This window comes from Rana temporaria, chromosome 1 (assembly GCF_905171775.1).
Source record: "Rana temporaria chromosome 1, aRanTem1.1, whole genome shotgun sequence".
Classification (NCBI taxonomy): Eukaryota; Metazoa; Chordata; class Amphibia; order Anura; family Ranidae; genus Rana; species Rana temporaria.
Window position 1 is genome coordinate 407,319,194 of NC_053489.1, and position 121,896 is coordinate 407,441,089.

Here is a 121,896-nt window from a genome sequence, read left to right on the forward strand (position 1 = left end):
CGGCAGTTTTCATTGGGGCGTCTCTGGCGAACAACACCAAGAAGGCTTACGCCACGGCCTGGAAGGCCTTCCTGGTTTTCCAGTCCTTGCACCCCTGTGACAACGGCCTCGATGTCCGCTATTTGTTGGCGTTTGTCACTTACTGCCACACTCGGCTGAGATTGTCTCATGGCACCATCAGGACATACCTCGCCGGGGTGCAGCACCACCTGTCCCTGCAGGATCCCAATCGTCCTTCCCTCTTCTCAGCCCATGTCATCAAGGCTGCATTGAGGGGTGTCCAGAGGAGGTGTCCTCCGGCTACCACTTGCCGTCTCCCAGTCACAGGGCACATCTTCCACGGCATGTCTGGTTTACTGGATGGGCTGCCTTTCGGGAGGCTCCTCAGTGTGGTGTTGAAAGCAGCCATTTACTTAGCTTTCTTTGGGTTCCTCAGGCCAGGCGAATTTTGCCGTACCGGCCCGGGTTCCCGGATCCTTACGGTCAGTCAGTTGGTCAGACACCCGCACTGTTATAATCTGCATTTAACAGCTTGCAAGACTCAGCAGGTGGGGGCTGGCACCAATGTGTCGTATTTCGAGGTTGGCGGGGCGTGGTGCCCCATGCTGGTTTTAGATCAGCTCAAGGCATTGATCTGCAACAAACCTATGAACAGTCCCTTGCTCCCTTTCCCGGTGGCTCCCCTCACGGCGGCCCAGTTCTCTAGTCACTGCCGCACGTTGTGGGCTAGTTTGGGGCTAAACCCGGCAAGCCGGTCGGGTCACTCGTTCAGGATTGGGGCAGCCTCGGCGGCATCCCGTCAGGGGATCCCGGCCCATGTCATAAGAAAGTTGGGGAGGTGGTATTCGGCTTGCTATGCCAGATACATTCCAGATCCGCAGGTTGAGATGGCTCATGCTTTCAGGCACCTGACTGATTAGGTTGTCGTTTTTTGCATTAAACATATTCACCACTTACCCCTGTGTCCTTTGCCTGTTTTGGCCCCTTTTATGCGTACCGACCACGTGACCTTTGGCACACTCTCAGGTCTTGTCCAGGATATCTTTCCACGTTCATATCCACATCCCACGTGGAGACTCCGAGTACAAATGGGAAGGCCGGCCGCAGGCTGGCCTGAGTTTGTAGGAGGAGTCGGGGGGTTCATAAACCCGCCCACTTCTCCTTTCTCCTGCGGCCGGACCTGTTTGTTTTCCCCACCCTCCCGTCCCCCTTTTCAATTATTTATTTTTATTATTTCATTCATTCATTTATTCATTTCATTCTTGGGTATGCCCCCTTTTAGGCGTACCGACCACGTGACCTTTGGCACACTCTCAGGTCTTGTCCAGGATATCTTTCCACGTTCATATCCACATCCCACGTGGAGACTCCAAGTACAAACTATGTTTAGTGTCACAAGTGACACCAATACAGTGATCAGTGAAAAATCTGAAAACTGCACTTGGTGACACTGTGACAGGAGTAAAAGAGTTAACTGGGGTGGGGGGAATCAGGGGGTTAAAAATGTGCTTTTGTGTCCTTGTGTTAGTGTAGTGCTTGGTATACTCACTGTAGATGTCTTCTCCTCGCTCGCTTGAACCAAAAAGGGCTCCACGAGAGGAGATGACATCACTTCCTCTGCCTGTGTTTACATTACACAGGCAGAGGACAGTCTGTCATTCGCCAGAACCGTCATTCGCCAGAAATGATTGGCCTGGACCTGTAGACTGATCGGTTCTGAAACGAATCCGGCGAGCGCATGCCCAATACCCACGGGCCACCCTGCCGCAGTATATATACGTTGGGCGGTCCAAAACTGGTTAACGGATAAATTACTGAAGTTTGAATTTATAACTTCAAACCAGTAATTATACAGTAAATAGATAAATAATACATTATTATGTTATAACGTAAAGCATAATAATATATGATTTAGCTTGATTAAAACAATACATTTTCAGCAGCTGCAGATTCTCATTCTCCCTCTTAACTGTGTGAGGAAAAACATGGGATTAGGGGTAAACCTTATACACATAAACACATGTTTTTTCCTTATAGTTAAGAGGGCGGGGCTGGAAGGGACCATTTATATTTTAGACACATGCCCCCTTCTATGACACTGCAGTGAGAGGAGAGCCTCCACTGCAGCATTTCTATTGGACAGCTTGGACCAGTAGTGCTTTTCCATTGGTCCAAGACTCCAAGCTGTCCATTGAGCTCAGTGCCTCTGACAAGAAGTGAGGAGAGGCACTGTGAGCTCATTCTCTCAGTCTGCTGCAAACAGTGTGGCAGCTTGCATTTAAACTGGCTGCTCTGTATGTAGCTTCTGACATGCTGCACAAGGACCCGTATCTCTTGAACCATAGGTGGCAGGAGCCCCAAATTTGATCAGTGGTGGGGTAGGACTTTGGCAACATACCCCCCCCCCCAAAAAAAAAAATTGAGGTCTCTGTGACGCCAGGTCAATCCTTGAAATTCGATCATTTTGTTTTCTTGTTTTTTTATTTTATGTTCATGGCAGGTGAGGTGAGGTCCCTGCAACACAGAGAGAGACAGAGATATCCCTTCATCAAAAACCCAATATAGTTCTTGAATAAAATCACAAGTAAAGCCCTTTCCATAAAACAGTGTGTGCTTCATACTATCTCACAGAGCTGTCTGGTCTGTGAAACTCAGCTTCCCGTCCTCCTGACAGCATGTACCAATAAATATTGGTATACAGAAAGCATTAGATTGTCCTATTATTCATTGAGGAAATATACACACTAAACCTATTTGGAGATAACTACAGTGGCTCTGACTCGAGGAACACATTACTCTAATGCCGCATACACACGACCATTTTTCACGACCAAATAAAAATTCGTATTTTTCTCGTCATGAAGAACGGTCGTGTGTACGGCGGCATAAGAGGGATGTGTCAACCAGTGCATGACAATAGACTACAGACAGCCTGGACCTACTATAGCTTAGAGGTCATTTGAAAAGGGATAGCCTATATCCATTTGATCACAAGTGTTGTTTTGAAAGAGGCGGAATCTTCTTGTGGGAAATAAATACCCACAGTGCAAAGATATAATTATTGCATTGTATTATGAACTGACACTGGCCTTTTGAAAGCTTTATTTTGTTTTTGTTTTTTTGCATTTGATATATATGAATTTATTTCATGGAATTTTACATTTATATTCATATTGATTTATCATTTGGGCTCTAAAAGTAAGGAGTATTGAGAAAATTAATTTACAGTATATATTTGTTTGTACACTTTTATGTATTTATAATGTTTATGTAGGATATGGACACTAAGAGCCGGTTCACACAGGGGCGGCACGACTTTGGGGGCGACTCGGCAAGGCGATCTCAAGACGACTTCAGAGGTGATTCGCAAAACTACTTCTGTATTGCCCCGAGACGCCCCCAAAGTCATACAAGAACCTATTTCTAAGTCGGAGCGACTTGAGTCGCTCCTATTAGAACGGTTCCATTGAATAAAGCGGAGCGCGACTTGTCAGTCACCTGACGAGTCGCCCCTGTGTGAACCGGCTCTAGGAGAAAAAAGTTCTGATGTAGTTTTACATAATATAACTGGGTACCAACATTTATAGGTAAAGTTGATCCAGGGAAAATCCGATTGCCTCTCGGGATCAGGAAGGAAGTTTATCCACCGGCTGTAGCAAATTGGATCATGCTCTGCTGGGGTATTTTGCCTTCCTCTGGATCAACTGTGGGTATAAATTGGGTATACGCGATTGTGCGATATTTTGTATTTATTTTTTATTTTTTTTATGGTTGAACTGGATGGACTTGTGTCTTTTTTCAACCTGACTAACTATGTATTTATAGTGTACAGTATTTGCTTGTGAAACACATGTTGGTGCTGGCGAGCTCTTTAGTAACATAACTATTATTTTTCCGCTGCATTGGGATATCTTTCATAGTTATTTACTTCTGTGCATATTGCCTTTGCTGCCCCATTTACTCCTTCTGCTCTTTTTGACCCTTTCTGTCTAGTTTGCCTGTTTGTTCACAATTTCTAGGAGGCACACTGTCTGCACAATTCTCGATCTAAAGGTCCTAAAGGACTTTTTGCAAGTGTCCATGTTTTGGAAGAAGTTAGGGCACTCAGTGGTAGCTTCCCTACTCCAGTGAGATCTTCTGGCCTCAATTGACATAAATAACGTTTGTCACATTCCCATTTGCCGCAACCACCAATGGCTCCCCTGGTTCTTGGTAGGAGAGCTTCATTACCAGCAACCAGGATACCCGCACCTATGGAAATGCTGACTCAAGGGGCCATGGAGGTGCAGATATGATTTTTCAGTATAACAAGCACGAGAGCCAAGGACTCCAGTAACTATGGATAAAAAAATATCCTGGATCCAGGAGAAGAAGCATTGAAAGAATTTTTTTAGAGCTAATTGTTCTTTACATCATAAGTCCATCCACTCAGAAGCCACAGAGGGTGAATTTCTATTAGCAATTACCCAGGGGCGTACCTAGAGCATTTGGCACCCGGGGCGGATCCTACATCTGGCACCCCCCCCCCCCCCCCCGTTTACCTGAAAAAAACCTGAAAAAAACATTGGAAAATAAGTTATTAACTTACTTAAACCTATTTCAATTATTTATAACATTTACTGAACAGATAATACATGTCTACATTCTGCACACTAAGTCGCACGTGTCTACATTCTGCACACTGTAAGTCGCACGTGTCTACATTTTGCACACTAAATCGCACGTGTCTACATTTTGCACACTAAATCGCACGTGTCTACATTTTGCACACTAAATCGCACGTGTCTACATTTTGCACACTGTAAGTCGCATGTGTCTAAATTCTGCACACTGTAAATCGCACGTGTCTAAATTCTGCACACTGTAAATCGCACGTGTCTAAATTCTGCACACTGTAAGTCGCACATGCCTACATTCTGCAACCCTCCCAATCAGGTCAGCTACAGTGTTACACTATACACATGGCAGGGGGTTGCGGACACAGTAATCACCCCCCCCCCCCAATCAGGGCCGTCTTAATAGCATCATGGGCCAAGGAACAGCTGCTTTGGGTAAAAAAGCAGGGGCCCCCATGCAACTGGGGCCCCTGGGCAGTGCCCAGTGTGCCCTCTCATTAAGACAGCCCTGGGGCAGCTACATACAGTGCTAGTACACATGGCAGGGGGTGGCGGACACAGTAATCACCCCCCCCAAATCAGGTCAGCTACCTACAGTGCTAGTACACATGGCAGGGGGTGGTGGACACAGCAATCACCCCCCCCCCCAAATCAGGTCAGCTACATACAGTGCTAGTACACATGGCAGGGGGTGGTGGACACAGCAATCACCCCCCCCCCAATCAGGTCAGCTACATACAGTGCTAGTACACATGGCAGGGGGTGGTGGACACAGTAATCACACCCCCCCCCCCCAATCAGGTCAGCTACATACAGTGCTAGTACACATGGCAGGGGGTGGTGGACACAGCAATCACCCCCCCCCCCAATCAGGTCAGCTACATACAGTGCTAGTACACATGGCAGGGGGTGGCAGACACAGTAATCACCCCCACCCCAACCCCCCCCCCCCCCCCAAATCAGGTCAGCTACATACAGTGCTAGTACACATGGCAGGGGGTGGCAGAAACAGTAATCACCCCCCCCCCCCCCCAATCAGGTCAGCTACATACAGTGCTAGTACACATGGCAGGGGGTGGCAGACGCAGCAATCACCCCCCCCCAATCAGGTCAGCTACATACAGTGCTAGTACACATGGCAGGGGGTGGTGGACACAGCAATCACCCCCCCCCCCCAATCAGGTCAGCTACATACAGTGCTAGTACACATGGCAGGGGGTGGTGGACACAGCAATCACCCCCCCCCCCAATCAGGTCAGCTACATACAGTGCTAGTACACATGGCAGGGGGTGGCAGACACAGTAATCACCCCCCCCCCCCCCCAAATCAGGTCAGCTACATACAGTGCTAGTACACATGGCAGGGGGTGGTGGACACAGCAATCCCCCCCCCCCTCAAATCAGGTCAGCACATGGTGGCAGAGCAGACAGACACACACACACTCCTCCAGGCTCTTCTTCTTACAACCCCCCCCCCCCTCACCACTGTTGTGCCTCAGGCTCTCAGACTCTGCCTCTGCTAGGGAGTAACTTGGGAGGTCCGGATTAGATCCCTGATCCTGCCTGTGTCTCTGTGTGTGATAGCAGCAGCTGAGCCGCCCCAGCGGAGAGAGATGACAGACACAGGCTGAGGCCGCAGTGGTGGGTGGAGGCGGAGCTATCAGGAGGGAATTCAGTCAATGAATGAGTGGACGATCTGGACTAGTCCATTGCGGCCGCGGCGATGGGGGTGTTCTAAAAAACACCTAAAGTAAAATGGAGCAGCCAGAGCCAGCAGGGATGCCCTTGGGATGATTGGACAGTGTGACCCGACTCGGGTGCGGAGCGCACCCCATATAGCGAAGTAACTCGGCCACTGACACCCCCCAATGTGTGGTACCTGGGGCGGTCCGCCCCCCCCGCACCGCTATTGGTACGCCCCTGCAATTACCATACATCTGGCAGGATAAAGCATTAAATACTGCAAGTTCGGTTTTTAGACTCCTGAATTTTTATCTTTTCCCTTGGAACTTTCTAAAATAATTTAGGGAAAAGCAACATTCTCAATCTCTGCAGATACATTTCCATAAATTCCCTCGCTTTTCACAGAATTACTGCTTTACCTCTGATGTTCAGTAGACATGCTAGAATATGGCAGGGTAGGATACCAGGAGAGGGAAGGTGGACTAGGCACCCAATAAGACAGTCTTAAGTAAAGAATGGTGAATTTGATTCTTTGCCAGTATAGTATGTAGTAGCCACCTTTCAACTAATGCAGTTGCATTCTCCCCCTCTACCCTTTCAGGGACACCCACAACTGGAACATCTTTTCTGCAGAGTCAATTTTCAGTGTCTTCAGCTTTAAGAAATAGTGTGATCAAGCTGGCAAAGAGCATATACAGCATCATTTGTAAAAGGAGGGAGAGCAACTTCTATATCATTGATTATATTCTTTAGCGCAGTGATGTGTTTTATGACCTTTTGCAGGACAGAGAGCACACTATACATAGGTGTCATAAAGCTGGCAAAGAATATATACTGTATCATTTTTAAAAGAAGGGAGAATGACCTCCATATCGTAAATTAGGTTCTTTAGTGCAGTATCATGTCCTCTGTCCTTTTTCAGGTCATGACACAACAAAATGTCCTTTCATGTGCAATGTAAGTGTGAGGTAGGGTGCTGATTATCTGAACTGCAGTGAAGATATATTTCAAAGTGGGCTCAATATTGGTGCCTGGATCATGTTGGGAGCTGGTATTGAGGGAAATACCTGTACTTACAACAATCTAAGGAAGCAATTGTGGTGCCATTGAGTTCCTCTTCTGCACTGGCCAGGCAATGAGTCCACCAGGATTAGGTGTTGAGGAAGGTGCTGGTGGAGTTCAGGGGGAGAGTTTGCAGCATTGTGCACCTTTGACCTAGTAAACATCTCTAAGTGGGCCACACCTTCTTCGCCCGGTCCCACAGCTTACTACTGTGTGGCATACTACTACAGTCTTGCAGCCACCCATCCACCAGCCTCACTGTTCTTCTTATTCATGGTGCCAAAGCACCAAGAAGGAAGCCCCAGGGGTATAGAAATCTGTGTGGTAGTAGGGAAGGATATGAACTGATATGAATCAGGCCAGGATCGGTAGTGGGAACGCAGGAAAATGTGTCAGTCTACATGAGCAGCAGGCCATGCCCTCCCTCTTCTGTTGTTTGTTGTTCTGTAAGGTTGTTGTTCCAAAGTAAAAAAATGTTCACGTCAACACATACCAAACTGCACATCTTCTCTAATACGTATACCAGATGTTTAGTTGGAGCCCAAAGTTGAAACCTAGGTGGCTATATTCTTCAATGAATCCTGGATGACAAACTTTAAGCAAAACTGAACTAAGAAATCATGAAGAAAGGTAACATTTAGGCCGCGTACACATGATCGGTTAAACTGATGAGAACGATCTGATGGGCAGTTTTCATTGGTCCAAACCGATCGTGTGTGGGCGCCATCGGTTATTTATCCATCGGTTAAAAAAAAGCCAACTTGTTTTAAATTTAACCAACTGACCATCAGTCAGCTTCATCGGTTAACCGATGAAAACGGTCCATCAGACCGTTTTCATCAGATAAACCGAATGTGTGTACAGGGCTTTACTCCTAAAATACTGTGTTTTCAAAATTATAATTCCTTGAAAAGTTCATAGTCAAGGTTTTTGAAGAGCTATGAATAAATAAAACTAGATCTTTAATAATAATGTTATAACCATATGGTTTGGCAAGCTTGGGATCATGCTCTTCAGTATTTATGGTGCTTAAATATGTAGAGGTCAGTTTTCTGCATAAAGAAAGAGTTCTGCACCTGGTGTAGACATGACACAAGTCACACAAAATCAGCATAAAAGATCCACTCAGTTTCCTTTTCTCAGCTTATATACACAGCAAGAGATAGCATGGTTGTGAGAAAAAACACAGGGGAGTAAAACGAATTCTTGGTGTCAAGTATTTGTGTATGGAGAGTGTTAACATACAAACGAAAGGTCAAGAATTTTTTTATTCTGCTAAGACTGTAGGCAACTGAATAAAATGCATATGACCTTGTCATTGCCTGCCCTGTATTTAAAGATATGTTTCATTAAAGACAAAAAAACAAGTAATATCAAGATAAACTAATAACCATGAGGTCTTGGGACCTCACAATATTTGTTCCTTTCCATGTCAGAAATTGCATCCAATGTTCTCACATGATCGGGGTTACTTTTTTAGACATCCACATTTTGGACATACAGTAGGATTAAAATTAGGGGATATTATACGCCGGACACATTTTGCTGTACATATACTAAAGTGCCCTTGTGGATATTATTATGTAGAGCAAATGCCCCAGAAAGCAAAAGACTAATTTGCGAGGCATAAATAATCGATTAGGGATAAACTGGTACAGTTGCCAATTGCACAGCATTTTGTGGAGTGTTCTCATTTAGTGTTCCAAATAAAATTTATGATAATTGATCATGTTCCAAAAAATAAATGAGAGGGTGATTGAGAACTACAGTAAAACCTTGGTTTGCGAGCATAATTTGTTCCAGAAACGTGCTTGGAATTCAAAGCACTTGTAAATTAAAGCATTTTTTTACAGGGTATAAAAGAGAAGAGAGGCACCTTTAAGGGTAGCAATAAGTTGCTAAATGTTGTACCTTCATTAAATGTAACCATATTGCTACACTTAGAGGCTCCTCTCTTCTTTTTTATACTCAGTTGTGACATGATGCTACTCTTATATCAAGACATCGGTTGTATATCAAGGCAAAGTATATTTAAAAAATGTGCTTGTCTTGCAAAACGCTCTCAAACCAAGTTACTCTCAAACCAAGGTTTTAGAAGTGTTTATTGAATTAGTTGATTTCCAAATAGCTTTCTTTCCATAGTGACTATATATTAATTGAATATGCTTGGAACTAAGTGTATGAGCACATATTTACATATTCAATTTTTCAATTGTTTATATTAACTTAACATTTCATTTTCAAGTTGATTACCTGTTTATGTAAAATATCTAATCTTCAGATATAGTTAGTTACATAGTTACATAGTTACATAGTTAGTCAGGTTGAAAAAAGACACAAGTCCATCCAGTTCAACCACAAAAAAATAAACAAACAAAATAAAAAACACAATACAATCCCATACACCCAACTCCATACCCACAGTTGATCCAGAGGAAGGCAAAAAACCCCAGCAGAGCATGATCCAATTTGCTACAGCAGGGGAAAAAATTCCTTCCTGATCCCCCGAGAGGCAATCGGATTTACCCTGGATCAACTTTACCTACAAATCTTAGTACTCAGTTATTTTATGTACATTTAGGAAAGAATCCAGGCCTTTCTTAAAGCAATCTACTGAGCTGGCCAGAACCACCTCTGGAGGGAGTCTGTTCCACATTTTCACAGCTCTTACTGTGAAAAAACCTTTCCGGAATTGGGGGGGATATCTCTTTTCCTCTAGACGTAAAGAGTGCCCCCTTGTCCTCAGTGTTGACCGTAAAGTGAATAACTCAACACCAAGTACACTGTATGGACCTCTTATATATTTGTACATGTTGATCATATCCCCCCTAATTCTCCTCTTCTCAAGAGTGAATAGATTTAGTTCTTCTAATCTTTCCTCATAGCTGAGCTCCTCCATGCCTCTTATCAGTTTGGTTGCTCTTCTCTGCACTTTCTCCAGTTCTCCGATATCCTTTTTGAGAACTGGTGCCCAAAACTGAACTGCATATTCCAGATGAGGTCTTACTAATGATTTGTACAGGGGCAAAATTATATCTCTGTCTCTGGAGTCCATACCTCTCTTAATACAAGAAAGGACTTTGCTCGCTTTGGAAACCGCAGCTTGGCATTGCATGCCATTATTGAGCTTATGATCAACTAAAACCCCCAGATCCTTCTCCACTACAGATCCCCCCAGTTGTACTCCCCCTAGTATGTATGATGCATGCATATTCTTAGCCCCCAAGTGCATAACTTTACATTTATCAACATTAAACCTCATCTGCCACTCAGTCGCCCAATTAGACAGAGCATTGAGGTCGGCTTGTAAATTGGAGACATCCTGCAAGGACGTTATTCCACTGCATAGCTTGGTGTCATCTGCAAAGACAGAAATGTTACTTTTGATCTCAGACCCAATATCATTTATAAATATATTGAAAAGTAAGGGTCCCAGCACTGAACCTTGGGGTACACCACTGATAACATTGGACCATTCAGAGTAAGAATCATTAACCACGACTCTCTGAATTCTGGCTTTCAGCCAATTTTCTATCCATTTACAAACTGATATATCCAATCCTGTAGACCTTACCTTACACATGAGCCGTGTGTGCGGAACTGTATCGAACGCTTTTGCAAAATCCAAATATATCACGTCCACAGCCACGCCTCTGTCCAGGGTTTTACTTACCTCTTCATAAAAGGAAATCAGGTTTGTCTGACAACTTCTGTCTTTCATGAATCCATGTTGTCTGCTGCTTAACTAGTAGCCGACCGCGCACCGTCATTATACGGCGGCAGGTCGGCTCTCCTGGGCGAGAGCCCGTAGCTATACGTCCTATCGTATAGCCGCCACTAGGGGGCGCGTGCGCGCCGCCGGAGGCGCGCGCGCGCGCTCCCCGCTCGCCCCCGACTCCCGTGCGTGTGCCCGGCGGGCGCGATCGCCGCCGGGCACACGCGATCGCTCGGTACAGAGCGGGGAACGGGAGCTGTGTGTGTAAACACACAGCTCTCGTTCCTGTCAGCAGGGGAAATGCTGATTTTCTGTTCATACAATGTATGAACAGAAAATCAGTGTTTCCCCTAGTGAGGCCACCCCCCCCCCCCACAGTAAGAACACACCCAGGCATACTTAACCCCTTCCCCGCCCCCTAGTGTTAACCCCTTCACTGCCAGTGGCATTTTTATAGTAATCTAATGCATTTTTATAGCACTGATCGCTATAAAAATGCCAATGGTCCCAAAAATGTGTCAAAAATGTCCGAAGTGTCCGCCATAATGTCGCAATACCGAAAAAAAAATCGCTGATCGCCGCCATTACTAGTAAAAAAAATATTAATAAAAATGCCATAAAAATACCCCCTATTTTGTTAACGCTATAACTTTTGCGCAAACCAATCAATAAACGCTTATTGCGATTTTTTTTACGTAAAATATGTAGAAGAATACGTATCGGCCTAAACTGAGGAAAAAAAATGTTTTTTTATATATTTTTGGGGGATATTTATTACAGCAAAAAGTAAAAAATATTCATTTTTTTCAAAATTGTCGCTCTATTTTTGTTTATAGCGCAAAAAATAAAAAACGCAGAGGTGATCAAATACCACCAAAAGAAAGCTCTATTTGTGGGAAAAAAAGGACGCCAATTTTGTTTGGGAGCCACGTCGCACGACCGCGCAATTGTCTGTTAAAGCGACGCAGTCCCGAATCGCAAAAAGTACTCTGGTCTTTAGGCAGCAATATGTTCCGGGGGGTAAGTGGTTAAATAGTTTTTTTCCTGCAAGAACTCATCCATGTGGTCTTTTATTAAACGTTCCAGTATCTTCCCAACTATAGAAGTTAGACTAACAGGTCTATAGTTACTTGGTAAAGACTTTGTTCCCTTTTTAAATATAGGCACCACATTGGCTCTACGCCAATCCAGTGGTACTATTCCTGTCATTAATGAGTCCCTAAATATTAGATACAGTGGCTTTGAAATGACAGAGCTCAACTCACCTAGGATCCGTGGGTGGATGCCATCTGGTCCAGGTGCTTTATCCACCTTTATTCTGTCTAAATATTTCTGGACCATATCACTTTTGAGCCATTGTGGATTTGGGGCTGTGTCACTCCCACCCCCATTTTGGACATGAGCTCCCCCATGCTCCATTGTATACACAGAGCTGAAGAAAGCATTTAATAAATTTGCCTTCTCTTTGTCCCCAGTCACCCACTCTAGATTATTTTGTAAGGGGCCTACATGCTCAGACTTCACCTTTTTACTATTAATATATTTAAAGAATTTTTTGGGGTTTGTCCTACTATCTTTTGCAATCTGTCGTTCATTTTGAATTTTTGCATCCTTGATTTCCTTTTTACATATCCTGTTATATTCTTTGTAACATTTAAACAACCCTAGTGTTCCTTCATTTTTATATTTTTTAAAAGCTACTTTCTTATTGTTTATAGCTTTTTTAACTTTGCCCGTGAGCCACATAGGTTTTATTTTTAGCCTTTTAAACTTATTGCCCATGGGAACATACATAAAATTTAGTGTTTTAATATTTCCTGTATGTATTTCCTGCTTATAGTGAACATTAAATGAAATCATGTTATGATCACTGCTACCCAGGTGTTCCTTTATCTGAACATTAGTAATAAGCTCTGCATGGTTTGAGATTATCAGGTCCAACAGAGCATCATTCCTAGTTGGGGCCTCAATAAACTGCACCATAAAATTGTCCTGCAATAGGTTTTTAAATTTTTGTCCTTTAACTGTCCCAGAAGTGCCATTAATCCAGTCAATTTCTGGGTAGTTAAAATCCCCCATTATTATCACCGTCCCAGCCCTTGCAGCCCTTTCCATCTGTGCAAGGAGCTGAGTCTCCACCTCCTCATTAACATTGGGTGGTTTATAACAAACTCCAATGATTAATTTTGAACTACGCACATCTGTATGCAGTTCCACCCATAATGCTTCAGCCTCACCACACTCTCCATCAACCAGGTTCTCTTTCACGCTTGCTTTGAGGTCACTTCTCACATAGAGACAGACCCCTCCACCTTTCCTTTTTACCCTGTCTTTCCGAAAGAGAGCATATCCAGGAATATTAATAGCCCAGTCATGTGAGGATTGAAGCCAAGTTTCAGCAATACCGATTACATCATAGCTCTCCTCATGCACCAGAGCTTCCAACTCACCTGTTTTGCTTGGCAGACTTCTGGCATTGGTGAACAAACACTTAAATGTATTGTTACATTTTTCTCTAGTGTTTTTCATATAATTTATAGTAGTACAAATGGCACTATTATTTCCAATGGCTGTTTGCAACATGGGAACTTTCTTGTCACCTGCCATGACCCTCCCCCCATCTATCCCCATTCCACTCTCCATTAATGTCTGACCCCTAGCTGACCTGTGTACCCGATGTAATTCTAGTTCACCCTCCCCCCTCAATCCTAGTTTAAATACTCCTCCAGCATTCCCATAAACCTCTCCCCCAGCACAGCAGACCCCCTTCCATTCAAGTGCAAACCGTCCTTAGCATATAGGTTGCACCCCAATGAAAAGTCATCCCAGTGCTCTAGAAACCCAAATCCCTCCTTCCTACACCAGGTCTTTAGCCATGCATTCAGCTCTCTAATCTCCCCCTGCCTTTCCTGTGTTGCGCATGGCACAGGCAATATTTCAGAGAATATCACCTTGGAGGTCCTTCCCTTCATCTTGCAGCCTAGTTCTTTAAATTGATTCTTAAGGAGCCTCCACCTTCCATGTATACTGTCATTGGTTCCAACGTGGACCAAGACAGCTGGGTCATGCCCAGCCCCTCCCAGTAATTTATCCACCCGGTCCACCACATGCCGAACCCTGGCACCAGGGAGACAGCAAACCATTCGGTTGAAGCGATCCTGGCGACAAATTATTCTATCAGTCCTTCTGATTATAGAATCCCCTATTACCACCAACTGTCTAGGCCTACCTGCACTCCCCTCCCCACCTCTACTAGATGGGTTGCTCTCCCGGCTGTTAGGGGTAGCAGTAACATCTAGGGCTGCCACCTCTGTGTTTGCCACCTCCACATCATCACCCAAATTGGCAAATTTGTTTTGATGCACAAATACAGGACTGGCCTTCCCTTTCTGCACGCCCCTTCCACTCCCTCTAGCTACATTAACCCATCTCCCTATCTGATAATCCTGACTTGCCCCTCCACCCTCCACATCAACCTTACTGACCACCTGCTCAGCGAGCAGAGAACCCCTTTCAAGGTTGTCATTTCTACCCAGTGTTGCAACTTGCTCCTCCAGATCTCTAATACGAGCTTCCAGAAGGGCAACCTGCTCACATCTGTCACAGCGGTATCCATCTTGGAGCTGTTGCACCAATTTTGCATACATGTGACACACTGTGCACTGAGCAAACCCTTCAACCCTGCTAGCACTCATTTCCCAGTTACAATACAATTACTTGTAGGAAGTTTAAGAAGTTACTTACAGTTTTAGAAGACTCCTGTCTTAACTCTTGTTTTGAACTCCTGTTTTTTAACTCATCACTTGTATTCAAAAATCCCACTTCTGATCAGAAATTCCACAGATCTACTCTTAGCAAGGAGCCAGCTCTTATGGAGTTTTTACAGACACTTATATACTCACCTGTTACCAATTAAACACTCCCTTCTGATCAGAAATTCCACAGATCTACTCTTAGCAATTTATTATCATATACTTTACTAATATTACCATTTGTTGTAACTATTTATTACTAATTGTAACTGTCTTTATTATTTAATATTCAATAAACAAAATTGACAAGAAGAATCCATGTTTGTATACAGTATATATACATATTGTATATTGTTTGTTTCTTTGAAAATGCCTCTTTCCGTGGGTAGAAATTTTACCATTCAGGGTGCTTTATTTATGTATGTTTTTTTCAATGTTCTGATTAATGATCAATTGCTGAATATCTAGTTTCCTGGTATTCATAAATGCTGAGTGTCAGGTAAGAATTACGAAATCAAATATGTCAACATCCAATAAGGCTAGCTATGGTGAATCTGCGTGTGCGACGGCACATCAGCATACGCAAGGCACGCATAGCACACTAGTTGCCAGAATCCACTGGCCTATATAGGACAGCAGCTCCTCTCACAAATTGCTTGATTGTGTTCCTGAGCCCTTGTGCATTTACCCTTGGATTTCCTGTTGTGACCGGGCTTGCCTCTGACCTGTCTGATCTCCTCTCCTGGCTTTGACCCCTTGTTTCGATTTACAGACTCAGTATATGACCCCGGCTTGCATTTCGGGCTTTGCTATTTATTCCTGGCTTGCTGCATTCAGTATAAATCAGGTGACCATCGGTCCTACTCTTCAGAACCCGTCTGGCAACCTGTGCTTCTTTGGACACTGCACCTACTGTATCATCTTCAGGGGTGTACTGCACTTAGCCGCAAAGGGAGCCCTCTCTGCATTTTGGCCACCGACCAGGTATGTGAAACTGAGAATGTGTGGTTTCATTGGGCAATGTTCTTAGCCAGAGTCGGTGCAAGGATTTTTGTCTACTTAGGCGAAAGTGCTTTTTGCCCACCCCATCAATCCAGCACCCTCTACCCAAACGATCCTCCCGGCACACCAGCCATTGTGACAGGAGGGAAGTGTGAAAGGAGGGGGCAGTGGGACAATAGAGGGGCAGTGTGGTGGGCAGTGTGACAGGAGGGGGGCAGTAGAAGAAAGGGGGGCTGTAGGACAAGAGGGGGCAGTGGCACATGAGGGGGGCAGTGGGACAGGAGGTGGGCACCAGTCCCCCAGATCTCATCTGTCCTGCAGTGGCTCCTCCAGATAATGTCAGTGTGTAGTTGATGCCAGGGAGGGGAAGCTTTGCTCCGGGCATGCAGAAGACCTGTGGCAGCAGCTGCAGCACAGAGCGGGAGGGGGGCTCTTTCACCCGGACCTTCTTTTCTTTCTTCTACTTCGCCAACACCCCCTCACCTTTGGCACTGATTACAGCCTCAAGTCTTTTTGAGTATTATTCTACAAGCTTGGCACACCTATTTTTGGGCAGTTTCTCTTATTCTTCTTTGAAGAACCTCTCACGCTCCATCAGGTTGGATGGGGAGCTTCGGTGCATAGCCATTTTCAGATCTCTCCAGATATGTTCAATTGGGTTCAAGTCAGGGCTCTGGCTGGGCCACTCAAGGACATTCACAGAGTTGTCCTGCAGTAATCTCCTTTGTTATCTTGGCTGTGTGCTTAGGGTTGTTATCCTGTTGGAAGATGAAGCTTCACCCCAGTCTAAGGTCCAGAGCACTATGGAGCAGGTATTCATCAAGGATGTCTCTATACATTGCTGCATTTATCAATCCCTCGAGTCTCCCTGACTAGTCTCCCAGTTCCTGTCGCTGAAAAACATCCCCACAGCATGATGCCACCATGATGCTTCACTGTAGGGACAGTATTGGCCAGGTGATGAGCGGTGCCTGGTTTCCTCCAGACATGACACTTGCCATTCAGGCCAAGGAGTTCAATCTTTGTTTCATCAGACCAGAGAATTTTGTTTCTCATGGTCTGAGAGTCCTGAGAGTCCTTCAAGTGCCTTTTGGCAAAATCCAGGCGGGCTGTCTTGTGCCTTTTACTGAGGAGTGGCTTCTGTCTGGCCACTCTACCATACAAGCCTGATTAGTGGAGTGCTGCAGAGTTAGTTTTGAAAGTGCACTACACCTGCAGGATATAATAGAAGTCTATGGCAAAGTGCAGCTAACCTGCAGGAAAGCCACGGGTGCATTGCACCCGCGGTATGGGTAAACCGCAGAGCAACAGTGTGAAAGCAGCTTTAAGGCCCCGTACACACGACCGGATCTGTCCGCTGGGATTTATCCGCGGATCAGTTCCAGCGGACAGATCCGGTCGTGTGTAGGCCCGAGCGGACATTTTCCAGCGGATAAAAATCCAGCCGACGGATTTCCAGCGGATAAAAATTTCTTAGCATGCTAAGAAATCTATCCGCTGGAAGCCTGTCCTTCGGACTTATCTGGTCGTCTGTACAGACTCACCGGATAAGTCCGCTCGATCCCCATCCCTCGCATGCGTCGAAGTGATTCGACGAATGCGTCGAAGTGATTCGACGCATGCGTCGAAGTATTTACCTTCCAGGGTCGCGCACGTCGCCGTGTCATCGTCGCGGCGACGGTGCAATCACGTCACCGCGGATGTTTTCCGCTGGGATTTTGATCTGATGGTGTGTACAGCCATCAGATCAAAATCCGCCAGCGGACATATCCGATGGAAACGGTCCTTTTCACGCAATCGGTCTGACCCAGTCGAACCCTCCATTCACCTTTGATGAGAACTGCTAAAAAAAAAGTAACGGAAGGGGATCCGTCCCCTTCCCTCTGGGTGGATTGGAGGTCCCAAAGGGTAGAGTGGGCTGTGTCTGTGTCATCTCTGCATATGCAGAGTGCACACGGACCTGTCATCCACCCGCTTTGCATATTGTGGCCCGTGACCGGTTACCAAGTCACTTAAGTGGCCCTCACTCTTCAACAGGTTGGGCACCCCTGGTGTAGATAATCACCATCTCAACGGCACACAAAGCCATTTGACTTTCAACTGTGATTAGCTGTGGTCATTTTGATTAGCTCAGCATAAAAAGAGCTTTCCTGGAGCATTTTAATCCCTGGTAGTGAAACCGAAGCAAACAATCACTTATGGGTTGCACCATCAAACGATCTCCGGGATTAAGTTGTGGACAGACACAAGTCAGGCGATGGATACAAAAACATTTCAAAGGCTTCATCAATGCCTAGAAACACAGTAAAGTCTATTATTAAATGGATGGTATTTGGTACAACACAGACCCTCCCTGGATCAGGACGTTGCTCCAAACTGGATGAAAGAGCCAGGAGGAAACTGGTCAGAGGCTACCAAGAGGCCTACAGCAACTCTGAAGCAGTTGCAGAAGTTTATGACAAAGAGTGGTCATTGTGTGCGTGTTACAACAATATCACAAATTCTCCACAAATGTACCTTGTATGGGAGGGTTGCAAGAAAAATTCTACTCTAAAACGCACCTTGAAGATTCTGAGGCCACATGAAAGAAAGGTGAGACTAAAATGTTATGATTTGGCCTCAACACCAAATGCGGAAATTCCATGCAGCTTACCATCCAAATATCACCATTCCTACAGTAAAGCATGAAGGCGGTAATATCCTAAAAAAAAAAAAAAAAAGACAAAAAAAAATTGCATTTAAGATCCGACGGCGTAAGAGACTTATGCCTGTCGGATCTAATGGATATCTATGCGTAACTGATTCTAAGAATCAGTCGCATAGATACGACGGCCCAGATTAGGACTTACGACGGCGTACATGGCACTGCGCCGTCGTAAGCCCTTTGAGAATCTGGGCCTAGATGTGCAAAGTTAGTAGAGACATATCCCAACAGACTAAAGGATGTAATTAAAGTAAAAGGTGATTCAACAAAATACTAACATAAGGGGGTGATCCGTTTTTCCAACTCAGTGATTCTGTTTTTTTATTTTTATTTTCTGACATGTTGGTGTTATCACTTTTACTTGGATGTTATAAGTTTCACTGAGTAAAAACAGCTGGATAAAGCAAAATATGTGCCTGCCTTCATTTTAGGCTGCAAAGCAACAACATGGGATTATTTTAAAGGGGGTTGATTCTTCTCTATATATACAGTATCTCACAAAAGTAAGTACACCCTCACATTTTTTTAAATATTTTACTTTATATTTTCATGTGACAACACTGAAGAAATTACACTTTGCAACAATGTAAAGTAGTGAGTGTACAGCTTACACACAGCCATTAATGTCTAAACCGTTGGCAAAAAGTCAGTACACCCCTAAGTGAAAATGTCTGAATTGGGCCCAAAGTGTCCATATTTTGTGTGGCCACCATTATTTTCCAACACTGCCTTAATCCTCGTGGGCATGGAGTTCACCAGAGCTTCACAGCTTGCCACTTTGGTCCTCTTCCACTCCTCCATGAAAACCCCACGGAGGTGGTGAATGTTAGAGATCTTGCGCTCCTCCACCAATAATTTGAGGATGCCCCACAGATGCTCAATAGGGTTTAGGTCTGGAGACATGCTTGGCCAGTCCATCACATTTACCCTGAGCTTCTTTAGCAAGGAAGTGGTCGTCTTGGAGGTGTGTTTGGGGTCGTTATTATGTTGGAATACTGCCCTGCAGCCCAGTCTCCGAAGGGAGGGGGTCATGCTCTGCTTCAGTATGTCACAGTACATGTTGGCATTCATGGTTCCCTAAATGAACTGTAGCTCCCCAGTTCTGGCAGTACTCATGCAGCCCCAGAATATGAAACTCCCAACAACATGCTTGACTTTAGGCAAGAAACACTTGTCTTTGTACTCCTCCTGGCTGCCGCGACACACGCTTGACACCATCTGAACCAAATAAGTTTATCTTGGTCTCATCAGACCACAGGACATGGTTCCAGTAATCCATGTCCTTAGTCTGCTTGTCTTCAGCAAACTGTTTGCGGGCTTTCTTGTGCATCATCTTTAGAAGAAGCTTCCTTCTGGGATGACAGCCATGCAGACCAATTTGATGCAGTTTGTGGCATATGGTCTGAGATGGTGGAATACATTTATCCTCTCTGAAGAAGGTTTGACCTTACTCAACTCATGATTGTCGAGTATAGACATTATAATTAGATAACCGATAATTAATTATCCATTGCTCATTAGGGCCGCCCCTTCCCCCCTCCCTTTTTTTCTTTTTCTTTTCTTTCTTCTATTGTAATTTAGGAAACGGAAAATGGAAAGGTGATTCCAGGTATAGCTGGCAAGGGTCTCTTCCCAGGGTTGCTATAAAAAAAAACGGTGCTATATTTTAATAGGACAAACATAAAAGGTGTTATGTATTATTTGATCATTATGAGGACTATTATTTTACTATTACAATGCAATTGTTATGTTTTTTGCGAATATATGACTCCGGTGAGAACCTGGACTTATCTTTTTGTGGTTTAAATAAAATATTTGAAATAAATTGCGGTCATAATGCACTTAGATGGTGCTGCTCTTTCTGTCCTTTGTGTTCCCAGAGTCCATTGTAGCTCCTCTCCCCCACCCTGCTCTCACTTACCCTCCTACTCCCTCTCCCCCACCCTGCCCCCAATTACCCTCCTACTACCTCTCCCCCCACCCTGCCCTCACTTACCACCTACTCCCCCCCCACCCCAGCCAAGCCCAACTCCCTAACCACTTATCCACCTACTCTTCCTAGACGATAGGTATTGGTAATTGGTATCGGCGAGTACTTAACCACTTAACGACCCCTTCACGGCGATATACGTCGGCAGAATGGCACGGCTGGGCACATCAACGTATAGGTACGTTGTCCTTTAAGCCCAGCCGTGGGGTCGCGGGCGTGTGCCCACGGCGCGCTCCCGCGACCCGGTCCGAAACCCCGTGACCGCAGGACTCGCGGACCCGATCGCCGCTGGAGTCCTGCGATCGGTCCCCGGAGCTGAAGAATGGGGAGAGCGTGTGTAAACACGGCTTCCCCGTTCTTCACTGTGGCGGCAGCATCAATCGTGTAATCCCTTTTATAGGGGGACACAATCGATGACGTCACACCTACAGCCAAACCCCCCTACAGTTGTAAACACACTTCAGGTCACATATAACCCCATTAGCGCCCCCTGTGGTTAACTCCCAAACTGCAATTGTTATTTTCACAATAAACAATGCATTTTAAATGCATTTTTTGCTGTGAAAATGACAATGGTCCCAAAAATGTGTCAAAATTGTCCGAAGTGTCCGTCATAATGTCGCAGTCACACAAAAAATCAAAAAGTAAAAAATATTGCATTTTTTTCAAAATTGGTGATCTATTTTTGTTTAATAGCGCAAAAAATAAAAAACGCAGAGGTGATCAAATACCACCAAAAGAAAGCTCTATTTGTGGGAAAAAAAGGACGCCAATTTTGTTTGGGATCCACGTCGCACGACCGCGCAATTGTCATTTAAAGCGACGCAGTGCCGAATCGCAAAAAGGGGCAATGTCCTTTAGCTGCATTTTGGTCCGGGTCTTACGTGGTTAAAGAAAAGTATCAGTAAGCAGTGTTGAAAAAATGGATCCCTAATAATTATAATGCTATCTGCTACTCCCAAGGAGATGGTTTCAAAGGATTGGATATGGAACACAGCCTTTTAGTTGAAGGTACTGTGACAACCAGAGAGGATATCGATAAAGTGCTAAACCCTGCAGTAATACTACTCATGAACATAATTAAAAACATAATTAAAAACAGCAATTTTTAGCTTATAATCAACTCACAACTGCATAATCATAAATACATTTTTTCCAGTCTGTCGCAAGACCCAATAATTCCCCCAATGGTCACCACCAAGGTGAGTGATTAATGATAATGGTGGGGTCTTAGTTGTTCATTATTTGAAAAAAATAAAAATAAAAACATTTTCATGTTAGCAGCAGCACTGTTAAAAGCAACCCTATTAATTGCTTCAAAAAATTTGAGCTGAAGAACGCTTATACTCACCTCATCTCCGGTTGCCTTTCTCTCCTATCTTCCCTCTGTTCCAACACCGCAGCCTCCTTAAGCTTTTGAGTATTCAACACTTCTGGGAGTTTTGCATATTTGCAGCCTGAGTCTTTTAGTAACCAAGTTGGAAAAGGGAATTAAAGCGGAAGGAGGGTGACATTGACATCTGGTACTTTTGTAAGTGTTGACAGCCTGAAACTCTTGAAAATGTTGAATGACGGAGGCTGCAGTGCTCGAATGGAGTGAATGTAAGTAACAAGGGTCACTGGGGAGGTGGGTATTAAAGGTATTTTTTTGCCGGAGACCTTCAACTGTTTAAGCAATAGACAGGTCCCCTTTAATCTGCTTGTTTTTGATTAGGTGAAGAAAAGAGTGCTTTTGAAACAGCCGATGAGCAGATTATGTACAGTAGGTTTCAGTACATTTACATGGAAAATAGAAAGATTCCTAACAGTAAATTAAATTAGTGTTCTTATCTTTTGGTAATTTTTACCTAAAATTTTAAGTACAATTGTTTCAAATTAAAGTTTATTCCAATTTCATTTTATTTTAAGTATTATAGAAAATTATTTAACAAAAAACATAGGAGTTGCCTATTTTAGACAGCCTTACAGTAGGATAGCCAATGCAGTACTGTATTGTGATAACTATGTGGCTGTAATTACAAATGAGGAAAGGCCTTTAAGGCCAGGTTCACACTGCTCAGACGAAGTCAGACGACTTCCGATTCGACTTTTGCTTACGACTTTATGTCCGACTTCCATGTGACTTCAATGAATGGGATCCGACTTTGATCCAACCATACCAGGCTCTTTGAGTCTGGTATGAATCTTGATGCCCCCCCCCCCCCCAAGACCATACTAAAACCTTCGGTGTGAAGTGGATTTTAAAGGAGAACCCCCACGGCAAAAAAAAAGGAACGGTGTGGGGTCCCCCCCCCACAATCCATACCAGACTTTGGGGCAGGGGGGTACTTTGGGGCAGGGCGGGCTCTGCGTCGGGATCAGGGCCGGATTAACAATGGGGCTGATGGAGCTGCAGCTCCAGGCCCCTTTCTCAAGATAGGCCCATTTGCCAAAAAAAAAAAAAAAAAAAAAAAATTTTTTTTTTTTTTTTTTTTTAAGATTTTTTTTTTTCTAAGATCGAATTCGGGGGGTTGTAGCTCGATGACCAGAGGTCACAGAAACCCCACATTTGGGAGTAGGCATGGGAAGAGCTACCCCACAACTGGTTAAAATATGGGACGGCTATCATTTATGGTTCCGGAGATACGGGCCTGCTTGCACAGCCTGTCAGAAGCTACATTCAGAGCGGCCAATATAAATACAAGCTGACACACTGCAGCAGACTGATAGGATCACAGGGCTTATAATAATTATTTGTATATTACTCATGGTAATTAACCCCTTGCCACCCAGGCCAATTCTGACACTTCTCTACTACATGTAAAAATCATCATTTGTTTTTTGCTAGAAAATTACTCTATGGTGGTCTTTGCACTTTTTATGTTGCACGGTATAGAGCTGCACGATTCTGGCTAAAATGAGAATTGCAATTTTTTTGCTTAGAAGATAGATCACGATTCTCTCACGATTGTTGCGGCATAACATCATCTTTCACATTAAAAAAAAAAAAAAATGGGCTAACTTCACTGTTTTGTTTTTATGGTTTTTATTATTCATTGAAGTGGGAAAATGCAGTGTGACATAACATATTGCAGCAATAGCCATTGTATTCCCTAGAGTCTCTGCTAAAATATATATAATGTTTGGCAGTTCCAAGTAATTTTCTAGCAAATAATATTGCTTTCTAACTTAAGAAACAAGTGTTGGACTTTAAGTGGTTAAATTTAGTTACAATGTTAGTTAGTTACAATGTTTCATTTTGTTTACAAACTTTGCAGACTGCCCAGATTTGTTCTTTACACACAGAAGTGTATCCCTTTGATATAAGAAGGAAGTGTCAGTTACAATGTTTCCTGTTAAAAACTTGGCAGACTGCCCAGATATTTTCTTTTGACAGCTGAAAGTCTCTCCACTTGTTATATGAAAGAATCAGCAAACTCTGCATTGAAGATCGTCAGGGGGGTTGAATCGAGATCACGATTTTTTTAACGATTAATTGTGCAGCTCTACCACAGTATTTGCGCAGCAATTTTTCAAACATGTTTTTTTGGAAAAAAAAATTTCATTCATTAAAAAAACAGTTAGTTTTTTTTTTATCTTAATTTTTCTTTATTGTTTTCCAAAGAATAGACATATCTACAGATTTATATGTTTACATGTCGATAGTTCACATTGTCTGGTACAATTACATTATATTTCTACATATAACCAAGCATATATTATTTAAATTCCTTAATTTACCCCATCCCCTCCCTCTCTTCTCCCCCCTCCCACCCTCCCTATTAATGTTATGGACGTGTTATAAAAAAGTAGAGGCAGATATCTTGGTCTACATTGTCTTTTGAACAAAGGGGTAAAAGAGAAGAGAGTAGAATGGAAAAGAAAATAAAAAGAGAGAGAAAGAAAACAAAAAGGGAGAAAGTGTCTAATCTCAAAAACCTGGAAAGGGAATCCAGCATGTCCAGAACTGGAGAGAGCGATATTAGATTGATTTCTCCTTGTCGTTCGGCTTTACCAACTACTGGGATAAGGGGGGGTTTGTGGTCCCCCTATAGAGATTATCTCTCCACGGATATTCCCATTTCTGTCAGCCAAGGCTCCCACACTCTTCTAAACCTGTTGTAGTTTCCTTGCTTAATAAAGGCCACCCTCTCGCACCAAATCAGAGCATTGATGGTTTCAACCCAGTTCTCGACTGTTGGAGGAACATGCGCTTGCCATCTCTGTGCTATTAGCTTCCGAGCTTGGAAAAGGCACCTAAGCACGCTTTCCAAAGCTCCTGCAGGGATTCTATGGTTTTCCATGTCTCCTAGGAGGCAGGTTCTGGCCTCCGGCTCTAAAGAGGTCTTAAAGATTTTATTAATCCTATTTATCACTTCTATCCAATATCTAAAAAGCTTGGGGCATCTCCAGAACATGTGGATGAAATCCCCTGTTGCTTTGCACCTGGGGCATTCATCACTTGCATTCCAGCCTAGTACGAACATTTTTTTAGGGGTGTAATAGACCCTGTGCAGTAGGAATAGATGGGACAATCTCTGTGCAGGGGCAATTGACACCGATGTTCCTCTCTGTAAGATTTGGTTCCACTGCTCAGAGGTTAACAATCCAATGTCTCTTTCCCACCTTTCTCGGCTTTTAGAGACCCCGGTTTGACTTATGGCTTTAGCCCCCAATTTCCCGTACAGTACAGAGATTTGACCTTTTGTGATGTTAGTCTGAATCATTTTAAGAAGCACAGGGGTATGGGTCCTAACCATTGGATGAATCTTAAACTGGGTTTGGAGGGCGTGCCTGACTTGTAGATAATTGAAGAATGTTTTATTTGGTATGTTGAATTCACCCCTCAATTTCGAAAACGTTTTGATTAAGTTTCCCTCGTACATGTGTAATAGCCGTGTTATTCCCTGATTCTCCCAGATCTTAGGGATTTCAATATCTTTAAGTTCTGTCAAGTTTTCATTGTGCCCAAGGGGGGCATACTCAGTTACACCAGTATATCCCAGCAAAGCTTTAGTAGTTTGCCACACTTTGTTGATTAGCTTTACAGTTGGGCACTGATGGCGAAGCGAGTTTGCTTCCAGGGCTTCTATTAGGATTTTATGTGGGGACCTTAATAGGATTAATCTAAAGTCGTTGTTACCCGGATTTTGAATACCACAACCCAACATGTGTTGCAACTGAGATGCCAGAAAATATGTTCTAGGGTGTGGGACCGCCATCCCCCCCTCCTTCACCGGGAGCTGCATAGTCTGCAGTCTAATTCTGGCCTGGCCTCCCTTCCACATTAACTCCCTGAATAATGTTTCCATTCGTTTGAACCATATTTGGTTCACCCAAATTGGAGAGTTGTGAAGAACATATAGTATCTGGGGTAGCCAAAAAAACAGTTAGTTAGTTAAGTTAGCACAATTTTTTTTGGTATCCTATTTTTTTAGGTTACATGTTTAGAGTTACAGAGGAGGTCTAGTACTAGAATTATTGGGCCTGATTCCCAAAAGAGATACGCAGACTTAACTGCTGTTCAGTCTGTGCCTAACTTTGGAAACGATTCTCAAAAGGCTTTTTCCAAAGTTAGGCAGAAAATCTGACATGTGTAAGACACTTACACGGTCAGATCTTAGGATGCAGTACCGCATCCGCCGCTGGGGGCATTTCTCATGGAAATGCAGCTTTGAGTATGCAAATGAGGACTTAAGCAGATTCTCAAAGCATTTCAGCATTGTGATTTCTGCGTAAGTTCCGATTTTGCTTGCGCAAAACTAGGGCTGGTTTTACAATGTGTAAAGTTAGTCACACCTTGTAAAGGCCCATTCAAGCGACGGCATTTGGTATGCATTCCTGAGGGAGAACTCCACGGCAATTTTTAAATTCAAAACCGGCATGGGTTCCCCCCCCCAGGAGCATACCAGGCCCTTAGGTCGTGTTAGCTCGTAATTGAGCTAACACACAAAGATAGCAGGCAGCCAGCGCTGAAGAAGAAGGCACCAGACATCTGCAGAAGAACCGGGGTTCGCCGAGTCAACAGCGGAGAGCGGCGAAGATAGAAGAAGACCCCCGGAGAGCGGAGAAGCCCCCCCCGGAGAGCGGAAGAAGAAACCCCCCCCGGAGAGTGGAAGAAGACCCCCGGAGAGTGGAAGAAGACCCCCGGAGAGTGGAAGAAGAAGCCCCCCCTGGTAATAGAGCTAATAAAGAAGACAGGGGGGGCCTCCGGAGCAGAATAATAAATTATTTTAAAAACCCTTGTGTTGTGTGTTTACTAACTTTTACTTTTTGCCTCCAGGTGAATGGGTAGGGGTACGATGTACCCCATATCCATTCACTTAGGGTGGGGGGCCGGTATCTGGGGGCCCCCTTATTTGAGGGGACTCCCAGATTCCGATAAGCCCCCGCCCGCAGACCCCGACAACCAACGGCAAGGGTTGTCGGGAAGAGGTCCTGTCCTCATCAACATGGGGACAGGGTGCTCTGGGGTGGGGGGGCCCGCAGTGCGCCCCCCTGCCCCAGAGCACCCAACCCCCCCATGTTGAGGGCATGCGGCCTGGCACGGCTCAGGAGGGGGGGCGCTCGCTCGTCCCCACTCCCTTCCTGACCGGCCGGGTAGCGTGCTTTGGATACGGGTCTGGTATGGATTGTAGGGGGACCCCCTACGTCGATTTTTCGGCGTAGGGGGGTCTCCTTACAACCCATACCAGACCTAAGGACCTGGTATGCTCCTGGGGGGGGGAACCCATGCCGGTTTTTTCTTTGAAAATTGGCATGGAGTTCTCCCTCTCAGGAATGCATGCTGAGCGACGCTGTCATTTTTTTTTATAATTATTTGTTTTCCCGGCGCGTATATTTTTTTTCACCCGTCGCAACTTTAGTGTCCCGTCGCAATCTTCAAAGCCGCCCGGCGTCAATTACGTTCGCGCGCTGCACGTCGGGAAAATTACGTCACACGCATGCGCAGTACGGCCGGCGCGGGAGCGCTCCTCATTTAAATTTTAAACGCCCCCCGGAGAGGAGGACCGCCTTGCGACGGCGGCACTTAAGTTACACGGCCTGAAATTTCTAGGTAAGTGCTTTGAAGATCGGGCTCTTAGGTAGAGATTTTAAGTCAGTGTAACTTAACTGCTGAAAGTTAAGTTAGGCAGCTTTTTTGAGAATTTGGCCCTCTGTTCTCGCTCTAACGATCGTGGCGTATGTAACCTGTGTGTATCTGGCTCTGATACTACCAGTGCCTACCCAGCCACTGACTAGTATCTCTCCCCAGCCTGTCCCCACACACCCTCTCACCTGCTGACCTGTGGATGGGGGAATCACTCCTGCAGTGTTATTGTGTTCTGCCAGTGCGTACAATGATCAGTGTTGCTAACTTTAGCTGGCAGCACTGATTGTTTTTAGAAAAAAAAACAGGCTGGTTGTACTCAAGTTGATTAATAGATTGACTTGTGTAAAACCAGCTAGCCCATACATAGATTGACTATGGCTGGTCTCTGCATAATTGGCGTAATTTCAATCCATGTATGACCCGCTTAACCACTACTCAGTCCCTAAATATCCTTCCACTCCTGTATATAGTGCTCACTGTCATACTCTCCACACTCATCTCCTGTACATAGTGCCCACTGTCATACTCTCCACACTTCTCTCCTATACATAGTACCCACTGTCATACCCTACACACTCCTCTCCTGTACATAGTGCCCACTGTCATACCCTTCACACTCCTCTCCTGTACATAGTGCCTGCTGTCATACACTTCTCTCCTGTACTTAGTGCCCACTGTCGCACCCTCCACACTCCTCTCCTGTACATACTGCTCACTGTCATACCCTCCACACTCCTCTCCTATACATAGTGCCCACTGTCATACCCTCCACACTCCTCTCCTATACATAGTGTTCACTGTCATACCCTCCACACTCCTCTCCTATACATAGAGCCCACTATCATACCGTCTACATTCCTCTCCTGTACATACTGCCCAGTGTCATACCCTCCACACTCCTCTCCTGTACATACTGCCCCATCATACCCTCCACACTTCTCTCTGGTACGTACTACCCTCTGTCATACCCCCTCACTCTTCCTGTACATACTGCCAATTGTCATACCCTTCACACTCCTCTCCTGTACATAGTGCTTTTTTCCGTACCCTTTGTACTCCTCTCCTGTACATAGTGCCCACTGTTAGACCCTCCACATTCCTCTCCCTCACCTGCACATACTTCCCACTTATATACCATCCATACTCCTCCCCTATGTCGCTTACCCACAAAAACAGTTCTTTAAAATTATACTGAATATCCTCAATGTTACCAGCTCTAGAATGGACACACTTTTGTTAGTTCAACTAAAGGAAATCTCAGTTCTCATATTTGTTCTGCCCCATTATTAGTACTCCTTTAATTTTGTGATTACTACTATGATGTATAGAGGAACATCGGGGATCTCAGCTACTCTAAATATAGCACTTATATAAAAAAGTGGCCCTGAAAATATTTTTTAAATGTTGGCAACTGTGCACTTAGGCACTGCCCAAGGGCCACCGTCCACCGGGTCAGTAGGGGGCCCCATGAGAGGCTCCTGGGATCCTGTGATAATAAAGCGGTAGTAAACTTTCCTGACATTACTACTTTTTAGAGGCCCTGGGGTAGGTTATGCCACAACGTACAAGTATGCACAGCATATTAGCACATTAGTGTACACTTACATTTTCAGACTGAGCTCTCCAGTGCTGCGCTGTGATGAATCCGGCGGGACCTGGACACTTCCAACTTCACCCGTTCTTCCTTCTGGGTTCTGTGCCTTTGGTCACTTGCCTTGGCTGGGCTGCGTTCATGTCATTCCCACGCATTTATTTATTATTTATTACACCCCATTCACACCTCCGCGACAAAACGCCCGACGCCGGCCGCTCGTGCCGCTGGAGGGGAGAATTCCCATTGCTGTCTATGAGATGGTTCACATCTCATAGACGCCGTACACCTGCGGCATGAAAAAAAGTCCCGGACCCTTTTTTTCCGGCAGCATTGGCATTCGGCCATACAAAGCAATAGGAAGGATTTGTAAAAAAAAGTTACACTATTCGCGGCAAAATACGCCGCGTACGCGGCGTTACTTGTCGCGGAGGTGTGAATGCAGCCTAAAAGGCCCCACCAAAATCCTCAGCACCAGGCCCATGATGTTCTTAATCTGTCCCTGGTCGGGATCAAACATCAGTGAAAGAAAAAGAAACAGCAGAAGAACCAGTGGAAGAAGACAGCAGAGGGAGAGGAACCAGAGGAAGAAGACTGGAGGGAGAAGACATCACCAGAGAAAGAAAACATGTTGGAGCTACGACGGAGGACATTCTTCATTTTTAATCTAGGACTTTGTCAAAAACCTGTGTACTGTTTTCATTTATTTTTGACACATTTTGTACCTCTACTCTTTCAGATAAGGGGGGCCAGATAAGGTGGGCCCCCTGCCCACAGACCCCTACAACAACCGCCCAGGGCTGCTGGGAAGAGGCCCTTGTCCTCATCAAGCTGGGGACAAGGTGGTTTGGGGCATGTGGCCTGGTATGGTCCATGAGGGGGGCTGCTCGCTAGTCCGACCCCCTTTCCTGACCTGCTGGGCTGTGTGCTTGGATAAGAGTCTGGTATGGATTTTGGGGGGGCCATGCCTTTTTTTTATTTTGGCGTGGGAAATCCCCTTAAAATTCATACCAGACCGAAGGGTTGGCTATGGTCTTGGGGGGCCACGCCGGTTTTTTGTTTTATTAATTTGGCGTGAGGTTCCCCTTCATGATCCTCAGAGTACGGGTTGCATTCCACAAGCAGGATCAGTTAAGGTAATGATCCAACTTGGATGCGACTTACATTTAAATCAATGGGCCAAAATCGTGCCCAAGTCAGACCAAAGAAGTGCAGGAACCTTTTTCAAAGTCAGACCTACACAAGTCGGACCAGTTAAGACGGCTCTCATATGGAAATATTGATTAATACATGTCATGCAATGTGCTCCCAAAGTCGGAGCATAGTCGCACCAGTGTGAAAGGTGAAAATTCTAATATATATTATTATATAATGACTTGTGGTAATCTATAAACCCACTCAAACTTCATAAACTTATACAATAGGCTGCCAATAAATTGAATAATATTTATGAACTTTTGGGAAATTGGATTTAGATCATTTAATGACCAACAGTAACAAAATAGGATAACTTGAACAGAATAGAAACACTTTCCCTCGTTTTGCAAATCCAAGAATGGAATTCTTTGTGTGTGTGTGTTATATGTGTACAGAGAGACCAGAAAGAGGTGAGAGACACACACACAAACAGAAAGTATGCAAGGTTCCGTTTGAAAAGGGAGGTGTTATCAGTGGAGGAGGAGGTGGAAAATGAATTCAGAGAAGACAGAACGGAGTCTCTTATTCAGTGAAAAGGCGGCATATAATGTGAAAAAGATTCCCTACAGCTAACAAGAGCCACCATGATGAAGAGACTTCAGTGATTTTATACTTGAATTAGATATTACAGGAACTTTAAAAGTAATTCAAGAAATGCGGTAGATTTAGACACCTTGCTACCTAGCCTGATGCAACCAGTGAGCCAGTAAACTACTTATTCAACCTGAGGTGAAGTAGCAAGATTGAGAATCCAACAACAGCTTGCTGAGTCAAGTGTGTTCAATCCTGAAGAAACATTTGAACATTCTTAAATTTACAGTGTCTGTAGAAACCTGCATAGAACAATGCCTCCTCTCTTCTTCATCCCTTTCCTTTTACTGCTGATGTCACATGGAGCACAACCTGATGGCCCAAGAGGTTCCTGGCGTCGCAGATTTAGATGGGAAAGTAATGGACGAGTTTTCAGCCTCCAGAGCTCAGGTTCTGATCACAGAGCTGGTACTTTCTACATTTCGGAGGTACATAACCCTGTTAAACCAAGGAGACCTGCAGGACCTCAGACAAGAGACTTCATCAGTAATGGTAAACCAAGTCATGCTGAAGAACAACTTAACCTCAGTCAAACTCCCACCCAAAGGAGTGATACTCCTTTGAGAATTTACACAAGCAATAAGGAACATATATCTTCCACCCACAAAACCAAAGGAATTCAGCAAGAGTCGATGCAAAGAAATGATATCACACAAGTATACCCTACAACAATTAAGAGTAAAAAGCAGACTTCAACTGAGTACATGGCAGTCACAGAAACAACAAGTACACAGAAAAATGAGGCTATGCATAGGGTATCTACGCAGAGCAGCGCAATGCAAACAAGTAAAGCAACTCCACAGTCTGCATCCCAAAGAAGTTATGCAACTCCTGCACAGCCTAACAGAATGACCCAAAGAATTCCTACAGAGGTTAGTGATGTTCTGCTGAGAAATGACATCCCATTGCATAGTACTATAACTCAGAAGAATGATGCTACACAACAGAGGTCTGTCACCCAAAGGAATGACATTACACAACGGACCTCTGTCACTCCAAGGAGTAACATTACACAGTGGAGTCCTGTCACCATGAATAATGAAGTATCAGAAAGGACTGACATCACTCAAAATAGTAATGCAATTCAAAGGGCAATCACCCCGCAAAGACAATTAAATTCTGTAAGCTCTGACAGGGAGACACCCTCAAATGCCCTTCCAATAGGCTCTTCTGTCGCGCAGAGAATGGCTGGAGATGACCCACGAAACCCTTACAAACCTCGAAATGTTTTGACATCCAATTTAGCCCCTGCAGGTAGAAGGCTAGGAGCACGGCCCTATCAATATGGTAAGTTTATTTAGGGTTTTATGGGGCCAGTTCACTAGGTTGTAAGTTTAACGCGTAATAATTTTTTTAAATTAAAATGTAAACATAAACAAATAGGTCACATATAAAATCATTGCATAGGTGTGTAAATGTTGTTTTCAGACTCAAAAAGCTACATAAACTTTGCAAGATTTTATTTTTTTTACTCACAATAAGTTAACTTACCTCCCCCTCGAGGGGAAGGGCCCTTTAACACTTGTGTGTTGTGATAATGGGCACCACAATGCATGGCAATGCACCTGTTCTGCATGCAGTGCTTTGTGATGCCATTCCATGTATATGTCAGCCAATGCTCTGTACAGTAAAGCCTAACGCACAACAATGCTAGGGGACGAGTTGGAGAGTGTGACGTTACCGTACCATCTCTCCACCACGTCCAAATCAGAGAATGCTTTGCAATAAATTCAGAAAATGCAAAGCATTCTTTGAATGGCGCCCATGCCAGGCAGCTAAGTAGCTGTGTCTACTTCAGTGATTTTTCAGCTTTCAGGGGCATCAACCAGGTATGGTATATGCACAGTTACATTGGTTCGAGCTTAACCAATGTAACTATGTATAAAATACCCAAACCTGGAATTTCTCTTTAAGTGTGATTGGGCCCTTAGGTAACTTAAAATATATTGGTCTCAATTTATAAAGCTGATACCAAACTGGTATCAGTTTGAGATGCTTCTGAAATCATTCAGAATTTATTGGCAGGTTTGTTACTTTGTTCTGACCTGTATTTGATTATGGGACATTTTATTTGATTGGACTTCAATTTATATTGATATAAATGTTGTTATTTTGCATACAGTACAGACCAAACGTTTGGACACACCTTCTCATTCAAAGAGTTTTCTTTATTTTCATGACTATGAAAATTGTAGATTCACACTGAAGGCTTCAAAACTATGAATTAACACATGTGGAATTATACATAACAAAAAAGTGTGAAACAACTGAAAATATATTTCATATTCTAGGTTCTTCAAACTAGCCACCTTTTGCTTTGATTACTGCTTGGCACACTCTTGGCATTCTCTTGATGAGCTTCAAGAGGTAGTCACCTGGCGCAGCACCCCATCACTCTCCTTCTTGGCCAAATAGCCCTTACACAGCCTGGAGGTGTGTTTGGGGTCATTGTCCTGTTGAAAAATAAATTATGGTCCAACTAAACGCAAACCGGATGGAATAGCATGCCGCTGCAAGATGCTGTGGTAGCCATGCTGGTTCAGTATGCCTTCAATTTTGAATAAATCCCCAACAGTGTCACCAGCAAAGCACCCCACACACCATCACACCTCCTCCTCCATGCTTCACGGTGGGAACCAGGCATGTAGAGTCCATCCGTTCACCTTTTCTGCGTTGCAAAAAAAGACACGGGGGTTGGAACCAAAGATCTCAAGTTTGGACTCATCAGACCAAAGCACAGATTTCCACTGGTCCAATGTCCATTCCTTGTGTTCTTTAGCCCAAACAAGTCTCTTCTGCTTGTTGCCTTTCTTTAGCAGTGGTTTCCTAGCAGATATTCTACCATGAAGGCCTGATTCACACAGTCTCCTCTTAACAGTTCTAGAGATGTGTCTGCTGCAAAAGGTGGCTACTTTGAAGAACCTAGAATATGAAATATATTTTCAGTTGTTTCACACTTTTTTGTTATGTATAATTCCACATGTGTTAATTCATAGTTTTGATGCCTTCAGTGTGAATCTACAATTTTCATAGTCATGAAAATAAAGAAAACTCTTTGAATGAGAAGGTGTGTCCAAACTTTTGGTCTGTACTGTATATGAAAATTAGTTATCATTTGTAGAGGTGATTCGAGATTGGAAATTTTTGAGTGTTAGTTTATAAAGTGTATTTATCACTTTAAATAGAGATGGAAAGCGCTTCACTATTTGAATACGTTTATTTATATTTTATGGTGGTGACAGTGATCCGACTTCTGAGGCGACTTCCATTGAAATCAATGGGTACAAGTTGCCTACAAGTCAGACAGGAACCTTTTCTGAAGTTGGAGCGACTTCAGTAGTGTACATTAAGATGGCTCCATTCACTTCCATTGATTTTCTGGACCACACGACTTGGGGCAACTTGGGGATGACTTGAAGTCGGATCCCAGGTCGCCCCAGTGTGAACCGGCTCTAAGGTGGTAGCAGCTTTCATTAGAAAGATGCTTATTTATACTTAAAAATATTTTTTAATAAGCGTGGTGATCTTTTATTTATTTTATTTCGGTAACTTATTGGTTTTCGATATAAGACTAGCATGCAAAAAATAATAATAATGATCATTTGTCCAATATTCTTATCGTGTAAATGAGACTTAAAGGGGTTGTAAAGGTACAATTTTTTTCCTAAATAGCTTCCTTTACCTTAGTGCAGTCCTTCTTCACTTACCTCCGATTTTGCTTTTAAATGTCCTTATTTCTTCTGAGAAATCCTCACTTCCTGTTCTTCTGTCTGTAACTCCACACAGTAATGCAAGGCTTTCTCCCTGGTGTGAAGTGTCGTGCTCACCCCCTCCCTTGGACTACAGGATAGTCAGGACTCTCTCTACGTTGCAGATAGAGAAAGGAGCTGTGTGTTAGTGGGCGTCGTGACTCTCCTGTAGTCCAAGGAAGGGGGCGAGCATGACACTCCACACCAGGGAGAAAGCATTGCATTACTGTGTGTAGTTACAGACAGAACAGGAAGTGAGGATTTCTCAGAAGAAATAAGGACATTTAAAAGCAAAATGGAAGGATGAGGTAAGTGAAGGAGGACTGCACTAAGGTAAAGGAAGCTATTTAGGGGAAAAATAAATTGTACCTTTACAACCCCTTTAAGCATCTCTTTAAAAATGACAGTTACGTATATTACATTTTAAGCTAAACCCAATAGGTTGAAAGAATAGGTCACTTTTCTAAAACAGCTTTGTGACATGAAATTAATATTTGACCATAAAAATGAGCAAATAATTAATTTTATTTGTGTGTGATTATAATATAATTTCCCAGGAAAGGAAACTCTTTACAGCTTACTTTTGGGGCATGTCACACTATTGGTCCTGTCATTGGCAACAACTAGACAGCAGCAGATAATACTTACCTGGTTTTACAGTTTGCTTCCTCGCTGGCCGGATGGGTGGCCTGTTGCTGACAAGTGACATTTTGCAGTGTTTCCATCAGCATTGAAGTGATGGCTCATATGGACAGCAGAGTTACAGCAAGTATTTGCTCTGCATAGTGATCCTGTTTTATTATAAGGGCCAGGATTGCTAGGGCTCATTCAGATTAGCACTGAGTCTTGTCCTCCATGCAGAGCGGCTTTTTGCTGTGTCTTCTTTGACCTAAGAACTGCGTGCAGGCAGCCCATAGAAGCTGATGCAAATTAAGTGGCTACATGGACAATTTGTCATGCGGGCAGGAGTGGGTGCATGGGTCCAAACATAGACACTGTGCTCAGAGGTAAATGCAGAAGCAGCAAAAAATGTCTCTGCATATGGAATGAGCCCTTATCATGAAGGCAATACAAAAGATAAAGTTAGTCTATGTCACTTACAGCATCTCATAAAAGTGAGTACACCCCTCACATTTTTGTAAATATTTTATTATATCTTTTCATGTGACAACACTGAAGAAATGACACTTTGCTACAATGTAAAGTAGTGAGTGTACAGTTTGTATAACAGTGTAAATTTGCTGTCCCCTCAAAATAACTCAACACACAGCCATTAATGTCTAAACCACTGGCAACAAAAGTGAGTACACCCCTAAGTGAAAATGTCCAAATTGGGCCCAATTAGAAATTTTTCCTCCCGGTGCCATGGGATTCGTTAGTGTTACAAGGTCTCATGTGTGAATAGGGAGCAGGTTTGTGTTAAATTTGGTGTTATCACTCTCACTCTCTCACACTGGTCACTTTAAGTTCAACATGGCACCTCATGACAAAGAACTCTGAAACAAAGAATTGTTGCTCTACATAAAGATGGCCTAGGCTATAAGAAGATTGCCAAAATGCTGAAACTGAGCTGCAGCACAGTGGCTAAAAACATAAACCGGTTTACTGGACAGGTTCCACTCAGAACAGGGGGGGGTGTTTTTTTTTTAAGCACGTGATTAGAGCCAGAGGCTCTATTGAGCCTCAAAAGAGGGTGGGCTTGGGGCGCAAGCACTGCCCCTGAGCCTACCCAGATGTGTGGCAATAGCGAATAAACACTGAATCTCCTCTCTGCCAATCAGGAAGTGGGTCATGAGACCTGTTTCCCGATTGGCCAAAACAGCAAGCGATCCTATTGGAAAGGAGAGAGGAGGAAGGAGGAGATGCAGGGGATGAAGCTGGCGCTCCCTAGGGAATCGCTGCCTTGGGGTAAGCGCGGGGCGCATCGACCGACCGGAAGGAGGGGTGCTGGTGGCCCGACCTGAATGACTGGGGTAACTGTGGGTGCATTGTTTGACATCCTCCACCCCCCCAAATATACCACCAGTTGCCACTGGTTACTATCATATAACAGTGGACTCATAGGGGTGTATTTACTAAAAGCAAAAACGCTGTTCACTTTGCAAAGGAAGTTACCCTTTGGCATGGTAATTTTCCACAGAACTTAGTAAATAAAGTGAATCTCTGCTGACATCCACCATCCAATCATTTGCATACAAAAAATGCTTTTTTTTATTTTCCTTGCACACGATTCCAGAAGGAACAAATTTATATTCTGATATGTTTTGTGCTAGGCACAGTGTTTTCTCTTTGATAATGTGCAGTGCCTAGTGCAAAACATGTCAGAATAGAACTTTGTTCCTGTTGACTCTTTTAATAAAGGAAGATTATTATTTTGCATCTTGGTCTGCTGTATTCCTGTTTCTGGTACAATTGTTTACTTCAGTGGAGCTGAGCCGAACCAAGCCAGCAGCTGAGATATGACCTTGGAGTGTGAAGCTTGATGTGAAGTATTGAAAACGTGTAGCCAGCATAATGATATCACAATTAGTAAGGTACCAGGGGAAGCACACCCCATTAAAATACCTCTATTTGCAGGGCTTTTTTTCAGGGGGAACTCAGTTCCACCACCTTTGGCTCAGACCCTTTGGTGCCTGCTCACCACAATCACTTGTAAACACAGAAGTCTGGTTTCTGTGTTTACAAGTGACAGCTCTGCACTCTGTGTAACCCCCTGAACTCTGCACTCTGAATGTAATGCAATCCTGGTATTTAATGCCCCTTTAAAACCCTTCTACTGTTTTTAAAATCTGAACAGGGTCGTGGTTGAGTTCCTGCACCTATTTTCTGAGAAAAAAAGCTCTGTCTATTTGTATATAAATAATGAAGTACCACCAACTGAATTTATATACAATTATCATATTAGTACTCCTATGTCAGTCAGTTATCTGTCCTCTACTGGTTTTGCTTCTGATAAATCTGATTTGTTACAATTCAGTAGTGGTGTATTTTTCACGTTAGCTTTAATTTGCAGGTCTTCCTGATTTGGTTCCTGATGCTCTATTTATCCAGAGTGCTACCTATATACAGAGAGTACCCATGTACAGCCTTCGGTGTGCAGCAGAAGAAAACTGCTTAGCAAGGTAAGAGAAAAATGGGCACATGTTACCACAAAATAAAGCAGAGGTTTGATACTGACGAATGAAAATTTGATACTACTTGGACAGCTACTTTTCAAGTATGATGCAACAACATTTAGGTATGCATATGTAGTAGACATGTGCATTTGTTTTAATCCGAACGCAGTTTCGTCCGAATTTCAGGGATTTTTGCGTTCATTTTAACAAATAAGAACGTGCAGGATCTGAAATCCGAAAGATCAGACATAAAAAATGCTTCATTTTCGTTTTGTTGCGACAACAGTTCGATATAGATAGAAGATTCAACATGACGGTGACAATAGCGACCTGCAGTTGAATGTGTCTAACCTAACTCTATTAGTCCAAGATTATTCGACATAGAGAGAAAAGATTCGACATTATAGAGACATGAAGAAGCTAAAAACATACGATCGCCACAAACTGACATTGGTCAAATGCTCGGCCCATAGGCTATAGAAGAATTCTAATGTTGGTTGACTAGTAATAATAATTAATAAATATAATTATTACTAGTCATACATCACTAGAATTCTACTATAGCTTGTGGGCGGAGCATTTGACCGGAAATGTGCGATTGAGGCGTCGTACAGTTTAGCTGCTTTGTCGAATCTTCTTAGAACATTTGACGGCCTTCAGCCCTGGTTCACACTGGGTACGATTTGAGATGCGATTTGACATGTCAAATCGCATCTCAAATCGGCGGCAATTGTCGGCAATGGCACTGTCCTAATTAGTGCGACGCCGCATCTGCGATTTCAAAAAGTAGTTCCTGTACTACTTTTTGCGATTTCGGGACACGATTTACATTAAATTGCGGCCGGAATCGCAGCAAATTGCGGTAAAATCGCGCATTTTACCGCGATTTTGAATTCGCAGCAGTGTGAACCTAGGCTCAATGACAGATTCAACCTTATTTAATTCGGATTATCGGACAAATTCGTTATTTTTCTAAATTAATTATTCCTGAAGGAGTTTCTTGATGCATTGGGTCCCCTGTTCCTGTGCCCATGATTATGCGAATAGCACCACACACACTGACACGCCTAACTAAGCGGGGACATTTTACTGTCGATATCTGTATATACACCCCCCCCCCCCCCCCCCATGGCTTAAGGAGTATAGAAAGCAGGAATGACACAGCAAATGGTTAAATAAAAGCAAATAGTATATTGCAACAAGGTAAACAAAAGAAGAAATATACTGTAATAAATCAGCGATAAGAGAATTATACTGTAATGGTTAAAAAGAAGGAGAAATATACTATGAAAATTAAGCAATAGCAGTAATATTCTGAGGAAACAACGTATCTCCTTTGTGAATCTGGGCCTATGTTACCAAGAGTGTTGGGGGCCTGCATTTATACGCACATGAACTTTAATGGCACCCCAGTCTTATGCTGGCCATACACTGAGCGCAGACGATGGTGCCATCATGTAATGACCAATAAATTGTTCAGAGGACATAAATAAAAAAAAATTGGTTCGATGTTTTTTACATATAACTAGTGCAGACAGTTTGAATGGGAAACACATTAAACTTTTAAATTATATTCATTCGGCAGAACATTTCGGAACTTTTCCTTTGTTTTTTGGCTCAAATACTTCCCAACGATTATTGATTTTGTGCCCATTAACTTTCCAAAAAATATACAAACTGTGTAAATGACGAATTTCGGACGATTTTTCGTAAAGTGGATGTCCAGCATTAGTTCGTAGGGTTCAATAATGAGTTGGCCCACCCTTTGCAGCTATAACAGCTTCAACTCTTCTGGGAAGGCTGTCCACAAGGTTTAGGAGTGTGTCTATGAGAATGTTTGACCATTCTTCCAGAAGAGCATTTGTGAGGTCAGGCACTGATGTAGACAAGAGGGTCTGGCTTGCAGTCTCCACTCTAATTCATTCCAAAGGTGTTCTATTGGGTTGAGGTCAGGACTCTGTGCAGGCCAGTCAAGTTACTCCACCCCAAACTCACTCATCTATTTCTTTTTGGACCTGGTTGTAACGAGTGGTTATTTGAGTTACTGTTGCCTTTCTATCATTTCAAGCCAGTCTGCCCATTCTCCTCTGACCTCTGGCATCCACAAGGCATTTTCCTCCACAAAACAATAACCAGGACACCTTCCCATTGGTAACCTGGGAAACCTACAAAAATGTATTACATATGTATATGTATTTGATCAAACAGGGCTCTAGAATCAAGAAAGAAAGAAAGAGATTCTCAGAGATCTGTTCTCTCATGTATCAAAAACACAACTGTAGCAGTAGATTTCAAAATTCTATGAGATCAACCAATGCTATTTTTTACATAAAACTTAAACTGGTCAAAAGCCATAAAAACAATATATAGTATGGTTCAGCAATAAACCAGGAAAATTCCTAGCAAAGGCGCCACAAGAAAAATAGTTGATAGTCTATAACCCTTACATAGCAGCTAAACTAGGAACTAGAAGCTAAATTAGCTCCCAAAGACAGGAAAGGACCTTAAGGCCCAGACTGGTTATAGCCCTACTATAAACATAAAATCCTATCCTGAGCACAGAATTTCTGAAAGCACAAAACTATTTAGATGAGAGAACCTTTCCTGCATATTTCCAAAGGGCCCACAAAATAGTCATACCCAAAGATAGGAAAAACCACAGCAATGCTCCTATTAGCGCACCATTTTAAAAGAGAAGTATGTTTTTATTTACCCATTATACTTACCTAGGTGGATGCAGCATCGTCCAATACTGCATCTGTCCCTTGCAGCCTCTGCACTGAGAACTGAGCCATCGAACATCGCCCATGGCTCGGTTCTCTTAGCTCTTTAAGCGGAGAGCTGCTGCCTGTCAGTCAGCAGCTCTCCTCTCTGTTCCTCCATGCTCATTGGAGCACTGAGCTGTGGAAGGGCGGAGCGGCCATCTCAGTCTTTCAGCGGCTCGCTGGGAGGCTGAAACAGGTATCAGTCCAGGCACCTGGCGGATCCAGACTTTATTGTCGTGATGATGCAGTGCCTGGACAAAACGGATCACAGGAGTACAAAACGAATTGCACTTCTGTGACCCATAGGAGAATCCCAGCCAAACAAACTCAGGCTGGACTTCTCCTTTAATGCTGAATGTGGATCTTAAAATCTTTACTAAAAAATACTGACTATATGGTTACTGCCACATTTCCAACACTTTACCGTGTGCAATAGACCATGACTGATCAAGAGGCAAAAGACAACACCACAAGAGCCCATTACTTTATCCACAAATCACACTTGGAAAAAAACCTGCATCACCCTGTCATCCACCGATGCTTAAAAGTAATTTCACAAGATAGACAAGGCAAACACACAAATATTTTGACACATAAACTCCCAGATTGAGGCCATTTATTCTCAACCACAGCAGAAATTAAAGTGTTACTAAACCCAGGACCCTGCATTCACTATATCCTGTCTCCGACAGTACACAGAACATACAAATGCAATTATTTTAGTAAATATAAACTCTTAAATTCCTTTTCTCATCAGCAGTATATAGCAGTTTTGTGACATCTATCAGCACTGGTTAAAGCTTGTAGGAGGAGTTTTCATTCTCCTCTGACTGTCCTATGAGGCTGCAGGACCCCTGACCCTCTGTCTGGACAGTGCTGATTGGCCTGTGCTGATCACATGCACCCTCCCGGAAAAGAAAATCTCTAGCAATACACACTTAACTGAGCATGTGCAGAGTGCCCCAAGGCTCTGTATTATCAGGAGATGGATTGGGGACAGTAGAAGCAGAGGAGGATCAGAGAAGACAAGCTCAAACAGCCTTTTTACACAATGCTCAGGATTAATCTCTTAGGTTCCACAGTGAGTATAACAACCATTCTTTACTGCATATACAGAATGATTTTACTCTTGTGGGTTTAGTAACACTTTAAGATCAGGAGACCTGTTTGGATTACTTTAAATTAAGCAATGGCACCAGACAGAGCGGTCCTCTTTCTCCACTGATTTCCATTCCCACCTGGAGCCCCTCTTGTGTTATGTTCGATCCAAACTTGATATTAGATGATGTGGCAGGCGCAGCACTATAAAGTGCCTTTATGCGCTGTGGCATTAGAAGAATTTTGATTTCTCTGATCTTTTAGTCCAAACATGACTATCTGTTACTCTATAATTCCTCTAGCGCCGTTCTATGGAAGCAGTAGGTTTAAAGAGCACATCAAACTCTTGAGATAACTTCTTTATTAACTTCAACTTTACTTCATATACAACACTGACAATTTCGCAGCAGGCAGTCCATGTACAAACATGTGTTGAATAAAGTATAACAAATGGTGGTTCAACTGTTCAATCTTGTCATTCTGCAAAAAATGGAAGATATATTTCTCTCTTCAGTATCTGTACTCTCACTTTAAGTTATTTAAACACTTTGTGATCTCTTAAAAGTCATATTTTCTCTTTTTGCTTCGGTGAACACAATATACAACTGTTACATGACATCCATATATAAAGTCACAGTAAATAACTGCTTTTATTTCTCACATATGAACTGTATTAAGGTTATTAGCAGGTTTAGCTGTATATGCATGTAAGTCATATTAGCAACCTAGGACAGGTCTTAGCTGGCCAGCTACACTCCCACCAAAATTACCTATAATTCTATGTTCTCTATAGTAGGATTTGAACATGAATTTGGGGAATTTTCCATCAGGTTCTCAACTTCCAAGTGTCTTTTATCACTCTCAAGTAGAACAACTAACTTTTGTATAGGACATTCCAACTTGAGTGTAATAGTGAGACGTTTTCCCTTTTGAACATCTGGCTAGTCTTTCAAATATGTCATCTTGACACTTGGCGGCAGTGCTCAATGTTTGTACATATTTTACTTCTGGATCACCCATAGAAAATTCTATGTAACCTTCACAGGGTATGATTTCCTTTTCCCAAAGGAACTCTGGACCGGTGAACCAGTTTGAATTTTTCAATTCTGTTACATTCAGGCCTCTTGAAGCATGATCTGCCGGGTCATGCTTTGTATCAATGTGATGCCAATCATCAGGCTTTGTTATTTCCCGAATTTTCTGAACTCTGTTGGCGACAAAGACATGGAATCTTCGAGCTTTGTTGTTTATGTATCCTAGGACAACTTGCGAGTCTGTCCAAAAATATTCTTTATCTATTTTTAACTCTAATTCTTCTCTCAGAAACTTGCTTAGTGATGCTGAAACAACAGCTGCTGTTAGTTCAAGTCTTGGTATTGTCTGAATACTGGTAGGTGCGACTCTGGTCTTTCCCATAACCAGGGCACAGTGTATTTTTTCTTCTCCTATTCCTCTGATGTAGGAGCACTGTCCATAACCATAACTACTGCCGTCTGAAAAGTGATGAAGTTCTATTTTCTTGTACTCTCCTAAATCATGAGGTACAAAACATCTAGGTATCCAAACTTCTCTTAAATTTTGCAAGTCTTTTATCCAAGCCTCCCACCTTGGCCTTAAATCTTCGGGTATGGGTTCATCCCATCCCAACTTCCGTCTACAGAATTCTTGTAGTATTTCTCTTGCTTTGAGGATTACTGGTGCCAAGAATCCCAATGGATCATATATAGAAGCCACTACGGAAAGAATGGTACGTCTAGTTGCAACTTTTTCTTCAGAACTCGTCATTCACTACATTCCATCCCAATCCAAGTACATTCTGAACTGGAAGATGATCATAATTGAGATCTACATTCTTCATTGTTGATGCACGTTCAGAGTCATTGATGGATTCCAGTACCTCTCTGTTGTTTGAGATTAATATGTGAATTCGCAGGTTTCCTCTTAAGCATAACTTTCGGCTTTCTTTCACTAATTTGATTGCAGATTCTGTGGAAGTTTTTCTTAAGAAAATTTGCTGCTGATGGAATAAGAAAGAATAATTAAAGGATGCATTCATTATTTTCTCCTGCAGGAGCCGGGAAAGCATTGCACCCCTGATCAGTCAATACATAGTGCAATGTCAGGGCTTCTGCAGACCATCCCTGCAGCTTTTTGCCCTCACCTTCATATGGCCTTGTGAATAAACTATGAGAGCTCCCCCACATTTATTTCAGAACTACAATCTGTTTGCAGCGGTGCTGGATGGTACTTGTGGTTCATTCATTCACAGAAAACTGTAAATGAATGATGCTGCTGTGTGGACGAAGCCCCCCATGGCCGCCGGTGGGGGGGATCAGGAGGAGAGACGGCAGGAGATGAAACATGTTAAATGTTTAACTATCAAACAATATAATTAGAACTGTAACGGAATGACCCGTGACACCCAAAGACTTTGTGAGGATGGAGGATACTCCTGTGTCAGCGTCACTGATAACTCTTGGGTCTGAGTCCACCCTGTGCCTTTTGGGCATGGGGTGGCAAGTGAATCATAATTCACGTATTACATGAGATTTGACATCACTGATAGTTCGTATTGCAGGATTTTGAGACACTGCAAGATGTTGGTTAATTGTGACCCCAACCAGTCAATAGTGACTCATCTCTCTGTGAAGACTGTTAATATGTTAAATAAGGCTGGCTTTTGAAAGGCCTTTAATTGGGTGATAACACTGTCTAAAACCTATTGATGCTCAGAGGTGTGAATAGGTGTCAAGCTGCATACGGAGACGAAACGTCTGCCTAGGAAACTCAGTGTGTGATGGGTTTGTTTGTTATGCTGTTTAAGGAATGTGCAGTGATTAGACATGATAATTATAGGCCGGTGCCGACCTGTCTAGAATGTTTAAGTAATTAGCCTTAGTGTGTGATTAGGGGGGTGGAGATCTCATTGTTGCTTTAATGCAGGCATGTCCAAAGTCTGGCCCGGGGGCCAATTGCGGCCCCCCTGGTGATTTAATATGGCCCCCCTGGGGATTTGGATATATATGTAGCCATTGCAGCCTCACATGTGCCCTAGGGGACACAAAAGATATATAACGTATTTATCGGAGCTGCCTCGGAGGGGACAGGACTGCGCCGTCGGATTACATGAAGAGAATCTCCCATTTACTCGGCGGCATCTGTAATAGGAAGTCCCGTTTCCTGGGATGCCATTGGTTTACTGTTCTGTTTATCATAGGAGGCGGGACTTTGTATTAAAGAGGCCACTATTAAACAAGAAATTCACCTGTTTGTAATCTGACGGGCACTTGTCCCTCCCCCTTCCTGTCCCCTCCGAGGCTGAAGATGGGCATCGATCAGGCTGCACTGATGGCAATGGTAAGGCTGCATTGATGGCAATGGTGAGGCTGCATTCATGGCAATGGTAAGCCTGTGCATGTTATACACTGATAAATACGGTATATCCACAAAAAAAAAAGCCCAAGCTCATCCTTAGTCCTGAGCAGCGCTCGGGATTTGTTGGGGCCACAAAAGAGATATATACAGTATATCCAAATAAAACGCCGAAGCTCATCTCTTCACCACACACAGCCACAAAGGCAAGAGAATTCTTGTTGGGCCGTGTATTAGTGCACGCACGAACACACTTGGATCAAATTTTAATGGTTCAAAGAATGTCAGGCCAAATAGTCGGCCCTCGAGCATGTTCACTTCATCAAATGTGGCCCTCTTTGAAAAAAGTTTGGACAGCCCTGCTTTAATGCCTTGTACTGTATAAAAAGCTGAGAAGAAACCATTATTACTTTACATAAGTATTATTACATTTGGAACAAGCACAGAGCTGTGTCTCGTCTTGATTCTGGGCAAATGAAACGGTTGGAGTGTCGATAAGCTGTCTTGGATGTGATGGAAGGTCGTAAACGGTGGTGACCGTTACAAGAACATTTTAATTTTAACAAATAAAGAAGGATTAATGCCACAGCCTTTTTAATGGTTCCTAAAAGAAAGTTGGTCCCATCACATTTTGGTAAAAACTGGCACTTGATTCTGTTAAAATATCTTTGCATTTTTTTTTCAAATCAAATATCTGTATTTTTAACTAATGTTGAACACTTATGGAAAAGGATTTTAGTCAGTTTCCCCGTCACTTAAGTGATGTTCCAAATGTAGAAATGGATGTTTTACGTGATGGGTGAAACTGAGTTCAATGGGCCAAATCCTCAAAAGAGATACGACGGAGTAACTGCTGTTACTCCGTCGTATCCCTGGTCCTAACTATGGAACTGATCCACAGAATCAGTTTTCCATAGTTAGGGAGAAGATCCGGCATGTGTAATTGAATTACACTGCCGGATCTTAGGATGCAGTACCGCATCCGCCGCTGGGGGCATTTTATGTCAAAATGCCGCCTCGGGTATGCAAATTAGCACTTACGGAGATCCACGAAGCTTTTCAGCTTCATTTTTTCTCCATAAGTATTAAGTTGCATACGCAAAATTAGGGCTGCTTTTACAAGGTGTAAAGTTAGTACACCATGTAAAAGCAGACCCTTCTGTCTAGCGACGCGTTTTTTTTTTCGAATTTGAATTTATCTTTTCCCGACGCAACTTTATTGACCCGTCGCAATCCACAAAGCCCGACGTAACGTAATTTCGCGCTATGCACGTCGGGAAAATTACGTCACGAGCATGCGCAGTACGGCCGGCACGGGAGCGCGCCTCATTTAAATGGGAATCGCCCCCATGAAATGAGGAACGCCTTGCGATGGCGGAATTTAAGTTACACGGCCAGAAATTTCTAGGTAAGTGCTTTGTGGATCGGGCACTTAGGTAGAAATTTTAAGGCAGTGTAACTTAAATTAGAAATTCGCCGTTACGCCGGGTCTTTGTGGATTTGGCCCAATATTTTTACCATGGTAATGAATAGCCACTGACACAAAACACAGTATATTAAAGTGAAGGTTATGCTGCAACCAATAATCAACACTAGCGTAAGAAGAAAACTGTATATAAGGTAGTTGCGCTCACCCTTGTACTGGTATGAATGTTCCACTAATTAAATCAAGATAATATCATCTATATTAAACAGTGCATATAAACCATCAATTACTATCTTTTTTTTTTTTTTTTAAGATATTTTTATTAGATTTTAGGCCTCGTACACACGAGCAGACATGTCCGATGAAAACGGTCCACGGACCGTTTTCCTCGGACATGTCTGCTGGGAGATTTTGGTCTGATGTGTGTACACACCATCAGACCAAAATCCCCACGGACAGAAAACGCGGTGACGTGGCGGCGACGAGGCGACGTGCGCGAACCAGGAAGTTCAATGCTTCCATGCATGCGTTGAATCACTTTGACGCATGCGGGGGATTTCGGTCCGATGGTTAGCTGTACTAACCATCGGACATGTCCGACGGACAGGTTTCCACCGGACAAGTTTCTTAGCAAAATAAACTTTTGTCCGCTGCAAACCTGTCCGCTAGGCCGGAAAACTGTCCGGTAGGCCCTACACACAGTCGAACATTTCCGCGGAAACTGGTCCGCGGACCAGTTTCAGCGGACATGTCCGGTCGTGTGTACGAGGCCTAAGACAAACCAACAAACAGAAAAACATACAAAAAAAAAACACCAGACAACTTGGTCATAAACGTTAGGCAATACACTCAAACATAGAAAAATAAACTGACATCAGTGCAAAATATAAAGTAGGCACAGTGGTAAAAGGATCAGGTATAATACCTGGATGTAGCAAAAGCGGAGGTCTAGACATTAGAGATTCGTGAGGCATGGCCCATCAATGGTCAAGCAAGAGTAGTAGGCAGTTCTTGGGGTGGATTATGTTTGGGAGGCCTAGCACCGATGAGATGAAAGCACCCACTTCTTCCCAGAAGTCCTGGACTACCGGGCATGTCCAGAAGCAGTGTAAGAAATCAGCCTCCCGGCCACAGCCACGGAAACAGGCAGCTGAGGGCAGGAGACCCATCCTGTGTAACCTAGCCAGAGTGAGGTGGGTTTGATGGAAAATTTTGACCTGTATGATGCGGTCCCAGGAAGCAATAACAGAGGTTTTATACGTATCACTAAATTCTGATCAGTCCTCGTCTACCAGGGAGATGTCAAGAGAGGTCGATTTTACCTGAGCTTAAAGTCAGTCATTAGGGCTGCATAATAGGTGGAGACAAGTTTAGTGGGATCTGGCTGTCTGAGCAGTTTTTCCAATGGGGGCAGGTCAGTGGGATCATCCAGGGAGCCAAACTGGGCACGGATGGCGTGCCTGAGCTGGTAGTAATAAAATAGGTACGATCTTGGTAAATCGAAGTCTAAACGTAGCTGAGAAAAAGATTGAAAGCCCTGAGCATTGTACAGGTGGCATAAATATTTAACCCCTTTGGAGTACCAGCGCTTGGGATCAGGAAGGGAGTATAGTTGATGCAGATTAGGGTTAAACCACAGGGGGTTGTTGGGAGATTTTAACCAGGTGTGCCTGGATACTTTAGTGACAATATAATGAAAAGAGGAAAGGGAAGTGGCAAGTAGGGAGGTTCCGGGGCGATCGGGTACCCAGCCTCTGTAGATAGGGTTTCCAGAGAAATGCAATGGCTCCCTCCGAAACAGGCATTGGCCAGAACCGGGCACAGCCAATCGTGGATGTGCACCAACTGGGATGCCAAATAATATAGAAAGAAGTTGGGAAATGCCAGGCCTGCCAAGTGCGCTGGCAACCGTAGTGTTTCAAGTGCTACCTTAAGGGAGCCACCCTTCCACAGGAAAGTAGTACATATTGAATCTCTGCATTTAAAAATAGATTTAGGTATTATGCAAGGGGAATTGGCAAGGATATAGAGTAATCTTGGTAGGTAGATCATTTTAAGGACGTTGGCCCTCCCCATAAGATCCAGAGGCAGATCCATCCACTGCTTGGTCTGCTCCTGAAGGGGGACCAATAGAGGATCTAAGTTATTGGCGACATATAAAGATAAAGGGGTCTGCACCAGAACCCCAAGGTACCTAAAGGAGGATACAACTTGAAGCTTGGAATCCGGGTGAATCAGGGGAGGTTCAGACACATCTAGGAGGAAAAGACTAGACTTATCCCAATTCACCCGGAAGCCAGAATAGTCCTCAAAGGTATTAATCTCCACCAACAGGGCCTGAAGTGATTCATTAGTATCAGCCAGATACACCAATGTGTCATCTGCATAAAGTGAAATGCGCTCCTCTATATTAGCAATTGGGAGTCCTTTAATCGAGGGGGAGGAGCGAATGCGAACTGCAAGCAGCTCCATGGCCAGGGCAAACAAGAGGGGTGACAACGGGCACCCCTGACGTGTGCCCCTAGTAATCGGAAAGGGGCCAGTGAAAGAGGAATTGACCCGCACCCGAGCTACAGGGGAGGTGTAAAGGAGTTTTATCCATGCTACAGCACGGGGGCCAAAGCCATACATCTGTAACACCCGAAACAGATATGGCCATTCCACACTGTCGAATGCCTTGCAAGTGTCCAAAGACACACTAGTACGAGTGGGAGGACAGTCGTATGGATATTGCAGGTTTTGAAACAGCCTGCGGATATTCATTCTGGTGGACCTGCCGGGGATAAAGCCCCCTTGGTCACTATTGACCAAGGACGTGACTACAGTGTTCAAACGGTTTGCCAATATTTTGGCCAGAATCTTAACGTCCACATTAATAAGAGAAATTGGACGGTAAGATTTGCATTTAAGTGGGTCCTTACAGGGTTTTAATAGAAGTACAATCAAAGCCTCTCGCATAGTTGGGGGGAGGATCCCGACATCTAGAGCTTTGTTATAGGTTCGCAAAAGAAAGGGGCACAAAAGGTCTTTAAATTGTGAGTACCATTCAGTCGGGAAACCGTCTAAGCCCGGAGTCTTATGTGAAATGGCTGCAGCAATTTCCTCAACCAAGATAGGTGCATCCAGCACTTCACGCCCCTCCGTTGACAAGGAGGGGAGAGATATGTCAGCCAAGTAGTCATTCAATTGGGAGTCATTGTAGTTAACCCTAGAGGTATACAGGTCTTTGTAAAAGCATAAAAAGGAGTCTAGGATATCCCCTGGGTTGTCACTGATGGGGCCTTGAGCAGTAAGGATACGTGGGATGGAAATGGGAGAGTGGTCAGGTCTAGTCAGATATGCCAAGAGACGTCCGGCTTTATTACCATGTTCAAACAATTTTTGTGTGGCATGCAACATGCGTTTTTGCGTGAGATCTAACAGACGGAGTTCATACTCCCTACGGCTCTGTAACCATGCCTCCCTCATGTCGGAGGCAGGGTTAGAGGCATAAGCAGACTCAGCACATTCCATAACAGTCTCAAGTTCCTCTGTAAGCATCTGGTTATTTTTGCGCAAGACCCCTGTGATGCACATGAAAGTGCCCCTCAGAGTTGTCTTAAACGCGTCCCATTCAGTGAAAGGGTCTACTTTTCCCAGATTATCCCTCCAATAGTTTGTGATGCCTGTCCTGCATTCTCCCTGCACTACCTCGTCCTCCAACCAGTATGAGTTCAGGCGCCAAGTAGCAGGTCCCGAACCTGGAAGGAGGAGGAGGTCCACTGAGAGAGGGGCATGATCAGAAACCCCTCTAGGCAGATATGAAACGGCAGAGACAACAGGGGGGGGTCTCAGCCGGAGCAAACGCCATATCCAGTCTGGACATGGTGTGGAAAGAATCCGAGTGGCAGGAAAAGTGGCGTACATCCGGATTTTTCCATCGCCACACCTCTGTAAGGCCATGAACCTGTGTCCAGTCTAGAAAAGAGGAAAAGGGTCTACCTCGACCACCCAGGCGGTCCATAGTTGGATCTAATATAGCATTAAAGTCCCCCACATAAAGTAAGGGGCCAGGGAGTCTAGTCAGCAGCTGAAGTGACAGTCTAGAGCAGCGATGGGGAACCTTGGCACCCCAGCTGTTTTGGAACTACATTTCCCATGATGCTCATGCACTCCGAAGTGTTGTTGAGCAGCATGGGAAATGTAGTTCCAAAACATCTGGGGTGCCAAGGTTCCCCATCACTGGTCTAGAGAGTACCTCCACCGAAAATGGGGGGGGGGGGGCACATAAATGTTCACCAGGGTAAAGGTCACAGTAGAAATTTGCAAAGTAAGAACAATAAACCACCTGTCGGGGTCGGTTTTAACTTGTACCGTCTCAGCCGGGAGAGATTTGGCTAGAAGGATGGAAACCCCCCTGGAGTAATTAGTATGAGTGGCATGATAGGAGTTAGACAACCACGGGCGTTTTAGGACCCTTGTTTTAGAGCCTGTAAGGTGAGTCTCTTGGAGGCAGATGATGTGCGGGCGACATTTTTTTAATACTGAAAAGACCAGGGATCTCTTCTGGGGTGCATTCAGACCTCTAGTATTCCAGGAGACTACCCTTAGGGGCTTTGCCATTGTAAAACATACAGTAGTAAATAATCACACAGTAACATGCATACAAGAATATAAATGACCAGACAGGCCGCGCCACCTGAAGCACATACATGCACATGAGTAAAAAAAAGTGTGTGGATCCGCCATCAGGACATCATGAGCCAGCAATGAAATAATAAACATTAAAAGTCTGCCATAGGCAGCAACCTGAGAAAAAATATAGGAGTCAAAAAGTGCAAAAAGGAACATAGAAAAAAAAAGAAAAAAAAAGAGAGAAAAAAACACCAACAAAGTCCCAGAAAGTCTAGATAAAGTCCCTTGCCCCCCTCCCCGCTCGGCCAACCCCAACATAGCGAGTCTTGGATCCCTGAACTGTAAAACGAAAACTGCGAGTGACTCCAGAGCAGAATTGTAGGGGTGAAAAGCATCACAGTCCAACAGCGGATGCAGTAGATTGCAGAGTAAACAACAAGCAGAAGTTGTAGGGGGATAGGCCTGTTATTAAGGAGATTTTTCAGTCTATTAGGATTAAAGATGACAGGGTAATAGTTCCCAGGCCTGTTGCAGGGAGGCGTACCATACCTTCATGAAGATTCGGATCAGACAGTGCAGTCAAGGCAAATGAGTTCTCCAAAATGGAAGGATGGACATATCTATAATCAGTTCAAGGCAAACATAGAGGAGAATGCAGGGGCCTAGGACCACATATATTAGGAAGCCCTGTGCCTAGGAAGAACTGTATTGATCATTGAGCCAGGCCATAGCCTGCTTGGGGTTGTTGTAGAAGTGCGCTTTACCCTCATAAATGATGCGCAGCTTGGCGGGAAAAAGCATGGCGTAGGAGAGGCCCTCCGTACACAGGCGGGCATTCACTTGCCGCAAAGGAGGTGCGTTGTCGCTGGAAATCTGCAGAAAAATCGGGGTACACTGAGATGGTGTTGCTATTGTATGTAAGTGGACCCTTCTGCCGGTCCAGGCGCAGAATAGCAACTTTGTCTTGGAAGTTGAGGATCCTTGCTATAATGGATCGTGGGGGTGGTCCAGAAGGTGGGGGACATGGAGGGGTGCAGTGGGCACACTCAATGACATGTGAAAAGGATGGTGCGTCAGTCCCAAAAATGTCCCTCAGCCAATTATATAAGAATTTTTCTGGGTGGGAGCCCTCCACCCTTTCAACTAAACCAACAAAGCAGAGGTTGTTCCTCCTTGAACGATTTTCCAAATTGTCGATTTTGGCGCATAGGGCCGCCATTTCCCCTCTTAGGTCCCTCACTGTAACAGCTAAGGGGTGGACAACATCCTCAAGGGAGCTGATACATTCTTCAGCCTCCCCAGCTCTGTCCCTTAAATTTTGCACATCTTGCTTCAGGAGAGAAAAGTCCATGCAGACTGATGCAATCTGTGCAGTGAGAGAGGCCTTTCAGTCCTGTATAGCATGCATGATGGTGGCCAGGGTGGGCTCAGCAGGAGGGGAATCAGGGCCTGAGCCATCCTCACTGCCTATGGGGAAGTCCTGAGACTGCAGGGGGTCTGGCTGTGCACAGTGGGGAGCAGGGGCAGATTCACTCACCAGAGCCTTAGATTTCTTGTGAGGAGTGGAGATGGGTGGCTGCAGCATCATGCCATGCTGCTCTGCCTGTGTCCTGGAGCCATCTTGCCATCTGAATCTGGCCTGCTGTTCCACCACGGATGCTGGCGCGGGTGGCCCGTATTTCACCATGGATGCCAGCCTGGAATGTTCCCACTACCGTGGGGATTATTTAGAAGTTGGTCTGGTACAAATCGGATATAGGATGCCACTCGGAAGACAGAGCTGAAGTCTCACAGGTCTGCTCTCTCTGCCATCCGGACACGCCCCATCATCCCAGTGAGACAGAAAATCAAAATAGAAAAAAAAAGAAAACACTAATGCCGCGTACACACGACCGTTTTTCATGACGAGAATTTTTTTTTTTTTAATTGGTCATTAAAAACGATCGTGTGTAGGCTCCAGAGCATTTTTCTCGGCGAGAACAATGGGCATTAAAAATTTAGAACCTGCTCTATTTTTTCTCAAAGTTTTTCACGTCGTGAAAAATGGTCGTGTGTAGGCTTTAACGACGGGGAAAAAAAGCGCATGCTCAGAAGCAAGTTATGAGAAGGGAAATTTGCATAAACAGCCCAAAATGTGGCGCCATTCGAATGGAACTTCCCCATTATAGTGCCATCATACGTGTTGTATGTCACCACGCTTTGCTCGAGCATTTTTTATCATGATCGTGTGCATGCAAGGCAGGCTTGAGAGGAATCACGTAGAGAAAAACTTTGACGTGAAAAACGGTCGTATGTACGCAGCATAACACTTTTGCAAAATTGTGTGTTCTATGAGTCCCATCAATTATGTTTCATATATTTATCTACCGTGCTTGACTCAATTGTGCATCCAAAAAACTATTGTGATCTGTGATTTACCACCACCTACCAATTTAAATGTTTACCAGAAAGCAGAAATAAAAATGCCTGTGTATATTTCTTTAACACCCAGTATTTCACGGTTCCGTCAGGTACAAAGTTATATTCTTACGTTTCTCCAATGTGGCTTCTTATGTACTCATAGAAAACAAAATGACCATCATTGCACAAAATTCCACATTTAGCCTTGGTTCACACTAGCGCAAACTGAGAGATCGCATGTGATTCTCACCTATGCGATCCGATTCCTGTGCAAGTTCACAGTTCGCACTGCGATCTGTGAACTACATTGGGGGTGTCATTAACTTATTGTTAAACCCCCCCCCCCCCGCGAGCTTTCGCACAAGGCAGTGTGAACTGCCTGCGGGAGAGGAGTGAATCAAGCTGGTTCCCACATCACACTAGTGTGAACCCAGGGTGACTTTAATTTATAAAAGGTTTAAAAGTTTACACTCACATGCACTGAGTCTATCAGTAATGGCCTGTAATGGCCGCTCTGTATGCAGGGAACCTGTATGCCTATGAACTACGCTCACATTGAAGCTTGAATTGCATGCTGGTTCCCTACATACAGAGTGGCCATTACAGGCCATTACTGGAATGCTGGACAGACTCAGTGCTGGTCTAAGGCACATGCATGTGAGTGAAAACTTTTAAACCATTTATAAATTAAAGTAGATGTTGAATTTTGCGCAATGGTGGCCATTTTGTTTTCTATGAGTACATAAAAAGCCACATTGGAGAAACTTAAGAATATAAGAATTTATTGTTAAAGAAATATACACAGGCGTTTTTATTCCTGCTTTCTGGTAAGCGTTTAAATTGGAAGGTGGTGGTAAATTACGGATTACAATAGTTTTTTGGATGCACAATTGATTCAATCACGGTGGATAAATATATGAAAAATATAATTGATGGGACTTGTAGAACACACAATTTTGCAAAAGTGTTTGTGTTTTTTTTTTTTTTTTTTTTAATTTTGATTTTCCGTCTCACTGGATTCTCTGAATGACTGGTCTCTCTTGCATCTCTTTACTGCTTTGGCAGACTCCATCACATTTTTCTTGTACACAAATAAGTTTTAATCCAGAATTTGTTTTCTCTGTTTCCTAGGTCAGCCTACTCCCCTGACATCTCTGATATAAGTTTCCGGATCCTTCTTCGCTTTCCACAAAGGGTTAAAAATCGTGGTACAGCTGATTTTTTACCAGTGAAACCAAGGCATACTTGGGAATGGCATAGTTGCCACCAGTGAGTTCTAATAGCCTCTTATGACATTATCACCCTCTTTTACAAATTTACTATTTGCACTTATTCTCCCTTGTATTTCTATTCAAAAGGCATTATCACAGTATGGATTCATTTAGTCACTATGACCTCCTGCATTCTGCAACCCAACGTAGGGTGGCAGAGGGACACAAGGCCAGCTTCTGCTTGGAAGATACGACATGTGATTTAGGAAAGAGACGACGATATGCCTGCACAGCACACACCCAGGTGATAATAAAGGAATATTCACTTATGGAACTTAAAACTAAAACATTTTGTTTTATAAGATAATGGGTAACTTAAGGCCTCATGCATACTGGACCTTTTTACAGCTGCTGTTTTTAGATTTAGGCTTTTTTTTTCTTCTACAGCCAGTAAACTCCCCAGCATGTTATCCTATGTGTCCATGCACACATAGGCTGTTATCAATGTTTTCTGACTGGAAAGAAAAAAACTGAATTAGTAGGTTTGAGTTTTTCAGCTGTAAAAATGGCCCAACTCTGATAAAAGCTGAAAACTACTCAAAACTGCTGAAAAACTTGGCTATGCAGCTTTTATCAGCGTTTTTAAACCATAAGCTATTGCGAGTATAGTTTTGCTAAAAAACGCTACAGCTAAAAAAACAAACAGCTAGCTCTACTGGAATTGTATAACGTCCAGTGCAATATAATACGTAGAGAGGGAGTAAAGATACGTTAAAAATCTTTAAAGGAAAACTATGGTTTTGAGTTAATGTTATTTCATTTTTTTTAAGCTCATAAGCATTTAAACTGATGTTTTTTTTCTTCTTTTCTATTATGTATATAAAAAATCTTTATAAATATTAGAAGATGAGTCACTGCATTGGCTCATTCATTTGTGTATGTATGTGTTAGTTTCAGCTTGAGCTATTCAACTTTGAAACCATAAACTTAAAAAAAAATGTTTTAATGTATATGACTATATTTGCAAAAAAAATGTGTTGCAGCAAAAAAGTATTGCAGGTAGAAAATATATGTGTATGTATGAGTAATTGTACAGTGCAAAATTCCCATTTATAACACGTTATCAGAAATGCAGAGGTAGTACTCCTAACTCAGATCATATGGTCCCTGAGGGTGCATAGTCATTTTATAAGACTGGATTCTGTAGGAAGGGTTCAACAAGATATCCCTGGTCCCTGCTGGAGATCATGAGCAAGGACTCATTCATTACTGGTGTTAGACTGCTCCAGCCATCTATCCCAACCTTGTTATATTGTAGAGGGGCAGCCAATATGGAGGTATATTACTTTCTTGTATGGCAGGGTGGAGTTTATTTCTGAGAGCCAAGCCTTGAAGGTAGGGAAAATGGCCTGCATCCAGTGACGTGTCACCAGTTTCTGAGCACTGAGCGGAGTTTTGTGCAAGAAAGTGTTAGGGAACTTGTCTACATTAACATCTGGGAGTAGGCCTAATACACATGCTTCAGGCAGGGTTCACACTGGTGCGACATGACACTAGTACTACTTTGGATCCATTGAAGCCAACATATGTCCGACTTTCAATGAACGGGGATCCGACTTGGATCCCTGCCAGCAACAGGCACTGTGTTTGATATGAATCTTGAGGGGGAACTCCACGCCAAATATTAACTAAAAAAAACGTCATGGGTTCCCCCTCCAAGAGCATACCAGGCCCATGGGTCTGGTGCGGATTTAAAGGGGAACCCCTACGCCGAAAAAATGGCGTGGGGTACCCCCAAAATCCATGCCAGACCCGTATCCGAGCAGCAGCCCGGCCGGTCAGGAAAGAGGGTGGGGACGAGCAAGCGCCCCCCCCTCCTTAACTGTGCCAGGCTGCATGCCCTCAACATGGTTAGGTAGGTGCTCTGGGGCAGGGGGGCGCCATGCCCCAGAGGAAAAGACACAAGTCTATCTAATTCAACCAAAAAAAAGTGCATCAAAATGCATCAAATATATTTAATGTGGATCTGTCCTGATATTCAAGCTTACTGGGTGCAAATGATTAAGTTCCTACATGAACACATGGACTCCCCACTCCAACTAGATCCTAAGGCCAGGTTCACACTAGTCCGACAAACGCTCCGACATTGGGAGCTCATGTCGCATGACGTGTGAAAATGAATGTTTCCCTATGGGAGCCGTGTAGTGTGTTAGGTATTTTTTGACACTTTTCCTCCAGGTGAATGGGTAGGGGTACGATGTACCCCATACTTATTCACCTAGGGTGGTGGCCGGTATCTGGGGGCACCCTTGTTAAAGGGGGCTCCCAGATTCCGATAAGTCCCCCGGCCCGCAGACCCCGACAACCAACGGCCAGGGTTGTCGGGAAGAGGCCCTGTCCTCATCAACATGGGCACAGGGTGCTTTGGGGTGGGGGGCCGCAGGGCGCCCCCTTGCCCCAGAGCACCTACCTCCCCATGTTGAGGGCATGCGTCCTGGCACGGTTAAGGAGGGGGAGGCACTCGCTCGTCCCCATCCCCTTTTCTTACCTGTCGGTCTGCTGCTCGGATACGGGTCTGGTATGGATTTTGGAGGAACCCTCACGCCGTTTTTTCGGCGTAGGGGTTCCTCTTTAAATTCGCACCAGACCCATGGGCCTGGTATGCTCTTGGAGGGGAACCCATGTCGGTTTTTTAGTTAACATTTGGCGTGGAGTTCCCCCTCAAGATCAGCAGAGTAAATGTCGCATGCCAAAGTCGGAGCATGCAAGACAGCGTTCCGACTTTGATCCGACTTCAATGATATTCAATGGAGGGAAGTAGGATCAAAGTCAGACCAAAGTAGTACAGGGAGCATTTTCAAAGTCGGTCCGACATGTGTCGGACCAGTTAAGACAGCTCCCATAGGGAAACATTAATTTTCACACGTCATGCGACATGAGCTCCCAATGTCGGAGCGTTTGTCGGACTAGTGTGAACGCGGCCTTAGGATCTAGTTGGAGTGGGGAGCCCATGTGGTCATGTAGGAACTTAATCATTTGCACCCAGTAAGCTTGAATATCAGGACAGATCCACATTAAATATATTTGATGCATTTTATTTTTGGTTGAATTAGATGGACTTGTGTCTTTTTTGAACCTGACTAACTATGTAAATGAAAAAAAGTACTGGAATGACCAGCACATCTAGGACATAGTGGGCTGTAATTTAAACAATATTTAGAAATTTTGTGGAGTTAAATCGGTCAGAGAATCTAGGTGGTCAGCTTTGTGCCTTCTAGTATTTCGTCCCATTCTGACTCCTCTAGAGAGCCGATATCTCCTACCCAGTGGGCTCTAGCCCTATCAACTACTCGATTAACAGTGGGGGTACGCAGTGTGGTATACAATGCAGATATTAATTTAGTGGGTCAAAGGAAGAGCTGTGCTGTTGTAAGCTAAAATGTGACACTAGTGACAATGAAGTGCTAGATAAATATCAAATAAAATATGAAACACAGACTGAGTGGAAAAAAAAATTGTATCTGTAAATAGGTCTGTGAGACCTCAATAAGATAACAAGAAGGGGTTAATTCCTAAATTAGGTAGAAACCTGAAAATTATCAAGTAAATAAATAGCAATCCGTGTGACCAAACCAAAAAAAAATTCTTAGGAATACTTTTAACAATAGCGTCAAAGGTAAAAAAAATTGAATATATAAAAAAATGCTAATGCAGGGTGTCCATATAAACTTAAAGCGGAGCTCCACCCTCCACCTCCACTCCCACGAATCGGAAGCCTCCCCCCCTCCGGTGTCACATTTGACACCTTTCAGGGGGGAGGGGGGTGCAGATACTTGTCTAAAGACAGGTATTTGCACCCACTTCCGGCCACACAGTCTGCAGGTAGACTGCGGGCAGGACGTCACCTCCCGTCCCCCCTGTTGTGTTCTGGGAAACACTTGGCTCCCAGAACACAGCGGGAGCCAGTCAGCACGGCGCATCAGGACTTGCGCAAATGCGCCGTAGGGAACCGGGCAGTGAAGCTGGAGCACTTCACTTCCTGGTTCCCTCACCGAGGATGGCGGGGGGGCAGCAGAGTGATGAGCGATCGCTCGTCCTCTGCTGCGGACGGCGCTGGACTCCAGGACAGGTAAGTGTGCCGATATTAAAAGTCAGCAGCTGCAGTATTTGTAGCTGCTGGCTTTTAATATTTTTTTTTCAGCGGATATCCGCTTTAAATATCCCAAGTGTTTAACGAATCCAATAGTCCAGGAAAAAGTGCTGACAGGATAGTGCCTCCACCAAACAATAACACAGCCGCTTACCAGATGGATGTGATCGCTAATTATAGGAGATCAATATGCGCATATGGTTGATATCCCAGCCTGGGGTCATTAATAGAAGATGTCTCAAACAACGTAGAAATTCCGGATGCACCACATAAAAAAGGGACTGGCATAGCGTAAAACCCCTAATTTTTTTTAATAAGTAACATAAAAATGCACACTTACATCGAAGAAGTGAGATAAGACATATACAATACAATTGAGCCGGCCAGCTCTTCGATTCAGCAGCCCATATCTTCCGGGTCTGGCGCACAACGCAGTGATGTCAGAACATCGTTCCTCCCAAACGTTTCGTCACTAGAGACACGTGGTCAAGCGTTAGTGGGATCTTCGCCAGTGGACTCCCTCCCAGAATAAGCCGACCGCGCTTTAGCCATCTTTCGGCTATGGCCCGGTCGGCATGTGGTTAAAGGACTTGTCCCAAGCTGTGTGTGTGTTTTTTTACCTTTTTTTGTCACTTTTTTGGGTGAAATGGTAGGGGTACAATGTACCCTGTTACCAATTCACATAGGGGGGCCGGGATCTGGGGTACCCCTTTGTTAAAGGGGGCTTCCAGATTCGATAAGCCCCCCCACCCGCAAGCCCCCTACCCACATGCAACAACCAGGCAAGTGTTGTGGGAATGAGGCCCTTGTCCCCATCAACATGGGGACATCCTCCCCATGTTAAGGGCATGTGGCCTGGTATGGTTCAGGAGGGGGGGATTGTACCAGGCCTCTCGTCCCCCCTCTTTTCCTGTGGCCTGCTAGGTTGCGTGCTTGGATAAGGGTCAGGTTTGGATTTTTGGGTGGAACCCCACACCATTATTTTTTCAAATTTTGGCGTGGGGTTCCCCTTAAAATCCATACCAGACCTGAAGGATCTGGTTTGGATTTTGAGGGGCACCCCTACGCCATTTATTTTTATTTGGCGCAGGGTTCCCCTTAATATCCATACTACATACCTTTTCTTCAGGCGACCTGACCCGATCTCCAGCGGCGGAAACTCTGCTGAGTACAGTTCTGACAACGTCTTGAATAAGCACTAAGTCAGTGCGAAACGTCGGTTATCCTCCTGTTTCTGTTGCTGTGATCTGGTATGTTTTTGCTGTTCGTTTAAATAAAGACAACCTGTTTGGTTTGGAGTGCGGCCATCCATCCTTCATTTTACGCCAATGATTGAAATGAATGGGAGTGACGTCACCCATAGAGTTAATATGAGGCTTCTGTTGACGGACACGTCCTCTGCACCCTCCCATGCAGCGAAGTCGTGGCTGACAGCTCAGCATGGGATCAGAGCTTCCACTGCTGGAGATCAGGTCGGATTGCCTGTAGAAAAGGTATGTATACAGATTTTTTCTCTTCAGAAAGTGTTGTATAGCCAAATCTATACTTCCTGGCATTCATGAAGATGCAAATTGCCTGAGATTTAACTAATTGTAACCCGATATTAAAAAATATATAGATTTATGTAGTTCATTAAAGTTTGTTTTGAGTATATAGCCTTTGAATGGTACGGCATGATGCCTGTAAATAAAATCGTTGTTGATTATCTTACAAGATGCTAACCAGAATAATACTGTGTTCTTGTATTTCAGGGGCTTAGCCCAGGATGTTATGATACATATCATGCCAATATTGACTGTCAGTGGATTGATATAACTGATGTTCCCCCTGGAAAGTATATCCTCAAAGTGAGTAGAGGAGGTATTTTGTCTACATGCACCTATATTTATATAATGTGATACAAACCAAATCAAAATTATTATTTCAGGTCTCTGTGAACCCCAATTTCCAAGTCCTGGAATCAGATTTCACTAATAATGCTGTGCGTTGTGATCTGACCTACACGGGAACCTATGTGATAACTCGTAACTGCCATCTTTCAAGGTAGAGAACAACATGTTTTTATTAAGTAGACCTTCATTTGTGTAAATGTGTGTTTTGGGCATGGGTCTTCAAACTATGGCCCTCCAGTTGTTCCGGAACTACAATTCCCCTCATGCATAGTCATGTCTGTGAATGTCAGTGTGTTACAATGCCTCATGGGATGTGTAGTTCTACAACAGCTGGAGGGCGGTAGTTTGAGGATCACTGGTTTTGGGAGTGGGGGGGTGAAGGTGGTACAGATTATGCTGGGTACCGACATTCTATTTATGGTTGAAACAATTCTGAACAGTACCTTCTAAGACTAGATGATCACTCTCAGTCATGTTCCCGGAAGAAACCCCTAACTTACAGGCATAAGTAAGTACAGGTAGTAATAGAGAAGTGGCATTTTTTGTTACCATGCCCAAATGACTTAATAGTAATATAATAATTAAAATACCAATAGAAACAATATTTGTATTGGCCCGATTAAATAAAACTTATTATACCAGTATGTATTACACACCACTATAGGGCCAATTTACATACCTTAAAAGCGAAGTTCCGCTGATCATCCCCCTCTCCTCTTCGCCTAGGTGAGTCCTGCACACTTCTAGCACAGTTTAAACAGATTAAATAAAACTTACAATACCTTTACAGTATGTATTACTAGGGCCGGCACTCCCGCTAGGCAAACTAGGCAGCCGTCTAGGGCATCCTGCGCCTAAGGGGAGCACTGCTGCCTAGCCTAGGGAGAGCGCAGGCTTCCCCGAGACTCTGCGGCTTTGCCACCATAGTGCTGAGTGTCTGTCACTTATATAGGCGTGCCTAGGCACACCCTAATCACCTGCCCACATTGATTTTGTCCCAGCCTGTGTCCTGATTTTCCAAGTACCATTACAAGCTGCCGAATCCCTGCCCTTGACATTAAATGTGTGTCGGGTCTTGAAGCTCTTCCCCCCGCCTCTGACTCCCCCGCAGCAGTCGGCAGTGTTCTGCATTGCAAGTATGATGTGCTCTGCTTGCTCTGCCCTGCCCCCAGCCCCACCCCTCCATACCTCGCTAAGTGAACTGTAAAGTCCCATGATTGCTGCAGAAGGATTGCTATTGCGAGAGGGGGCAGGTGGAGTGATCTTGCACAATGTTTAGGAGAGGGGATGAATGTGCGAAGAGCTGGACAGTCTGTAGGCAAAGGGGCTGCTTTGTGCTACTGCAGCCAGCTTCAAGTATTGCCTCTGTATATCTCACGGCAGTGCTGGAGGGGCCAGTGAGACCACCTCTTCCTCCAGCTAACAGATATCTGCCCAAAAATGTTATACTGCACCCCCCCCCCCCCCACACACACACACACACCTCTAAGGGGCTAAGGGGTCTCCTACATAAACGAAACAGTGGGGCTGACCTGTGATTTTTCATTACAGCTCCCTGCTTATACACCCAAATCCTACCCATCCAGTCGCAAATGCTTGGTTCACAGTTGTAGTGCGGTCTCACAATGTCAAACTGCTATTCAGCAATTTAAACAGAAAGTAAAAACACTCACAAGGAGGTAGCGGTAGCAGCTCCTGAATGCCTGTCAGCTGCTGCTATACCACCCTCTGAAAAGCAATCCACCACAGATTGCTTTTCGGAGGTGGTAAGCATTACCGCAAATGTGGAAGAGACCTAAACACTGACACACACCGCCCATTCCACACTCATCATTACCCAGAACATTACTTCCCTGAAATTTCCCATGTTACCCCCCCCCCCCCCCCAACTTATATCAATGACCAACCATTTCCCAACCCACAGATGACCTATATCATTCATTAACCAATTTCCACCCCCAGCATACATATATACATACATACATACATACATACCCCATGCCTCTCCATACCTTCTGCTGACAACAAAACAGATAAGTTGTGCTAACCAAAAGTGAATGAGGAATATCAATTTGATTGATATAATTAATTAGTGTCCATATACAAAAAATCGTGATTGATACAGTATATAATAAAAAGTTTATAAGTGAATAAATAGTTGAATGAAGTTGTGCCCGTGACTGAACACACAAAAAATCCTCCACCGGTGCAGTAAATGGATAAATGTCTATGAGCTTACCAGAAGGGCAAGCAAACAGGGCTTGCAGCTGAACTCCCCAGCTAGGGTCTTTACTGGAAGTCCGGATGGTATTCCTCCAATGTAGGTGGATAGATCCGGGATCCGAGGAGCATGAAAATAAATGTGTAGGCAACAAATGGTGATGTACCGTAGATAACACGAATATAAGCACACCAAGGGAAAGCCTCCACCAAAAAGAATCACCGAATAAGGGGGACTCTTACCAGATAAATGTAAATAAGGAGCTTGTAGCCAAACTCAGCCAGGGCCTTTAGGGGTTAACTTCAGAAAGCATCAACCAAAAGCAAACGGCTCCCTCATACAGTATAGCCGAGTAAGTCACCATAAAAAAGAGGAATTCCACATAGTGATGTACCGTAGGGAAACAATTTAATATGGTAGATAACACTTACATAAAAACAGGTAAAAACAGCATATAAATTTTGAGCCGGCCGGCTACTACGAACGCCCGTCCTCTGGACCTAGACGCAGCACGTCAAAGCGTCTCCTCCTCCCGACGTACGTTTCGTCAGTATGTGACGTCGTCTGGGGAACGGGCGACGCAATGACGTGTCGCGCTTATATACACAATACAAGAACCAAGCCTCGATATGGATACAGTCCCGGCTAACACGCGACAGGAAACAGCCAATCGCGGAAGCCGCAACGCATAACAAGGCAGATACTGCATAGACGCCACAGAATGATCATTACAGCATCGAGGCAGCATTTAGATTTGAAGATTTCTATCATGGGTGACAAATTTGTTACATCCACTCATTTCAAAAAAACGGACCGTAACTCATACATCCCAGTCGACAGTTGTCATCACAAGTCCTGGCTACAGTCTGTACCCAAGAGTCAATATCTGAGAATCAGACGGAACTGTACTAATCAGCAGGAGTTCCTTCAACAGAGTGAACTCCTGACTGAAAGGTTTTTAGAAAAGGGATACTCATTAGGCCCTCTTATGGCCACTTTGGATGAGGTAAAGACTATTGATAGAGAAACTCTTCTTATCACAAAACCCCCCAAAGAAAAGAACTTATCCTTGGTTCCATTTCTGACTACTTTTTCAACTCAACATCATAGTGTCAAGAAATTAGTCAGAAAACACTGGCACATTTTACAAAATGATCCTATACTTGGTCCTGTTTTACCCTCTGCACCACAAGTTATTTTCAGAGGTGTTTCAGCCTTGAGACACAGACTGGCCCCTAATGTCATAGAACCACCTCCTTCGAGGATGACATTTTTGGATTCCTTTACAGGGTTTTATCAATGTAGGAATTGTCGGGTGTGCTCCCGACGAAACGTACGTCGGGAGGAGGAGACGCTTTGACGTGCTGCGTCTAGGTCCAGAGGACGGGCGTTCGTAGTAGCCGGCCGGCTCAAAATTTATATTATTTTACCTGTTTTTATGTAAGTGTTATCTACCATATTAAATTGTTTCCCTACGGTACATCACTATGTGGAATTCCTCTTTTTTATGGTGACTTACTCGGCTATACTGTATGAGGGAGCCGTTTGCTTTTGGTTGATGCTTTCTGAAGTTAACCCCTAAAGGCCCTGGCTGGGTTTGGCCACAAGCTCCTTATTTACATTTATCTGGTAAGAGTCCCCCTTATTCGGTGATTCTTTTTGGTGGAGGCTTTCCCTTGGTGTGCTTATATTCGTGTTATCTACGGTACATCACCATTTGTTGCCTACACATTTATTTTCATGCTCCTCGGATCCCGGATCTATCCACCTACATTGGAGGAATACCATCCGTACTTCCAGTAAAGACCCTAGCTGGGGAGTTCAGCTGCAAGCCCTGTTTGCTTGCCCTTCTGGTAAGCTCATAGACATTTATCCATTTACTGCACCGGTGGAGGATTTTTTGTGTGTTCAGTCACGGGCACAACTTCATTCAACTATTTATTCACTTATAAACTTTTTATTATATACTGTATCAATCACGATTTTTTGTATATGGACACTAATTAATTATATCAATCAAATTGATATTCCTCATTCACTTTTGGTTAGCGCAACTTATCTGTTTTGTTTTTTGATTTTATATTGTGTGTATATCACAATTTTTGTTGCAGCTTATATATTTACATTTGTTTTTTAGTTGGTTTAGCGCAGTATCACATTTTTTCTTGTACCTTCTGCTGACAGCTGTCACACTCAGCATCTTCCTACTCCCCCCCCTCCCCCCAATTGACAGACGTTATTCCTTAGTCACTTTCATCCCCCACCTCCCAAACATCCCTCCCTAGTAACTCCACAGACACCACCACTGAAAGTCATCCTTCCCCAAGTGAATCACCTCCACCCACAGACATTCCCCACATGGTCATACCTCCACACTCCTCTCCTGTACATACTGCCCACTGTCATACCCTTCACACTCCTCTCCTGTACATAGTGCCCACTGTCATACCCTCCACACTCCTCTTCTGTACATACTGCCCACTGTCATATTCCCCACAACCTTCTCCTGTACATACTGCCCACTGTCATACCCTCCACACTCCTCTCCTACACACGTTCATACCCTCCACACTCGTCTCCTGTACATACTGGCCGCTGTCTTACACTCTTCCTCTCCTGCATACAAGAGTGTTTGAGCTTTGGGAGTGAACACCCACACACCTATGAGATATATAATTATTATATTAAAAGACTGCTGCTTCTGTTTATATCTGCTTCCAACCTGCCCCACGCACATATACTTCGGCGGGGTGGCCCTTCAGCACAAACAAATGTACCTGTAATTATTTTTTTGGGGGCGGAGCAAGTAGCTGGTCTTGCTTAGGGAGCAAAATAGTCTAGCACCATTGGCTAATGGTTCCTCCTGTCCTGCGGTTACTGCAGGCGGGACTTGCACTTATACCCCTGGCTACATGTCCGTATTGATCCCGTTATTTGTGTTTTGTACTGTCTGTATTTTACTACAAATTGTGAACTACCTTATATAAATAAAAAATTGTTATTTGAAAAAAAAAAAAATTGTCTACCACTAGCCCTGTGTAATACACACCACTATAGGGCCAATATACAAAGGTTTATCTAAAGTGGAACTTCACCTCAAAAGGGAAGTTCCGCCGATCGGTACCAGAAAGCTCCTGATGCCTACTTGCGATTGGGGGCTTTCTGATCATTTGACCATTGCGACAGCCAATCACAGCGGTCACATAATCAGAATGCCCACCAAATTTTTGTTACAGTGATGACTATAACATTTTGGATTTCCTTTCACTTTTTGTCCTAGTAATAAAGACAGCAAAAACAATATAAACCTTACAAGTGTTTCAACAGTTCTCTACTCTATAAAAAACTTTTAAAATATATAGACTATTAATATACTGTATGTGTGTATATATTTCTACATATATTATACGCACGCAACATTTTTAAATTTTCTTTCTTACAAGTTTTTAACATATAAGCAATGATTTTTGCTTGTCAATTAACATACTCAGTACTTTCACTTTATTTCCTTAGCATATGATGTCTTCTGAGGATGACTGGGAATACAGCTCTGCCTGAGTCTAAGTACATAGACGATCCAATGGGATGATCGATAACAGACTTCATGCAACCGGGGAAAAAAGGAAATGCGTCTAAAAATTTGACATGTTGCGTAACCTAAACAAAATTGTCATTCTAATATTTTCAATAAAAAATTTAATGTATGTGATTATTATTGAAGCCAGATTCATATCCTGTATCTCTCAATTCTTCTTATTGAAATTATATGCTGTCGTAATTTCCAAACATGATTTAAATATTATCCAGTAGGAATATTCTAAATGCCATAAAGAAACAGTTTTACTTTAAAATGAGAAATATTTTTAATATAAACATGGTACCTCTGGCCATTACTATAAGCTTAAAGGTGTTAAAGGCTAACTCCTTGTAGACAATGTTACACCCATATTTAAAGTGTAACATGTAACATGGTTGAAAACTTCCCAAATCCCGCCCCCCCCCCCCTTCCTGACGGCATGTGGGGGTTCTTCTCCCCCATGGCAGTTATCACTTTTGAATAGAGAAAGGAATACCTTTGAGGATAGTAAAACTTCATGAAAATATTTGTGAACCACTTCTTGAGCTGAATGGGGGATGAGGGTTGGAAATTTGAAAATGAACAACTTTTATGAAATATGAATTTCTAAACATCGAACCTTCTTGAGTCCCATTTAGTGTTTTATATGTTTTTTTAAATTATGTGTGAAATAAAAGATGAAAAAGTTTGTAAAGTATGATTAAGTATGGTAATTTAAAAGTGCCAACAGCCTTGTGGAAATTATTTGTCTAATTTTTGCACCTGAACTCAAAAAGTAAAGATTTGTAGGTAGATTCAGGTACAATAGTGCAAAGTTTAGGCTACGCCGCCGTAAATTAGCTAGGCTAGTAATGATTCTCAATATACTTGCCTGCTAATATCCGGCGGCGTAGCCTAAAGCGGGCGGGCGTAAGGGCGGCGAATTCAAATGACTTGGAGGGGGGCGTGTTTGATGGTAATGAGGCTTGACCTCACATTTTTGACGTTTTTTTTTCACTGCGCATGCGCCGGGCGACTACATTTCCCAGTGTGCATTGCGGTTACGTACGCCACACAGGCCTATTGATTTCGACGTGGACGTAAACAACGTAAATCCCGATTCGCGGACGACTTACGCAAACGACGTTAAAAATTCGAATCTCGCGGCGGGAACGGCGGCCATACTTTAACATTGTTATTCCACCTACTAGATGGAATAACGTTAGGCCTGTAATGCGCTACGGAAACTGCGTAAATTGACTGCGGCGGCCGGGCGTACGTTCGTGAATCGGCGTATAAACTCATTTACATATTCTACGCCGGCCGCAATGGAAGCGCCACCTAGCGGCCATCCAAAATATTGCAACCTAAGATAGGATGGCGCAAACCGTCGTATCTTAGATATGTTTAAGCGTATCTCTGTTTGAGCATACGCTTAAAAATAGGTCGGCGTAGATTCTGAGTTAGGTCGGCTTATCTACTGATAAGTCGGCCTAACTCTTACTGAATCTACCTATTGGTATATTATATAGAACAGTTAAAGGGGTTGTAAAGGTATAATTTTTTTTTTCCCTAAATAGCTTACCTTTACCTTAGTGCAGTCCTCCTTCACTTACCTCATCCTTCCATTTTTGCTTTTAAATGTCCTTTTTTCTTCTGAGAAATCCTCACTTCCTGTTCTTCTATCTATAACTCCACACAGTAATGCAAGGCATTCTGCCTGGTGTGGAGTGTCGTGCTCGTCCCCTCCCTTGCACTACAGGAGAGTCAGGGCGCTCTCTCCATTTGCAGATAGAGAAAGCAGCTGTGTGTTAGTGGGTGTCCTGACTCTCCTGTAGTCCAAGGGAGGGGGCGAGCACGACACTCCACACCAGGGAGAAAGCCTCACGTTACTGTGTGGAGTTACAGACAGAAGAACAGGAATTGAGGATTTCTCAGAAGAAATAAGGACATTTTAAAGCAAAATCGAAGCATGAGGTAAGTGAAAGAGGACTGCACTAAGATTGTACCTTTACAACCCCTTTAATTGTGTCCAAGCAGTAACCTGCAAAATGTCTAATTTATCTGGAAGATTGCAGTGCTGTTTCTGGTATGTAAAAGGTGCTTATGCACTCTTGTGCTTGTTGCCTCATAGCTGTATATCTTCAATGTTAATATAAGGTACTGTTAGTCTCATTTGGTAATGTCACTATTATGATTTTCTCCGTTTTCCTTGTTGGAGTCTCTGACATGAGAAAGCAAAGCCCTGCTTCTACCAAGATAGTTGTTCTTACAGTGCACAGAATCGCCCAAAAAAAAAGAATATATATATATATATAGATGATGCCTGTAGCTGTAGGCATTATGCAGATATCCCCACTCAAAGTGCATGATGCCATTGGGAAGTGGTTAACAATTCAATTGATTATTCCGACCCATTGAATATTGTTTAAGCCAATTGGTACAAAGAATGGCCTTGTTAATTGTCACAGAGGCAGGTCTGGATTAATTTTTAGAACACGTTTGCTTTTATGTGTGTTCTTTCAACTCAGCATTTTTTTTTTAAAATTACAAGGTTCCCAGATTTTAATCTATACACAGTTTAGAATCTTGGACTCGAATGTGCATTCTAGTGATGCAAAACTAGGAAACCACACCGAGTAAAAAAAAATGATGCACATATCAAGCGGTGAAAAGGTTACAGTCTTATGGCTGCCTGGCTTCAAATCTACAATTAGGCAGTGCAAATGTTCACAATGTAATAGAGACAAACATTCAAAAGACGATCCTTATTTCCTACAGCTTTACTTTTCTCTTTGCAACAACGTGCTTCTTCACACAAATACATGCAAGATTTGATACATCGGTGCGAGACAGAAAAAAAATCTACACATGAGTGTGAAATCCGCAGTCTCGTACTGTTCCTTTTAAGGCCAGGCACTTAGAAATCTCCTTATTAAGAAAGAGAAAACAGTTTACACAAAGCCACGGGCCTGTACGGGTCTAAACATGCAGGCATTGAATAACCATATGAGGTCATAAGTCAGCAAATTGTTAATAAAAAAAAAGAAAAAGTAATGTGACAGGAAATAAAATGGAACTACAGCACTGGAAAAGATAACTTTTAAATTGCTACCAATACATTTTCCTTGTTTAAAACCAAGCACTGGCATCATTGCAGCAAGGCAGAGCATGTTTGGCTAATAACAAAGGAAACCTGTGCTAAAAGAAATTTAGAATCTGCCATCGCTGATCTCTCCTTATAAACATAATAGCTGCCCAGCTGGTATGCTCATCAAATAGTTAGATTCACAGGCCTTAAGTATATAAGAGCAGGAATTCTGATTTGCGAGGTTGTTTATCTGTTCTGTGAATTACAAGTACAACCAGATACCTAGCATTTTTAGAGCCTCCGGATCTCTCAGCATCGACCAGCTAACAGGACAAAGATGGCAGGGCTAGTGCCAACACTACCAGTAAATATTTAAGTTGCTGGCTCAGAATTTGGGGCACGTGGGTTACAGAAGAACAGATAAAAAAAAAATAAAAAAAAATGCATGTACAAGCACACTTTTCTGCCTGCATTTTAGTGCCTGGGTCTGCCCATATTCTTTAGGACCTTAAAATAAATAGGCAACTGCCAGGGAACTTTAGGAGCACTACAGAACTTCTGATACCAGCACAGCTCACAGAATCTGTGGGTTGGTATCCTCGTGGCAAGGGGGTAGCCTGCACGTTTTTTTTTATCTAAAATAATTTTTATTAGCATTGAAATGGACAGGGTAATATTAAAGCTGACAAAGATGTACACATTACAAGGGGTTGTAAAGGTTCATGTTTTTTCACCTTAATGCATCCTATGCATCAAGGTGAAAAAACACCTGACTATTACAGGCCCCCCCAGCCCCCTGGTTTACTTACCTGAGCCCTCGAAAGTCCCGCGTCGAGAACGTGCTTGATCTCAGTCCAGTCTTCTTGGCTCTTCATTGGATAGATTGATAGCAGCGCAGCCATTGGCTTGCGTTTTTGTCAATTAACTCCAATGACACAAGGGACGGGGGGTTGGGGCTGAGTCCTGCAGTCGGCAGCTATGGACGCCAAATACAGGACTCGGGAGCACACCCATAAGGTAACCCCCCCCCTTGGGAGAGCGCTTCCCAGAGGGGGTTATCAGAAGAGGGGAGTCATCGAGACAGCCGCAGAGGGACTCCAGAAGACGTGGATCGAGACCACTCTGTGCAAAACGAGCTGCACAGTGGAGGGCGCACGAAAAAAACGCTTGGGAAGCAGGAAAGGAGGGCCCTTGCTTACAGCGAGGCTCCTTGCCCTTCCTAGACTGTGGGAGCAACTTGCTCTTACCACCTGTGTCATCCTTAATGATGTCATCCTGGAATGCCCCTAAAAGCCGCTCACCCTTAAAGGGCAAATCCACCAAGGCCTTTTTTGAGGACTGGTCCGCAGACCAGCATTTTAGCCACACAAGGCGGCGCAATACCACCGCATAGGCGGAAGCCCTGGAAAGCAAGGGGAGCATATCCAGGACCGACTCACAGACGAACTTCAGACCCTTAACCAATTGTTCAGCCAGGTCCTTACAGGTGTCGGAAGCATCCTGTTCTTCCAGCTCCTGCAGCAGAAGCTTCGCCCTTTCGGTCATAGTCTGTGACACCAGAGTCCCGGCCAAAACCGGCCTCACAGCCGAACCCACTACAGTGAAGAGGGAGCGGGCCACAGCCTCCACTCTCCTATCAGCAGGGTCCTTAAATGCAGGAGCCCCTTCCACAGGCAACGTGGTGGCCTTGCTCAATCTGGACACGGGAGGGTCCACAGACGGAGGAGAGACACACTTTTTCAAAAAGTCCTCCTCAAAGGGATAACGGGTTGCAAAGTTTTTTGGAACGGCAAAAACTTTTTGCGGTGTATCCCATTCCTTGTACAACAATTTGTCCAAATAAGGAACACAAGGAAACACTTTTGCGGTACGTGGCGGTTTGCGGAACCCAACAGGGACTGGCACATCAGATGCCTCCGCCACATCCTCAAGTTTCTGAGTATCACACACCGCAGAAATAAGAGCTCCAACAAATTCCTTATCAGCAAATGACCCTGAAGCAGAGCCATCGTCACTGTCCGCGTGGGTTAAGCCTGCATCATCTGACATTACAGAACCAGAGGCAGAAGCAATAGCAGGGCCCGATTCCGTGTCAGAGACATCCCCAGAAACAGGCTCAGGGAGGGGGCGCTTTTACCCCCCTTCTGGCCACTAGCCGATTCAAACCTGGCGAGAAACGCCTCCAGGACAGCCGACATAGCCTCAACAGACGTGGCAGGGGGAGGGGCACCAAAGGTTAACTCAGGCATTGCTGGGGCAGAAGTACCTGGTTCAGGCTCCATAATGCCCCACCGCTGTGTCACCCTGAACTGCAAGGCAGAACCACCCACCGGTCATCTCCCGGCTGCTACAACAGAGGTAGAGGCCCCCAGGGAACTCACCACCCCCCCCGGTGCAGCGTGAGCTGAGAAAGAGCTGAGGTGTGCACTAAAACCGGCTGCGCTGCGTCTGTCACCGCAGGGAGATTTGCGGCCTTTTTGCAGCGCTAAAACAATTGCACGAGGCCAATAGAAATCTAAGATGGCCACCGTATGAGGAAAAAACACCATAGGACTAAAGGAAAATGGCCGCGAGCCATATAAACTGCGACCACGGAAAAATGGCGGTAGTTGCGCAGTTTAAAATACCCATAGTCACACAGCACCCAGTGCAGCACACACAAACCTGTATGTAAAACACACACAGCCCCCGCTATACACACTGATCCCGTGGTAATAAAGAGAACCCAGAAGGCCCCCCCTCACAGCCGCTACCCAAATGGGGAAGGAGGGAGAGGAAATAAGGGAGAGAGGAAAGCAGGGTGAACCCTCAGTCGACCTCCCAGGGGAAAATTCCAGCCATACCACCTTACGTGAGCAAGGGGCCACTACTTACCCGTCCTTCGACCACCGGCTGGAGGTATCCCAGACAGAACCAACGTCCACTAACGGCATGGCTGTCAGCCAGACACACTGTGACAAAGCCATAGAGACCGGTCATATGTGTTCCCTGGAACATGAAGTTCCCCAGGCCGCCCCTGGAGCAATGGGGCCTGTCGTGGACGACCCAAAGCTGAGCTGAGAGCCGGCACACGCTCGATGGCCGAACATGGGGGGACTACAAGAGTCAAGACCCAGCCTGTCACCCAAGTCGGCAGTTGAAAGAAGAATCTCAGGATCCAAAAATGCAGGAACAAAACAATAAAAGCGAAAAAAAAAAAAAATCGCAAAAAAATCTCCAGAGTACAGGACTCTAGAGCAGTGGTCATCAAACCTGTCCTGCAGGGCCCACTAACAGGCCAGGTTTTATGTATTACCTTGGGGAGATGCAGTCTAGAATACTGCAATCACTGAGGAGCAAATGATATCAGCTGTGATGTATTTCAGTTATCTTGCAAACCTGGCCTGTTAGTGGGCCCTGCAGGACAGTTTTGATGACCACTGCTAGAGGTCCTGTCCTCTCCTGACGTTAGGCAGAGAAAAACTGAGGCTGCTAGAGCAGGGTGTGGGTTATACCCGGGGAACCATGCCCCCTGGGAGGAGCTGCACTGAAGAGAAGTTGTTAACACTTTAAGTGCTGTATTTCTGCCTAACTCTCCTGGAAGGAAGCGGATATAACCTTAAGGCCAAAGGCTGCTGTGTCCATCCATGAACGGAAGAGAAATGTGCCTTTAAGAAGTATGGGTGGAAGTGACGTTTTGACGTTGCTTCCGCCCTGCTATGCTATGGAGACGGGTGGGGGCCATCTTGCCCTCACTCGTATCCCAGCCAAGCAGGAGACAGGACTCAATCGCCTCCGCCGCTGCCTCCGGTAAGCGGTGGAGGGCGTGGGAAAGCAGCGGGAGGAGGGCCCCTCTCCTGCCGCCAACCCTGATCTTGCGGCGAATCCACCATGCAGACCACCATTATCGTTTAAAGGACCGGCGAGTGAAGAGATGGATATCTCGGTTGTGGCAGCAGCTGCTGCCGTTACCGAGCTACCCCTCTTCAAAAATAGGACGTATATAGTCGTGCGCGGGTCCTTAAGTGATTAATGTGCTTTGATTCAGCACTTTGGGAACATCCAACTTATTTTGCAATTACCTTTTGAGGCTTTCCCTCATTATGGAGGGTGTCAATGATGGTTTTCTGCACAACTGTCAGGTCAGCAGTCTTTCCCATGATTGGGATTCCTACTGAACCAGACTGTCCGACCATTTAAAGCAGGGATCCTCAAACTACGGCCCTCCAGCTGTCGCGGAACTACAAATCCCATGAGGCATTGTAAACCTCTGACATTCACAGACATGACTGAGCATGATGGGAATTGTAGTTCCTGAACACCTGGAGGGCCATAGTTTGAGGACCCATGATTTAAAGGCTCAGGAACCCTTTGCAGGTGTTATGGCTTAATTAGCTGATTAGAGTGGGACACTTTGGGCCAGATTCACAAAAGGGATACGACGGCGTATCTCCTGATACGCCGTAGTATCCCTGTTTCTATCTATGCGACTGATTCATAGAATCAGTTACGCATGGATATCCCTAAGATCCGACAGGTGTAATAGTTTTACACTGTCGGATCTTAGGATGCAGTACAGCGGCCGCCGCTGGGGGGAGTTTGCGTCGTAAACCAGCGTCGGGTATGCAAATTAGGAGTTACGGCGTTTCCCCGACGGATTTTCGCGTTCGCTGTGTCGCCGCTAGTCTAGTTTCCCGCCGCAAAGTTAGTCGTCGTTTTAGGTGCCCTAACTTTAGTCAGCAATCAAATTGCTGTCTAAAGTATGGCCGTCGTTCCCGCGACAAAATTTAACGTCGTTTGCGTAACACGTCCGGGAATACGGAAGTACGCTACGCGCGTCGCTGTTCGAAAAAATGACGTCACGGCGCGCAAAGCACGGCGGGAGTTAGGAAACAGAGCATGCGCAGTTGGTTCTGGCGCGGGAGCGCGCCAAATTTAAATGGCACACGCCCATTTGAATTGGCCCGCCTTGCGCCGGAGGCCGCGGGCGTAGTTTTCATCGCAAGTGCTTTGTGAATCAGGCACTTGCGATGAAAACTTGCGGCAGTGTAACGTATCTATGATACGTTACGCCACCACAATTCTACGTGAATCTGGCCCTTTGAGTCTAGAATATTGCATCTTTTCACAATATTCAAATTTTCTGAGATTGTGGTTTTCATGAGCCGTTAGCCATAATCACCACAATTATGACAAAGCGCGGCTTGAACTATCTTGCTTTGCACGTAATGAGTCATCTCATGTTAGTTTCACCTTTTAAGTTACATTAGTGAAATACATGAATATTCAAATTTTTTAAATTATATATATATATATATATATATATATATATATATATCACGGCTTGAACCATCTTGCTTTGCATGTAATGAGTCTATCTTATATATTAGTTTCACCTTTTAACCACTAAACCCCCGGACCATATTGCTGGTCAAAGACCAGAGCACTTTTTGCGATTCGGCACTGCGTCGCTTTAACTGAGAATTGCGCGGTCGTGCGACGTGGCTCCCAAACAAAATTGGCGTCCTTTTTTCCCCACAAATAGAGCTTTCTTTTGGTGGTATTTGATTACCTCTGCGGTTTTTAGTTTTTGCGCTATAAACAAAAATAGAGCAACAATTTTGAAAAAAAATTATATTTTTTTACCATATTAAATATCCCCCAAAAATATATATATATATAAAAAAAGAAAAATCCTCAGTTTAGGCCGATACGTATTCTTCTACATATTTTTCGTAAAAAAAAAAAAAAAAAAAAAAAAAAAAAAAAAATCGCAATAAACGTTTATTGATTGGTTTGCGCAAAAGTTATAGCGTTTACAAAATAGGGGGTAGTTTTATGGCATTTTTATTAATATTTTTTTTGGGCGGACACTTCGGACACTTTTGACCAATTTTTGGGACCATTGGCATTTTTATAGCGATCAGTGCTATAAAAATGCATTGGATTACTATGAAAATGCCACTGGCAGGGAAGGGGTTAAGTGTGTTCCCTGGGTGTGTTCTAACTGTAGGGGGGGGTGGCCTCACTAGGGGAAATGACTGATCGCTGTTCATACATTGTATGAACAGACGGTCAGGCATTTCTCCCCCTTGAGCAGCACGGAGGGGGATACAGGGACAGTCAGCGGTGATCGGTGTGGCTTTGGGGGGAGTTACAAGCACTGATCACCGCTGTATAACTAACTAAAGCAGCTGAAAAGGGGGCAGACCAGTGCTTGCAACTCACCTGCCACACCGACTGCCCAGGTATCGGGTGAAGCATCGGAGCATTTCCCAGAGTACAAGTACTCAGGGAAATGCTCGATACTTATACTAGTATCAGTACATCCCTAAAATACATACATACATATCTCTCACTTTTCTTTCTCACAAATATTTACTTTGATGAAAAAAATCACGATATTTAATGTAATGTGAGAGCATTTCATGTTTTTTGGAGACAAGAAATACACATATTGTAAAAACTTGGTTTTGTGAGACACAGAGATTACACAATATGTAGGAAGATGGGTTAAGTGTGTTTAACACTTATAGGGGCGCAGGAGCTGGAGATGGTGAGGACGTGATGCACGTGTAGTGAGGGAGGGGCCTGACCGTGCCGCCGTCCGAGGTACAAGAAGCTCCGCGGAGAATAGTGTCCGGAACGCAGTGTGAGAGGCTGCGATGCCACCAACGAAGCATCCGCACGCAAGCCATAGCCGCGTTTCCCCCCCCAGCAGTCGGAACAGCACCTAGGACGCCGAGGTAACATCAATCGGAGGCGCGCCAGAGAGCCATCCCCGGCCTGGATCTCCCACCCCCCCCTTCTGTGCCCCGCACCCTCTCCTTCCCCCTGGTGGAATGCCGGCTGGACCAGGTAAAACCTAAATGTCTATTTAAAAGTCTGCCCATCGAAAAGGGACTGCTGTCAGCATAGACGAACGGAAGTTTTTTTGGGTAAGGTGTACCCGGGGGTTACTGGACTTAAAAAAGAGGGCTCTAATGTAAGACAATCTGCATCCATGATTGAAGGGTTAAAGGAATGCATATGCCCGTGTGTAAGGACGCTGTGTAAAATCCTAGATGCTGCAAATGCATTGTGATAAATGAATCTTCTGAGCAAACCCTGATATAGGATACTCTGCATCTGTAACGGATGGGCTAAAGGCATGGAGTGGATATACCCCTGAGCGAGGATATTGTGTAAAATCATGGCTGCCGCAAATGCATTGTATTAAATGAATTCTCATGAGTATTACTGTCCGAGATTGATGGCCTATAAGGAATAGAAGTGAGAACTGATGAACTTTTGATTGCTGGAGGGCTAAGTGACTTTATGTCTACAAGTACAAGACTCTATAGTTAACTTATAGTCTACTGTTTGCGATAACAGTCCACAGTAGGCAGCATATGTAGGCTTAATATACGTAGGGGGGATTTATTTTGGATGAGGTGAGATAAACACCCACCTCAACTATCGGTCGGAAGGTGACATAGGGGCACTCCAGCAGGGGGGTGATTTATTGCCCAGTGAGTGTGTCTAAAATAACCTTAATGCTGGTAAACGATAACTCTGCCACCTAGAATTTAAGGGCTTAAAGTGTATGTGGGACAACTCAAACTGGGATACAGAAACCATATACTCAGAGGCTAAACCATTAGGTTTAAAAGAGCTGGGGAGTAAATAATACTGCAAGGCGCCCCTAAATTCTCCAAACTGGGGAAGCGAAGAAGAGCCTTAAAAACAACATGAAAGGGGCTACGAGGGGCACTGCCCCAAAGACCCCTAAGAACAGCACAGCAACTAGTACGATTAAGCAATACATGACTCAGGAGGGGAGTCCAGGAATTAAGAAAATTGAAAAAAATAGTGGGGTTAAAGAAGGAGGATCAGACCACTCAAATGCTGACATAACAATGGAAAGTGAACAAGAGATCAGTAGACTGGATGAGCAAAGAACAGACACACAAATCCCAACGAAAGGGGAAATGAATGAGATGCTAATGAGACTAGAAAACGCAATAAAGGCAGAAATTAACCTCCTTACAACCGCACACCGTCAAATGACGGCGGGCGGAATACCTTATTGTTCTGACAGGACGTCATATGACAGATCAGTCACCCCCCCCCCTACAGTTAGAACACTCACTAGGCTACACATTTAACCCCTTCCCCGCCCCCTAGTGGTTAACCCATTCCCTGCCAGTCACATTTATACAGTAATCAATGCATATTTATAGCACTGTTCACTGTATAAATGTGAATGGTCCAAAAAATGTGTCAAAAGTGTCCGCTATAAAGCTGCAGTCCCAAAAAAAAAAATTTATACGCAGATCGCCACCATTCCTAGAAAAAAAAAAAAAAAAACAACAAACACAAAAAAAAAAAAAATTATAATTATGTCCCCTATTTTGTAGGCAATATAACTTTTGCGCAAACCAGTCACTATACGGTTATTGCGATTTTTTCTTTTTACCAATAATATGTAGAAGAAAACGTATCGGCCTAAACTGAGATAAAAAAAAAAATTGTTTTAAAAAAAAATGGGATATTATAGCAAAAAGTAAAAAAGTGTTTTTTTTCAAAATTTACGCTCTTTGTTTATAGCGCAAAAAATAAAAAAATCGCGAGGGGTGGGAAAAACACAGCAAACCAGGCTTCACCCCAAACAAACCAGAGTTCCTCAACGGAGGAACTTCAACCTTAAACTGCCGCCTGTAAAACCTTGCGGCCAAAGGAGGCATCCGAAGATGCACTCAACTCCACCTTATACAATTTTGAGAAGGTGTGGATTAACGACCAGGTCGCTGCCTTACAATCTGTAAGACAGACGCTTGATGACGGAAAGCCCAAGAGGCACCAATCGCCCTGGTCGAATGCGCCGAAACCTGAAAGGGAGGCGCCCGCCCCTTTAGGGCATAGGACTGGAGCACGACTTGTCTGATCCATCTCAAAATGGTGGCCGACGAGACCGCCAGACCTTTTTAGGACTAGTCACCAAAACGAACAGTGAGTCCGACCTCCGAAACTGAGCCGTAGCAGACAAGTACACCCGTAGGTTTCGAACCACGTCCCAGGAATGTAAAGTGGTCTCCCTCAGTTTTTCAGCTGAGGGCATAAGGATGGAAGAACAATGTCCTCATTAAATGTGAAAGGCCGAAACAACTTTTGGAAGGAATGATGGTTGCGGAGGCAGCACCACCTTATCCTTATGGATTACTAAGTAGGGAGCCTCGCAAGACAAGGCCGCCAGTTCAGATACTCGTCTGACCGAAGTAATTGCCACCAGAAAAAAAAACCTTCTGAGACAGAGTCAACAAGAGGATCTTCCGAATGTCCTCAAACGAAGCTTCTTGAAGCGCCAAAAGAACTAAATTCAAGTCCCATGGAGGTAGCGGAGGATGCACAGGAGGGGCCACATGCTGGACCCCCTGCACAAACGTACTCACCAGGGAGTGCGACGCCAAGGGTCGCTGAAAGTAGACAGCTAGAGCAGAGATCTAACTCTTCACCGTACTCCAGGCTAGAGCCTGATCCACTGCACGCTGTAAAAACAGCAAAATTCGGGACGCCACGTTTGTACGGGGGTGCCACTTCATCTCTTTACACATAGAGATATAGGCCTTCCATGTACGATGGTAAATCTTTCGTGAAGTGGACTTCCGTGCCCGTAGCATGGCAGAAATCACCGGGCCCGACAGGTCTCGGTCCTTCAACACCTGGCTCTCAACAGCCATGCCGTCAAAGCCAGCACATGTAAAGCAGGGTGAAAGATAGGACCTTGTGACAGAAGGTCTTCTCTCAGGGGTGGACGCCAGAGAACGTCTGCCACCAGACGCACCAGGTCCGCGTACCAGGGATGGCGCGGCCAATCCGGGGCGATTAGGATTGCCGGTATCCCCTCGGCTTCCACCCTGCGTAGCAGGCGAGAAAGACGCTGCAGGGGAGGGAAGGCGTATATATATTAGGCAGTAGACCCCAAGGCGTTACCAGCGCGTCTGACGCGTCCGCCCACGGATCCCTCGATCTGGTCACAAATCATGACACCTTCCGTTTGAGACGGGACGCTAGTAGGTCCACGTCTGGAGTGCCCCATTTCTGGCACAAAGCCTGAAACACTTCCGGGTGTAGCGACCATTCTCCTTGGTCCAGCTTTTGGCGACTTAGATATTCGGCTTGCCAATTCAACACCCCCGGAATGTACACCGCCGACCGAGCTGGAACGTAGCGTCCGGCCCACCGGAGGATGTGCGCGACTTCCGTTGCTGCAGCCGAGCTTCGTGTGCCCCCCTGATTGACGCATGCCACGGCTGTAGCGTTGTCGGACTGGATTCTGACCGGTCGGCCTTGTAGGCCCAGAGACCACTTGGAGAGACACACTTGATCGCTCGGAGCTCCAGTACATTGATCGGAAGATGGGACTCCTGAGTCCAATGCCCCTGGGCTGACTGGGCACCCCAGACACCCCCCCAGCCGGAGAGGCTGGCATCCGTTGTGATCACTGTCCAGTGACACGGCAGAAACGATTTCCCGGTCCGGAGCACCGGAGACGTCAGCCACCACACTAGGGAGGACTTGGTCAGTCGACTCACCCAAATCTGGTAATCCAGAGACAATGTAACTCGAGTGTGGAATTGGGCATACGGCACTGCCTCAAAAGAGGCCACCATCAGTCCCAGTACTCTCATGTAAACGCGAAGCGACGCCCATTTCTGGGTCACCAACCGCTGCACCACAGAGTGCAGAGTCTGCAACTTCTCTGCTGGGAGGAAAACTTTTGCCTCCGAAGAATCCAGGACCAACCCTAGATACTCCAGCCGCTGAGACGGTACCAGTACTGACTTCTGGATATTCAGCAGCCAACCAAATTTTCGGAGGGTCTGACAGGTGATAGACACATTCTCTTCTAACTCTGAGCTTGAGGAAGCTCTCAGAAGAAGGTCGTCCAGGTATCCCACGATAGCGCTGCCGCAACAGGGCCAGAATCGGGGCGAGCACCTTGGTAAAAACCTGCAGTGCCGAGGCCAGTCCGAACGGGAAAGCCACAATTTGAAAGTGGTCCTCTCCGATCGCAAAACGCAGAATCTCTGGGGTTTTGCACATATGGGGATGTGCAGGTACGCGTCCTTGATGGCCAAGCACGCTAGGAAAACCCCCTGATGGAGCGCTATTACTGAGCGCATAGAATCCATCCTGAACTTGTGTACTTTGACAAAGCAATTGAGGGCCCTGGGGTCCAGGACTGGACGGACCCCGTCCTCTTGGGGATTACAAACAGATTGGGGTAAAACCCCTGAAAACTTTCCTGTGCGGGAACCGGCACAATCACTCCTCTGACCAGCAGATCCTGGACAGCCCCTGACAGATCCTTCAGGCGACCCGGAGGAAGCCGGAGGTTGGAGGGGAAAAATCTGTTTGGCGGACAAGAGAGAATTTCTATCTTGTACCCTGAGGAAACTACTTCGCAAACCAAATGGTCGGAAAGAAGAGACCTCCACCGAAACATTATAACTATGGACAAGCCAATAACGGAAGAAAAAAATAAGTAGAGCGTTAAAAAATTCAGCAGCAGAGAAAAGCCCAGGCCCCGACGGGTTTACAGCTTTCTTATTCAAAAATGTTTGTAATATTCTGATCCCTAGACTGTGTCAATACATGAATGGGCTGGGATTCGAATATGAAATGAGCAGGGAAGCCCTAGCAGCTACTATAACGGTAATTACGAAGGAGGGGAAAGATGGTACGCTCTGTTCCGGATACAGGTCTATATCAGTACTGTCTCAAGTAGTGGAGTGGGCCAAAGATAAACAAGAAAAAAGATGGGTAAAAATCGAAAATCCAAGACACAACTGGGAAGTTTAATATGGAACCCCCCGCAGTATAGAACACTAAATGTTAATACTCACGTTTTAACACTGAACGCATTAAGAATATGGGATAGGCTGCCCAAACAAATGGATATAGGGACTATAACTTATAGATCTAAATGAAAATGAATATTTTGTACCTGGAAAAAAATTGTGGGAGGGAATTAGGGAATTGGATTATAAAAGATAAAGTACAATTAAGGAAAAAAAAAAGAAAAAAAGGAGAATCATTTCACTTCAGGAGTTAAAATCTAAAGAAGAATTAATAATAATGGATGGGTGGCGGTATCGCCAGCTTAGCCACTTTGTACAGAACTTACCCCAGCCTTTAAGGACAGGGGAAGAGCTTACACCGATGGAACAGCTCTGTACAGCAGAAAGAGCAAAAAGGTGCCATTTCAAAACTTTATAAAATTACTGCTGAAGGTGAAAAGGTTAGGCCTGATAAAAGATATCACTAGGAGGGAGATGGAAAAAGACCCATGGGCAGTTCTATTTCATGGAGAAGAGGCAATAAAAGGTTATAAAAAGTCATTGACCCCTCATTTATTAAATGGGGCCAAAAGGCTGATCCCCCAAAAAAATGGCAGGAGGTGGAAAGCCCACAAATATGGGAATAGATAGACTCGGTGGAGGAAACATATAGGATGGAGGAGTTGAAGTATAGTGTTGAAGAGGAAAAAATAGGTTTCAAAGACAAATGGAAAAACTGGAAAGATTTCAAGAAAACATGGAGCTATGCGGAAAATCTGAGAGTAACGGGATAAGAGGATAAATGGGAAGCAAGGTAAAACTGCCAAAATGAGAAGATCGTGAGTCATAAGGGAAGGAGGGGGGGTTTGTTGGAGGTTTTCTAAAATGTTGTATGTATGGATATATGTCTTTAGCTGGCCTTTATTGGACCTATAAAGGCCATTTGGTTTCCAATTTTGATAAAATAAAACAAAATGAAAGCACAAAAGAAAACCACAAATGATGCGAAACCAGTGCAGAGACGAGTGAAGCAAATAAACCATGAGCAAGTCTCTTGTTTTGGTGGAGTCTGAAGTGGTAATAAAAAAACAAAAAAACAAACAAACACACTTATAGGGGCAACTGTCACATATTTTATAATAATTATTTTTGCACAATTTTATTATAGGTGGCGTCCGTCAACAATTTTTGATACAATATTATTAGCCAACAACCAGTCTCTAATCTCACTTTATTTTTATCAAGTGTTTTAACTCAAAAAGTGACAAAAAAAACATTACAGATATATATATAAAATTAATATTATTTTTTTTTTAATAAATATACACAACAGGGAAAAACGTGATGACTGGTCCTCCAAGATGAATGAAAACAGAATCCTTAAAAGAATGGAAAACAAAGCATTTTTCAGAATGAATATAAAATAGCGCATGAACTCTTACCTAAAAGCCAAACTCCTGTGCTGTTAAAAAGAAACCTGAAAGGTAAAAGATTTGTAAACTTTTTATTGCTGTTTTTATCATGGGTCCTGTGGGAGATTTCTGCTCAGTTCCAGTTTGACAGTTGTCAAAACACAAAGGGAGAGAAAATCTCCTTACTTTCAAAGTTACTAAAACAGGAAGTAAGGGGAAATCCTCCCAAAAGGGAACAAGCAGCAATAAAAACATATGTTGCTTTAGAGGGGAGGAAAGTTTAGAACTTCTGTAAGTAATGTATTGCGGTCTGTGTTCTCAGGTTGATCACCCCCTCATGTCCATCTAGAAATCTATTTTATGGAAACAGCAAACCCGACACAGGTTCTAACCTTCTTTAAGCCACTCTACCTAAATAAAATAAAAAAAAAAATAGTAAGACTCAAATCTACTGAAGTACAAGTAAAAAAAAAAAAAAAAAAAAAAAGTTTAGAAGCCCATTCCTTACTAAGCCAGCAACCCCAATTTAGTCCTTGCTGCACAGTACCTGCAAAATACCTCAACTTTTATGTCACTTTCTTTTCTCCCAAATCTTAGTTCAAACACTTACTTGCTCATAACTTTCACTTCTCTATGGAATCATACAACATCCTTATACAGGTAAAATGTAGCAGATATGATAACAGTCTGTGTGGGTGAACAAAATATAGCGTTTCCAAAGCCGATTCTAGTTAGCCTTATCTAAATGAGAAGGGGCAGCCGTGTCCCTACAGGCAAGCCTAGCACACACCCCTAAGACCTTCATCTTCTGGCCTCTCCATTGTTTTAAGAAGATCTTCGACAAAGCTCATCTCTGCACTGACCTGGGCAGCCAGTGCTTCATATCTATTTTCTAGACGTCCCATTCTTCTCTTCAAGCCATTCACAACAAGCATTGCACTCCTTATATCTTCTTGAACCTGAGAACGTTGCCCTTCACCACGCTGCATCTCCTGCCTTAGTCCCATCAGTTGCCGTGTTACACCTTCCTGCTCTTCCCGATACCAGCTTTCTTTTTCCTCATAAATGGAATGTAGGGCACAAAGATCCTCACGGGAGGTATTCTGGCTTTTCTGCAGCTCTCGCAATGCATCCTCAGCTGCACCCAATTCCTCCAGCACATGACTGAATCTTTCAAAGTTCACATAAGTGTTATTAGGAGGCATGCTTGAGTGGGATTTAATTGTGTACTCCTTCAGTCTTGTCGTCTTCAATCTCCGGCGCTCAGGGCGTTTTCCACTATCTTCATGGCGCACGTTCCTGCGTCTTATTGCCTGATGAGGAAGAGAGCAATACTCATTTTAGTTTCTTATTAGTACAATCTACAATTCTACTAATGTAAATTCATATTGACCAACTGTGGAGCTAGAGATTCACCATCAGGACTCTGCTTGCTGGTTAATGAGCACCAAAAGGTTAGCAACTAAGCAAATACTTATGATGCACATATGATCATTCAATAAAGCAATATATGATGAGGAAATATTACATCATAGGACTTCAATGTTGAAGGACATACACAGAGGGAATTCGTAAAATGGATACAGCAAGTTGAAAAAAAAAAAAAAAAAAAAAAAAAAAATAGAAAAACCTCCATTTTCACAACTGTTGATCCAGAGGAAGGCAACACACTTCAAAACCTTCAGTACCCATTTCTGTAAGGCTAAATAGATATTCATATTGCCAAACCTACTTCAAGGATGCAATCCTTCAGTGCTGTATTCCACTAAAGTTTAACAGAAATATACATACATTCCAGGGTGTGGTACTGTAAAGCAGATTTCCAGATCCAGGTTTGCAATACCTGCCAAATAATGTTCCTGTCATCTGCTTGTTTCAGTTAGGAGTACATCTGACACCACCAAGTGGGGCCAACAAAACTGGCGTTTGGGGCCATGCTAAAAATGCGTCCCCATGCTAAAATTCACTTGGGGAGGACTCGTGGATCATACTGGAGATTACTTTTTAAATCACACACACATTTTTTACTTGCATATTTACTGACTCTTTCTAGCCTCTTGCGATCTGAAATTATCCACACTATTTATATTACATTTGGGCAATAGGATGCAATCTATGCAACGTATCAGTATGACATCCTTTATAGTATACAGCTAACATTCTTCTGGACATGGTTTGGCACGCTTCCTGGGTTGGCTACGTCTGTTCTGTCTACAATTTCCTTAATTTAGACTCGCCTTTATAACAGATGAAAATTATGTGATGGTTTACATACTTTTCATATGTTGTAGTAATTCTGATCTGCTCTAATTATTGAAACAAGCAAATGGCATGAGAACTATGTGGCAGGTTCTTCAAAAAAGAATTTAGCTGCTGTGCTCTTATATGTTACCACCAATCTGTTTTACCAACCATACATGGGAATGAGTGGATGTCTGTTAAATTTCAGTGGAAGACTGAATGACTGCATCCTTGGAGTAGGTTTGGACTCCCTATGCAGTCTTACACACACACACACACACACACACACACACACACACACATTGTGCAATAACATGCGATACCAATGCATGGAGGCAGACGCAAGTTATGTCAGCAGTAAAAAGGTGTGTCTCTAACCAAGGCTCTATATAGACACTGATTAATAAACCATTTTTGGGGATGAACTTTATTAAACAGGATCGATATGTCTCCACTTGGAAGATAAGTTATCTATGTGGGTTACAAACTCTCCCAGCTATATAGGGGAGACAGAGGCCATTTTTTGCTATTAATGGGTGTACCATGGTCTTTCATGCATGTTGTTTCAAAATTGTTGGGGCAATAAAATAATGTAAAGAGCACTATACATACATTTGTAAAAACTAAATTTATAATTTTGCATTGTTACTTTATAGCTTGGTACACTGGTTTATTATTTTTCTTAATAACTGCAGACTAGCCACCATCATTATACTGCCGCAGGATGGCTCCCCTGGGCAAGTAGTCGTAACTGTAGCACTAGGGGGCACGCATGCGCCCCCGAGGCAGGATGATGAAGCCGATGCGCCTGCCCGGAGGTCGCGATGTCTGCCAGGCACCCACAATTGCTCCTGAGAGAGACAGAAAGGAGGTCCATCAATGTAAATAGACAGATCTCCGTTATGTCAGGGGTGAGGAGACCGATCGTTGTTCCTAAGCAGTAGGGACAACTGATCAGTCTCCTCCCTCAGGCAGTCCCATCCCCCCACAGTTAGAAACACTCCCTAGGTAAAACATTTAACCCCTTGATCACCCCAAGTGTTAACTCCTTCACTGCCAATGACATTTATACAGTAATCAGTGGCTATTTTTAGCACTGATCGCTGTATAAATGTCAATGGTCCAAAATTGGCCTGATCATTAAGAGGGAAAATCTTCCGGGGCTTAAGTGGTTAAGGTAATAATTCCTCACAGTCCAGACTTTTTTTTTGTAGACATTTTTTGTTTGATGATAGCCTTTGTTGTATTACATTTTAAAAATGACCAAAAAATTACTTTTGCTTATATACTAAAGATTTTATTGTATGAATTTTCTGAATTAAAAATGTATTTATGGTATGTTTTTTTTTTTTTTTTTTTTTTTTTTTTTGATGTAATGGATGCAAAGTCAAATTCACAAACATGGATTTCGCTGTTTTTTTTCCCCCCTCTCCTTAAAATACAGCTACCTTCTGGCTCGTGTTAGCAGTGAATTTCTATAAAGAATTTATGGAGTGCCTTTTAATATTGGCACACCCACAGGGCAAGGGAATGGCAGTTGTCAGGGTTAAGTATTGAAGTCAGCTGCTTGTAAAATAAGGAAACTAGTCTCGAAGATGCGCGCAGAGAAGGGACTTCTAGATAACAAAAAGGTAAAAAAAAAAAAAATAAAAAAAAAGAAAGAAGAAGGAGGCATCTTGTGGTAGCTACTTTTAGACACATTTTGCTTTCAATTAAAAAAAACACAAAAACAAAAAACACCCCACACACAGAATTAAAGGCATTATAAAAATAAAAACTCTTCAGACTATAAACCTTCAGTTCATGCTCACCTTAATCCATGAATGTTCTAAGCTCTCATCAATTGTCATCCGTTTCCTGAAACAATAATCATATGGGTAATTAACTAAACTGAATTTAATCTGTATTTACTTCAAAACATTCAGTCATGTGCTTGAGAGGTTTCTATTTGATACTTTAGTAAACCATTATAAAAATTGATTTTGTCCCAAAGAAGTAAAATCTAAAGATAAATTCAAGCAAAATTATAATTTATCACTTAAAAAAGGCAAGGGACAAAGCCCTTCTATACAGTGGCTTTGTTTTTCAATTCTGTGGTTACCAGTCATTTGTTGTATTAAAAGGCTCTGTCCTTGAGCTTGCAGATATGTGGGTGAGGTAGTCTCAAAACATTTGTAGCTGCCTAAAGGCTCATACACACAGTCAGACATCCAACAAACTTTTCCTTGGATTTTTTTCCTAATTGATTTGTCCGGCCACACCCATAGCATACACACAGTCAGACTTTTCTGCAAACTTTTCTAAAACTTTCCTAACATCACGTGTTTTTTTTGCCATTTTCTGCTCTTTACCGCCACCCTTTGGTTAACTTCTGCTATTGTTTGTTGCTTTCTGGTCCCTGCTAAAAAAAAAGGTACTCGCTTACAGATAGCTAAAAAGATCAATGGTGTCAGTGGGCACCAATTGGACAAGCAGACATTGCTCATGGAACTCCTAGCAACGCCTGGAGGAACCCTATGGTTCCATGGTACCCTGGCTGAGAAACCTTGACTGGTAGCATGCTGTAGCCCAGGGTTTGACAAATTTGCTTGGAATCTAGGAGCCAGCTAAAAAAGTTAGGAGCCAGAAAACGTGCCCGCTCACGCACAGAAGCAAACGCATTTGTGAGTAGCCTGCATATGTAAACGGTATTTAAACCACACATGTGAGGTATCGCCGCAATCGATAGAGCGAGAGCAATAATTCTAGCCCTAGACCTTCTCTGTAACTCAAAACATGCAACCTGTAGCATTTTTTAAACGTCGCCTATGGAGATTTTAAAGGGTAAAAGTTTGTCGCCATTGCACGAGCGGACGCAATTTTGAAGTGCGACATGTTGGGTATCAATTTACTCGGCGTAACATCATCTTTCACAATATTAAAAAATTGGGCTGACTTTACAGGTGTCTTGTTTTTTAATTTAAAAAAGTGTGCTTGCAAGGCCGCTGCACAAATACGGTGTGACAGAAAGTATTGCAACAATCACCATTTTATTCTCTAGGGTGTTAGAATAAAAAAAATATATAATAATGTTTGGGGGCTCCAATTAGAGGGAAGGAGATGGCAGTGAAAACACAATGAAAAACACATTCGAATTGCTGGATTGCTGTTTTACTTGTAATGCCAACAGCCACCACAAGATGGCGCACCACAAGATCACAGAAGGAAGCTTAGGCCTGCAGAAGGCCGCGGCCTCAATCACCATCCGGCGCGGGCCGGATATCGTAGCGGGGGAGGTGGGGGCGCACGGAGACACATGTCTTTGTGCGCCCCCACCTCCCCTGCCGCGCGATCACAGCAGGCCAGCGCCGGCCGGTAATTGAGGCCGCGGCTTTGCGGCCTTCTACAGGCCTAAGCTTCCCCGGGCGCCAGGTCACTATTTCTTCTCGCAATTGCGACCGGGCGCCCGGATTTTGTCGAGCCCTGCTGTACTCTTTTCTTGGTGTTTATTACAAGACACAGAATAAAGCATTCTGGATCCAATGGATCATTCTGCCATCTTCAAGGTATTTGACACTGGCAAACAAAGCTGTAAGAACAGCCTATATAACCCCTCCCACTCCCAGCATGCCTCAGTTTTGTTAGCAAACAACAGTTGAAGTGAATTATGAGAACAGAAGGGGAGGACCCACATCCTGTAAGGTACTTTTACAAGAACAGGATTTTACAAGCGAAAGACAAAAATCGTATTTCCTAATCAAAGGACACATAAGTATTATAGAGCCAATGTAATGTACAAAAACTGTCCAACTGAGGGGTAGGAAACAGAACAAAAAAGACTAACAGGCCCAAAAGAAAAAAAAAAAAAAACTGACTGACTAACAGAGGCAGCTCAACAGAACCCACGGAACCACCTGAAGGGACTTACAACCAAAGTCTAGGCTAGCTGAGGCCTGCACATCCAACATAACTACTCCAAGTGTGATCAGAAGACCAGGTGGAAGATTTTTTTTTAATCTAAAACAGGATTAATGATGCTGAAAAGCCCAAGAAGCACTAATTGATCTGGCAACGTTTGTCTCTTAAAGGGGTTGTAAAGGTTTGTTTTTTATTTTCTAAATAGGTTCCTTTAAGCTAGTGCATTGTTGGTTCACTTACCTTTTCCTTTGATTTCCCTTCTAAATGTTTTTTTTTCTTTGTTTGAATTTCTCACTTCCTGTTCCTCCTCAGTAAGGTGTTCAGTAAGCTGTTCTAAATGACTTTCCACCGCTCGGATGATGGTGGAAAGCTTACTGAGGAGAAACAGGAAGTGAGAATTTCAAACAAAGAAAAAAAATATTTAGAAGGGAAATCGAAGGAAAAGGTAAGTGAACCAACAATGCACTAGCTTAAAGGAACCGATTTAGAAAATAAAAGACGAACCTTTACAACCCCTTTAAGCATGAACGAACATTTGTCAAATCCACTGGTGGCCATTAGGAAACACTACATCTCTGCCTGTGAGCCAATACTTGTACTGAGAGTATTGCATCTTACATTTTGTATGACCTGCTTAGCAATAACAGGTCACACAATTCTGGTGAGAGTTCCGTTTGCATATACGTAGGTATGGACACTGGAGGTGAAGTGCACATATTTTGCCAAGTGTTGACTTCACACACTAATGTTTCTTTCACTTATATGATTTGGCACATATGCATTGGTTTAAATCTTGATGTTAAATTTTAGTTAATATATTGCATTTGTTAAATTATGTATATCCTACACAGGACTGGCTGCAACAGGGAATGTACTGGAAAAATCTTAACTTGTGAATGGCTCTCTAGGGAACCAGGCTAGTTCCCTTAGAAGCATCCGACACAGGCAGCTCCAGATCTAGGCATGTATGGACTGCATCAATAAGGATGGAAATTATATCCTTTTCTGCAGACTGATACTCAATGTATTAATCAGGACCACGAGGAGTGATGCAATTATCTGTGTCAAAGTCTTTAGGGGTGATGGTGGTAGTCCTTCTGAACTGCTAGCCGAGTGGAAGCTGGTCAGGACCAACAATCTCCTGCCTTTACACCTATTATCCACCATGTATATGTATGTTAGGAAATCACTCTAAGGGTACTGCCTGCTGTGCCACTAAATGTGATCATCACTTAAAGCAGCAGAAAGATCAAGTAAGAATAGTGGCAGTGGTGTCAAGTGGTGGTGGTGAGGAGGAGTGAGCGAGCGAGCCAATTCTGCGCGCTAAACTAAATTTTGTTAAGCCTACTGTGCATGTACACAGCAATCTCCAATGCTGTGTACGTGCACAGTAGGCTCAACTAAATTTTGGGTACGCAAACTCAGTGTTGTGCCCAGGCCCAAGGCAGGGTAATAGATAAAAACAAAATGGTTGCAGTCATCAGTTTTCACTGTTTAAGAGTGACACAGTCACTGCTGTTACCAAGTTAACCCCTTTAGCACACCTAGGCTCCCATAAGAATGCAAGATCCTGGCTTACCACAGATGTCTTCTACCACTTGGCAACCAACAACTGGAATAAATCATTCCCAATAAAAACATGGGGATTTTAAAAGCCAATTGGTAGAAAGGTGGTGATGTTGCTCCCCCAGGTTATATGCCTTCTGGATGGGCATACCCCCCTAAGGGGTTTTCAGGAATAGGTTTCCCCAGACATGTGGATCAAAACTCTAGACCTGTAAAAGCACTCTGCCGCGGTCTAATTGCATGGAGTGCATAGGTGGGTGTCTCTAGTGGAGTCCAGTGCTTAAAAGGCACAATACAGGCTGGCCCCACATCTTCATCTCGATCGGGATAATCCCTCCCGCTCCCAGCAATGCACTTTTTTTTAGCATATAATCAGTTAAAAAAAAAAAAAAAAAAAAACACACTAGTCAAGTCAAAAATTATTTTTCTTTATCGTACAGTACAGAACAGAGGCCATTTTTTTATCTTGACCAGGGAACACCCCCAAACGATACAACAGGGAGGTAGGCAATACAGCAAACAAAGCCAATAGGCCCAAAACAAAGGAAAGATGTTCCCAATTCAATGAGAAGCTTGAACATCCTTAAAGCCGAAGATTAGCGACTAAAATCAGTCAGGTTAGCCTCAACAGGGAAAGGAGATTTCCCATTCTTCAAGGCATAGGCCTTAGCGACAGCCTGCCTAATTCACCTAGAGTTTGGGGGGGGGGGGGGGGGGGGGAGATGCAGGACAGCCCTTGCAATACCCTGCAGAACAGAATAAAAGGAATCTGAGGTTCAGAAGGACACAGTGGCTGAGGGGGGGGGGGAAAAAAGTGAATACTACAACTAAACAATGTAGCGAGATCTCTCGTGTTCTTTGGAGCAGGACAATGTTCTGATTAAGGTGGAAGGAGGAAACCACCTTACGGAGCAATAAGGCTCATGGCCTTAAAACCACCTCTTTATGAAGAAAAAGGAAGGGTTTCTTAGAGAATAAGGCTGCGAGATCCGAGACCAGTCTTGCTGTTGTAATAGCAAGATAATAGTAATACGCAATAGCAGAATGAAAAAAACTATACTTACAAGTGAGGAAGAATCCAGAATAGGGTCAAAATCGAGACTTCTTTAAAAGGCCAACAGAACCAAATTAAGACCCCAAAAGGCGAGACATATGTATGAACAAGGGGAGCAATGTGAGCAACCTCTTAAAATTCTTTACCAGAGAATAAGTAGTCAGCGGTCTCCAAGAGAATGGCCAATGCAGAGACTGGACCAGTCAGGGTACTCAAGGCCAAACGTTGCTCAAGCCCAAATTAGAGGAAGGACAAGATACATCCTACACAAATCATCATTAGAATAGTGGTTCTCAACCCCTGTCCTCGGGACCCGCTAACAGGCCAGATTTTAAAGTATTATAATGGGGAGATGCAGACTAGAATACTGCAATTACTGAGCAGGATTTGAGATATCACCTGTGATCTATTTTAGTCATCTCTCAAAACTGGCCTGTTAGTGGGTCCTGAGGACAGGAGTGGAGAACCACTGGTCTAAGGTGATATAGCCATGTCTTGGACCATGCAAAGTAAGCCTTCAAAGTGTGATTATAAAACTTGACAGGTCGATCTTCTAGCTTTAAAGCAGTGCAAGGTCACAATAAAGCCTGGTACCCTCATGTAAAATCAGACCACAGGAAGCTGTTTGGAGCGCAGGGTCTGGACATGAGCTTTGAGGGTCAACACTTATTCCTTGGGTAGAAACACCTGGGCTTGGGTTGTGTCAAAGACTACTCCAAGTGGTGGGTTGAATCAAACGCAGACCTATGTAGGTTGAGAATAAACCTACATAGGTTGAGTCCAAAGCACTAAAGCTCCCGTTTTGTCCCCACACTACAGCCACCTGTGTTGGGGCGGAGTGATCTTTAAAAAAAAAAAAAAAGGGTCACACAAATATCCAACAATGTGGATTCACCAAGAGCACTGCAGCACCAGAATCAGGACAATTACTTGATTATGGGAATGGAAATGGAGTGGGAATGGAAAGACCAAAGTGAAGAGCTTTGCTGCTTGACCACTGCAAAACACAGAAACTGCTGATGCTGGTGGGGGGGGGGGGGGGGGGGGGATATGGACATGCAACCTTCATGTCCATTTATGCTAAAAATTCGACTTGTTGCAGTGATGCAATAACAGACCGGCCCAATTCCATCTAGAATTTTTGTCAAGAAGGTGTTGCTCCCTGTGTGTTGGCCTGTCCACTATTCCCATTTGTCTGCCCGACATCCTCCATGAGTGTGAGGGAACTTCTGTAGTGTACTCGTAACCTTAATCAGTGCAGAGGCTGATGACTTGGAGCAGGAGTGCAGATGTACTGTGTTCTTTGCTCCTCAAAAAGTGACACAGGTTATGGTTGCGACAGACCATTTTAGAAAGTGACGCACACTAGGCCATGGCAGCAATAAACATCTCTGGAACAAACCTGCAGATCAGAAGTCAGAGCTCTTAATCTGCAGACTTAGCTGACGACTAATGTGAATCCGCAGGAGCCTTAAGCGTTTTGGCTAAAAACGCTGCTTAAAGTCCTTGCAACAAGTGGTGCTCTCATTCAGGATGTGCAGTAGCTCTCTCCATTGCATACACATTGTCTAGCATTGTCATACATGTCGTCTTTATCTGAACTGTCCTCATCAGGAATGGGCTTGGGCATGTTCAGGATCCCAACTGCCCGATCCTGCCAGGAAGCCATCACTGCACACCGCTAATCACAGGCAGTGAGACATTTCCCATTCTGCAGCTACACAGATCGAGAAAGGTCTCACTGCTTGCGATTAGCAATGTATGCTTCCTGGCGGGATCCCAAACACGCCAAAGCCCATCTCTAGTCCTTATCACTACAACACAGGCAGTATTGATTCTGTAGTCCATTAGTGGATCAATTAGACTCCTTGAGAGAACAGAGGGAAGATTGCACAAGAAAGTTCTGAGTGTTTGACCTAATGACAGGTATTTGCTTTTGCTCTTATCGAAAAATATTACAAAAGCACTAAAACCAATAAATGAAACCAAAAAAATCTTTGTTAGGGTGATGAGTGTTGGGGGGTGCATTTTACCATCTTTACCTTGGGCAATAATGGACGTTGTCCTGGAACTAAATGATCATGTCAGCAAATGAGAAATATATATATATATATATTATAATATAAACTTTTTTTTTTTTAAACTACTCACTTGGGATCTTTGACCAGTAATCTTCGGATAAAATCTTTTGCAAGTTCGCTTGTATTGCTAAAATATTCCTCATCAAAATCATAATTAACACCAGAGATATTGGTCAACGTTTCCTGCTTTGTCTCTCCTAAGAAGGGAGATGCTCCACTCAGGCTGGTAGAGGAAATAGAAAAAAAACACTTCAATAAATCAAATGTCACATTAAGTACTTTGTCCCTTTATACTAAGAACAGGAAACAAAATGTGCAATAAAGCTCACTCTCATGCATTTTCCAATTCTAATCAGTAAGAGACAAGGTTTTTTCCCCCCTCGAACTGATACACACACACACACACACACACACACACACACACACACCTGGTCATATTATGCCCGCATTGAATGGATTTTTGCTAGAGCAAATACTTTCCCTGGAAAAAACTAATGGTCAAATATATATTCCAGACAGCGTGTCAGGGGAAACCAAGGTAATGGTTGGTAGATTAAAAAAAAACAAAAAAAAAACGGTGGCAAATTAAAACTGGCTTGGGGACCTTTATAGCAATATGAATTGTAATCCACATCAATCCCCTAGATACCTGTGTATCAGCTGTATGAATTCATTTTTCACCAAACAATTAGTACACAATATTTGTAGCACTTTCTATACCCATAGATAACAACCATACTCCGGATGTAGAAAAAAAAAAAAAAAAAAAAGGAGCGCAACAACCTCAGTGGCACCACATTTTAACTCCATACCCTCAAAATATGTTTTCCGACGTGGCCCTGTAACCCTTTTGGCAGCACAGGCATGTAAACAAACACATGGCTGCTATAGCAGCTGGGATTTGGTTTACATTTTGGCTCTCGGTTATGTAACAGAAGGGAATAAGGCAGCTGGGTGTCCGAGACCTCCATGTCGGGTGTCTGGATGGGGAGCTTTAAATCCCGACTTCTCTGGCTATAGGAGAAGATGACCGAGCACAGTCATTGCGCTATAAGCTTCAACAGAATGCAGAGGAGACATTTGAACATTGTAGCATAGAGTTTTGACAAGGCATGGCTTGGGAAAACATTTTAAACCACAAATAAGAGCCACTATGAGTAAATATCTGCATATCAACAGGGTGCTTGAGATACAGTGGGGAAAATAATTATTTGATCCCCTGCAGATTTTGTGAGTTTTCCCACCAGAAATGAAAGGTCTATTTTAAATGATAGGGACAGAATATCAACCAAAAATCCAGAAAAAAAAAAAAAAAAAAAAACACATGATACAAATGTTATAAATGGAGTTGCAGTTCAGTGAGTAATACATAAGTATTTAATCTCCAAGCAAAACATTAGTACTTGGTGGAGAAACCCTTGTTGGCAAGCACAGGTAAGATGTATCTTGGTTACCAGGTTTTTACACATCTCCGGAGGGATTTTGGTCCACTCTAATTTCTTAGGCCCCTTTCACACTGGGGCGAGAGGTGCGGTGGCGGTATAGCGCCGCTATTTTTAGTGGCTCTATACCGTCGGAATTGCGGCGGTATTCGGCCGATAGCGGTGCGGTTTTAACCCCCACTATCGGCCGAAAAAGGGTTAATATCACCCGCAATGCACCTCTGCAGAGGCGCATTGCCAGCGGTATAGCCACGGTGTCCCATTGTTTCAATAGGAAGGAGCGGTAAACACACCACTCCTCTCACTGATCCAAAGATGCTGCTGGTAGGACTTTTGGAGCGGTTCCACCAGCGCATCGCCTCAGTGTGAAAGCACTCAGGCTTCCACACTGAGACTGCAGGGCAGGAGTTTTTCAGGCGGTATTTAGGCGCCATTTTTAGCACTAAACCGCCTGAAAAACTCCTCAGTGTGAAAGGGGTCTTAAGGTTTATTGGCTGTCGCTTGGCAACTCCAAGTTTCAGCTCCCTCCATTAATGTTTATAGGATTAAGGTCTGGAGACTGGCTGGGCCACTCCATGACCTTAATGTGCGTCTTCTTGAGCCACTCCTTTGTTGCCGGAAGACCCATCCATGACCCTTCTTCAGTGTTCTGGCTGAGGGAAGGTTTTCATTCAAGATTTTACAATACATGGCCCCTCCATGCGGCAAAAATCAGTCTGTACCTTTAGCAGAGAAACAGCCCCAAAGTACTGTATAAGGATTCCACCTCCGTGCTTGACTGTGGGGATGGTGTTTTTAGAGTCATAGTCAGCATATTTCTTCCTCCAAAACACAGCGGGTCGAGTTAATGCCAAAGAGCTCAATTTTGGTCTCATTTTACCAAAGCACTTTCTCCCAATCCGTCTCTGAATTAGATGTTCACTGGCAAACTTCAGACGGCCTCTACATGTGCCTTCTGGAGGAGGGGGGGGACCTTGCGGGGGGCGCTTCAGAATTTCAATCCATGGTGTTTAATAGTGTTACCAATGGTTTGTTTGCTGACTGTGGTCCGAACTGTAGTTCTGGGCTGATCCCTCACTTTTCTCATGATCATCTTTACCCCATAGGACGAAATCTTGCATGGAGTACCAGACCAAGGGCGATAAACTGTTATTTTATATTTCTTCCATTTGTTAATAATTGCTCCAACAGTTGTCTCCTTCTCACCAAGCTTCTTGCTGATGATCTTGTAGCCCATTGCAGCCGTGTGTAGGTCTACAATCTTGCCCCTCATGTCCTTTAACAGCTTTATGGTCTTGGCCATAATGGTGGGCTTAAATGAAAAAGTTTTTGTGGACAGGTGTCCTCTATACACATAACGAGTTGTCGTTGGGAGCACTCTCTTAACCTCTTCCATACCGGGCAGTTATACACACTTCCATACCAGGCCTATTCCGGCACTTCTCTCCTACATGTACAAATCATAATTTTTTTGCTAGAAAATTACGCAGAACCCCCAAACATTATATATGTTTTTTTAGCAGACACCCTAGGGAATAAAACGACGGTCATTGAAACCTTTTATCTTGCACGGTATTTGCGCAATAATTTTTCAAACGCCTTTTTTTTGGAAAAAAATTGTTTCATGAATTAAAAAAATTAAAAAACAGTAAAGTTAGCCCAATTTTTTTGTAAAATAGGAAAGATGATGTTACACCGAGTAAATAGATACCTAACATGTCACGCTTTAAAATTGCGCACACTCATGGAATGGCGCCAAACTTCGGTACTTAAAAATCTCCATAGGCAACGATTTGAAATTTTTTACAGGTTACCAGTTTAGATTTACAGAGGAGATCTAGTGCTAGAATTGTTGCTGGCACTCTAACGCACGCGGCGATACCTCACATATGTGGTTTAAACGGCGTTTACATATGTTGGCGGGACTTGCGTGTGCGTTCGCTTCTGCGCGCAAGCTACCGGGGACAGGGGCGTTAAAATTTTTTATTTTATTTCTTTTTTTTTTTTATATATTTATTTCTTTTTTTACACTTTTTTTTTTTTTATCACTTTTATTCCTATTACAAGGAATGTAAACATCCCTTGTAATAGGAATGTGTGTGACAGGTACTCTTTATGGAGAGATGTGGGGTCAATAAGACCTCACATCTCTCCTCCAGGCTGGAAAGCATGAAATCGGTGAAAAAAAATTCACCGATCTCATGCTTGCTGTTGCTTAGCAGCCGCAATCGCGGCTTTGTTTACTTACGGGGACCCGGGCGTGACGTCATCACATCGCGCCCGGGTCCTCCGACGGTCATAGAGATGACTGGTGACCATCTGGTCACCAGTCATCTCTATGCTTCCTGCGAGCGCCGGACGATTCGTTCTCCGGGCCCCCGATGGCACGGGAGAGCCCGGAGAAGCACCGGATGGCGGCGGGATCCCCTCCCGCCGCCTGTAAGAATGATCTAGCGGCGGAACCGCCGCTATGATCGTTCTTACGTTGTGCAGAATCGCCGGCACAAGAGAAGGATATCTGAATGATGCCTCTATCTGCAGGCATCATTCAGATATCCACCCCACAAACCCAGGACGTCATATGACGTCCACTCTGAACGGCAGAGGTTCTTTGTGGACGTCATTTCACTATGGGCCGGTAGGGAAGTGGTTAAATTGACAAAAATAATCTTGTGTACCACATGAGCACATACTCTAGCTAGTCTGTGGGAGCCAGAATTATTGTTGGTTGGTAGGGGATCAAATACTTATTTTACTAACTGAACTGCAACTCAATTTATACCATTTGCATCATGTGTTTGATTGATATTCTGTCTCTATCATTTAAAATACACCCATGATAAAAATGTCTTTGTCAGTGGGAAAACGTACAAAATATGCAGGGAAACAAATAGTTATTTTCCCCACACAACACTTGTAGGCAACTATAAAACGTTGTCTTTTAATTCATCTGAACTTCAGGTAAGCATCCAAGTGAAATAGAAAACAGCCCCCGTTTGTATCTATTCAGTCCTGAAATTTACATAGTCCTTTTGGAAAGAGCAGCCAGGAGGATGACACAATTAGGGAATACATAGCCGACACCTCACTGCCGCAGTCTGTAGACTCGAGTAGTGAAGGAGCAGCAGAAGATGGCTTAGCTCATCTCTCTGCTCCTGTCAGCAAATCTGCATGACGCTCACCAGAATGGGTCCCAGTGCTGCCCCTACCTCACCTAGTCTAAACGCTGCTGTACAGCAGACAGAAAGTGGTTCATATGATTTCAAAGTCGGGTACTTACAGTGAATGCAATTCAAAGATACACATTTTATGGTCACAAAGCTGCATTTACTTGTGTCTTTTACATCTGTCTGAAGTTCAGCTTTAAGGGGTACAAGCACTAATAAACCCGAGATATGATGGGCTAGCAAAAAGAGAAATTAGGATTTGTATCACTATGGTCAGCAAAATACTCACAGGATGTAAGTTATAACTCCAATGCTCCTGTGGAAACAAAGACATATGTTAAGTCAATAGGATAACAATTTTGAATACAGTCAAAAATTTCATCTTACAAAAAAAATAAAAATTCTCTCTCACATTTCTCTAAATATTTTATTCTATCTTTTCATGTGAAAACACTGATGAAATTACACTATGCTACAATGTTGTGTAGTGAATGTACAGCTTGTATAACAGTGTAAAATTTGTTGTCCCCTCAAAATAACACACAGCCATTAATGTCTAAACTGCTGGCAACAAAAGTGAGTACACCCCTAAGTGAAAATGCCCAAATTGGGCCCAATTAGCCATTTTCCCTCTCCCGGTGTCATGTGACTCATTAGTGTTACAGGACCTCAGGTGTGAATAGGGAGCAGGTGTGTTAACCGTGGTGTTATCACTCTCATTCTCTCATACTGGTAACTGGAAGTTCAACATGGCACCTCAGGGCAAAGAACTCTGAGGATCTGAAAAAAAAAAAAAAAAAAGTTTCTCTACATAAAAGATGGCCTAGGCTATAAGAAGATTGCCAAGACCCTGAAACTGAGCTTAAGCACGGTGGCCAAGATCATACAGCGGTTTACCAGGACATGTTGCACTCAGAACAGGCCTCACCATGGTCGACCAAAGGGGTTGAGTGCACGTGCTCAGCGTCATACCCAGGGGTTGTCTTTGGCAAATAGACGTACGACTGCTGGCAGAATTGCTGCAGAGGTAAAAGGGGTGGGGGGGTGGGTTACAGCCTGTCAGGGTTTAGACCATACGCCGCACACTGCATCAAATTGGTCTGCAGGGCTGTCATCCCAGAAGGAAGCCTCTTCTAAAGATGATGCACAAGAAAGCCCGCAAACAGTTTATATAGACAAGCAGACTAAGGACATGGATTACTGGAACCATGTCCTGTGGTCTGATGAGACCAAGATAAACTTATTTTGTTTAGATGGTGTCAAGCGTGTTTGGTGGCAACTAGGCGAGGAATACAAAGTGTGTCTTGCCTACAGCCAAGCATGGTGGTGGGAGTGTCATGGTCTGGGGTTGCATGAGTGCTGCTGGCACTGGGGAGCTACAGCTCATTGAGGGGACCATGAAACAAATGCTTCAGTGGCTTTGCGAGTATGGACACTAGGTTATATAGCTTGTAATAAGGATTTTCATAGTCTGGGTTTAATGACACTTTAAAAAAAAAAATAACAACGTATCTTACCACATATCTGCCTCTAGACCGAGAGGTTCATAATTTACTATTTCAGGAGCTATGAAAAAAAAAAAAAAAAAAAAAAAGGAGAAGAGAAAATTGTAACATTAGAACAAATTCTACACACAGCAATGAAAAACAATTTCTTCATTCAAAAGTGTTGAGCAGAAGGGTGGGGTGGCCATTGTACACTAGGAAACATCCCAGAAAGCCACAGTATGCCTATTCTTCTACACGAAGATCTGTGGTACACACCTGAACTGTTATGGCCCTGCACTTTTAGATCAAACCACAAGACTTTTTACAGAATTTCTGGGGATACCAAGGAAATTGCCATTGATGATATACCGTATACCACGCACTTCCCCCCCCCCCCCCCCCTTAAAATCAGGGGAAAATCGTGGGTGCGCGATATACGCCGATCCCCGCTTCGAGCCGAGTGTACTGCGCACTCGGCTAGGCTCGGTCACGCCTAGCTCCGCCCGCAGCCACGCGGGAGGAGCCGAGCGCGCAGGAAATTCGGCTCTGCACAGCGCGCCAAATTCAAACACGACGCTGCAACCCCTCGACGGACCCTGCCGCAGACGGACGCCGGGCAAGACATCCAAAATGTAAGTTTTTCCCTAAACTTCCCTCCTCAGCTTGGGGTGCGTGCTATACGCCGGAGCGCGGTATATGCCGATAAATACGGTATATATGTTTTTATTATAATATCATAAAAGGTGCAAGATTATATATATATATATATATATATATATATATATATATATATATATATATATATATATATATATATATATATATATATATATATATATATATATATATATATATATATATATATATATATATATATATATTTGTAGTCAGAGTCTTCGAGTATGAACTGTGATCACCCTAACACCCAAGGCCTGAGGTGTGCCTTGGCCTAGCTGGTCGGTATGCCTGAGAAGAGGGCATACCCAGAATGTAAGAATAAGAAAATGTACAAGGAGTAATAGTATGTATGAAGCTGGGGGAACGGGTAGGTGGGAAGCCTGAAATGGCGCCAACACCGGACCCGACGTGGGAGGAGGCTTTAAGTACTCAGCAGACTCCTCCCACAAACACAGGCTAGCCTTCGGCCAGCCTTTACACTTGTAGTCAGAGTCTTCGAGTATGAACTGTGATAACCCTAACACCCAAGGCCTGAGGTGTGCCTTGGCCTAGCTGGTCGGTATGCCTGAGAAGAGGGCAAAAGACACATGTATAGGTGAAGAAGGGTAAAGAACAATCCGTCCAGTGGAGTAGCGTGCACCAGGAAGGCAACCGTATACATATCCGGTACGAATCCGCAATGACAGGAAAACCCACCGACCCATGACTTGTGACAGCAAGAACCCCCCATAGAACCTGCGAAACCGCTCAGAACTCGATGACCCATGAAAGATGGATCGCGCCTGATGCTCGAGACAACCCCACCATGAGGAATGAACTGCTTGTGACAAGAGGATGCATGGGGGAAATAGAGCAAGGGCCAAGCGGATTGAAATTCTTCAACTGGGCACTACCCATGCTGATGAGGGGGAAGTGAGAGGGTAAGTTGCAAAAAGGACAACAGGCAGGAGACTAAGTGTCAGCTACCTGGATAAGGCCAATACACTAGGCAATAGAATCATGGCACATGGGAACCAAGCCAGACTCACAGATTTAGGAACATAAACTAGCAAACAAGACAACAGACCACCAGACATGCAACAACTACCACCCCCTCGGCACCTACCCAAGTACGAGAACATGAGCAGAACGTCAACACCACTGCGCGTGAATGAACCCGAAGACAGCCCCCCCCCCCCACCCTTGTATGATTGGTAAATGAGCCCGAGTAACCTGCAGCGCAGACACAGGCAATTAACTGAACACTCAGGGCTAGTGTACCCACGGAGCGTGGTGGGCAGTCGTATAGGTGTAAGAATGAACATGCATCGTATGACGTATGGTATACGGGCGAGAAGATTGTGGTCAACAATCATTAAAACGAAACCTCAGCCCGTATGGATCTGTAGACGTGACAGATCCCGATATGCGAATACTAGCTAACTAACCCAGGTGCGACATGACAAAGTACAATGAGACATAACCAACGAACGACAACCACGACATGACAGACGCTATGACCGACATACTGGGGCAGAAATGACAGAAACGTGAGACTGGGGCAGAAATGACAGAAACGTGAGACTGGGGCAGAAATGACAGAAACGTGAGACTGGAACGCTGGGCCCGAAACGCAGAGACTGGAAGGCTGGGCCCGAAACGCAGAGACTGGAAGGCTGGGCCCGAAACGCAGAGACTGGAAGGCTGGGCCCGAAACGCAGAGACTGGAAGGCTGGGCCCGAAACGCAGAGACTGGAAGGCTGGGCCCGAAACGCAGAGACTGGAACGCTGGGCCCGAAACGCAGAGACTGGAAGGCTGGGCCCGAAACGCAGAGACTGGAAGGCTGGGCCCGAAACGCAGAGACTGGAAGGCTGGGCCCGAAACGCAGAGACTGGAAGGCTGGGCCCGAAACGCAGAGACTGGAAGGCTGGGCCCGAAACGCAGAGACTGGAAGGCTGGGCCCGAAACGCAGAGACTGGAACGCTGGGCCCGAAACGCAGAGACTGGAACGCTGGGCCCGAAACGCAGAGACTGGAAGGCTGGGCCCGAAACGCAGAGACTGGAAGGCTGGGCCCGAAACGCAGAGACTGGAAGGCTGGGCCCGAAACGCAGAGACTGGAACGCTGGGCCGCAGAGCCAGAAATGCCAAGTATGAGAATATGAACAGAACGTTGAGACCACTGTGCGTGAATGAACATGGACGACAGCCCCCCCCCCCTGTGTTAAGTGAGCCTGAGTAACCTGAACTAAACACTCAGGGCTAGTGTACCCACAGACCGTGGGTTATCGTACAGGTGTAACGAATGAACGTGCATCGTACGACGTATGGTATACGGGCGAGAAGAATGTGGTCTACAATCATAAGAAACGAAACTTCAGCCCGTATGGATCTGTAGACGTGACAGATGCTGAGATGTGAGCACTAGCCAACCAACCCAGGTGCAACGTGGACAAGTACAATGAGACATTGTAACCACAAAGAAGACAACGCTATGACGGACAAACACTGACAGACATCATGGGGCAGAAACGCTATGACAGAAATCGCGGGCCAGAAACGCTATGACAGAAATCGCGGGCCAGAAACGCTGACAGAAACGCTATGACAGAAATCGCGGGCCAAAAACGCTATGACAGAAATCGCGGGCCAAAAACGCTATGACAGAAATCGCGGGCCAAAAACGCCATGACAGAAATCGCGGGCCAGAAACGCCATGACAGAAATCGCGGGCCAGAAACGCCATGACAGAAATCGCGGGCCATAAACGCTATGACAGAAATCGCGGGCCATAAACGCTATGACAGAAATCGCGGGCCATAAACGCTATGACAGAAATCGCGGGCCATAAACGCTATGACAGAAATCGCGGGCCATAAACGCTATGACAGAAATCGTGAAGCAGAAACGCTATGACAGAAATCGTGGGGCAGAAACGCTATGACAGATAACGTGGGCAGAAATGGTATGAGAGAAAAGCTGAGTCTGAACTGCTGAGCCTGTAATGCTGAGGCGGAAATGCGATGACAGAACCCTGGGGGAGAACGCTAAGGGAGAAACGCTGCGCCTGAACGCTGAGGCAGAAATGCAAAGACAGGATCCTGGGCATATGGAAATGCTATGACGGAAACGCTGAGACTGAACCGCTGAGGCAGAAAACGTAATGACAGAAACGCTGAGACTGAAACGCAATGACAGAATCCTGGGCCTGGACCATTGAGGCAGAAATGCACAGACAGAAAACTTGGGGCAGAAACGCTATGACAGATTGCTGAGACTGAAAATGCAATGACAGAAACCTGGGGCAGCAACGCTATGACAGAATGCTGAGACTGAAAATACAATGACAGAAACCTGGGGCAGCAACGCTATGACAGAATGCTGAGACTGAAAATACAATGACAGAAACCTGGGGCAGCAACGCTATGACAGAATGCTGCGATTGAAAACCAGACCCCCCCGCACCCAAGGACTGAAACACCCCCCCGCACCTACCAGGAGCTGTGACGAAAAACCCCTGGGGCAGAAGTGCTGTAACAGAACGCTGTGACAGAAACCCCTGGGGCAGAATCGCTAAGACAGAAACCCCTGGGGCAGAATCGCTAAGACAGAAACCCCTGGGGCAGAATCGCTAAGACAGAAACCCCTGGGGCAGAATCGCTAAGACAGAAACGCTAAGACAGAAAACGCAGGGACTAACGCTATGACAGAAACGCAGGGCCAGAACGCAGGGACTAACGCTATGACAGAAACCTAGGGACAGAAACGCAGGGACAGAACGCTATGACAGAAACGCAGGGCCAGAACGCTAAGAAAAATGCATCGGCTGAAAATGTGGCGTGACAGAACTCAGTGAGGACGCTACGACAATTTGCCGCAATGTATGAAAACTGCCAGCGCAACCTGTGGGAGGACAACCCAACGCCCCCATGCTGCCAGCTTTATCCCTGAAGAAATGGGTGATAGGCTGCTGGCATGACCCCAGGAATGAAGGGTGGACAGCCTCCCCCCCCCATACTGCCACCGTGACCCCCCCATGACAGCGTGTACCTGGAGTGGTAAGAGGGAGGGGCCCCCCCTCCCTCAGCGTGAGCTTGTAAACTGAAAGGGAGGAGGAGCGGCGGCCCCCGCAAAACACCGGCCTGTGCCTGGAGGAGGGGGAGGGAAGGTGGATGGACGGCCCCCCCTCGTGCGCCCGGAGACATAGGAGTGCACCCCCCCCCCGTGTGAGCCTGGAAATAAGACCAGATCTGCAGGAGCTGCCGGCTTGTGCACGGAGGAGTGGGAGGGTGGATGACTGGCCCCCCCCATCCCCTCGTGAGCGCCGGGCGGCCCCCCCCATGCTGGAAGGAACACGGGGATGGCAGGGAGAAGCGGACCGCGCCACCCCCCCGGCCATGCGGGATTGAGCCCAGCGAAGGGTGGATGGATGGACAGAAGACCTCCTCCCCCTCCAGCGGCAGCACCGAGGAAGCGGGCGGGCGGCTCGCTGATGCACTGGAGAGAGAGGGTGGGTGGAGGATGGACGGCCTTCCCGCGGCCCCCCGGCATGAGCGCCGGCAGAAGCGGGCGGCCCCCACGACGCTGATGAAACCCCGGGATGAAGGGGGGGTGGGCAGGAGGTCCCCCATCGTGCACAGGAAAGGAACACCTTGCTGCGGCCAAAGTGCCGCTCTGTCTGGAAACCGGAAGTGACGTCCGCAGGCCGATTCAAACGCCTGAAATGGCGCCAACACCGGACCCGACGTGGGAGGAGGCTTTAAGTACTCAGCAGACTCCTCCCACAAACACAGGCTAGCCTTCGGCCAGCCTTTACACATATCAGACCCTGGCTTTACCACCTAGTGAGTCTAATTCTGTTTGGTCAGCTCAGTGATACGGTTCTAATATTTTTATCATAACAAGATAACACACATTTCAGGTTTTTCATATTACCGTATATACTCGAGTACAAGCCGACCCAAATATAAGCCGAGGCACCCAATTTTACTCCAAAAAAAAAAAAAATGGTAAAACATATTGACTCGAGTATAAGCCTAGGGTGCGAAAATGCAGCAGCTACTGGGTAAACTATGCCCATCTGCAGCCTCACTGTGCCCATTTGCAGTCTCACTGTGCCCACGGTTGCAGTCTCACACCGTGTCCATTGGCAGTCGTACCTTTTCATTAGTAAAACAGCGTGCGTCTGCCGCTGTGTAATCCAGATTCCTGTCTATTTGGCCATCCTTTGCAAGAAAGCCCCGCCTCCTCTTCGCCTGATAGGCGGAGCACTGATACAGTTTCCCAGCATCGTATCAGTGTTCCTCTATCACGGACGAACGAGGAGGAGGCAAGGCTTTCTTACAAAGGACAGCCGAATACACAGTGGCAGACACACGCTGTTTTACTAATGGAAAGGTACCGCATCATATGGATTACACAGCGGCAGACATGCTTTTAAACACGTTTTACTGCTGACTAGAGTATAAGCCAAGGGGGTAGTTTTTCAGCCTAAAAAACTCTGCTTATACTCGAGTATATACAGTATGTTGCTACCTTTTGATCAGAGAACATCTTGTGGCAAAAAGTGATTAGCCTGGAGTTAGATTTTGACAGGTACCCTCTCCCCCACCCCACTTCTCCCACAGCATTCTGGGAGAGGTCACAGAAAGCTGCAGGACCAATCAAATAGAACAGCGCGGCTTGTGCACGCCCAATGAGCAACCAGCTGTGAAGCTTCAAGCAGTCACAGCCTGCTGCCCACAGCTAGTATGCCTGCGCCAGGGACCAAAGCCCGGTGAAGAAACCGGGCAGGCGAGTATCCCATTATTAAAATGTTGACAGCTACAGTTTTTGTAGCTGATGACTTTGAATTTCTGAACAGATGACTGGACAACCGCTTTAACTGAACAAGCAGAAGTTAGAAGCTGATTGGTTGACATGCACAGCTGCTCCAGGTTTTAGCAATTTCCCCCCAGTGTTCCATAAAATTCTTGAATTAAATAAAAGCAAAAAAAAAAAAGGAGGAACATGAAAAACAGGTAGCAATGAATAAAAATTGTATGCGTCACTTACCAACAAATTCCGGTGTTCCAAATATATTTTTGAATTCATTTCCCGCTTGGATTTTGTGTGCAATTCCAAAGTCTATGAGTTTAATTCGTGGGTTTGGGCAGCTCTGGTCCAGCAACATAATGTTTTCAGGCTGCAGTGTAAGAAAGCAGGTTTGTTTTCATTAATAATAAAAAAATTAAAAAAAAATTAACCTACAGCTTGTTAGATTTGCTTATGTATGAAACACAGTTGATGTTTTGGCATATAAAACACCACTACTTCAATCTGGAAAGCTGTGAAATACAGCACTGACAGTGAAGTGGGCAGCGGCATCCTTAGCTCTACTTGTCAACCTTTAACGCATGTAAACTCCCCACCAAAACCTAGTAGGTGAAACTAGTGACAAGGCAGTGGAGGAACTGCAAAATAGCTTAGTTTAATAGTAGGGTTAAAGTGGTTGTAAAGGCAGAAGTTTTTTTTTATCTTAATGCATTCTATGCACTTGGTTACTGGCCCATAGTCAAAAGACGTCCTGTTTTTAAAGATGGATATCTCAGTAACGGCAGCAGCTGCTGCCACAACTGAGGTATCCATCTTTAGTGCCGACGGTCCTGTACACGATAACGGCGGTCTCCGCGGCGGATTCGCCGCGAGATCGCCGTTATTGGTGGCGGGAGAGGGGCCCCCCCCTCCCGCCGCTGTCCCGCGCCCTCCGCCGCTTACCGGAGCCGTCGGTAGCGGCGGAGGGGATCGCGACCATCCGGCAGCTGAGCAGGGACGAGACTGAAGGAAAAATTTCCTTCGCCCGTCCCCCATAGCTCTGCTGGGCGGAAGTGACGTCAAAACGTCAGTCCCGCCCAGCCTCTTAAAGAGAGACATTTTTTTTTTTTGTCATTTGAAAAAATGACATTTCCAAAATTTTTATTTTTTTTGCATTTAAGCCCAAATATGAGATCTGAGGTCTTTTTGACCCCAGATTTCATATTTAAGAGGACCTGTCATGCTTTTTTCTATTATAAGGGATGTTTACATTCCTTGTAATAGGAATAAAAGTGATAATTTTTTTATTTTTTTTTATTTCAGTGTTAAAAATTGTAAAATAACTAAAAATAAATGCGAAAAGCAAAACATTTTTTTTTTAAAGCGCCCCGTCCCAACGAGCTCGCGCGTAGAAGCGAACGTATACTCGAGTAGCGCCGACATATGAAAACGGTATTCAAACCACACAAGTGAGGTATCACCGCGATCGTTAGAGCGAGAGCAATAATTTTAGCCTTAGGCCTACTCTAACTCAAAAAATGCAACCTGTAGAATTTTTTAAACGTCGCCTATCAAGATTTTTAAGGGTAAAAGTTTGACGCCATGCCACGAGCGGGCGCAATTTTTAAGCGTGACATGTTGGGTATCATTTTACTCGGCGTAACATTATCTTTCACAATATATAAAAAAATTGGGCCAAATTTATTGTTGTGTTATTTTTTAATTTAAAAAAAGTGATTTTTTTCCAAAAAAAGTGCGCTTGTAAGACCGCTGCGCAAATACGGTGTGACAAAAAGTATTGCAATGACTGCCATTTTATTCTCTAGGGTGTTAGAAAAAAATATATATATATATAATGTTTGGGGGTTTTAAGTAATATTCTAGCAAAAAAAAAACTGTTTTAGTCTCGTAAACACTGAATCTGAAAAACAGGCTCGGTAACGAAGTGGTTAAGATAAAAAGCCATGTGTGTGTAGCAGTCCACCCAACACTTACCTGAGGGGATTCTATCCATGAGTGCCTCAGCTGTCTGAGATTCTCCCTCCCGATTGGCTGAGACACAGCAGCAGCACCATTGGCTGCTTCTGTCAATCAAGGTCAGCTAGCCAATCAGGACAGAGAGGGGGTGGGGCCAGCCAGAGCTCCATGTCTGAATGGACACAGGGAGCTGCGACTCGGCTTGGGTGCAAACATGTCATACTTACCTCCACTGTGCAGTTCGTTTTGCACAGAGTGCCCCCGATCGATGTCTTCTGGGGTCCCTCGGCGGCTGTCTCGGTCCTCCCCGCAATTAGTCACCACAGTCATGCGAGAGCTCGGATAGTGGTCACTAATTGCAGGCGCGCTCCCGTGATACAGCGAGTGGCCATAGCAGCTCACTGTATCAATCGGCCCCGCCCCTCGGCGCGCCGCATCACTGGATGTGATTGACAGCAGCGCCAGCCAATGGCTGCGCTGCTCTCAATCCAACAGCGCTAGCCAATCAGCGGCCAGGCTGAGCGAAGAGAATATCGGGACCGCGCGGGACTTTCGAGGGGTCAGGCAAGTATAAACGGGGCTCGGAGGGGGGGGGGGGGCGCCGGCAACATCAGATGTTTTTTCACCTTATTGCATTAAGGTGAAAAGACATTTTTCCTTTACAACTCCTTTAAGGTTTACCATAGCCAGATAGCCACAGCACTGTTGTATTGTACACCATGGGCTTTACAAAGATCAAATTTACTGCAAGGCAGCAGTTTTCTTTGTGTGCACACAGCTCACATTAAGATGGAAAGGACGATGAGATTATCAGACGAATGATTGTCCAATTTTTTCATGCTAGTCTACATATTGAAAATTGAGAGATTACTAAAAGATCAAAAATTCTTGTATGACAGAATACAACTTTGGAAGTGATGTAATGTATTGTAAACCTGTACTGAACAAAAATCGTACGATCTGGTAATGCACGAGAAAAATTGTCACGTTTGTCCCTTTGGAGAATTTTGAACGAAAACTGTGTACAAACGATTAGATTATCTTACGATTGCTTCAAATGCAGTATCTTTTTGTATGATTTTCTGATCATGAGTATGGGCCTTAAGATGTAGAACATGTACGAGGTGCGTATAGGATTGTGTAACACACACACACACACACACACACACACACACACACACACACACACACACACACACACACGCGCGCTCATAATTATATACTCTGGCAGAATTTATGATTTCTTGGCCATTTTTCAGAGAATATGAACGAAAACACAAAAAAACTTCTCTTTCAATCATGGTTAGTGTTTGGCTGATCTCAAAATGCGCAGTTCATGCAAGACAGCCCAAGAATTTACAGGAATTGGAGATTTTTTGCCAAGAGAAATGTGCAGCTTTACCATCTGAGAAGATAAAGAGCCTTATCCACAAATTCCACAAAAGACTTCAAGCCGTCATTGATGTTAAAGGGGGCAATACACGATATTAAGAACTGGGGTATGTAAACTTTTGATCAGAGTAATTTGGCAAAAAGCCTCCAGTTCCTGTAAATTCTTGGGCTGTCTTGCATGAACTGCAGGTTTGAGATCTCCCCAGAGTCGCTCAATGCTATTGAGGTCAGGAGACTGAGATGGCCACTCCAGAACCTTCACTTTATTCTGCTGTAGCCAATGACAGGTCAACTTGGCCTTGTGTTCTGGATCATTGTCATGTTGGAATGTCCAAGTACGTCCCATGCACAGCTTCCTGGCTGATGATTGCGAATGTTCCTCCAGTATTTGATAACATACTGCATTCATCTTGCCATCAATTTTGACCAAATTTCCTGTGACTTTGTAGCTCACACATCCCCAAAACATCAGCGATCCACCTTCGTTTCCCAGTAGGATTGGTGTACCTTTCATCATAGGCCTTGTTGACTCCTCTCCAATAGTAGCGTTTATGTGGCCAAAAAGCTAAATTTTTGTCTCGTCACTCCAAATGCCAGAAGGTTTGAGTCTTGTCTCTGTGCCGTTTTACGTATTGTAAGCGGGATACTTTGTGGCATTTGCGTAGTAATGGCTTTCTTCTGGCGACTCGGCCATGCAGCCCATCTTTCTTCAAGTGCCTCCTTATTGTGCATCTTGAAACAGCCACACCACATGTTTTCAGAGAGTCCTGTATTTCACCTGAAGTTATGGGTTTTTCTTTGCATCCCAAATAATTTTCCTGGCATCACCAACCATCCCATGAAAGTGAAAGGGACTGTTGGTGACTCAACAGCGGGTCAGACGAGGAGCCACTGCAGGACAGAGATGAGAGTTGATCTTTAAAAAATATGATTTAAATCAAGCCTTTTTACTAGCGATTTAAATCATGGTTTGAATTGAGATTTAAATCAAATCCACCCTGCTTAGTAGTAAAAAAAGTTATTAGTCTGATGAGTCACTTTCTACCCCAGTCAGCCCACGTCGGGGCTGACCAGGGCTTTAGCCCCAAGTGAGCCCCCAAAAAAGCCCCAGGTCTCGTATTAAGTCAGAATTATTAGCCCCAAGTCCCAAGGCCTGGGGTTGGTCAGGAACTCTGGGCTATACAGGGCCGGACCGGCCGCCTGCCCTTGGAGTGTTTTGCAGGGCCAATCCTGAGGGTGCATGGGCTGCCTCTGAAGAAAAGGGTTGAGCGCCGCCGGATTACAGGAGGTGGAACTCAGTCTGATGACACTGTGGCTGTAGGGGTCCAGGAGGCGGAACTCAGTCTGAGTCATTTTTTTTTTTTAACCCCATTATGTTACTAAACTTCTCAGGCCGGGGGTTCACGACTCTGTTTTTTAGTGCTTGCTGCAGAAACACACTACAGTTCATTTACATGTTTTCCTATGGGACACATTCACATCCATGATTTTTTTCCCAGCTGCTGTATATTTGGAAAGGGCAAGGACTTAACGCAAAACGGTGCCATTTTGTTTTTTTTTTGTTCAATATACTTCAATGGAGAAGGTGCAGAAAAGCATGTAATGTGTTTTTGCAGCAATTTGTGTTTTGTAATCTGCCCAACAACAAATTGGCCATTATCCGATTAATCAATTAATCGAAATAATTGGCCAACTAATCGATTATGAAAATAATCGTGAGTTGCAGCCCTAGTTTTAAGAGTGGTTTAATAGACACCAAATCGAAGTCAAATATCTTTTACATTCCCTCCCCCCCCCCCCCAAATCACATGGTTTTTCTGCTCTTTACCGCCACCCTTTGGTCAACTTCTGCTATTGTTGGTTGATTTTAACATTGGTTCTGAGCATGCGTGTTTGTACTTTGGACTAAAGTCCGCTGAACTTTTGTACAGACAATAGGATTTTGCGACGTAGGACTTTTGAGGGGGAGCTGCCAACGAGAATCAGTAGAATCTTGTACAGCGGTTATAAAAGTTGCATACACACTGTGTGAACAGAAGTAGCTGTCCTTGGCTGCTTTCAGATATAAAATCTGTAAATAAATGGCTGGTGCCTCCACAGTTCACATGTAACAACTCATCTCAGTGATATCATGCGAGCAGAGCCACCCACGAACCATGGATGCAGCCTGCACACAAACTTACTGCAGTTAATCGGCCAGAATGTAGCAAACTTTCCACCCTCCTGTGAATGTAACCTACAACGTTTTCAAAGTCTGGTGCCAAATCTTTGACATTAGACGATAGCGATAAGCAAGTGAGATCCAAAAGCACAGCAATTAGGTTCCATATTTTTTTTTTGTAGTGCAGGTTAGAAAATAAAAAGTTAAAGCGGATCTCCAGCTTTATTGTAATTTTAAATGGTTTGTTTTAAGTCAAGTTGGCCAAAATTTACTTTTTCCTACACCAACAGGCGTGCCTGCTGGATGTGCTGTATAAACTGTATGTAGCGTCAGCTACATACAGTATACAGCCGTGTTTTTCTGGCTGTGGGGGTTCAGCCATTCATAGGCAGCTTTGTATTATCAATGACTCCTCTGATTGGCTGAGGTCGGACATTGTGTTGTCACCGGCCCTTCTCTCCAATCAGAGGAAATACAAAGCTGCCTATGAGTGGCTGAGCACCACTCAGCCCTTTCAAGTTTGTTCTAGGTGTGATTACGTCCCACAGCTAGTACACAAAGCTGTATACTGTATGTAGCAGTGGGCACACCTGTTAGTGTAGGAAATCATTCGTTTGTCCAGCTTGGCCCAAACAAACCATTTAAAGTGAGAGAAAAGCTGGAAATCATCTTTAGACACCCAATCTTTTGGTGTTGATTTAATTTTTTACAACTTACCTTGGACCCTTAGTGGTTGGACCCTACTAAGGGTCCAACCACACCACCTGCATTGAGTTGCTTGTTCAAGGAAGGCCCAACATAGCAACCAACAGAAATCCATTGTTTCCAACTGGCACAGTTCACACCAATGCGCTGTTGGTGTGTGCATGATGATAGCGGAACATGCTACATTTAAACACAGTGCAACACGCTGCAATGCAATACAAAGCATCCACCACACGCTGCAACATGCGTTAGGAAAGGAAAAGAAAAATAAAGGTGTTTTTTTTCTCCTGCTGTGAAAAAAAGCACATCAATGCAATGGCATTCTTTCCAATTTGGGGGCATAATAATAAACTAAACATCTTAGTGTATAAATCTAGATTAACTGTGAGTGACACATACAACATAGCAAATGTTGCACATAAATACCTTGAGGTCAAAATGGGCAATGCTCTTGTGATGCAAGTAGTGGACCCCATCAAGGATTTGTTTTAAAAACATGGTGGCTTCTTCCTCACTCAAGCTTTCCTTTTGTGCCAAGAAGTCAAAGAGTTCTCCCCCTGATACTAATTCCAATATCAAGATCACATCGGTGCGATTCTCAAACACATCATGTAGCGTGATGATGTTTGGATGCTGAATTTCCTTTAAGATGTCCACCTCTCTCTCAATCTCCTCCCGACTCACACCTCGCCGGCTGGAGGACAAACGACGCTTCTTAATAAACTTAGCTGCATATTCTGATCCTGTTGCACGTTCCCGGCACTTCCGTACAATAGCAAATTGGCCACTGAAAAGAAAGATAAATGCATTTAATATTTTGGCTCCTAAAAAGGTAAAGAACAGGAAACTGAAAAAAACAAAACAAAAAAAAAAAAAAAACACCACATGAAAAACAATGTTCTCATTTTCTGCTTCTTATGTTCTTACCCGATACAAAAAAAAAAAAAAATCTATACAAAAATTTAATTAGTACTATTTTGTAATATATGTTAGGTCTTTTGATTAAATTACCCATCTTAAAATAGAACAAGTCACACAGATACATTGGAGAAGCTAGGCTACAGGAAAACTTGATGTCGGCCAACCAGGCATGAAATTGCCTCCAATGCACATACAGCGCTGTATTCTTCAGAGGTTCACTAAATTGTGACCTGTGATTTACACTTATGGACGACAGGCACAGTACATTACAGTTCTCATTGCAATTTTATTTTCTTTATTTAAAAAAAAAAAAAAAAAAACACACACTTTTATTAATGTTAAGCTAATACAGATCTGTACCTCTCAAATCAATCCATTGACCTTTGTTAGCAAACACAGCTAAAGTGTTACATGGCCAATTATTCCCTTACAGAAGGTGAAAATAGGTTTAGAGACTAGTTCACTTTTAAGAAAAATAATAAATGCACATACTTTTGCAGAGAAAAACACGTGCAAATATTCCCCCCCCCCCCCCCCCCCACAGGAACCTGCAAAGCATCACATTTATGATTTGTGGATTGCAGGTACAATGCCAGGCTCCTACAGACACTTCCTCCAGCTCCCAGTCTGTACCTCTGTACAGGCTTTCAGTTACTGGGCTGGAGGAAGTATCGGTGCACTACAAGTGTGTCGATTACTGCATGCATGGTCCATTGAGAACTGCAAGTCCATCTGCTGCTTTATTCATTTACAGATCGCCGATTTTAAGTGTGACAGTGGCTGTAGGAAACAGGAACTGCCAAATGCTGTCTCAGAGAGGGACTCAAGGTAAAGGCTGGAGAGTGATTGGCTCCTTTAGCAGTCTGTCAGGAGTTCGGAGGATGCAGAGCGAAAGTGGTTTGCTGGATTTTGTTTGTGTTAGTGGATGCACACTGCCCTGGCAGGGAGAAAGCGCACACACAGGTGTCTCCTTTAGCAGCAGATACCTGAAGGAGACACCCACAAAACAGAGACTGGGGCCAGCCAGCCACCTAAGAAAAAATACGAACATTCAAGACAATACACAATGTGTAAAATGATATTTTTTTTTGTCTTATGTATCACTTTAAGAAGGCTCTGCACTGGTTTACTGGGGTGACTTCCGATTCATTTTAGTCTGTGTTACCATGACATTTCTACTTATAGTTTATTTGTTGCTCCCCAAAGAAAGTTATGGTTTTCAGGAATCACACAGATTATGGCCAACCTGCCCAAAACACATTCCTGCAAACCAGTGGCTTAGGATGCATATGTGGCCAAGAGGAATAATGGAATGGCTCCAGAGAGCTTCACACCATCAATGCATTAAAGCTTAAAGGGTCACTAAAGGAATTTTTTTTTTAGCTAAATAGCTTCCTTTACCTTACTGCAGTCCTGGTTTCATGTCCTCATTGTTCGTTTTTGCTTTGAAGTAGCTGTAATTCTGCTGTGATCTCCACACTTCCTGGTTGCCTGTTTCCTTATAACCATGGTACTGGGAGCTTTCTCACGGTGGTCTAAGCAGTCATTACTGTGTGTCTAAAACTCCTCAGAACCAATCAGATTCATTTTAAAAACAAAACACTGCCCTGGATTTGTTTGTTTTTGTTCTGTGAGTCTTCCCGACTCACCTCTCACCCGGAACTTCATGTATGTACCTTTAAAACCAAAAGTGAAACTAGAGGCACATTATATGATTGAATTTAATCTATTTTTAATCATTTTTAAAAGGAATCAGTTAACTTTTATGTCTCTATACCCTGTAAACAGTCATTTCAGCAAAAAAATTTTTTTCCTTTAGTGACCCTTTAACTCCGAGAAAAGTAAAAACCCTCCCTTGCTGTAGGGATGCTCATTTACAGCTAAAGGATTGGAATAGGCAGTATTATTTACCTGGTCCTCCCAACCCCTTCTAACCCTGCCATCATCAAGAATGATGCATAGCCCTGCACTGGAAGTAATGACATTAAGGAACAGTCTATTGTTGGAGCACAGGGGAGCGGAGGATCAGGTAAGTAAAACTGCTCTTCCCATCCCTAGACACAAATCAGCAGTTAACCCTTGCAGTGCAGGGACAGCCCTACAGCTAGGGGGAGGATTTTTCCTATTCCTGGTGTTGGACATTAAAGAAAAACTCTGGAATAGCCCTGTGTAGTTAGTTAAGCAAAACTGCTAATGTGATGTTGAATAAAATTGCCCTCTGTGTATTAAACTCACCAGTTAAAAACAAAACTGTGACGTCATCTCTTTGCATAGAATCTTCCTCTATCCGAGGTCTGAAGCAGCGACATCACTCTCTGCTAAGCTGGCCATACATGGATCAAAATTCAGCCAGTTCACCATGGATTTTGATCCATGTATGGGCACTTTGGCTTTACAGAAGTTGATCGACTTCTGTAAACCACCCGGTCAGGTTTTCCCTGCTTATTCAGCACTGATCAATGTATTCAAAAGCCAGGGAAGTCTTCCCACTGTCAATACAAAGGCTTAATGGGGAGGATTCCCTCATCCATCTTAAAAAGTGTGGATGGAAGAATCCATTTTTTTTTTTTTTTTTTAACCCACTGGTTGAACGAAAACAAATCACTCATCTCTGGGCTGTTTCGTATTGTCACCACTTCCTAAAAGAAGTTCAGTTTTGTTTTTTTTAAATGTAAATGCACATCTTTTTACAGGTTTAAAAATAGAAATAAACAATAAAAAAAGTGTGTATTATATTTATTACTAGGAGCCTGGAATGTGTTGCACCCACGAACAGTAGATCTCTCACGCCATGCAGAAGTCTTGAAGTCTTGTCAGTGTATCTGTCTGCACATATGAGCAGACAGATACACGTTAACAAGAAGAATCAATGGACTACCAGAGCGCTCAACAGCACACAACTCTGAATGGATGACATGGATTGGGGAGAAGCTGCAGAAGTGGCAACACGTTACATGTGCCACCCAAAAAACAGGTGTAACATGTTCCGGAAGGTCAATATATCCTTTGAGACTACAAATCTCATCATGCACTGGGATTTGGAGCCTAAAAATAGGGGGGGGGGGGGGGGGGGTTGGCTGCATTTGGAATCGATCAGACTCCTGGCCCACCTATGCTGCTTGGTGGGTGGGCCAGACTGGGAGTCTGAGACTGTTGGACGCCCTCCCAGAACCGCGCCTCCAGGAGTGCCCCACAGATCGCTGTAAAAGGGCCAATCACAGCTGCCCCTTACCATGTGCTCATCTGTGTCCAATCACAACTGGTTACATGTTAAAGTGGAGGTTCACCCGAAAAGTTAATTTTTAACATTAGATCGAGGCTCGTTTTGTCAAGGGGGAATCGGGTAGTTTTTTTTACAATCAAAGCAGTACTTACCGTTTTAGAGAGCGATCTTCTCCGCCGCTTCCGGGTATGAGCTGCGGGACTGGGCGTTCCTACTTGATTGACAGGCTTCCGACGGTCGCATCTATCGCGTCACGATTTTCCGAAAGTAGCCGAACGTCGGTGCGCAGGCGCCGTATAGAGCCGCACCGACGTTCGGCTTCTTTCGGCTACTCGTGACGCGATGTATGCGACCGTCGGAAGCCTGTCAATCAAATAGGAACGCCCAGTCCCGAAGATCATACCCGGAAGCGGCGGAGAAGATCTCTCTCTAAAACGGTAAGTACTGCTTCGTTTTTAAAAAAAATACCCGATTCCCCCTTGACAAAATGAGCCTCAATCTAATGTAAAAAAGAAAAATTTCGTGTGAACTCCCGCTTTAACAGACTTACAGGTTATTGGCAGGCTTTTTGTCACACGCTGCCTCTGTGTGAGGAAAGGAGTGCCGATAACCGGCAAGGTTGACAGTACACTGATCATCAGTGCAACCCCATCAGTGCCCCCAATACCCTCCATCAGTGACCCCCAGAGAAGAAGAAAATGTACTCCTTTGCAAAATTTTATAACGAATAACAAAGAAAAACTTGTTTAGCAAAAAATAAGAAACCCTGTGGTGATTAAAGATCAAAGAAAGATGCATCCGTCTCCAAAAAAAATCTGAAAATTGGCATGGGCAGGAAGGGGGGAAAAAAAGTGCCCAGTATTGAAGTGGTTAAGGTGAAACTAGTGAGCTTTACTTACCCTCTTCTGTGTGCCGGTGTTGTGTCGATATGGTGCCCACCGCCGATAAGTGCCGAAAGGGCACTCCAGCTGAGTTGCCGATCAGCTGGAGCGACGTCACCATGGCGCGTATCATAGGGGCATGTTTTCGACGGGCGATACCGTTTCTCGGCCAGAATTGAATGCTATGCAAACAGCAGAGGGACACTGTATATGTCATAATGTGCCTTGCTGTTGCGCCGCAGGTTTACAGCGAGGCACAATCTGACATCTACGGTGTCCCTCTTCTCTTTGCCTAACTTTCAACTGTGCCCGTGAAATGGTATCTCCCGTCGAAAAAAAACCTCCAACGATATGTGCTATGGTGACGTCACTCCAGCTGATCCCTTCTGTTCTGTACATATCGATAGAACACCGGTCTTGGGATGACATGACTTGTGCATGCACAGGAGACAGTCTTCCCAGCATACAGGGATTGTGTCGGCGCTGAACCGCGCATGCACAGCTCAGTTTACATGCCGGGGAGCGTGCAGAGCAGTCAGGTAGGTGGATATTTACTGCAGAAGAGACATTGCACACACATTTTGAGGACTGTGCTAGGAAACCCATCCATTGTGAATAGGCAGACAACCCATGAAGAACAGACCCTGCACTAAACCTGACAGAGGTTCTAACACCACCTAATACTGACATAATTGGCTCTGGATAGATACACTGAGCCTCACACATCTCACACCAAATAGCAAGTTATCAAATCACGATGGTAACTTGCTATGGAATCCATGAACACAACAAGAGCCATTAGAGCGATACATAGACAGGGAAAGGATACTCTATCCTAAACACTTGAGTCATTTCACCTTCCAAGCTCCTCTCCCATCTCATAGAATTCCTCCACATTCTGCTGCCGGAATCCGCTCATGGTGCCCGGATGGTGAGACTCGTTCTCTCGGTGATAACTATACACGACCCCCTTCCTTCAGACACCCGGTGTTGCCTCTGTATTTCCGGACTCCCTACAATTCTGCATGCCTTAATGCTGACGTCACCCGCCTTTCTGACCAACTCGGAAGACCGTGGGAACGGAGCCCCGCCTCTTCCTTCCCAGCGCTACCTATTCTCGGCTGTGATTGGCGAACGGGAGTGCCGCTGTCCGCATTCCTTTCGCCAGACACTGCGGTCTTGTCTGGGGGGGGATTATAGAAGTGATGTCATGCTGCAACATTGTGTAGTTCAGGTGCCCTCCACATTGCTGCATTCTTCTGCTGTGAGCACGGCAGTCTGGGCCTGGCGCATGTCATAGGCTTTATTATGGGCGCTGGAGTTCTATTTCATGGGGGATGTAGCAATTTTATCAGTGGCGTCACTAGAGTTGGTGTCACCCCCCTAGGGCACTGCGCAGGCTAGTCCATCAGCGCAGCTTTCTCCCAGCCTGCCACAGTGGATGGAGCCGGGTTTGGGGTGGTGGATGGAGTCAGAATTGGATCAAGAGGAATGGATGGAGCCGGTGATCTGCCGATATGGTTCCTCCTATCGGTGTGGTTCCCCCCTTGACTGCGCAGGCGCAATCCGAGCCGACAAAAAAAAAACACTGAACCTGATCAGCTGTAGCAACAGGTCCAGGGTGATGTGGAATTCGCTGTAAGTGGCCAGTCGTCTTCATGTGCTCGCTCGGCCTCCTGGCTCTTTATTTAACATCCTCCAAGTCCACGTGGATGTTAAGGAATGAGCCTGGATGCCGCGCATGCGCCGTGTACAGCTGATCAGGTTCGGAGATTTCTATGAGCTTAGTCTGTCAAGCAGGGAACCATATCGATAGGAGAACTAGCTCGACAAGACACCGGAATGGGATCTGGATGAATGGAACCAGGATGGGCTTGGGGTGGTGGACAGAGCCAGGATGGGATCGGGGGGGAATGGATGAAGCTGGGATGGATTGGAAGAAAGGATTGGGGTGGTGGATGGAGCCAGAATGGGATCCGGGGATGAATGGAGCTGGGATGGGGGGAATTGATGGAGCTGGAATTGGGGTGGTGGATGGGATCGGGGGGATGGATGGAGCTGGGATTGGGAGAAAGGATGGAGCCAGGGTAGGATTGGGGTGGTGGATGGAATCGGGGGGAACGGATGGAGCTGGGATGGGATTGGGGGAAATAGATCGAGGGGGGGGGGAATGGATGGGATTGGGAGAAAGGATGGAGCCAGGGTGGTATTGGGGTGGTGGATAGAGCCAGGATGGGATCGGGGGAATGAATGGGGATGGGATTGGGAGAAAGGATGGAGCCAGAGTGGGATTGGGGTGGTGGATAGAATCGGGGGGCAATGGATGGAGCTGGGATGGGATCGGGGGTAATGAATGAAGCCGGGATTGGGGGTAATGGATGGAGCCGAAATGGGATCGGAGGGAAATGGATGGAGCCGAGATGGGATCGGGGGAATGGATGGAGCCAGAATAGGGTTTCGGGGTAATGGATGGAGCCGGGATGGGATCAGGGGTAATGAATGAAGCCGGGATTGGATCGTAGAGAATGGATGGAGCCGGGATGGGATTGGGGGGAATGGATGAAGCCGGGATGAGATCAGAGGGAATGGATGAGATCGGGGGGAATTGATGGAGCCCGGATGGGATGTTTGATTGGGAAAGGGGGGTTAAAGGATATGTGCTTTGGGGGGAGAGGTGCTGGGGTGGGGGGTCAAACTTTAGATCTACCCCCCTCCTTCTAGCACATATGCTCTAACCCCCACACCCCCTCCCTAAAATCACTCCTAGCAGCCCAGGACCACCCCCTCCCAATCACCATGTAAGACTTTTATTGCTATTACAAACCTCATAGGGCAGGTGTGCCTCCTCCCCCGCTCTTCCTCCTGCCCTGTGTACGTGAACATCGGAGCCGAGGAGGGGGCAGCTATAGTCCAGTCCAGTTCCTGTAGGCTGCAACTGAAGAGAGATGCGATTGTGGGAGGGACAATCGGACCCAGGCACCCTGTCCGTCAGTGTCTCTGCCTCACTCCCTCCTCACACATCGTGTGGTGCTGAGAGGATAGCAGAGATTCCAGAAAGGAAAGAGGGAGCAGCAGAACCCAGTGTCAGTCCAGGCCTGGTGTCACCCGGGTGCCGGCCACCTCCCCCCATAGTGACCCCACTGGTAGTAATGCTGCTGCAGTAATGCTATAACTTGGTAGTATAGGACAATACAAGAGGTTGTTGGCTAATACAGTCTCAGCTGGTAAATTGCAGCTTACCAATTCTTCGATGCAATGACTGCACTATATTCTAAAATGAAATTACAATTACAGGAACATTTCAGAATGTTTTATAAATATTTTTTACAAAAATTCTAATGCAGCCTACACACGATCGGGTTTCTCGGCGGTGAAAACACCGCCGAGAAACCCGACGGGGAAACCGAGGACCGGCTTGGTCCCTTTTACCCGTGTACACACGGCTGGTTTTCCTAACAGGTTTTCTCTTGGTCGAGAAAACCGGCCCTGTGTAGGCTCCCTAGTAGTGTTTCCCTATGGGAACCTGCCCATATATATTGTAAAGTTCGGGGAACCAGCTACATCGCAGGACACAGGCTTTTAAATCAAAACTGAGGTTTATTAAACTGAAATAGCTTCACAGCAGCAAAACAAAAGAAATAATCAGTCTCACCGACTTGTAGAGCTCAGAACTGCTATTGCAGTTAAACAGTCCTTGCAGGTAAGTTCTCAGGTAGCAGGCTTCCAGGCAGGACACTGCCAAGTCTTTTCACAGCTTTTCCTTGTCCACCATTCACCATGCATAGACTCTACTACACTCCTCCACTCTCACCTACAACTTCCTGTCTACTTTAAACCACTTCCTTAGACAGGTGTGTTAACCCTTTCTGTTCCCTTAAAGGGAGCACAGTCCAAACAGAGGGGAAATATAACGTCCTTCCAGGACCCAGCCACGGCATCCTGTACATATCCCCCCCCCCTGTGCCCCAACACCAAGGAGGTGGAGGCAACAGTGGAGCTCAGACAATGGACTCGGGAGAGGGCATCTGCGTTTTGATGCAGTCTCTTGGGCCTATGCTCCACTACAAACTTAAATTTTCCTGGAGCGTGAGGAACCAACGGGTAATCCTGGCATTAGTCCCTTTACCTTGCCTCATCCACGTTAAAGGGGCATGATCAGAAATCAACCTAAACTTCCTCCCCAAGAGGTAATATCTGAGGGACTCCAGAGCCCACTTAATGGCCAGACACTCTCTTTCAATTATAGCGTAGTTTTTCTCCGCTGGTGTCAACTTCCTACTGAGAAAGACTACTGGGTGCTCCTCACCATGAACAACCTGTGACAACACAGCTCCCAATCCTACATCGGAAGCATCAGTTTGGACAATAAACGCTCTTGAAAAATTGGGTGCTATCAAGACAGG

The 121,896-nt window shown here is 44.4% G+C and overlaps 2 protein-coding genes across 2 annotated transcripts; one reads left to right on the forward strand and one right to left on the reverse strand.

Annotated features, from left to right (window-relative positions):
• Positions 1-30,855: 30,855 nt before the first annotated feature.
• On the forward strand, positions 30,856-67,260 carry LOC120913806 (histone-lysine N-methyltransferase SETDB1-A-like). The gene is made up of 7 exons (XM_040324049.1): positions 30,856-32,262; positions 37,738-37,846; positions 54,647-54,784; positions 54,874-55,030; positions 60,628-60,723; positions 60,804-60,919; positions 66,503-67,260. Exons 1-7 carry the CDS (start codon positions 31,230-31,232, stop codon positions 66,507-66,509), a joined length of 1,656 nt encoding a protein of 551 aa, XP_040179983.1. The 5' UTR covers positions 30,856-31,229; the 3' UTR covers positions 66,510-67,260.
• Positions 67,261-82,651: 15,391 nt separating this feature from the next.
• Positions 82,652-118,567, reverse strand: DAPK3 (death associated protein kinase 3). The gene is made up of 8 exons (XM_040324062.1): positions 118,351-118,567; positions 112,895-113,255; positions 106,495-106,624; positions 99,815-99,863; positions 98,587-98,613; positions 93,759-93,911; positions 86,902-86,947; positions 82,652-84,162 (listed from the first exon to the last, which is right to left on the reverse strand). Exons 1-8 carry the CDS (start codon positions 118,410-118,412, stop codon positions 83,629-83,631), a joined length of 1,362 nt encoding a protein of 453 aa, XP_040179996.1. The 5' UTR covers positions 118,413-118,567; the 3' UTR covers positions 82,652-83,628.
• Positions 118,568-121,896: the final 3,329 nt, after the last annotated feature.

Coding starts and splice junctions, on each gene's coding strand:
- DAPK3 (XM_040324062.1), bottom strand. CDS start 118,412: ATGAGCGGATTCCGGCAGCAGAATGTGGAGGAATTCTATGAGATGGGA. Junction 106,625..112,894: donor TTGCCCATTTTGACCTCAAG/GTATTTATGTGC, acceptor CTTACACTGCAG/CCTGAAAACATTATGTTGCT. Junction 98,614..99,814: donor GGTCTAGAGGCAGATATGTG/GTAAGATACGTT, acceptor TTGTTTCCACAG/GAGCATTGGAGTTATAACTT.
- LOC120913806 (XM_040324049.1), top strand. CDS start 31,230: ATGCCTCCTCTCTTCTTCATCCCTTTCCTTTTACTGCTGATGTCACAT. Junction 32,263..37,737: donor AGCACGGCCCTATCAATATG/GTAAGTTTATTT, acceptor TTTAATTTGCAG/GTCTTCCTGATTTGGTTCCT. Junction 60,724..60,803: donor CTGGAAAGTATATCCTCAAA/GTGAGTAGAGGA, acceptor TTATTATTTCAG/GTCTCTGTGAACCCCAATTT.